The following is a 144,179-nucleotide window of genomic DNA, read 5'->3' as shown; positions in this document are numbered from 1 at the left end:
TAATTTAATGACACGACTTACGCGCACAGGCGTCCATTGTTCACAAGGCGCTTGACATGTAGAAATAAATTGTTTTGACATTTCTATACAGCAAGCCCTTCACTTGTTGATTTTGAGACTTTGAGATCAGCGATCATCATTTGCCTCATCATTTGTTTACTGTTTCTGTCTCAACAGCACATGACAACAGTAAACAATATGTAACTTAAAAATAAGGATTACGGATTAGAATTAGACATATTGGGCCTCATTCACAAAACATGTGCACGATCTCATGTGATCGTAAACTGTGTGTAAGAACATTTCCAAGAACATTTCACATTTATCATTTTTTTCTTATCTGTATTTTCGCAGGGCTGTTTTCTTATGCTAATCACATGAACAGGATTATGTGTAAAATTGACAGAGAGTCAGCATTCATCATTGCATACACCTGGGATACGCAACAAAACAAAAGTTTGCACATGTGTCATAAATCCCATATTGGTTTTTAGTAGGAACATTTAAAAACAAAAACCTTCGGAAATTATTCTCAGTTTAAGAACAAAAGTAGGAATAATTTAAGAAAAGTTTTTGTTTTTGAGACCCATTGTCACCAAAATCATTCTAATAAGTGATACTGCACCAATTTCATTCACATAATTATGCAAAATGGAACAACATTTTAAAGCTTGCATATTCACTGTTTATTCTGATACACAATGTGTATAATCTGTAAATTGTATCTGCAAAGCTATATTGCAGGCCCCTTGCTAAGTTGCGAATATGGGTCTAAATAGTTTGATGGTTAGAATACCTCTAGGCAGGGGCACATTGCAACATTAATTACAAGAGGATCTAAATGCGATACACTGTGGAAAAAAGGTCTGCTTCCCAAGTCTGGTGGGACAGTTTTGCCCTTAATTGCCTTAAATAAATGGGTAAATCAATCCCATCACTGGTGGTGGTGTTGTTCAGGCACTGTTATTAGTGCATTAGAGGCCATGGAAGTTCACGTGTAAAACTGGCTAACATTCATCAGAGCGAGAAGGGGGGTGGAGCGAGTCATCATTACTTTTACTATTTCTATTTTTATTAACTGAGCTGTTTTCATTAACTTTGCAATAACTTTGAGCTGTGTTGCCAATATGAAACCTCGTGTTTATCATATGCATAGAGCAAATTAGAATTATAAAAAGCAGAGGGGGGAAAACAGAGACAGAGAGAGAAACGCAAAAAAAAAGAGTGCAGTGGGTCTCTGGGGGCCATTGGGCGATAGCTCACCCAGCTGCCAGACGAAACAGCTCACGCCAGAGATCCTCTTTATTTACCTGCCCAGGAGAGGAATGAGCGGGAGATATTTACTCACCAGCTCAGGAAAAGTGTGTGTGAGATATTTTTTACTTACCTTCCCAAGAAAAGAGTGAGTGCGAGATCATATTTACTTACCTGCCCAGGAGATAAGTGTGCAATATTATTTTTTCACCATCTCAGGAGAAGAGTGTGTGAAATCTTATATACTTACCTGCCCAGGAGAAGAGTGTGAGATATTATTTATTCACCATCTCTGGAGAAGAGTGAGTGTGAAATCCTATTTACTTACCAGCGGAAGAAAGGAGTGAGCATGAGCTCTACACTGAGGATGTGCAGTCAGCAGATAGCCAGGGGGATTTTGCCTAGAGGAAAAACAAGTATATGAAGATCCAAATCACCTGGGAAGAGAGTGAGAGTGAAAGAGACAGTAATACAAAGGATGTGTAGTCTTGGTTATGCGCTCTTGTTTAAGGAACTGTTTGGAAATGGGGGGAAAGGGGGGGTTGGTTTGCAAATGAACTCCGTCTGAGGCACCCAAGCCAAATTGACGCAAAGCCTCTCTCTCCTGGCGCCAAGTCCAGGTGACTCGCCCACCTGCCACGGCGTAGACCTCTCCCGTCTCGTAAACCTGCGAGGCCTCTGGTCTCCACCGTCAGATGTGGTGTCACGGGAGAAGGAAAATGAAGAAGGGGGGAGCCTTCGCTAATAGCCGGCTCTTATGCATCAGTGCTCTTACTAATGAGCTTCCAGGGATAGGGTGATGGGGCCTGAGCGGAGCCAGCCAGAGCGGCCCGGGCCATAAATTCCCCGCAGCGACCCCTACCTTCCCGCTAACGGGGAGCCCCCCGGCCCCCCGGCTTCCTAATGAGCACCGGAGACGGAGGCCGAACCCGTGTCCGCCTGCCAGCCAGCCGGGAGAAAGAGAGGGAGAGAGAGAGAGCGCCCGGCCGGCCGCAGGACGGTGGGAGGCCGGCGCATTCCGCGGCTCTTAATAATTTACATGGTATTGATTTTCCCCGCTGTAATGGACTCTCACCTGTGTACTGCAGGTTTGCTCCATCACACACTGAGGCGTGCACTGTACAGCTGAAATGAGGAGCAGCTGAGCAGACACTCTGCTCTCCTGAGGCGGAGAATACCATTCATGTAGGCATTTCAAAGAGGAAAATGTGTTAATACTACTACTAATACTACTACTACTACTACTACTACTAATAATAATAATAATAATAATAATAATATGAAAAAGAAGGTAGAAGAGGAATATTCTCATCCGATATGCCATATTTTAGTTTGCTCGTGCAAAGAAAGTTTTGATTCATACTAAAAATCAATATTTTATACATATGTCTCACTTTGTATGCTGAATATGTATGTTGGGCGCACAGAGGTGAACATCACTGTTCTAATGTAAAATACCAAGCAGCTCCGTGCCACCTCATCTACATTCAGCATCCTCCTATACATTAATTTTTCAGTGGAAATTGTGCTTTTTTGATACAAGTATAACACAAGGAAGCCAAAAGACAAAAAGATTATCAAAGGTAAAAAAATGAAACGGAAATAAATTATGCAGTTAGCGTTCTGTTTAACCTCTTATCAGAAACGCAGAAAGGGAAATTAGTATGCTTCTATTGTCAATATGCTGATCTGTAAACTCCACTCTTTAAATATTCATGAACTTAGAACATAGTCTCCTCTTCACTCTGATTTATAATTCAAATTATATGAATGTTGGATTTGGTGACATTTCCTTCTTAAAGACAACACTATCTATTACAAGGGTGGGTATGTTTCACTGAGGTATTATAATCTTAGCATTTACAACTACCATTAAGATCACTTTAATTTATCCTTTGGCTAATTGCGTGGAAAAAAGATCATAGGTTTTCTTGTCGTTTTACCTCTGGGTTCCACAATTGTGACAAAAAAATGTGCTTCCACAGTTAAGCTCTTTTTTCCCGTTAATCAACCTTGCCCCCTAGTGGTCACTTGAAGGTACAATCAGCGCAGTGTGCCAGAGAAATGCTCAGATTTCCATTTTTACAAGCCTACCTGCAATCATCATTTATCACAACCCATTCATCAGTACTGTATCCCAGGGAACTGTGCCAGGTGATTGTAACTGCATCGTAAATGTGACTCAAGCAACCCTGCCACCCTAGCAGAGAAGATACTGTGGCCACTTGCCAGCAAACAACTGAGGTAAGGTTGTACTTCCTCAGTTAAAACAGGATTCCACTGTCTGCGCCCACAGTCTATAGTCTATGTCAGTGTGGGAATAAACTCTTTAAAATAGTCCCATTAACATGTTATTGTTGCTCAAAGGGTTAAAATCCCATAGGATTAGTGTACATGTGAGAGTAAATCACTGAATCAGTATAAGATCCCATTTCACACCCTGACCATACAGTCAACAGGAAGACATAGTATAGCTTTTCTCTGCAATACTTCTTCGTTACACCATGGGTTAATTCTAAAGTGTCCTATTAATATTAACAATTATTACACACAATAGTGCATGTAGAAAAATGTAACTCCAGGAAAATATTACATGCTGTAGTTACAATTTAAATATGTATGTTTTCATTACTTCAGCATTTTCCAAAAAGTTGTTTATATGAAAACAGTCATAATAATCACAATGCATTGTCATTTTATGTTCACCTACAACAAAATACATATTATTATAACACAAGTTTTAACATATATGCAATGTATATATATATATTTCATGCATGACATTATTATGATAAATCCATAGTCCATCTGGAAATGTCATGGACCGTACTACCCTCTGCTGGCTGGTCTTTGTGTTGCCGTTTATAATTGATAGTGATCGCCTGATAGTGATTTTCTGTTGCCTGTGGAACGTATGTTTAAACAAGCTGGCAGTAACACAAAACACGATGGATGTGAGGTTGTAATTCCACTAAGGCCGTGTTTAATTTGAGATTGAGATCGGATTGAAGAGCAAAGCTCTGAATGTGATACGATGGGAAACACAAGAGCAAAGTTCTCTCCAATATAAGGTTTCCAGCCATCTTTGGTTTGCATAAATATTTCAGTGTAGGAAGTTCAATACAGCGGTTCCTCCACTTCGTGTCCATACGCTTAGTGTAAATTAAGCTTAAAAAGATGTTCTGGAGTTTAGTATGGTCTTACATGAGTTAGTAAATACATTTTAGGTAACCCCTCTTGTAGATCCTGAACACAGCATCAACAGAGATTTGTGTCCAAGAGGATTAAGCTGACAATCGGTGCATCTGACAAGTGAAATTGAAGTGGTTTGACAGGACCTTATGGCTTGTTATTAAGTAACAGAGCACTCAGGGAATTGTTCATTTGTCTTGAGCAAAACCAGGTTTGCGTGGTAATGGCAGACACGCTGCCAGCTAAGCACTGTTTCTCCTCTTTTCAAAGGGCTCCTTTGTAATGCTGCCTGTATTAAACTCCTGTTCTGGGATAATGACTTTGGGCTCGCTCTCTGCTTCAGTGGCTCTGGGCATTAATTCCAGACACAAACCACCGTTAGAGCTGTTAAAACAACCCTTGAAATTGCCCGAGCAGCGCCACAGTGGTTTACGAAGATGTACGTTGTTTTTTCAGCAGGTGAAACTAATGGTTTGTTTTGTTCGCCACCATTATTTACCCTGCAGGGAAAACACAATTTTTCCCTTTTCTTTTCCTCTTGTAATTCCTTTATAATCTGTGTACAAGTTTTATTTGCTACCGCGAGCATATTGCCTGAGAATGTGATGCTCTTAACTATAAATCCTTCACATAAGACAACTGTCACCAGTGCAGCAGCATTCAATATGCTATGTACATGCGCTGTATTAAGTAAGAAAGGGTCTGAGTCACATAGGCAGCAAGGGCTAGAAATTATTATTATATTGTAACCTTGATTTACAGCTAGTTAGAAGTGATCACATCCACAAGGAACATTCTTAAATCCTTACACATCTCTCTACTTTCAGCAAATCTTGTCAACAAAGTTGAACCTGCAATGAAAAAATAACATTCATGCGGTGCGCATGTGAGGTTTTTTTTGTTGCATACTTGAGATGAGTTATAGTATTTAATTACCCAGCACACTAGCCTATAGGATCCTTGTATGGATATGTCCCAGGATTTGAAAGAAGGTGATTGAGAGTACTTGCTTACTGCTGAAATTTCATGACAATATGTTTTAAGGATTTTTCCATTGCAGATTTTTCGACTTCCTTTTCTCTCCAGACGAGGCTGAATTTATTGTATCCAGGTCTTTTTTCATAGTTCTTGATGTTCATACAATGGCAATAGCAGAATTTTATTTAGCTTTTTCCCCTTAATTTTTCACTGATCACAAACATGGCATACAGACTCTTCAGACTGAACCTGACTATGAGAAATATCTGAATAAGTGAAATTTCATTCCAGCCTGTGATAAATGCCAACTTCTTATCCAACAAAATACACTATATCCATTGTTCAGCTACAATGGAATGTTCAAGATTCTCACTGCAACTAGGCAAACTACAGTGCAGTGTAAGTTTAGGCACGTTCTACACCAGCTGGGTCTTGGAGATCCCCAATTACTCTTCCCCCTCCTTCTACATTCCACTTGTAAGTAACACCATTGTCCGAACTTACTGTACCCCACTTGTAGCTATCTACCTATGTGTGCCTCAGCATGAAATGAGCAGCCAGTCTACTGTATGATTGTAATGCAGACTTCTGTATTATCAGTCTATGCATATAACCTATAGCATTTCATTGTGTCATACTGTGTCAGTATAGTGTTTGATTGTGGTTATTCTCACATGCTGACAGAATGATTCACTAATGAAGACATTACCACTGGCTACAATTTCAGTTTTGTCACACTTCTATTTTCAATTACAGGAATATGGATGAATTTAAGTAGAAAAATAACTAATCAAAATTAGACTGTTGTGGCTTTTTTACGCATTAACAGAAATGTGGGCCTTCTGCATATAACAGATAAATTTAAATGATGGGAAACAATTTGGTCCCTTGTAGCTCTGCTGCTGGGTTGGTCAAACCAGATGCACTGGCTCAAGGTCATCATCGTACTGCACTTGCAGGGGTCTTCTCTCTTTTTATGGCGACGGCATTATGTAGCACAAGCAAGGACTAAGTCACAAGCACTGTCAGGTGCAACCCTCAGACCAAAAATACGCTAAAGTCTTGCCTTTAGTTGGCCAAAGGTCATTTCAATTCAAACCCTTGTGTGGGCTTGAGCTGAATTTTACTGCATTTGTGTGTCGAGGAATGGGGTCATGGGGTATGGCCTGCAAGTGCTGCCCCTGTCATCAAATAGGATCCCATCATTATGCCCTATAAGAGGAAAGTGAAATTAATTTGACACTTGAATACATTGAAAGCCCTTCAGGCCACCATGCTGTCTGCTATTCTGTAATTAGGAGCATGGGCTTTATCCAACCTTCCTGAAATACAGCACACAGTTTGACTCTAGAGCAGAGGCTTTCTGATACAGGGGCCCCCACACAGACTCAAAGGCATCCAGGGAACCCCACCATAAGTTTAAAAGGGCTATTTATTCTGTTTTATATGTTTAAATATTTTTCCAAATCTATATCTAATTATTGCATATCAAGTCTGGCCAGGGACCCCTCCTACAGTACATCCAAAGACCACTAGAGGTCTGCGGAACCCTGTTGAAAACCCAGGTTCTATAGTTGTGCACAGAGTCTGGCTGCAATGCCTCAACCTTGGATATTAAGGAAGTGGAGTCACAGATTATCTGAAAGGTTTAATCAATATAGATTACGTTATGCAAGTGGAGAACCAATATAGTCCATTTGTGGATTTGAATTTACCTGCACATTAATGGTGTGGAAGCTCTTTCTTTATTCGGACCAGCTGGGGCCTTAACAGTGATATGTGTGCAATCCACAGCACCAATGACATTATAAAATGCTCAACTCTCTTCTAGTCTCTTCTAAAAGCTGTCCTTACTGCCAGTGCACCAATATCAATTGATGTCTTTCAGAAAAGGCACAGCCATTGTTGTAAATGAATTCAAGGATAGAATAAGCTAAAATAGCCAAGATCAGTATCCTGCTGACTGGATATCCAGACTAGATAGAGATTTGCAGGTTTAAAATAAAGGAGCTGTTCCTCTGCTGACAAGTTCAGCAAACTTTTGAGCTTGGGTCCAGGAACAGAAAATTCTGGGCTGATATTAGTTATCCACAATTAGTATACCAGCGAACTGAGTTATCCACACACAAGGAACAGGGCCCTGGTAGTTTAAACCCACATAACATAAACCACAAGGGCAGGTAAGAGGGTATATGATGCATTGACACTGATGCAGCCCTGATGGGTTAAAGTTACAATCTTGAAGATTTCTGTTTCGTTCTCTTTGGCGGTACCAATGGCGAAAAGCAGTAATTGCAGGTGTGTTTTTGGACCTCACTTCCCAGAGATCCAACCGGATCCAACCAGTGTCGCCTGTGTGACGTCAGTCATTACTATTTACTGAATAAAAAATGGTTGTTATAAAAGTAACGTTATGTACACATTCATTCATTGTCTAAGATTTGGCTAACTTAAGCTGCCTTTACACTGCTGAGCTGGGTTAAAATGTTGTAGCAGACCTGGGGTAGAATTAGTGATGATCAATTTCCACAGACGTTCTTTATCCACCTTTTGCCCGGTATGAACATCTTTACACTGCAGAGAAGAATTTGCGGTATTCGCTGCGGCTGGTACAATTATGTATCTCGTGCACACTAAACAGTCTTTCTTGTGAATGACTGTTGTGTGATATTTTTGAAACAACTGCCTTGCAAAATGTTACCGCTGGTGTTTCTGGTTTTGCTAGAAAACTGTTCGAGAATAAAGCGGAGCTGGGTGTTAAACTAGCAATCAGAACAAGAATAATAAAACAAAAACAAAGGAGATTTCATCAAAAAAGGGCAAGGCTGAAGGACCATATGAGGAAGCGTAATAAAATAATAACGCTAATCCATACTGCTGTATTCTTTTATTTAGTTTTCTCCGGTTTGACATTTTACACTGAAATCAGACCTGGCTCTTCTCCACCTATACCCCTGGTTAATGCTCTGTGTAAAGACGGCTTTATTCCGATAACTATAACATATTGATGAATTTGATGGCAATGTAAATAATGGTAACGTTAAGGCCAATTCAGATCAATGATTTGCAACGAGACGAAACGGGTTTAGAAGGTTGCAGAGAAAATTGCAGTGGTGTGAACTGGTTAGTTGCAGAGCGTCTGAAGCCGTTGCCTGGGGTCTCAAAAGACCCACCTTGTCAAATCGCCAAGTGCAGTTAGAACGTTTACAATCAGACGTCTTGGAATTTTACAAGTTGCATCCAGTCTTGTTGCGAATCATTGATCTGAACTGACCTTTAGTTAGCTACATTGCAACATTGCAACAAGGTAGCATTGCATTCGAGAGACGTTTTGCGAGGTCGGTACCTGTCGGTAGCATTAGCTACCGTTTTTTCTAATTGTTAGCTGACATTAAATTGTGTTAATTACATTAGCTAGCTAGCTAACGCAACGTTACCTGATATGAGAGATGGATACTGTGCGCAACGTTGTCTAAACTAATGCTGCCTTTCTTGACTTGGTCCGGCGGCTAGCGTTAGCTGTGCACAAAACACAAAAACTTTTTAGGGTTCCATAACCCCCCCCCCCCCCCCCCCCCCCCCCCCTTCTCTGTTATTGTAACGCTAGCAGACACCAGAAAAAACAGTACACCGCTCACACAAGTGAGTTGCATTAGCTTCACCTACCCTCTCTGGCGGACCAACCACTGATGGGTGATGGAAAACGCGTCACTAAATATGCGGCGCTTGTGATTTTTTCCCGGGAATGTCGCCACAGACACCCAGTTCTTTAATCATAAATTATTATATTAATAATAATATAAATTAATAGGCTCAATCACCATTGTGTTACCTAATTCGGCGATAGATAGTGACTTAACAGACATTTATTTTAATGAAAATCTTCGAGATTATTACTTTAAATAAATCTGACTGAATTACATCAATGGTAAATGGACTGCATTTATATAGCACATTTATCCAAAGCGCTTTACAATTGATGCCTCTCATTCACCCATTCACACACACACACTCACACACCAACAGTGAAAGGCTGCCATGCAAGGTACCAATCGGCTCGTTGGGAGCAATTAGGGGTTAGGTGTCATGCTCAGGGACATTTCGACACGCCCAGGGTGAGGGATCGAACCGGTAACTCTCCGACTGCCAGACAACCGCTCTTACCTCCTGAGCTATATTCCTCAGTTTATTGTATGTCACTCAATAAACTATTCAGAAGAAAAGTAAGTGCATGAAGTTAGCCCCAATTTTATATAAAATTTTTATTATTCAATCAGAGCACTGTACTGCTGAAATTTTACAAGGTAAGCTCCTTAAAGTTTTATCTTCAGCATATGAAACGTGTTAATTTGAATTCAGATTGGGTTACTGACTAGCTTTATTGGCTTTGGAAAACTCCTTTGTTGGTTAAGCGGTATGTCTGGGATCTTGCTGTAGGGCGAAGCACCATCCAATGAGTTTGAAGGCATACCACCATGTTTCACAGATGAGGTTGTATGCTTGGATTTTTAGCAGTTCCTTTTGGCCGCCACTCTGTGCTCTTGCATCACTCATCTGTTCAGACTTTTTCCAGTACTCTACTCTTTTTCTAGATACTCCTTAGAAAACTATGAACTGGCCATCCTGTTTTTGTGGCAAACTAGTGGTTTGCATCTTGCAGTGTACTACCTGTAGTACCTGTATCTGTGGACAGTAGTCACTGACATATCCATGCGTGACTCCTGAAGAATGCTTCTGATATGTCGGACAGGTGTTTTGGGGGTTGCCTTCATTATGGTGAGAATTATTTGATCATCAACTGTAGAGGTCTTCCTTGGCCTATCAGGCCCTTTGCAATTTCTGAGCCCACCATTGTTCTCTTTCTTCTTAATGATGTTCCAAACAGCTTATTTCAGTAAGCCTAAGGTTTGGCCTATGTTTCTCACTGTTTTTTCTTATTTCTCAGCCTCATAATGGCTTGACATTCATTAACACAGCTCTGCTGACACTGCTAATAACAGACTCCAAGGGCAACCAAAAGCCAAGATTGAAGATTAGATACTGAAAGCTTTCTTATACCTGCACCAAGGCAGCAACTGAACACGCCTGACTACTCAGAAACACCTGTGAAGCCATTTGTCCAAAACATTGTGGGGCCCAGAAATGGGGGACTATGTATAAAAAGTGTTATAATTTATATATGGAAAAATCAAAATGTATAGAAATATCCTTTAATAAAACCAGAGAATCTGCAGTTTAACCAAATGTGGATTGTTTGATTCTATCAATTGTTGGATAAAACTGTGAAGTATAGCACCAAATCAAGAGAAACATTATGGTGCTCACTATATATATTATCGCAAGCCAAACAGGAAATATTTATTGATCTAAGATAGATATTCATCGAACTTTGATATACTCTATTTTTCCCAAAGTATGTGGACACTTGAACATCACACCCATTTTTCGAGTTATTCTGTGAGTGGGTCGCCGAGGGACCAGGAGGGACAGTTCCATCAGCAAAGTTTCCAAAGGCTTGATGACAATCTGAACAATGAAAAATATTATAATCATATATTGATATATAAAATATTATTATAATATCCTTATAACAAGTGAAAACATTGTGAGTAGCAGTATTATCTATATCTATACCGAAGAATGACAATTCAAAAGCAAACCACCTTGTGTCATTTTACGCTATTAGAGAAGCCGTAGGCCTATTTTTGATTAGATGAGGCTGACTCTAACGTTCAATAAAATTTCATTTCAGTGATGATGTATGTGTACACATAGAAATCCGAAAGTACTAGCACCATGAAGAAAAGCATACAGTACCACTGACAAGACAGCTGTGGCTTTTGAAATAAAAAATAACAGCCCATCAGCTGGCATTGTTGGTCTAATAAAACAGTAGCACTGTCTAGCACTGAACTTCCGTCACAAAGACTGCTCAACTGGCTAGGGTTTTAATAGGAATAGTGACTAAAGTGACATCTACATTTAGTTCTATGGGAGAGACATTAGTAAATATGATCAGAAATTGTGGTCGAAAGCATACATTTGATGACTGACGTATTGTACATTAGTGCAATACGTAAGGAGAGCAACTTTTCCTCAGGTTACTGAGAATGTCAATGCAAGTCGTGATCAGACTATGTCAACAAGTATAGTCTGTCGACATCTACTTAGAGAGGGATATTATTGTTGGGTTGCAGTGCATAAACCCGTCATTACGAAGACAAATGCACATTTGAGAGTTCAGTGGTGCAGAAACCATAGGCACTGGTCTACAGAGATGTGGATATGGTCAGACGAACCATGGTCAGATGAGTCATCCTTCACCGTATTCTCGACAAGTGGGCAAGTGCATGTGTGGAGTGCACCAAGAGAATGTTACAGGGACGAACGCATGGCCTCTACAGTGAGGGCGTCCGAGGCCTGTGTTACGCTTTGTGGGTAATTTTCCTGGCATGGTTTGGGTGCACTTGTCCCCTTAGAGGGAAGAGTCACTGCAAATCAATGCAAATTTATTCTGTGTGATTACCTTTATCTATGATGAAACATTTGTATCCTGATAGGAGTAATCTCTTCCAGGATTACAATGCCCTCATCAACAGGGCAAAAGTGGTCACTGAATGGTTTGATGTGTATGAAAATTAAGTGAATCATAATTATGCTATGGCCTTTGCAGTCACCAGATCTCAACCCAATTGAACACCTATGGGAGATTTTGGACCAACGACAATGCTGTCCACCACCATCATCAAAATCCCAAATAAGGGAATATCTTTTAGAAGAATGGTGTTTCATCCCTGCAGTACAGTTCCAGAAACTTGTAGAATCTATGACGAGGTGCATTGAAGCTGGTGGCTCGTGGTGGCCCAACACCTTACTAAGACACTTTATGTTGGTTTTTCGTTTAGTTTGTCACCCGTCTGTATGTGTGTGTGTGTGTGTGTGTGTGTGTGTTTCTTTCATTTGATTTGCTCCTTTTTCAGGTAACAAGTTATTTGAGGACCTGGTGTTTCTTCCTTCCAATTTGGTTGTATAATTGCTCGCAGTGTGTCCTTTTGAAAACAATAGATGGTAATGGATAGCAATTCAGTTTGAGTTTCTCCTTTGAGGTTAATGAGGGGAGAGCTGGTTTCGTTTTCAGTTTAAGATCCTTTTCCATGAATATCATGTGTCCAAGGCCACATGCTTTACCCGAACCATGAGTATTTTTTACAGCGTACTTATTTACCTTTCTGCTTATTCCTGCTCAAATCAGTCGATCCCCACTGGTGGTATTCATCCATTTTGGCTCTTTTCTGACATAATTTAGCATAAAAAAGCATGTAGAATAGAATGACTGTGCCCACTGTGAAAAGAAAGTAGCAGGATGACATTTATAATGGTGACATTTTGACTAAAGGGTGATTATTTTTGTGCACAGAGCCATCCCTCCCACTTGGCAGATCAGGCACTGCGCCTAGGGCCCCACCTTTTTTATTATTATTTTATTTAACCTTTATTTACCCAGGGTAGGTTCGCTGAGCACGGATGTTCTTTTGCAGCAACACCCTGCTCACACTCATACACATTCACACCTGGGAGCTGCCCAGTACTACCACAATCCTCTGCTGTTGGCCACTGAGCAACTCCACTGGAGGGAGAGAACATTTTTTTGCCAATTAAATCAGGGGATGAATAGGTGGCAAGTTTTTTTTTTTTTTTTTTTTTTGCGAGAGCCAGATCTGGGATTTTAGCCTGGACACCGGGGAACCCCCTCTCTTTGCGATAAGTGTCATGGGATCTTTAATGACCACAGTGAGTCAGGACCTCGGTTTAACGTCTCATCCGAAAGACGGCATCTCCTACAGCACAGTGTTCCCATCACTGCACTGGGGCATTGGGGTTTATTTGACCAGAGGGAAGATTGCCCCCAGCTTTTCTGTGTACCTAGCAATTAGTTCAAGCAAGCACTTGGGTCAGCTAGCTATTATACAAACAGCTGTGTTTATTCTTTAAACAGGGTTATGTTACCATCAATTGGTAACATAACCCCAAAATAATTAGTCAGTTAACAGTGGTAGTATTTAATTTACGCTATGACAATATAGGGAAAACCTATTTCAGAAAAGTTATAGATCAAATTATGTTTTATGTTATAAGCCCCTATGGGGTTTCCCTATGGCTGCTTGTCATAATACCTAGTTATGTTATTATGCTTACCTGAATCCTACATTTCTAAAGAATTCAGAGTATGATTTGACCATCCTATGAAATATGTAATAATAATGATGATAGTAGGACAAATAATGACAACTACAACATGATCAATAATAATAACAATAATAGTAATCATAATAATGATGATCTTTTCATAAAAAGGAAACTGTTTTGGAATTAAATTATTTTTTTCCTAGGGCCCCTAAAAGTATAGGGATAGCTCTGGTGCACATTACAGGATATGCAGCAGTGTACAGAAATGACTGATTTTGAAAAAGCACACTAATAATTTTCATATTGCTATTAATTTTAATCAAATGTAAATCAAAAATAATCAGGAAGGTGAGAACTGGCTGAAGAGGAAAATTGCACTTTTGAGTTCAAAGAGCGATTGCATGTACTGATCCATAATTTCCACTAGAGGGCTGTATCAACCTATTCTGTTATGAAAAGTGCTCCACATGCAGGCATGGTGTCAGGCACCAGAGGATGACTAAAGTTTGTTCAACCTAAGTTCAATTTTAGAAACATATTCTAGATACATAAAAAATAAGCACAAACACACATTCATTTATTTATTTCATGGTGTGAAACTATAGAATGTGTGAAAACTCTGTAGAAGCTACAGGCTGGAAGCAACTGATTTCCAATGTAAATTCTGTGTTCAGGTGGGCTTGAATGAATATGGTCAGCCATTTTCCTGGATAAAAGTTTATCCCAAAAAAAATAACGCTGGAGAGAGGAACCAGACAAGGTAGCCCCCTTTCTCCAATGCTTTTTGTCTTGACAATCGAACCTTCAGCCAAGAATTTCCTTTAGCCAATCTGCCAAGAGCAGAATATCAGGTCTTCAGGTAGAAGACCAGTATTCAAGCTTACTGTAATCTCTTTGCTGATGATCTTCTTTTATATTTGACAAATATTGAACAAACCATGCCATATCATCTATCAATTTTTAAAGAATATGCTAAGGTATCTGGCTATAAAATCAATAAAAAACAGATAATGCCAAACAAAAATAGAAAGATATTCCAAAAAATCTGAATACATTCAGATGGGTCCCAGAAAGTATTGCATATTTAAAATAAGTGGCAACAAAAAGCAATTGTTCAAGGAAAACTTTATTCCATTACTGAATAATATGAAAGATGGAATAACATTAAAAATATAAAAATCTCCCTATAATATTTATTATATTATTATTTAATTACTTTTTTCAAAATAGTTTGGCTGCCAAGTTTTTGTTTGTATTTTTTATGACTCCTTTGGCCACATCAAAACAATAGATTAAAAAACCATAGATTAAAAAGACAAATCCTTCATCTCTGAAAATCACAAGGAGGGTTAAACCGTCCAGATCTTCAATCATATTTTCTGGCCTCCGGTCTTTTTTTCTACTATATAATCCAAAGTACTGAAGAGGAACGGTGGATTTATGTTGAGAATGCTGAAGTGTACCATCATAATTTGTTTCCCTGTTTATTTTCTAAACATAAGTCCCATAATGTAAACAATGCAATAATGAAGACTACATCTAGAGCATGAACTAGAGAAATGAAGGAGCTGGTGAATGAACTGATAAGTATACCTAGCAATACAGAATTATGGATTACCCCATAATGATGCAGAATACAGCTATAAAGTGGCCAACACTGGAAATAAATGGAATTCACTTCATAGAAGGCCATGTGATGAATGCCAGTGGATTGAAAGATAAATTAAATTTGTCTGATATGGAGACATTCAGGTACCTTCTAATGAAGAATTTTGATTTAAGCAATTTTGGGAAAACAGCCTCATAATGATATATAGTCTGATTCTCATAATAGTGTTAATTTAATAATAAAATTATACAAAGCTCTAGTGGAATCATATTCTAAAGGTAAACTTCTGATACTAGCTAAGAAATAACAGATTTGGAATAAAAATGGATAGCTGGAGTGTGTGCATAACAAATGATATTACAGTTGATGACAATTTGAAATTGATACAATATAAACTCATGACAAGAATGTACTGTACTAGAGATATGATACAAACATTTGATCATAGCACATCAGACGTATGTAGTAAATGAAAAGCTAAAGGTGATTCTCTGCTACATTCCTTTTGGTAGTGCAAGGTTCAAAGATGGTGGATGCAAGTAAAAAGCCGGTTATGATCTGCTCTTAAACTGTACAGGAACATCAGCTATTGGCCTGTCTCTGCCCACTTCTCAATTTTAAAGGACTTGAATTGGGGTCAAGAGTGAGAGCACAGAGGGGGAGGAAGGAGAGGCGATAGAACCTGTTGGTAATGCATCATGGGCATGGAGGCGGAGCCAGGGAGGGGGTTATCAATCCCACATCTGTTAAAAAAGAGAAAAAAATCCCATGTCTCTCACTGTTCTGAACAGGGACCTACTGTAGATCAAGCAAGCAGCAATTGCTCTTTCAATATGTCAGCAAATTACTTTGAACCGTTGTTTCCTAAAGATCGGCAACGGTAGTGTAGCAAAATAAACCAAATATGTCTAATTGATGTGCTTATGCCATTACAAAATAGACAATGTTTCAACTGTATAATTCCCTGACATCTTCTGTCTTATTTGATCCACCGGTATGGATCCACGTCAACTAAATTATGATCCATGACCATGAAAAGTAAACAATCTGAGCCAACTGAATGGTTTCATTTTGAACATGATTGAATGGCTTCATGTTGAACTTTCAATTACAAAAGCAATCTTATTCTTAATGACATAATTTTTTGAGTAACTTAGTCGTGTCCTGACAGCCATGGACGAGTGAAACCCATTTTAGCTATCTCAGCTGAAATTAAAAAATAGTAAGACTTAACCTACATGCTGGAATTGAAACTAAAACAGGAAAATATTGAATTTATAATAGACTAACATTACAATTAAAACAGCACTGTACAATTATTAAAACTAGACTAGCTACCAAGTGTGTCTTAACAGTGAACAAACTACAAAATACTGAAGTTGCTACTAGCTATTAACTATACTAAACAAACTATTAAAATGGCAAATATAGAGGTAAAATACTATTTAGAATATGGAATTGGAACGGAATGACTAAAAAGAAAAACTAATCTAGCAAATATAACATTGTCCAGACTGTCACATTTTGACAGCAGGCAGTTTGAAATGAGCTGGATAATGTGTGCTGTCGTATTAGATTGGTTTGAATATATAATACTTATCCATCAATCAAGAATATGGGCAGAGATGGGGCATTGACTTGCTTTTATGTAGGAGCACATGTTTACCTACTTTAACATCTTGGATGTGGGCTGGGCTCCAAACTAAACTTTTCACCTTTGGGTGGCAGTGCAGGGCTATTTTCATTTTGCACAAAATGTGCTGGCAGGGCTACATGAGTTTTTTTCTTCTTTACAAATGGAGACAGGATACTAGGCTTTAGAACCCAAAAGAAAATGTGATTTGGTGTTTATTACCCCTTTAAATGTGATATCATCACAACTCTGTTTATGACATGACTCCTCTTATGACTGTTCGCTGAGATGTCCTATGAGTTGGATAATCTTTCAATTAATCCATAATTCTAAAGAACCTCTTGTAAAAAGGAAAAACAGAAAATCAACCGTGATTCAATGTGTAGTAATATTTTCACAATTTTTTTCTTTTCTCCTTATTTTTCTCCTTTATCTCCTCATTTTCTCTTGGAAATGAGAGTGGGAATGGTATGGGAAGAGGACAGCATGTGTATTTATTTACATATTTTTTGGGGGTTGTTTGTCAGTGAGGGGAATACATTCCCTTCCAAGGGGCACACCCACCAGTCAACTCAACTTGATAAACTAGAAATTAGGATATTGCATTTTAGAAAGGAGGCAATATTAGTGGTGGTACTTTTCATTTTATTTTATTTTTTCTTAGAGAAGGTGATAGCAATTGATAATAATCAGAATGAAAAGTGAAAATGAATGGTTCATCCTGGGGTCATTTTTATTTATTTATTTATTTATTTATTTATTTTGTGTGTGATTGAAAGTTTATGCATCCAGTTATTTTACATCATAGTTTATGCAACAATCTTTTGGAGGGTGTCTGTGATTTGTCTTTTTTTAAATGTGTTGTTAAATGTGTTGTTGTGTGTATTTGAGTCAAAAATACTAAAAATAAATACAAATGTACACAACCTTTAATCAATGGACTTCTAAGTAGCTATTATACACTATTCTCACTTTTACTGAGTTTGCAGGGATGAAAACTATTATACAAACAACACTGAATGTGTGACACCACCATCCTTGGTTCAAGGTAATCAAGTATATAGAAAACATACAATGATAGCTTACAGTATGGCATTTATTAACTCTGACTGAACACTGGTGATAGTTGTGTGGACAGATAGAGAATAGTACAGAAGGGTGAAATAGCAACCCTTCATCATCAAACTGAGAATAAGAGTAGTATTCCGGTTGCAACAAACTTAGAGCAAGAAGCAGAATGCCAGAATCTTGACACAGCTTACATAATTCAAAAATATGTGTTTAGTCACGTACATTTTGTCTTAATGTCCATTAATCAAGATGATGATTTGTCTTAACAACTACCGTCATTTTCATAATGCATTGCCCCATGCTTTGTGTTGGGTGATCTGTAGCCACATGTAATAACAGACTACACATTTTAAACACATCCATCATCTTAATTATGTCAGTGCTGCATTAGCATTAAAACCTTGGTTATTCATATGTACGCCAACGTTTTGCACCAGCTATGATTTGCTGTATCTTTGTGAGGCTACATTTCCAACATTAGGCTGCAAATCGTACACCTTGTTACACTGTCCATTTTAAACTGATGGCTGAATTATTTATTTATTTATTTATTTATTTATTTATTTATTTATTTATTTATTTATTTATTTATTTATTTATTTACTTATTCTAACCTTATTCTAACCCAGGAAAAACCCCATTGAGATTGAAATCTCTTTTGCATGGTGTGCCTGACATAAAACACAAAGATACAATGTTACACAAGACAGCGGAAAAACAAGTTAAAAACATCAAATGATGATCATTGAAATGTGACTACTGTATGTCTTTGGAATTAAGTTTGTGTTGCATTGGAATCTGTATGAGCATGTATACATTACCCAGTATCATTCTGGTCTTTGAAATCACTACAAGGCTATATTATGTTGAACAACTGCAACCACCATGCCACATCAGGCACATCATTTTTAGTTATGGCTTCAAAACAATGTGCCACTGTCCCTATTCGACTTCTGGGAGATAGTCACTAGGTAATTTGTCTGTGGCAGTATAACCACGTCTTCTGCTTTAGGTCTGTATTGTGTCAAGGTTTAAACTTCCTTCAATTGTACGAGCAACCATATATGTTTAAAGTGGGTTCTGTAGCATCACTGGTAGGACACGTTAGGGTTGCAATAAACTGCAGCCAACATACCATGCCAAGTTTCAATTTTTAATCCATGTTTTGCAAAATATGTGGTGATGCCTCTTTTCAGCTTCTGGGAAACAGCTTTGTTATGCAAACTTGCAAGTGATGGTGTCAGCACATCATCTGATCTGATCTTTTAGGTCTATATTACGTTGTGACTTAAACCTCAGATCAAAAATGTAACCAGTATGGAACAGGTGATGGGTAAGTACTGGTATTAATCATAGTAGTTACTGTAAGCTGGTGAAGAAACAAATATTATTTTCATATTTACCCAGAAACACCAGGAATCAGTTGACCAAATCAATGCACTCAGTGAAGGATTCTGGTATGGGATGTTTAGAGGTAATGGAGGCCTTGAAGAGTTAGGACTTAGCAGTGTAGGTCTGTCTTGGAAAGACCTAGTAAAAGAATATAACTAGTATCAATGGAAGCAGCAGCTGTAACAGTAGTAGGAATCGCAGTTCTAGACATAATAGCCATAGCACTAGTAAGTGCAATCTCACTTCAGGACCTCCAACAGATGTGGTATCAGTCATGATGTTGAATGCAATACTCCCAGCGAGTGAGTTTAACAGGACTCACACTCATATTCACAGGGTCCAGGGGTTGAGAAGACATTAAACTGAGGAACAAATGGCAGAATTTTCCTTTCACTCTGTCAGGGGTCTATCACTGCAACGCATGTTTAAAGGGGAACAGGTAAAACATGGATAAGCCTGCCTCTGTTAGATGTGGAGGTTTTGTGGGTGGACCCTCATCCACACACAGTAGTACATTACAGAGCAGAAAACTTTCATATCACACGTGTGCATTTTCTCTGGGCCAACATCCGGAAATACCATATGCCACGTTCCATTTGTGCGCTGTTTTTAGAGTATATGTACTGATAAATGTTTGCTTATTTTAACATATTTTTATATAAAAGTGTACATGATAATTTGGTAGACTGTCAGTTCTCTTCCTAAGCATGTGTTGCTGTACCACCATTCCCTGCTTCATTTCAGTACACAGTTCCTTTCTGTCATGGCACAAAATCAAATTCACATGCAGTTGGCACAGACCCAGGGAGGTCAGTAACATGCAAAGAAAATCTTACCAAAGTCGGTTCTGCCACGGTCAGAATACACAAACAGCGTGATTCATCCACACACTGCAACTGTACATTAACACGATGAGCCAGAATGGTTTGATATGCTTCATAAAATGATAATTGCCATTTTAAGGGGAGATAAGAAGGCATGATGTTATGTTCAAAATATAATAAAATAAAGGCCTGTGGCATTTCATTTGAAAGTCTGTATTCATTTGAAAGTAATTTAAAAGAATGTGTTGTGATACAATTATCAGTTAAAATAATAAAACTTTGCATTAACTTTTATCATGCAACTCCTCTCTCTGTGTGGACCAATCATTTTGGATGTCTCCCATATTCACTTCAATAGCAAAGACAATAGAATGGGGAACCTTTGGAAAGTTCAGGGTTCAGTAAACTTGGGGATCTAATTAACAGACTAACCCCCCAAACCATACACTGTACATAGATCCTTTCAAACTACTTATACATATGTTACATATATCCTGAATGTGTTCGCAGGATATAAGACGCCAACAAAACAAAAATAACTTACGTGGATGGTCAGCAACCAGGGTACAACCTGGGAGAAGAAAAGAAGCAAAGTCAACAGAGTAGAGCTGTGGCAAGTGGAGGTAGCAGGGCTGGATGTGACCGCCACCCACCCCCCACCCCCACAAAAAAATTATATTCGAATATTCAATTATTTTCACCTACCCATAGTTCAGAAATACTATACTTTTTCAGGTTAATATTCTGACTTTGTTTCCTACTCTTTCTCTGCTAAGGAGCCAATCATGATGATCTTTTAAAAATAGCAAATTATATAATTTAACTAGATACAAAAACATATAAGGAAAAATATATATATATATAAAAAACCTTTTAGACATTACCTTGGTTTTCACAGTTCTTGCTGAGAACAGTCCTGTGGTTCAGTGTAATAGCTTTCATTGATTGACAGTGATAGGTATCCTGTCCCTTTTATGGATAGCCATTCCACTGTGCTGCCATCCTGCATACACTCAGCCATGCTTTAGAGTCTGTGAAGCATAGTGGAGGTTATGGCATGGGCATGTATAGCTGCTACTGGAACCGGCTCACTTCTTTTAATGCTATCAGCAGCAGGATGAATTCTGAAAAGTAAACAAATCTCTTATCTGCTCAGATCCAACCAAATCCCTCAAAACCCATTGGATGATGCTTTACTATACAGCATGAAAATGAGCCAAAACATATTGCTAAAGCAACCAAGGAGTTTTACAGGGCCAAAAAAATGTTCTTGGCTGTCAGTCAATCACCCAACCTAAATCCAACTGAACATGCATTTCACTTGCTGAAGACAAAAATCCCCTGAAACAAATAGAAACCAAGGACAGCTGCAGTACAGGCCTGGCAGAGCATCACCAGGGAAGATATCCAGCGTCTAGTGATGTCTATGGGTCGCAGACTTCCGGCAGTCATGGAATGCAAGGTTTTGCAGCCAAGTACTAAATATGACAGCTTTATGTAAGATTATGTTACTTAGTGCAATTATGTATGGTCCCCTAACATGGGGGGGGGGGGGGGGTTGATTTATAAAAATGTTGTAATTCCTACACTGATCACCCAATATGGATGTAAATGCCCTCCAGTCAGAGCCAACAGTCTGTGCTTCAGCTTCATTTTCATTATTTCATTTCAAATCCAATGTGCTGGAGTACAGAGCCAAAACAATAAAAATTGTGTCACTGTCCAAATACTTCTGGACTTCACTGCATGCAGCAGTGAAAAAAATGAAAAAAATTATATAAACTGTATGGCAGACACTGTGCCACGAATAAAAAGTGCACCTCAATTAGAGCAGTCTAGAACCAGGGCTGTGTGGCAGTAAACCACACTGGAATCTAAGGACATTCTGAAGGAACATACAGTAGTCCCAAAGACATATGGCATATGCATGTCAGGTGGAAACTGTGAACTCCAGAGTAAAATATTGACAGTAAAGGCCCGTTCCTCTTGCTATTTTATTTTATTTAGTTGTTTTTATTTTTTGCTTTGTTTTTTGTTTTGGTCTTGTATTATTTTATTTTGTGTTGATGTAGCGGGTTGTAGTTTGGAAAGGGATTTTGTGTTCGTGGTTCTTCATTTTATTTTTGCAATGGACTGAAGGTATAGAGTGAGCCTCAGAAGCAAGACGGCACTTACCTGGCGGCAGAAAGCAGATTGCGTGTGTGGGTGTTTGTGGGATTTGATCTTAATTTGGGTTGTTGTTAGGCCTGGCATAGTAACACAGGCCATGGCTACATCCCACTGGATTTTTATCTTTTTCTGTTCTGTTTATGTGTACAAGGTGAGTGGTTGCCTGAGGATCTGCTGCTCCTTATTCAGTACAGAAGGGTTTCACTCCTAGAGGTGAGTTGTACTGCAAGGGTTGGAGAGGGATTCACCATGTGCTATATAAGGGTGTGCTGTGAGGGTAAGCGTGGGATTGCACAATTTTGTTGTTCAGTAGAACTGATTTTTGTGGGAGTCAGTGCCTGATTGTCATTGGGTTATTGGTGATGGAGGTTACCTCTCTGAGCTTCTGGCATGCACAGTGCCAGGGATTTGTGAAACAGGGTGTATTTCATTACAGAGCCATTACTGGACCGAATTGCCATTGTTCCCCACAAGCTGGGAAGTCATAAGTGAACCAGGGGTAATTATTGCAGGAGTCAGGGTTTATTATTAATTCTGAATGTAGTTATGTGGAGCAGAGAGAAGAGTGGGCCATGACTACATCCTAACAGCTACCTGCCATGCACGGGCTGCAGCTGCAGCGCCTAAATTGCAGCCTGATCAAGGAGGAGGTGCCCTGTCTGGGACACATAGTCAGAGGTGCAGGTGGCCACAGACCTGGGGCCTCATTTATATCAATGTTCCTCACTTATAACAATGTTCAAATTTAAAGGTGATCTTCCCAGATAGATAGTTAATTTCCCAGGTTGTCAGTAGGTTTGATTTATAAAAATAACTGTGACCGAATAAAGCTGCTTACGTTGCTTCAAAGTGGCGTATCATCGTCGCATGCACCTGTGATGTTTAAATCTCAAATCAACTTCGATTTGAAGCTGAATGTCCTTTATAATGACCCTGTCTAGTAAATGCAGCCATTTTCTCTAAATAATGTTGCATTTTAACATTTATTGCACTCTTCATGCCGAAAATTGATTAACGACTTAATGTTATTCTTGAAGCGCAAACAAAGCCCACTTCAGGGATTTGTCCATGTGCAGTACCGCTGCATAATCAGCTGGTAATTAACTTACGTCTCGTATTTCACATAGAGATGTGATCATATCAAAGTCGGATTTTAGAAATTACTGCTTAGTCATGGTTTCCTGCGTAAGCCACTAGTTAATACAATTTGAGAGACTGTAAGGCCGGTTTATCAACAAGGCCTCAGGCGAAGACTCAGACTGGCTGGAGCCTGGGACAGTGATGCAGGTGAAGATGTTTCCAGGGTTCCCCAGGTACCACAGGTGCTTCATCCCTGCTTCCGCAAAGATTGCAGCCCCACTTCATCAGTGGCTGGTGGGGACCATGGTTCAGGGTGAACAGACACAGTGGGTAAGGTGGACGTGAGCATTCAATTATTCAAGACTTTAAAATGTGCCTTTCTCACCACCCAGTGCTCACATATGGGGGGTCTGGGAGCATTATGGCCATTTGATGGGGTATTTATATGCTAATGGGATCCAGGCAGCCCTACAGTGGCGGTTCTTCTGGGCAGGGATGGGGGCAAATTTGTGGAGATGGTCTAGGGACTGCGAACAGTGCGTTGTGCCCAAGTCTGCATCGGAGGTAAGGTCCCCCCGATTCCACTTTCCACTTCTTATCTGTTGGAGGTTGGCGGCTATGGACCATCTCGCTTTGGGACACTCTAGTGACCAAAATCAGATGGCAGTGATCACGGTGAAGGTCCTATGGGGCACGGTGGTGTAGCACTGGGGTTGCCCTGAGCAGCGTTTCAGTCCTTAGCCTCTCTCTGTGACCTGTAGGGCTGTGCTAAAATATGCACTACCCCCATCATCCACAGGGTAAAAGAGCCTGCAAACCATTCAGTCAGACTCTGCTGTTGCTGGTTGTGGGGGGAGGGGCACCCAAGTAGGCCTGAGCATCTGCTGACCCCATGACAGGCTTTTTATAACACCATTCACAGCAACACGAGGCTGGCGCTACATTCTGAGGACGGGATGCCGAGCCTGGCCCCCGGTGAAGGTGCTGCCCCCGGCACAAAGAGGGACCATGGAGGGGTGTGTGAGTCCCCATTACTGTACCCTTCCCTGGGCCTACCAATAGGTGGTGGCCCGTGTCCAGTGGCAGCAGCAGTAGCAGAAGGATAAAAGGAGATACAGTTGGGCCTGTGTCCAGTGGCAGCAGTAGCAGCAGAAGGATAAAAGGAGATACAGTCGGGCCTGTTCCCAGTGGCAGCAGCAGTAGCAGAGGGTTAAAAGCAGATAGTCGGGCCTGTGCCCAGTGGCAGCAGCAGTAGCAGAAGGATAAAAGGAGATACAGTCGGGCCTGTGCCCAGTGGCAGCAGCAGTAGCAGAAGGATAAAAGGAGATACAGTCGGGCCTGTGCCCAGTGGCAGCAGCAGTAGCAGAAGGATAAAAGGAGATACGGTCGGGCCTGTGCCCAGTGGCAGCAGCAGTAGCAGAAGGATAAAAGGAGATACAGTTGGGCCTGTGTCCAGTGGCAGCAGTAGCAGCAGAAGGATAAAAGGAGATACAGTCGGGCCTGTTCCCAGTGGCAGCAGCAGTAGCAGAGGGTTAAAAGCAGATAGTCGGGCCTGTGCCCAGTGGCAGCAGCAGTAGCAGAAGGATAAAAGGAGATACAGTCGGGCCTGTGCCCAGTGGCAGCAGCAGTAGCAGAAGGATAAAAGGAGATACGGTCGGACCTGTGCCCAGTGGCAGCAGCAGTAGCAGAGGGATAAAAGGAGATACAGTCGGGCCTGTGCCCAGTGGCAGCAGCAGTAGCAGAGGGATAAAAGCAGATACAGTTGGGCCTGTGTCCAATGGTGGCAGCGGTAGCAGAGGGATAAGAGGAGATAGTCAGTGAGCATGTAATCTGCCTTCATTGCCAGGTGCTGTCGAGGAAATTCAGGCTTGTGCATGGTCAGCTGCCAACCCCTAATGGATGTTGTTGTTCAATGGGTTACAAAAGCAATAAATAAACCTAGCTTTAAGCAGCAATTCCTGGGTACTTTCTAGTAGAGGTAAAACCAAACCTGAATATACTATTGAGAAATGTATAAAAATTGCATTTTATAGAGATAATTTTTGTTCCAGTAGCTGACCAAAGATATTTTCATTCTATGTTAATTCTGTACATTTCATGTTACATGTTTTCTTGAATTCTTCTGATTCAAGAAAAAGTTAGTATTAAACAGTTAGTCACATTTTAGAATGCTAAAAAACTGTAAATACAGCTCACTCTGTTACTGCATTGTCAGGGTACGGGTAGGGGGGACCCAAACGCAGAGGGAAAAAAAACACAAATCCAAAATGGGAGGGGGACAAAAGACTTTACTGACAAAAAGGAAAACAAACAGGGAACAGAAAAAGCCACGATGGGAAAAAACACAAACTCAAAAAATATCTAAATAAAACAGAAAACAAGAGGAACTCACAAACACGGGCAGGGCAGAACACGGTCAGGGCAGAACGCAGGCAGGCAGAGTACAAGGGCAATTCAAACAAACACTAGTCAGGAAACAAACACAAGGAACCAGCACCCGAGTCAAGGGGACAAAGAACTTAAATAGACAGGGGGTAACAAGACACAGGTGAACTCAAAAAACAATCAAACCAGAAGGAGGGGATAACAAGACACAGGTGGGAACAATGATAGAATAATGAGACAAACAATAATACAATTAACAGGGGGGAGCAGGACACAAAACAGAAGTGCCGCCATCTGGCGGCCCAACAAGGGAAACACAGACAGGAAAACAGGACCATGACACTGCATGTTGGGTTCAGCTAGAATCAGCTAAGTCCAAGGGAACTGCATTATCAAAAGAAAACAACAAATGTTTTTGCACACAATAAAATTTAAAAGAATTTCTTAACACATTGACAGATGTGTTAATTGACAGTGCGAAAATTAATTTAAGCTGAGCTGGGTTGTCAGAAGCCACCTTAGCATCTGCAGACTGCTTTTCAACTTTCAATGTTCCCTCACTGACATCTGGTGTCATGGTAAGAACCATCCCTCACTTTATTTTGATCTAACAGTTATGACCTATGTATCCTTCCAGTGTGTTTCTTAATAGCATTAAGTTTCTCTGTATTTGACACACATATTTTCTATGACATTAACTAATCCAACAGTTTATAAATATTTTAAATTTTGAACACTCAAGTATGGTAGCATTCTCGAGCAGCTATGAAATATAGATATGTTTATTATCATGTGGTGTCTTAAAAATAATTTGTTTCCCTATGAGATCCCACTTTACAGCTTATTTGATTAACTTAATATTATTAATTATTATTTAAAAAAAGTTTATAACTAGACATGTAAGGCCAGAGTAATACAAGCAACCATTCAAATAAATGGCTTAAATGAAAAATTAGTCTAATTTTCACTTTACTTTTATTGATAAAACTGTGTTCCAAATAACTGCTCTTTCCAATGGTTTCATATCTCTGAGGTTACACTGTAGAAGGGAGCTAAGAGCAGATCTGCTGCAAGGACATAAAGTACACAGACAAGAAGAGGTAGAGGGACAGGCCTCTGTGAAAATCTGCTTGGTTACATTGACATGCTACCAAAAATACAGTTGGCTATTGGTTAGTTTCTCTAAACTGAGTAGTGTTTTTCTGTCTACTTTTAGTATACAGTAGTTCAGTTATATACAGTATATACTCTTGTCTTGAATCATCAATATCCACTGTAAACATAATCTGTGGGAGAGAAGACATGTTAGTGAGGTTAGTGGTATTACCTAGCTTGCTTGCTTTCTTGCATGGCTATGTATCCATCAGTAATCTGGTAGCTACCAAGCAACAGCCTAATATCGTTCTTTTTTCTGACTGTTAGCAATGTGCTCCCACAGGAACTTTTATTGTCTTTTATGGCTAGAGTGGCCATTAGTGCTCCTCAGATATAGACTATAATGAAGCATAGTTGTATTTAAGGGGTAATCGTTTAGAATAGTGGTACAAACTTGGTCCTGGGGGACCACTGTGTATGCTGGCATTTGTTACAATTAAGATTTTTGAACACGTGTTCTGTTTTTCTTTAACTTGTTAACATAATGGAGGTTTGGCTTGTTATCATTTGCTTTCTCTTTGAATTCATCATTATCTGCCATATGGTTACTTTTAGTGGCCATGTGTCCACACTTTCACTAATTAGGAGTCTATTCACCTCAGTCTTTAGTTTGATCAGTTAAATTGTTCTTACGCATGGGCACAGTTATTGGCTTAGAGAGTGGGTCTACAGGGCGTGACTGTTGAATGTTGAACTTCTTGTGACCAGATGCGAGGAGCGCATAGCAGATAGCACGCTGTGCTGCTGGAAAATGGGCTGGATTATGCTGAATATATTATCAACTGGATAATAGTGCTGCAACTGGGTTCAGTCATAGCCAATCAAATTATCTCTTTTCATTCCCTTTAAAAGCCGTGTAGGCCGTGCTGCCAATTTCTGTTGGAAGATGTGGATCGGGATAAACTAATCTGACATTTTTCCCAAGGCATTCTTTTGCGAAAGGTGCAGAGTTGGGCTGTCACTTTTTTCAAAAATTGAATTTGACCAAATCTAATAAATCAGGGAAGTTCATTTCATGATATCGCCTCCAGACAAAACAATAACATGGCTTGTTATTTACCAGTCGATTTGAAATTGAGCACTACCACATGATGTTAAGTTTCTTTGCGAGGAGATAACTAAAGCAGTGAATGCATGCAGCTTGCAAATACAGTCATGGCACAAATTATGGAAACACTGTGCAGGTTAATTTTATCAGTGCCCTTTCTTCTTTAAAATGTATTTGAAACAGTAATCTTCTTGACCACAAGTGGTAATGACATTCTGGGATCATCAGTAATTTGAAATAAACACAAGCCAAAAATGTGTCTTTTTTCTTTGCAGCAATATTATAATTTATGTAGAAAAATACTGGACAAAGAAATGCGTGTTCAAGCTAATAATAAAATGTCCATCAGTAAGATGCACTAGACTGCTCAATTATGCTGCTATGAACTAATAAATATAGGAAGTAATTATTATTTATTTTAATACAAATGCCAATCATTTCTTCATTTTTGCTTTATATGTTGATATTCTATTTATTACATATTACAGTTATCATGGCAAAAAGATTAATTGCATGCATTGATCATCCAACTTTATTAACATTTATATGAAAAGGCACACCAATATAGTATTGCCCTCTCTTGAAGGAACTATAGAATAAAAATAATACTCATATAGAGTTTGTTCCAAACATGCTGTGCAAAATTCAAGATGGCAGACAATCTAACCTGGCGTACATCACTGAATCTCAAGTGCTTATAGATGATAACTGGGACTTTGCTCCAGTAGCAGATCTGTAAAATTATGTATAGACAGGATACAAAGTCAGGCTTAAAAAAGAAAGGAAAGGTATGAAGTGTATTGATAGATTGAATGACCCTAGCTATGTAATGCTTCACTAGCTATCCAAGGCTCTCTAAAGTACAGACTGCTAATAGTATAGTGTACTTTTTTACACTTACACTATAAGTGCCCTTACTACCAAATGAGATATTACTGTGATCCACCTCTTCAGTGAGGGGACCAAACAGCAATCCCAGAACACCCCTTCACAGCAAAGGCACTTCACAGTGACAACACTTAAATTGTTTTATAGGCTTGTAAACATATTTTTCCACATTACCAACTATAACAATTGTGCCATTAACAAGCTGTAAGCCTAAATACTATTAAATTGTTGTAAGCCTATATGCATCTAAATAGTTTGAATGATTGTTTTTGTGACTGCATGACAATGAAACTAGTTATTTTGCATAAAAAATGCTCGCATGGTATAGGGGCAGCGTGATGATATTCAAAGGGCTCAAAAATGATGGGGGGGGGGGGCATTAAAAGTTATGAATGACTTAAGTTACTCTAAATATACTGATTTCTCTAAAGTATTTTATTTTGTTTCATGTTTCAATTTAATTCTCCAAATATATCCAACTCAGTTTTAGTTCAATGATAACTTGTTTCAATCTGTGTATTGTTAAGAGTTTGTCAAAAAATATCTGAAGTTCTCAAACTTCCAAAAACATGATCTGCTGAAGTATACAGGCCATAAAAAGGTAACATTCAGATTAAAGTATCTGCTAATTATTATTATTATTATTATTATTATTATACAGAACCTTAAATTATACAGGCTCTGTACATGGTTCCAAAATATGTGGTCCAAGATATCTTAACATCAGTCTTCAAGACTTCAGAGAAAAATAAATACACTACTGGTTTAGAAAACAATCATTTTGATGGAAAGTAACTCAAATCTGAGCAACGCGTATGAATAAAAGATTGGCAGCTTTTTGACACAGGATCACCGTGAAGCAATCTTTGTGGCAGCACTGCCTGGGGTCGGACAAGGACGCACATGTCACACCTGGAACTGGATCCCTCGGTCATCAGTGCAGATTATCTTGCGAGCGTACATCCAGGGCTAATTTAGCCCTGCTTTAACATCCGATACAAACTGTGTGACTCGCACGACTCCAGCTGATAAAGAGGTTCCTGTGTCCAATGGATTGACAGCTGTTGTAATTATGTGAGGAGTAAAATGTTCGCTGTTGCTCTGTTGGTAGGGGTAATGACTCCGAATGCATCCACCAAATAAGGCCATGAAACAAGATGAGAGAAAATCATGAAACTTCATACTGCGTAGGTATATTTGCAGTGTCTACTTGATACATTTAGGGACGTTTGAATTACAGGGCACCATCTGTATGTAGTTTTCAGATATAAAGCTTCAGAATTCTCAAGTTTGATGCCATTGACTTGACTTAAAAAGTTACAGTTAAAGTTTTAAAAAGCTCATAAACCATATTCGTAGGCTAAATTAATGGGGTCTATGAACTATTTAAAACTTTAACTATAGCTTTTTTTGTCACATTTAGTAACACTTAAGCAATATTCCATTAGATCTGCTAATTATAATCTCTGCTCTAAGGCGATTGCTATCATTTAATAACTGAAAAGCAGGTTTAATTACATTTCCATGGCAACATAATGATTTAAGTGACATATGCAGTTGAAGTTTAAAATTAGTTTGAGGCATTTGACTTCTAGACGTATGTGAATTCATAATGCCTGTCTTTTGACTTTCAAGCTCACACTTACCTTTGAGTGCACTCCTGTTTATGGACATAAACATCAGGTGACAATTGGAGCTCACCTGAAAACAAATGGACGTGTACTTCTGTATTGGAAGCAAAGGCCATTGTCTTGTGCTTAATATGATGTGAGCAAGGACAGTATATTAATGCATATAACAATGAGTTTGGTGTTTCGGTGGCTCTCTAGAGGCCTATGTTGCCCAGACAGGCTCCGCACAAAAGATTCCCTTGAGTGGACAATGCCTAGCAGCCAGACTGAGAGAGAGAGAGAGAGAGGGCTTGTCTGTGATAGCACAAACCTTGCTGTGATACAAAAATGAAGGCTCAGACCAGTCCCCTCTGTTTCACCATCATCTCAATTCCAGAGTGACTGAATCCCAGTAATGTCTGAGTTTATGGTACATTACCGCCACAGTGCTACTATTTTGAACCGGCACCATGTTCATATCAAAAACCTCGCCGCCTATTGATAAGGGCTGCGCACGCCAGCCCACGGCGGCGGCTGTAATAACTGAATCGGAGCTCGTTAGTGTAATGTAATGCCAAGTCCTGGTGCACGCAACACCAGGCCAAATGTAAAACCAGACTAATGGGGCATACAGAGACGGGGAATGCATTAAACTCTGAGATGGCTTCACATTCAGAAAAAAATAAGGAGAGGGTCCGCAGGGATAGGCCAGTTTCCATGGTTACATCAAATCACACTGACTGGCTGGAGAATTTAATGAGGTAATCTGTCCATCGAGTGCTGCCAGAGGTTTGACAACAGTGGCTCATGAACTGGTTCTCTGGACCTTCTGAATAAGAATCTTACACTCAAAGCTCTGTTCCATTTTTGTACCCTAGCATGGAATTGAAAATACTGTACTTCTGATTGGCGGCGAGAATGGAACTGACCGAACATCAGTTCAAACCTGCCCTCTGCCCATCTCTGAGGAAACCAGATTCTTCTATAAATGTCTTTCACTCAGAGTGAAGGAAGCACCTTAAAGCTAAGTTGAAATAGGAGACGGCACAACTTGGCATGCTTGATTTTAATTTTCCTCCACTAAAGTAAACTCATTCATCAATTTTCTACCTGGGGAATAAGGCAACCCAGCATGTAATTACATGGGCATCAGCAACACATGCAGTTTGAAATATGAGGGCATCTCCCACAACGATAACGGTGTTTCTAAATGCATGCCTGCTTCATTATTATACAGTCTTTCGATTGCTTCATTACTATATAGTCTACCAATGAATATTTTTAATGTGCTTACTGAGAAATTTTCTGTAACACTTGAGAATATTGTCTGCGTATCTAGGCATTCAATAGAATATTTATAACTCCACTAGTTACTATTAACAAGTTCACTGTTGAGCTTAACTAACAAAAATGTTGCAATAATAAACGAATCAAATAAAATGAACGAATTATGAAACATCATGATATGTTGTTTTGGAGGATGGCAGGGTTTCTAGACCCTATGTCTTCCGAATATGCGTTTTATCAATTCTAACTGTTCAACATTTATCTCCTGCACTTCTGCTTTTGTAACAAGTGGCAATAGGCAGAAATCGATTCATTCAAGGGCAAATGAATCCAAACTGTGACTGATGTACTGTCAGCAGGCAGCCCAAAACGCTTACACAATGTTTTCACCTCAACGGCACGTTTTGCTTGTGTGGCAGTCCTGGCAAGGTTTCAAAACACCGGGGCTTCTAACATACCCTTCCCATGCCAGCTTCACACTGCGCACCAACAATAAATAAAAAGGTGTCTCACAGGGCCTGGTGACGCCTCCTGTAACAACGAGTCAATAAAATATGGTGGCGGTTTACCTGAGCGTGATGCCCCTAATGTGCGAGAGGGCTATTGCACTAGCACAAGACTGCCTTCCCATGAGCCCCCTGCCCGGTTTCCTGAAGGAGGTGACGCTGGATGTGTCCGTGGAGGTACTTCTGGTCCAGAAGTCGTATGGAAAAAATAAGAAGCTGGAGGTGTCTCTGAGCGCAGCCTCAGATAGCAGGCCCTGGGTGGATGGAGAGCTTTTCACCAGGAGGGCCCAGCCTCTTTGTCCATGCTTGTGCGAGAGTGCACTATCGTTCTCAAGCAATAGAACCACTTTTAGGCCTATTAGGATGTGACAATCAATTCACCTACTGTTGTTCTGCTGGAATGAGAAAATCTATCCAGCAGTAAGTTTTCATTTCACACAGCTCTCGAGATTCATTACAAAGGCTGTGAGTTTCAAAGGTACAAAAGACTGGCTCACAAGAAAGGGGTGGGGGGACTTTTATCAGAGGGCCAGAACCTTTGAAGTCACTGTATGTCACATGAACAAACTCATCTGACAAAAGGCCAGGACTAGTGCTGTTTTCATTTTGGGCAGATGGTTGTGTGTGTGAGTGTGAGACAGAGAGAGAGAGAGAGAGAGAGAGAGGAGGGGATATATATATATATATATATATATATATATATATATTAGGGCTGTCAATTGATTCAAATATTTTATCGCGATTAATCTCATGATTGTCCATAGTTAATCGCGATTAATCGCACATTTTTTATCTGTTCAAATTGTACCTTAAAGGGATATTTTTCAAGTGTTTAATACTCTTATCAACATGTGAGTGGACAAATATGCTTGCTTTATGCAAATTTATGTTTATTTATTATTGGAAATCAGTTAGGCCTAACAACCCAAAACAATGACAAATATTGTCCAGAAACCCTCAAAGGTACTGCATTTAACATAACAAAATATGCTCAAATCATAACATGGCAAACTCAAGCCCAACAGGCAACAACAGGTGGGCATATTGACCTGCTAAATTTAACATTACTTAGTAATATGAGTACTCACACAATGTAGTGTGTCCAACTTTACGCTTATAAAGGTTCACTTTTATAACCATTAACACAAAACGATGGACCTCAATGCATCGCAACAACAGACACGTTGTACAACAGGTACATTGGTCAGCTAAATTTTCCATTACTTAAAGATCATTCCCTGGATCCCTCGCACTTCTATAGCAAATCACACAATGTAATTGTGTCCAACCTCACATGGGGAAAATAAAGGCTCACAAAAACATCCCCTTCTATGTGGGATCAAAACAGGGTGATACAAAATAAAACAAATAATAAATAAAGTGAGCAGGAAACAGTGGAAAGGGAGTATAATACAGAACTAGGACTCAAACTAAGATATTGCAGTTAGGCTATACTTCCATTTCTTTGGATACAACAGTTAGGCTATACTTCTATTTCTTTGCACCGAGCCAGTTGCTTAAACAGACAAGCCTGTTTACATTGTCGGACGACAGGGCAGCTCTGAACAATATGCCCAGACAATGAAGAACTGCATTCGCGCTGTTTTACTCGGGAAAACATGGATTCCCACAGAAAACGCTGCTTTATATTATTGTTAAGGAGTATATTAAATGAGTAGCCTAAATAGAGTGAAAGCGCGAAACTTACGAAACTTTTATTAATTTTTTTTTTTACTTCAACAATTTGTGTTTGTTTCTTGTTTACTTTAGCAATACGTACTATATGTATTTCATGCCAATAAAGCACATTGAAATTTAAATTGAATTGATAGAGACAGAGAGAGAGAAAGAGAGAGAGAAAAAAATCTGGGGTAAGTGCAGCACTTTAGTTTGCTGTATGTGCTGGTGGATTATTTTCGAGCTGGGACAGTAATGGTATGGGTGGGAGTAAGCTCTCTGCTCTGCTGCTTTTGACAACTGTCAAGGCTCGCCCGAAACATGAACTGTGAGAGAGAGAGAGAGAGAGAGAGAGAGAGAGACAATGCCGTGAAACCTGGATTACAGTCTGTTCCCAAATCACTGACAGATTAAGACAAAAATGAATGGATAGAGAGAACATTCTACAGTGCTCATTCACATTATACTCACTTTTTTGTAGCGTTCTGAAAATATTTATCCCCATTTGGAAGAAACAATGTGTCGAGTAATAACTAAGGTAACAATTTGAATATATACACGACACAATCTAAATATAATCTACATATTAAATGTGCTGAGGAAATTGAATATGTTCTCTCAGATTTTCTCCTGGGTTCCAACAACATTCAATTTTAACTCAATTAATTCTAATTTTACTTTTCTATTTGCAAATAGGTGAATTCAATCATCAAAATGAAAATGATGTAATTGTAATGAAATAATATTTCCAGTTATATGAGAGTCAAAACTAAAGGAAATCCTCATCAGTTCAAGACAACAAAGACTTAAATAAAACATTTGCTCTTGTGAATAACTTTAAACAGTCTTGTTATCAGTAGTAATTGAAATTACAGCATATGCATCCCAGAAGATTATTTTCCCAATTGAACTGCCATTTATGAGTTCAGTGGATATAATCATAGTGATCTGCTTACATCTCTCTCCAAGCTGTCAGTGACAAAAGCTTTTCAATGCAAGCTTTAATATCCTGCACATTTTGTGATTGAGTAACTCTACTGAATGAATATGTCAAGCTCAGATTTGTATTAGCTTCTGCAGTATGTCATGACTTGACTGGGTCCAATTTGAGATCAGAACTGCTAGGTCTATCATGTTTTTAACATAGCTGCACGTGCTATGAGCATGTATGCACATAAATGCACACACAAACATTTTGACAATCACAATCACATATGCCCTTGGATTTACGACTGATCTTTCAATTATCTCTTTATATTACCATGGATTCACTATATTGTACATACCATAAGGAGCACTTGTCAGTTTATCAGGCAAATCCAGTACCTTCACTCCAACAAGATTACAACTGGATCAGCAGAAAGTACTGTCATAACCCCTTAGTGACTGACTCGTATTCTACCAAGCAGCACAGAAATTGTACATTCAGTTAGGGTCTGTCTTGATAATGGTCACTGTGTGACTTAAAATATATAAATATGTATTCTATAGATATCAAAGCTTAAATGCCATGATGCATTACTTCCTCAGTAGCTCGTCTTATATGCTCTACTGAGAACCTTTGAATATTTTAAAACAAATGTCTCTGGATCAAATATGGGATTTCTTCAAGCAGCTCCAATGTCATTAGCTAAGGTGATTTCCCCAGATGAGCAGATAACATTGCATTAGGCACATCTAAGACATGCAATCATTCCACGGGAACTCATGGACTCACCTTGACAGTACTCATATTACTGTAACATATCCCCCAACTGGATATTCCCCATTGGCCTGCACTGATCATTCTGGCTTCATGCACGAGCTACTTAAACCCCACTGTAGCACTTAAGGATTAAGGACTGGCACTTCACTGATAATGTTGCAAGGGTGAGGTCTGGCTTTGGGGTCGCGGGAGGTGACAAGAGACAAGGTTTTATGGTTCGCTCTTCCAGACAAGTAGGCGTCTCGACATCTTGATCACCTCCACCACCTGAAAACAGATGGAATGATGCAACAGTGTATGTGGAGACATTCCTCTCTAAATTTAACATGAGTAAAGTGTCACTCAAGGAAAATGGTTGTTCTTCGCAGATTAGCAGATGGCCAGAGACCTGGCAGATTTATCCAAAGAGATATATTGCCATCTTGTGTGAATGCCAAAGCCAGAGATGCCATATCTGGTATTAAATTCATCAGAGCAGTTTGAGACCTATGATGTGGTTTGTTTGTTAAATGTAAAACCACAGACAAAATATATAACCTTTCAGTTCAGGTATCCCAAAATGTTCTTTCCAAGAAAAGGGTTCAAATGAGCGATGCAATTAAACTCAAGATATTCAGTTCTGAGTATATTGTTTCACACATTTTGTACAATTTTTAAACTTCAGTCTTGATGGTGATTATGATTACTAGAACTCATGCTATGATCCATGCCAGTGCTTAGGTACTTCATGTTATTTGGCTTTATTTAAGAGTCGCGTAAAACAGCCAGTAAATTGTGAGATTACATTTAAATATTTATTACAATCTTTTTTTTAAATAATGACAACTAAATAGTTGAGTTTACACAGTTTTGTTGTCCCACACAAGATTCTGCTTCCATAAATCAACCAGTGACTGGTTTCACAGACCTATCATAAACTGGCATGTGGCAATGAAATTGATTACATGGTTTTCAGCAATCCAGATGCATTAAACAAAGCTTTTAAGTCAGGGTAGATAGCATTACATCTGCACCAACAAGCACAAACATTAGGGAAACCAGGCCCTGAGATGTATCAGGAAATGTTTTATATAAAGTTACCAACTGGTTTCATTTAACCATTGCACATTAATTTTTTAAATCACCCCAGGAAACACTGACAGATGCATAAAAAATATTTCCTTTCTATTGCAATGTTCCATAGAAAATCTATTGACAGTATAGTTATATATTATTAACATGTATTTTATTTAACAGTTTCACTCTTTCACTCTAGTATTTGGGGCATATTACAGTATATGCTAACCATTTAAATATCATTAAATTCCAATGCAAATTCCAAAGCTAGCCATTTTCAAATGAATCGCTTAATTATATGAAGTGACTTACCTATCTGTGTTCAATAATTACCAGTGTGGTGATAAGCAGTGTTGTTCAGAAATATTCAGAAATGTCATTGGATGCTCTTCCAGATGCTGTTACAGTTTTTTACGATTGCTTTGACTCATTTTGCACAGCAGAATTTCAATGTACATGCTGCCATACAAAGTGTAAAACTGTTAATGCATAGTGCTAAACTAACTTGCAGAATTCTTACCTTAAGACACTACATCCTATGCTGACATACAAAGTGTAAAACTGTTAACGCATAGTGCTAAACTGACTTGCAGAATTCTTACCTTAAGACACTACATCCTATGCTGACATACAAAGTGTAAAACTGTTAATGCATAGTGCTAAACTGACTTGCAGAATTCTTACCTTAAGACACTACATCCTATGCTGACATACAAAGTGTAAAACTGTTAATGCATAGTGCTAAACTGACTTGCAGAGTTCTTACCTTAAGACACTACATCCTGTGCTGACATACAGTGCAAAGTGCAAAACTGTTAATACAAAGCGCCAAACTCTAAATCATATGCTCCATTCGCAGAATACAGCCACCTAATATTACAACAATGTTCAAATGCTTAGTAGTACAAATGCAGATCACTTAATCAATTCAACAGGTGTCTGTAGTCATGTCTCAGTACTTCCAACAACCTTGCCCAGGTGAGTAGCATTGCAACACAATTGATAATCTCTTCACCACTACATAAAAGGCTGCTTAGAAACCTGAATGGCAGTTTCTGACAAAATGGAGCAGGTCGGTGAGGTTGAGGTTGGTAACGAAGGACAGGTTCGTGGACGGGGTCGTGGTCGTGGACGGGGTCGCGGTCGTGGCCAAGGAGGCAGAAGAGCAGTTGTGTCCACCTTACTCCCCCTTTCTGAACCCCATCGAGGAGTTTTTCTCGGCCTGGAGGTGGAAGGTATACGATCCATATGAGCAGGCAACGCTCCTTCAGGCCATGGATGAGACATGCGATGACATTACAGCCCAGCAGTGTCATGGGTGGATAAGGCACTCTAAAAGATTTTACCAGTGCTGTCTTGCCAACGAAGACATCAGATGCGACGTCGACAAAATTCTGTGGCAAAATGCAGCGGAGGGGCAAAATGCTGCTTAAGCACCAAAAAGCTGGGTTTTTTTTTTTACTTCACAGTAAAGTTTGTTGTTACTCTAACTGTTTTTGCTTTTACTGTTGTTTTTGTTTTTACTGTACAATACAGTTGAGTTTACAGTACTGTAATGTATAATGTTTCTTTAATGATTAAACTTCATATAATCTAATCTAATATTTTGTTTGTCTTTCATAAAAACATAAGCGCTATACTGCAGTCTATCACAGGGGATGCTTGGTGTACATAATTTCAAGTACTTATGAGGAAATTACCATTGCATAGTCTTTTTTGCTAACAAGTATTTTGTGTTTGTGTTTGTGTTTTGTTTGTGTTTCTCCCAGAACATCACGGCGGTGAGTCGAACGTGCAGGTTCTTCCTGTACAACATCCGGAGAATCCGCCCCTTCCTCACCACCTACGCAACCCAGCTCCTGGTTCAAGCGATGGTCCTGTCCCGCCTGGACTACTGCAACTCACTACTGGCTGGTCTGCCAGCATCCGCCATCAGACCCCTGCAGCTCATCCAGAATGCTGCAGCGCGTCTGGTCTACAACCTCCCCAGACATTCCCATGTCACCCCCCTGCTCACTGACCTCCACTGGCTGCCTGTTATGGCTCGCATCAAATTTAAGACCTTGGTGCTTGCATACCAGGCAGCTAAGGGGTCAGCACCAGGGTACATTCAGAGGATCATCAGACCCTACACACCAGCCAGACCTCTCCGTTCTGCCACCTCTGGACGCTTGGCACCTCCCCCTCTTCGCGTCTGTACTTCCCGCTCCCGTCTGCTGTCTGTCCTGGCCCCTCGCTGGTGGAATGACCTCCCCGTGACGGTCAGAACAGCAGAGAATCTCACCACCTTCAAACGCAGACTGAAGACTCATCTCTTCAGGCTGCACCTCTCCCCACCCCTCCCTAGCCTATAGTTCAGCTCACTGTACCTAGTTAGGATAATATGATTATGTTAGTGTATCTGGCAGGATTGTTTTTGTCTGATTAGGTGTGATTAGATGTGATTCCAGTGCTAGTTTGTACTTGGTAGGATTCTTGCTTGCTGAACAAACTTACTCTACAGGGTTGGAGTCCTGATCGATGTGGTCACTTCTGGCACTACGATCCTTACTTCACTCTAGTGTTTCTTTTGCACCTCTACATCATGAACCTATGCACTTGTTGTACGTCACTCTGGATAAGAGCGTCTGCTAAATGCCTATAATGTAATGTAATGTAATGTAATGTGTTTGACCGCATTATTTGATAATGGCCATTGTATTTGAAAATACACCAATAATTAAACTTCAACGATGGACATATCCACTGTTCTGACACTATGATAAACTTTAGCATGAAATACAATCTAATTTGGTTCAGTTGTTTCTATTGTGCATGCTATATATGATTTTGAGCCCAAGATTAGGAGTATAGCATATTGCATTATGACCAAAGAACACTTTCAAACTCTTTTTTGATCAGAAGGATTTTGTGTTTGGCAGCATTACTTGATGATGACTGTTGTATATTGAAAATGCAGCAATGATTTAACGATTAATGATTTGAACCCAAAATGAGCAGTATAGCATTCTGTGTTAAGAGTTTTGCACATTGAAACTCTGTTGTGCAAAATGAGTCAAAGCAATCGTAAAAAACCGTAAGAGAGGAAGGGCCAAGAGTGATGTATGAAAGATCAGATGTAATTTCTCCCCATACCCAATGGCATGGGAATCATCTGAGGAGATCATCTGCCTTCAATTATGTACATGACAGGGGCCAGTAAATATTGCCCTTGAACTTTCATTATTGGAAACTTGAGATGTAGCTACAAATAGTCAGCATATTGAAGTTTTCAGCATATTGAAGTGAGATTTATTCGTATGGACCATTTAATTTAAGGTCTCTGATCCACAGATATCTGATGACAATTTCTTAAAAGACTTTTTAATGATTGCCTATCCCCAGTAAATTATAAAAGCATGGACGTTTTCACAAAAATTGTAATCAATAGAAAACAGAACTAGATCTTAATATTAAAATAGATTAGAACAGGATATAAAATAGTATTTTTAAGTAGATATTTATTATCATCGTATTTCTGTCATAGTATTTTACCTTACTATGATGTTTTTGTTCATTTCTCTCCATTTTCATTACAGATGAACCTACATCAAGAATATTTATTCGTTTTAAGATAACTTATTCTATGTAAAGTGAAACCTGCATTTGCCATTGTTCAACAAACTCTTTAGTTTAAAAATGTTTTATATTTTAAAATTACTTACAGGTTTTTACGATTGCTTAAGCACAATTTTTAAAACCACACAACCACACACACAAGTAGCAGAACACCTCAGATCTTTTGCAAAATGAAACACTGTGTGTAGTGTTTTGCAAAAAAGTGTGAGGCTGAGAATGTGCTTATAGTTGTGCAGATCTGGGCTGAGGTTTTGCTCCTGTTATTGGCACTGTGTGTTATTTTTGTTAACTGTGTGTTATTTTTTATTTTAGTGTGTAAGCAATCGTAAAAAACTGTAATAGAGGGAAGGAATTGAGAATGACGGGTCTTGCTAATTTTTCATTAACTCTGTAAATGTGTTCCAGTATATTGAATCAGCCTCATGCTCATGATTAATTTCTGCCATGTTATATGAGTGATGTAAGTAGTTTGAAGCCTTTAGGTAATTCTGAAAAAAAAGAACTATTATATAAATTATTACCATTCAATAGCTTCACAGAATGACATATCCTGGGGCAAATTACATGTTTCACATCCTCTCCATTTTTACAGCAGTTTATTAAATAATCAGTATGCCTTGCTGAAGGCTATAACGGTGCAGTTATAATTCAAAACTTGTAAAAATCTAGTGTGTGCAGTGTGCGTCTATGTGTGCACGTGTGTGTGTGTGTGTGTGTGTCTATGTGTGTGTGACATGCAAGTACAGGGACTCAATAAATATATAATATTTGGGACATATTTTCTTTTTTCGATTTGGCATAATGTTTGGGACATATTAATGTTATGTAAATTTAAATAGACATGTTTAGTATATCATTTCATGAAATGAAATGATATACTTCATGAAATCTGTGACCCATAGACATCACTATGCATTGAGTATATTCTCTACTGGTGCTCTGCCAGGCCTGCACTGCAGCCAGTTTCTGCTCCTGCATGTTTTAGGGGTAGTTGCCTTAAGTTTTCTCTTCAGTATATGAAATGCATGTTCAATTGGATTCAGACTGGGTGAATGACTCCGCCTGTCAAGAATTTTCTAGTTTTTAGAAGGACTCCTTTGTTGCTTTAGCAATATGTTTGGGATCACTGCCTTGCTGTAGGATGACGCCCCGTCCAATTAGTTTTGGTTGAACTTCAGAAGATAAGATGCTTCTGTACACTTCAAAATTCATTCTGCTGCTGCTATCAAGAGTTACATCAGCAATGAAGACAAGCGAGCCAGTACCTGTAGCAGCCATAAATGCCAAAACCATAATATCACCAATATTTCACAGGTGGGGTGCTTTGGATCTTGGTCAGTTCCTTTTTCCCCCCATACTTATCTCTTGCCATCTCTCTGAAACAATTCACCTTGGACTCATCTGACCTTTTTTTTTTTTTTTTTTTTTTGCAGGCTCTTTTAGATACTTATTACAAAACAGTTACTTGGCCATCCTGTTTTTGTGGCTAATTAGTGGTTTGCATCTGGCAGTTCCGACTCTGTATTTCTGTTTGTGATGTCTTCTGTGGACAGTAGTCACTGATGCATCCATGCATGCCTCCTGAGGACTGTTTCTGATCTGTCAGACAGGTGTTTGGGGGTTTTTCTTCATTATGGTGAGAATTCTTCTGTCATAAACTGCAGAGGTCTTCCTTGGCCTATCAGGCCCTTTGCGATTACTGAACTCACCAGTGCCCTCTTTTCTTCTTAATGATGTTCCAAACTGTTGATTTTGGTAGGCCTAAAGTTTTCCATATGTTTCTGACTGTTTTTTTTTTTTTCTCAGCCTCATAATTGCTTCCTTGACTTTCATTGGCACACCTCTGGTCCTCGTGTTGACAAACACTAATAACAGACTCCCAAGGCAATTGAAAGCCTAGAATCAAGACTGGATACTTAAAGCACTCTTATACATCCTATAAAGAAGCAATTGTACACACCTGAATAATAAAAAACACCTGTGAAACCATTTGTCCCAAACATTGTGGCGCCCAGAAAAGGGGGGACTATGTATAAAAGGTGAAATCAAATTTATACATGGTGAAATCAAAATGTATCAATATATGGGGCGACATAGCTCAGGAGGTAAGACCGATTGTCTGGCAGTCGAAGGGTTGCCGGTTCAAACCCTGCCCTTGGCGTGTCGAAGTGTCCTTGAGCAAGACACCTAACCCCTAACTGCTCTGGCGAATGAGAGGCATCAATTGTAAAGCGCTTTGGATAAAAGCGCTTTGGATAAAAGCGCTATATAAATGCAGTCCATTTACCATACCCTTTAATAAAAGCTATGAATCTGCACTTTTACCATATTTGAACTGTTTGATTACTAATGTAACATGATGGTGCTCACTATGACATGTAAATATGCTGAGCAAGATCATCAAGACAAACCGGATCTGTTTTAGAATGATCAAACATTGCATACCACTTAAGGCAGCTCAGCTGTTTATGTATATCATGGTATTCTACATAAATTACAGTATTACATTGTCGAGCCAGGCTTCACAATCAGCAATCAAACTAATTAGATAATTATATAAGTAAGCACTGAAAATAATGCATAATAATGCATTATTACTGCATAATTTTGAAAAAGTATAAATTGCTCATTTTTAATAGATTTATCAAATGTTCCTTCTTCAAATGGATTTTTAAATGATTGTCATTAACATGGCCACAGCCATACTTTGCCAGTTTGGGTCAATACAATGAATTAGTAATCGAATCCCCACAAGAGGCACAGGAGGTTTGGTTAATGGCCACAGCATAGAGTGGCAGGAAGTAAAACAACTTTACTTTTGATCTGTCCTCTTTCTCATTAAAAAGCATACATCTACAGAATCACGTACCGAATAAATTAAAAACTCAAACAAAGCACAGTGATTTTAATGATAAGGAGAAATAATAGCTAAAACAGAATCGTTCGCTGATCATGGAAACCCCAATGTAAATTATTATAAAACATTGTAAATTATCTGACTTATTTGTAAATTATTGTAAATTATTCCACTCATTTGTTTTATTCATTATAAATTTCAGTTGTGATGATTGTAGCTGATGTGTGTGTGTGTGTGTGTGTGTGTGTGTGTGGTGCAGGTGTGTTTTTGTGCAGACAGTGAAGGCAGGTCCCTGTGTGTAAGCTCCAGGGTACCTGTGCTCAGTGGACTCCAATGACAGACAGCCTGTCGTCTTTGTCAGTGTTTGTTCTCACGGCCTGTAGAGAAAGCCCTTGATCTGTTTGCGCTACTTTCATTATTCATCATGACCATGTTTCCATTATATAACATATGACTGCTTTTCTCATAAACAAAGCAGAATCAGCCCGAAGCTTTGGTTCAACCATACAGTACAATTCATGTATTTGAATATGAAATATGTGTAACTTATAAGTATGCTCAAACTTAAACACTGAAATGTGTGGAAATATATAAATAATGGTGTATGCTCTAAAGGTTAAAGTAATATATGGTCATGAGCGTCCAATTATGGCATTTGTGCATTAAGGAAACACTTGTTCCAGACAACATATTGTCCTGTAATTTGATTCATACCCATGTTTTGCCCTTCACAGTATAACATGGGGGATGGGGATGAGACAGCTGTAGACTTTATGCTTAGGCCCCTGCTTTGTGTTTGCAATACAATTAGAGAAAGGGATAATATTCCCATCGGTACTAATTGAGTTACCTCCTGTCTGTCACCTAGTAATATAAACTTAATGTGTAGGGGATATTCAATTTCTTTTAAGAGCTGTAACATATCTATCCCTTTCAATACACTTTATATTATTATATACTGCTTAACAAACGAGTATAATGCTAAATTAATGCCTGTCGTTCACTTTTAATTCAACACTTTTTCTTCACTGTTTGCCCAGTACATGCACTGCATGAACAAACACTTGCACTTATTTCTAAGTCTGTTATGGACACACATTTAATCCAAGAGTTTGTGTCAGCGATTTTATGACATTTTGTCTTGTCTTTGTTTTGTCTTTCCGATATATATTTCTGAGCAATATACTGTAGGTACTTTTACAAAGTCTAAAATAATTAAGTTTCATTTTATCATCCATGATTACATCTTATGAAATGTGTGCGAATATTTTCTTATGCACAGTGTATTTAATATATGAATTAAATTATATGATTGTTGGTTGCCTTGAAACACACCACAAGTTTCATAGCAATGTCCTCGTGAAAAAAAAGAGATTTACTTGCACAGCAACAGCACGTGTTGTTGCCTTGTAGCTACTCTAAAGTGTGCTTTTCAACAAACATGAATTTGTTGAATATTTAGGCCTGCGAACACTTATAAAAAGTATGTTATTGATATGCCTATATCAAACCAGCTGTCTTTCTGTCAGTTATATTACTAGGACTGTAGGTATAGACGTTTGAGTCGTTGGCAGGATTTTCTTTTAGGATTCAGTCATCTGTAGTTCACATTCAAGAGACTACTTTGACTCGCCCAGAATCGAAACACATACTTTTTCTGCTATCGTTTTCATAAAATTGCGACTCTGAACATCATCCATGGAACAATGCCCAATGATAATTTTGTTAAATGTTTAATAGAAATATTACATCTAATACATAACTAAGGGGACCAATGCTTAAAATCAGAATTTTCAAAAAACATAACCAGTAAAGGTTAATGCTCTGTTAAGGCAGGAGCCGCTAAGGCAGTAGCCGATCTGCGTGAATGCACTGCACCGCACAGTAGCTAAGGGCACCCTTTTTTCGGAAGGAGGAAGAACTGATACAACAAGTTTGTACGTGAGCGTGTGTGTGTGTGTGTGTGTGTGTGTGTGTCTGCTTGCGTGAGTGTGTACATGATTTATATTGTTTCGCTCATACAATAAGGTTAAATTCGACGGGATATCCAAAGAAAAATCCGTTTGCGCAACATTACTGCAGGTTCTAAATCCTATTTGTGAATTTGCATTTGCATGCCTCGTTTCACTCGTTTTCTCAATGGAGCAGATGGGTGGGGAGCTATTTGAGAAATACATAGACAGATGTTTCAATATAGTATGAGGGGCTTTTCGGTCAGCGCACATTTGCGTTTTATACGGCCCGACTATGCAGCTAAACTGTAAGCAGGCTGCCCCCTGCACGTGCTATTTCATCTGATTTGAATGTAAAATCCATTCAGTAAATTTGAATTATGTTGACTCAGAAAAATAGATCCAGACAACAATTATGTAAAGTCCAAAATCCAAACCTGTAATGTCGACCTATATTGTTAGAAATGCAATTCGTATGCGGTTCACGACATACATGATAACGGGCTATTCTTTACTGGTGCAAGTGAAATTTCAGGACCATGGACAAGTCCCCCCAGTAAGAAACGTCATAGGAACAAAAGCCTGATGCTGAAGAACATGACAGTTCCCGTTCGTCTTTCAGAAGTTTAAAATAACGATCGACGAAGGAAATTACATTGGAAAGGAAACAAATTGTCAGACCTTGAAAACACTGGGTTTTTTTAATGCTGATATCACCAGTTATAAAGATCTCCTGTTCTCGTGTCCATTTATGCGGAAAAGAAATCCACGTGCTACAGGATGTCGTGAGCACGGCAGCTCGACCTTGTTAACTATACCTCGCACCCTCCACATTCTAGAAACAGTTTCATCCCAGGCAATCGCGCTGAAGGCTTGCTCTAAGTACTAGAGCTGAGCGCCACGCACAAAACCTCGAGGGGTAACGTCACTCCCCCTGACAGATCCGCTTCAGTCTTCCAATCCCCGCCGCCACATCGCTTTGGAGAACGGCAAGATCGCATCCATTTTCAGTGTAATTTGAAATGTTCATCAAACAAATTCTGACTCGACCTCTTTTTCCCCCATTCCTCTTTTTGGTGTTGGCAAGGCATTCTTCAAACGCAGGGTATGCGCCCTGGCAAGAACGTATACGTAAATAAAAAGGAGAAGGTCGCAGAAAGTGGAGATCGCATCGAGGATGATTTGTGACAAAGGGGAGACCATACAGCTACAGGGGCTTTAAGTTAAGAAAGCGTTCATCGCAAAAGCGCGTTTACTGTTGGACTGGAGCTATTTTTTAATCATGCCTGTTCGGAGAGGTCATGTCGCACCACAAAACACGTTTCTTGGCATAATAATACGAAAATTCGAGGGACAAAGTAAGTGTTTTGCATTTAATAGTTATGACATCATGTTGCCGTAAAGTGTGTACACAGTATGAAATGTGTTTAAAGCGTTTTCATTGCGTTTTCTAGAACGGTGCTAGCTAAAGCCAGCTTTAAATGATGCTCGGATTTGAAGCTCGGCATTAATACTATTCATATGATTGTCGTTGGAAAGGTTAAATTACTTGCCTAACTGCCATTTACTTTTACCTATGGACATAAATATTATTGCAAGGCTTTTGCACATGCTGGAAATATACGTTAAACGTATCCAACGGGCATATATTAATCATTCTGTTTATTTATGCAGGACAATTTGTGATTGCGGCTGTATTTGGTACACACTTATTACCAGTGAGAAGAAAGCAAGGAATTGCTTTTCTTTATTTTGGATTCTATTAGCGCTCAGTTAAGCTGTTAGTACCACTATTTAGCTATTTACGCACTATATATATGGAACTGGGCTGTGTTTATACACACTTATTCATACATACAAAGTCCAGCTGAATGGTGCGCATATCCTTCAGTGACATTTAAGTCATTGCATTAAATGGCGAGGAACAAGTTACTTTGATATTACTTTAAGGCCCACATTTGTTGCCATGCTTTGATCGAAATTATCGGCTTTAATGTCGAGACGTTTCAAAACGCATTGAGTTTTGTTTAACACGTGTTTTTAAAGGCATATTTGTCTGTTTTTGTTTTTGTAACATTTCTTTGGCTGATAATGAAATACCAGAGGCAAACTAAGACCACGTTCAATCTACCTGTCATGGTGTACATCTCTTATTAAATGTTTAAATATGGCGTTGAAAATGAGTACACATGTTGTCATTTTTTTATTACTGGAAACCTAAAGAATTTCTGTTTTCCTTGCAGATAAGAAATTCATAATAGCCAATGCCAGGGTTCAGAACTGTGCAATCATCTACTGCAACGACGCTTTTTGCGAAATGACCGGATTCTCCAGGCCAGATATCATGCAGAAGTCGTGCACCTGTGATTTCCTCCATGGAGAGCTTACGAAGAGACATGCTATTGCCCAAATGGCGCAGGCTCTGTTGGGCTCCGAGGAGAGAAAGGTGGAAATAACCTATCATCGCAAGGATGGTGAGTGTCCGATCTGGGTCGGCGTTGATCCTGCTTTTGTGAGACCCGCGCTTTTGTTTGTATTTGAGATCACGCCAAAGGGAAGCACGTGTTTGTTTTCATATTGATTCTGGCAGTAATAGCTAGTTGTAGCTCAGATGTACACGTAACTGTAAATTTGTGGCTTCAGTAATGTCTGGAATGCTAAATCAGTATGTGGACACATAAAAGCTGAACATCAGCATTTATGGATACACTCCCTGCTACACTCTATTGACGGGCTTGAAACATGGTGACGGTAACCAAAGTCAAACCTGGTTCTAACCTCAAGAGGCACTGCCTCTGTCTTTTTAGAGAGTGATTGGCTGTATCTTTGATAACAAGAGTTCACAGGCAAAGCAACATGGTTTGATACATTAAAAGCAATTAGACTGTTGAAAATTAAGCAAGGCCAAATTTAGCCCCAGCCTAAAATATCAGAGATGAATTACAAAGATTAAGAAGAAAAACAACATCCTGACAGGACATATCGACTTTCATTGTTTTGGGAGAAGTACAGTACACAACAGAGAGAAAGTTTTAATCAATGGTATCGTATATCTGAGAGACGGTGAGAGACAGTTGACTTATAACAACGATCCTTCTGCCTGAAGAATAAAATAAACCGACCATTGCGTAACAAGGGAGCTGTAATCAGTGGCTTTGCAGGTACAGCAGCTGAAGGCTGTGTACTCTGGTTTAATATGATCCAGGCCTGTTCAGCAAATTATGTTAAGATAAATATGTTATGTTATCATATTTATCTGTACATGTTGTCCATGAGCTTTTATTTCCCAAGAAAAAATAGACTAAAGAAGACATTGCTGCTGTCAATGTCGTTGTGGTGTAGTTTACATATGTCTGATCCTAAATTAGATCTTCTGTAAACAGGGATGTCTTATATGATTGACTTTAGTAAGTGGTAGAGTGCATGATTTGAAGTCTGAAAGACTGCAAATGAGATTGTCATGTAAACCCTAAGGGCATTCAAATTCCTGTGACCAGTACTGTATAACACCATACCAGGAGAGTAACTTAATATCTTTACAAAGTATTCTACACAAGGATTCAGTTGAATTGCTTCACCCAGATCTTTTCTATCAAATTTCCCAAAAAATGATCAATGACAATAAGTGAATTCACAGAATGGTGAAAGATCTGCAAACTGAAATGTTAGCATACCCCAAGATTTATCTAATGATATCATATAACAACATATTATGTTTATATCAACCAAAGGACCAACATAATTAGTTAAATAGTTCTTGGCTGCATGTTTGTATTCAGGCAGAGATGGTGTCTAAGTGGGTGACAATGTCATCAAATTGGACCCATCACCAGAAGGCTGTAAGTTCAAGTCCCAGACAGCCTTGTAATTTGTGACAATTGCTCAAATTATGCAACGTGCCGGGCTTTGGTGACAACAGACTGCAGTATGTCAAACTGAAGAGCATGAAAGTAGCTAATGAATGTGTTTCTAGGCCCATGAATAGTGTAACTCAGTGCCTGCTAAAAGTAGCTGTGGAGCACTGTTCGGAGGCGTTCACTGACAACTGTGCGTGAGACAGCCGAGAAGGAGGGATGTGCTGTTTCGGGGCTGTGTTTTTCAAATGCACAGTAACTCACCTCTGTCATTCGCTGCTCTAATACGTTTTTTAATGAGGACACAAATAGCTTACATGCCATTGATTTTGTAATCCTTCATGACAATGAAAATAAAGCAATGTGCATCCACCGCATTCTTGGTGTAATCTGAAATGTAAAAAGCTGAGAAGTACCGGAGCATGCTTTAGTTAGAGACGGCCGACTGAAAACATGCAACGGACCGCCGCAGTGAAAAAACAAACAGGAAATTCAACCTGATAACAAACAGTATTTTTTTCTGAATTTCAGTGTAGTTCATGATTGTTCTCTTGTCGCCGGGAGATATAAAGTTTATTAAGTACTTCCTCGCCTTTTCTGAAATTGAACTAATGCTTCTCTGAGATTTCCTTTGTTGCCCTTCTGGTGATCCATAAAAAGATTATTATTTCCGAGGTGCACCGCTTCCTTTTGTTCTGCGAGCGTTGTGTTTCAGAGAAGTGAAATACCTTTCTTTCCCAGCAGACCCGGCTGCTTCGCGGTATTATTTTATCCGTCATTAGGCTCCCTGTGTTTTATTGGATTTTCTCCCCTTTGTAAGGCATTCATTTGCATGGAGTGCTCCATTAGTCATAGTTCTGTGTGTTATGTGCACATCGTTCGGCAAACTCGGAGCTCTTGCAGCTCACCTCAGGGGTGTGCTGCACGCACAGTGACGGCTCCTGTTCGAGTATCTGATTCACATAATATTTACATGCCCCCTAACCCTTCAATTAAGGATACAGTGCCTGACAGTAAGAAGGCGAAGCCACACAGTTTCTAAGTGCCCTAAATTATGACAATCAAGGACAAACACAGGACCCACAACCAGAGAGTCTCTTGCCTGGTCTCATGTTCGCGACACATAATTCTGAATGATCTGTATTGACCCGCGGCTCGGATCTCTATTGACCCGCAGTTCGGATACAGCATGTGTCATTGTCCAGATCTGTACATTTCCAGTCTTCGGGTGGTACCAGTCAGTCAAAAGACTTTTCCCATGTGAACCAGGTATTCTTCCAATTTTAGGAAAGATTGTTCCAGTTTTTACATAAACTAATTTGAGTGAGAAGGGGCTTATAGAAAATGTACGTACACCATCTAAATTACACAAGACTATTTTCTGGAGGCAGTTCAATTCTGTTCTGCGTAAAGTTATTTATGAATTTATTTTTATCAAGTGATGGAAGCATGGTTCAATTCAATAAACTTTATTTATCCCCGAGGGGCAATTAATTGCTGGGCATAGCTATGTAAATCTACATATGGTAAATGGGGATTAGACCAGGTTGTTTCCCATCATGCATTGTTCTCCAAGATCTGCCACGACCTGTTCAATGGAGAGTCAGTTCAGTGAGAATTTGGGCAAAGGGGATTGGCGAAAGGCCGTTTGCCACATTCAAATCCAATTACCTTTTATCTGCATTCCAGCATATGCCTCAGGACCCTGCGTGGTTCCCAGGAAGGCGTGGATCTAATCACCGAGGGTGCGTTGAACCCCCATGCACCTGCCGCTGACAAGGAGCGAACAGCGTTTAGCGTAGCATACAGGCATTGAGATTTGTGTGAACAGACGCCGGCCTTTGGCCTCTGTACCCTGAAGAGTGAAATACGAGATTTTCGGAATTGTTGAGACAGGGACTCTCATCTGTCTCCCGCCTCTGTCAAGAGTATTCTGGTGCTGAGGGAGAAGGAGATTGACTGGGCCGCACGCCCCCTCTTCAAGGAATCGTCTCTCTTGCAAATCAATTAAATGTGTCGCCCGAAGCCGCGCTTTATTATACTTTCAGATTGATTCGATCGAGGCGGGGATCCGACAGGCATGGATGTGCGTCGCCGCGGCCCGGTCATCGCGCCTTTCGAGCGCCGGGTAGCGTAAGGACACGTGACTCCCATCGCGCCGATGCGCAGCGGATATCAGAGAGGCCGGGGGACGATCGCGTGCCCGGCCACGCCCTCTCCGGGAGTGAATTAGCCCGGCTGGCTTTGTGTTTCCCTCTCTCTTTGCGCCCTCCTTCCTTCTCTCTCGCTTACTTTTTCTTCTGTTTGCGGTATTATCGCGACGAGGGGCCCTGCTGATCGCATAAATCCGATGAGATCTTTTTACAGAGGGATTACTTTGGCGGTGTCGAATTGTCAGCCGGAAATTTCCATTTTGATGCCCTCTAATGACCAACGGCACGCTTTATCACCGAAACCTATAAAGTGCACGCAAAATCTTCAGTCCAACTGTGCTAGAGTATCCCTACCCAACAATTATTTGTCAATTCGCGCAATGTGCTTACGCAAATAGTACCCAATGGGACCGTTAAACTGTACCGGTGGCCTCCAAAGAACCCCTTTGACAGCAGGGTCTGCATTCTTGGCTCATTTTGTGGACTGATATTGGAAAGTTAAGCTGCTTAAGCATGCAGTCTGCCTGGAAATTAAAACAGAAGGACAATGCAGACTGCAGTAATACGGACAGAATCCCTCTCTGTAAAAAGTAACTCTATTTATAGTTTCTTCCAAGCACTTTGACAATAAGTGATTATTGACATTAATACAGTTGACAGATATTGCAATTTATAATGTATTTCACAATTTTAAGTGGACTTCCGTGGTCAATTTTGGCATTAAATAAATCTATTTATTTATTGCTATTTTCTTTTAGTTCAGTAAAACTAGCTCCTTGGTGTTAGTGTGATAACACTTAATTCCATGGGGTTCCTTAACAGGGAAAGCCGACACCGAGCTGGGGAGCTCTGAGCTGCTATTAAATGGTTAATGAGTGCATGAAGACCCGGGCGAGTTTAGCGCGGCGGCTGGCCGTATATGATACGCGGGCGGCGCTAGCCGTTAGCGGGTGCTGAGTTTCAGTGGCGCGGCCCCTCCATTTCCCCCGCTGCGGAGTCACATCACGGGGCTTGAGGGTGCGGGTGTGCAGTCTGAGACCCGGATGACTGCTCTTAAAAAAGGGCCACGTGCATTTTTCATGGATTTTGGCCTATCTGATTACACACACCCCCCCCTCGCTCTCCCCCGGTCCGTCGGTCCTCGGTGTGACACTCCGCTGTTCTTGGTGGGGGTTCGGTTTTTATAAGAGCAACGCTGAGAGAATGGCAACCCGGTGAAACGTATGGCATTTCATTTTAGCTGTGGTGACAGTGACTGACCGCTGCGTTGAGAGACCCACGCGCGGTGACTTGCCGGATGTGGCAGCTGTTCACTCCGGTTGACGATACAGTGGCTTTAAAGGAGAGGAAAGATTTATTTTCGACCAAACAAAGTGAGATCGACACAACATTATACCCTATAAAGCCTGATAGATGTCGTTTCATTTTTGTCCCTTCTCAATCTGGTTTGTGAATGGCGCATTGCTGAAAGGAATCGTTTACACCCGAGAAATTCAGATATTGCCGTCGCACAGATGTTTCCGTCTCGGGGAAGCCTTCTTGAATCCAGTCCAGTGGCTGCAGAGCCGCCAGGTTTAATAATGGATGGGTGTCGCTTTCTCCTCGGGGTTCGCCGAGCCGAGCGCCCTGCGTCTATCCGCGTTTTCACTTCGGGAGCCCTTCCCTCGGCCACCGGCCGAACGGGCGGCCGCTCGGACTCCCCGTGTCAGAGGTAACGAATGGAATGTGACAGGAGCAAAAAATGTCAAAGTTTGGCCGGTTAGCTTTAACTTCACGTCACGCCAACCTGCGTAATTATGGCCGTATCGCAATAAACAGCAGAGTTCACCGCAACGTTTCCACCTGGATTTCAACTGGTAAATGCCTTTGCAAAAAAATAGAAATAAATAAAAAATAGCCAGCAGCAACATACTGCTGCTATATTTGGCTCAGTCATTCTCAGCTGTTGATGACAGGCCAGTCAGACACTGCGGACCCTCCGGCAGAGTTTTACACTTTGTCAGATGACTATTTCACTGAATGTTTCCCTCAAAACATTTGCGGTCTCAGCAGCAACGTGCTTAATGTTGTCAACTGCAGCGGCAATGCAGACCTGATGCAAGGCCACATTTTCTCATATGATCAGATGGCCATTCCGGGGATAAGAAAACCGCGCAGTAAAAAAAATATCGGTCAGATTATATCAACATTAAACATGTTAATCAGATTTAAGTCTTTAAAAATGTTAGAATCGGAAAATATGAAATGTGTTTACAGAGTTATTTTTGGTTGTCGTTATCGTCAGCCGTTTGTCATGAAACGTGGTGGGAGTTAAAGAGAGCCACACGTGAGTCATTGATTCTGGTAATGTGGAGAGAGAACCCATGCATAATGATCCATTAGGGTAGCTGCGTGTTCTCTCAGGGGTGAACACGGAGTTCACTTATACTGTACCTTCTCAGGTGTTGAGGGGTTGGGGAGGGGGGGGGGGGGTGGTTAAATTGATGACTCCTGGTACCTGCCTACAAACAACATGACAAAATGAGAGCATATAAAAGCGTATATTTTACTTATATATTACTGAAAGACCCGCTCGCTGGCTGATATAACCCACTCAGCCATCAAAAGTATATCAGAATGAATCTTTAAATTTCAGCTTTTTCAAACACATCAAATAGTTATACTGTATTTTATGTTGTATTCAATAGCTCAGGATGTCCTGAAGCTTAAGTCGGGAGTAACTGCTTTCATGCAAAATACATTCGTACCTTTATGAAATACAGTAGTTTCTGCAGTCAGTTAATTTGGATACAATGGAGTAGCCATTCTGTATAACTAATGCGTAAGAAGGAAAGGTACAGCAATGCTGTCATCACAAAAAAATATTTTACAGTTTTCTGTGACAAAAAGAGATATCACACAATATCAGTATCATCCATTGCCTTTTTTATTTATGATTAATCTGTTTCATTTTAAAACATGTTTTTGATGTACAATGACAGAATGCAATTTTTACGTTTTTTGCCTCCTGGTTTGTTTAATCCTATGTGGTGGATTTCCTTTAAATGCCAACATGTGATGTGCAATTATCTGAGGTGCACCGTGACGTAGCCATAGCAACAGAATTCCAGCAGCAAATATAGAATCATATTTTCATCTGGTTTAATTCATGGTGACAGATTTCTTCCAACTCAAGGTGAGGGCACAGGTCACAGACTCGCTGGTATTCATTTTTTGTAAATATTGCAATATGTATTTTGTGGACAAGATTATATATAGATGCAGCGGTCCACTCCCGGTTTAAAATAGCATCATGAAAGGACTCTCACACAGCCAACAGCTATCTGTACAATGTACAGCTGTGCTTTCATACATAATAATAATATCATTTTTTAACTGGAATGAATAAAAATTTCTAAATTCTCCAGGAATATGACTAATGTGTGGAATATAAAAAGGAGATCAAAGGTTTAATAAATTATTGTAAATATCAAAAATGTATTTTCAACATGATTAAAAATGATCTCATATATCATTAAAGACCTTGCATTTAGGGGATTATGGTCATTTAATGATTATGCCTCAAAGGTACACATGTTCATGTATGATCAGTACTGTATTGAAACGGAGTGTGTGTGCAGTTATGTGTGTGTGGAGAAGGGTTTTTAATTACTTTTCTCTTAGAATTCCAGTGATGGGAAACAATCTATTGCCGTATAAAACAATGAAAGAGGTTCTTATTGCCTGAGGGTAGAAGTAATGTGATATAGCATGAACAAATGTAGAGGGCCGCTGCTTGTTTAATAATGCAGATAAATCGGTCACAGCAAATCAATCTTGTTTATACACCTTCAGCTGGGATCTGGGCCAATCGGATGTCAGTTTGTGCCAACCAGATCATTGTATATAATACTGGTAAATATTCAATGATATTTACTCTATTTCTAAAGCTGATGTACTCTCTTAAATCATTACCTTCAATTTACAGTTGCTTTCAAATGAAGCAAGAAATGGAAGCATTTATTATCTGTTGAAATCAATTACTAATGTCTAATGTATGTTGAAAATGTATTACAGCAAAACTGTGAAGTTTTTAAAAGGAGGTTCATTATTATTCATTCCTAACTGAATAACAGCCCCCTCAGTGTCTACTGGCCTTTTATACTTGTTTCAGATATTAGTAAGGGTCAAATAGGACTAACGGGATGTATCCCTTAATTTAGGTTCACCCCTGCAGGTGATTTAATCATCATTGTAGTACATTAATGACCATATAAGGAAAAAATACATTTATGTAACTAGGTTCAGGGGTGGAGTTGTGACTGATTTATCTGACCAATAATAGTCAGCGTGTGCGTTTTCACCCCAGTGAGATCGGTGATATAAGGTAATGTATACAACACGCTGTGCATTATTTCTTTGGGGCCAAGGTCATTCACCCCCCGCTATATAGGATTTCAAGTGATATCCCCAGCATGCCGTAGAATTAAAAATCCTTCCACTCTGTCCGTAGCAAATTGATTCATTCAAGATGGAAGCCAGATTGTAACAACAGCATAGTATCTCCCCGTGACAGGCGAAACCAAGGATGTTGCGCGTGTGAAAGGGAGCCCATCCTAATGTCAATCTGCGGTCAGATGTGGTGACTTAAGGCCACATTGATTAAAAATGAATGTAGCCTGTGCTGTCTGGCTTACACCCGCCTTAATGAGGTAGGAGGAGGACAGGCGGAAAAGTGGGCAGCGAATAAAGGGTTAACCAGCCAGCCAGCCGACCCACCCCACCCCCACCCCCACCTCCCTCCACCCCTCCTCCTCCTCGTTCAGCTGATGGTGTCTGAACTGGGATACAGCCGTGCGCTCGTCCTGGCAGCCATGATGTGCACATCAGGCATCATCGGGAAGATGGTCTTTTGGGGACTGGGGTCTCACTTAGATATTGATGTTTATTGACCTTTTGGAAAAGGCTCCAATCGACTAGTTTTGCCATTTGCAGTACTGTTTAGCTTAGCCGTGCTACTTCAGACGTTTATCTCAAAGTCAGGAGGTCAACTGTAGTGATTCAGCAGGCATGTATCATCATGCCTAACATGTAACAGTGACTGTAGATGTGCTCTCACTATTGTTATGTATGTAGGAACTGCCGCCGTGGGCTATGCATGGCAAATTGTAGTCACTCACTCACGATGAGACGACCTTTGAGGGACGTTTTGTGGGACGCCTGCGCAGGTGGTGCCAGCTAAAATGTGTCTGCGGAAGTGAGTTGTGCCGTGGGTCTGGACGGTTCCGTGCCTGTTTTCATGGTTGTTGAAATGCTAGCTATATCAGAATTACACACCCCGCAAACAGGAGTTTCATCAGACACTGTATTTGTGCTTAAATAAATGTAATAGCATAGAGTAGCCGTCAAGTGGAGCAGTGATATGAAATAGTGGCTTGTTGGTCTTGTCTGTTAATAAACAGTTGGTCATCTGAAGAGAAAGAGCACATTTCTACCATAATGAGCTGCAAAGACAGGAGAGTAACTTTCCTAATGCTGCAGAAGAGAGGGTGCTGTGGTGGCCATTTTTAATCCTTTATATCTTGGTTGAGGATAGAGCAGAAAAACTACTAATGTCATTGCACAAACCACACACAAGGGGATAGGCAGTCTCTTGAAGGAAATGGATTAACATTCTCACCAATATAATAGTTTCTTATTGCACATTACGATCGTGTTTTCATTAACTTGAAACCACAATCTGTGGGAAGAATCTCTGGTATAATGCATTGCATTACTAGCTTTCTTGCAAAAGTTTACAATATAGACTTTTCTCCCGACAATTACAAAGCTGGCTGGCAAATTTGTCTAAAAACGACATTAATTCAACACAGTAATGCTTGTAAATGCTTGTTTCCGGAAAGGTTGAAAGATGATAATAGTAGTTCCAGCTTTAATGATTTCAGACTCTCCAGTTTCAGAAGACGTCAGGCTAAATCTATACGCAGGGAACTGAGAGAATCGATAGGCACCAGAAGTGAAGTGCTGAGACCCCCATGGATGTCTGAATGGATTGCCGATGTCAGCAGTCCCCGTCACTGAAATTCACACTGTCATCTGCCGACATAAACATGTCCCCGTCGCCAGAGAAATTAAATGTGAGTGGCCCAGGAAACAATATCAGCCATCTGCCCTGTATGGAAGATTGCACAGGCAAACACACACACCAAATTAATAATAAAAGGCTGTGTCAGTGAACATAATAAATTCCAATAACAGTAATAAGGGGATAAAGGGGGGTGGGGGGGGGTGGGGGCGAATGCAGCTACCTCCATTCCCAGGTGCTGGATAATATCTGTGATGGAGGAGAAAAAAGCTTATGTGCTGCATAAAGCTAAATGATCTTTTGTTTTGTTCTCATTTATCTTTATCAAAGAAATAGATGTTAAGCGTCTAACACATTTTATGCTATTGTACATTCTGGCTATTGCCTGGGCATGTTTGTACTGTTATGGTAAATTATGTAAATAGAACTAAATCAACGGTTGTCTTGTGGAAAAGATCAATTCAAGCCCCTGCACGTTGAGCAATTTGCCATCCACTTTAAAACATCTTCTCATTTGCTTTGTGACGCACTGCCTGGTTTTGAAAATGTATGCAATGCCCTTGTAGTTTCCATTGACGCAGTATCTGTCCTGTCAGATTTTTCAATCTGCCTTTGATATACACTGTACTGGTTAGCACAATGCACAACTTTGGTGCTAATCTGTATCCTTTCAAAAGTCGTGAAATGATTTTTCTACAGTGATGAGATACACAACGCAAAAAATGATCAGTATCCACTATTATTTTCATTATAGTTAAAAAATATCCAACAAGGACAACTTCAACTTCAAGGTGAACAATTGCTTGCATAAGAATTATTATTCAACGGAAATTTAGACCTAATTGGAGCGTGAAAATTAAATTACGTCAGAATATTATTAAAAATGGCTCACAGGAAAAGTGTTTATTTGACCAAACATGTGTTTGCTGCTTCTGTACCTACAATGCTGATTTGCAAAAGATGGGTAACATATGGATTATCCTACAAAACATTGTCTCTGGGTTTCTGTTTCTCATGCACAAATCATGTGCATTTTGGAGCATACAGACTGGCACCTTACAATGATTAGAGATGATGGCATCATGTCATTGTGCCTCTGTGTGGTACACAGAATATTTTCCAGAGACAAATTGAGTTTACGTAGTTAGGAAATGCAGACGGAAAGGCCTTTGAGAGTGAGTGTGTGGCATTTAAAAACAGGGACATTTTGTCGCTCATTGTAGCTCTCCTCCTTGGAGACTTTGCAATATTTCTCCCTGACCATTATAACCGACAGAAAAGAAATGAACTGACAACAGAGGATATATACAGCTTACACAGCTCAAACAGTTATTTGGGGGAAAAAAAGACCCCCATTCTGCCCTGGAGGACTCGCTGATGGTTTTCCGCACTGTTCAAACCACAGGACAGTTTTTCACCTCGGGGGTATCAATGAAGAGTTTGAAGATGCTGTATTTTCAACACTGATTAATATCATTTGCCTTCCTCTCCAAGAACACAATAGAGAAGCAGCATTATAAAGCACCGTCATTTTCAGAGTCAGAGTCATTTTCGTACCGATGTTCTTAAGCTTAAGGGATTGTTGTTGTTCTGTTAGCAGAAGGCTAATCAGACCTTGCCTGATACCTAATAATAATTCCCAGCTGTAATTCAAGGAAAATAGCAATTAAACATTTATTCTGAACCTTTTTTTGGAACGTGCTTCCTCATGTGAAGTAAAGCTGTGTTTACACTTCACCCTAGAGAATGGCTCAATTTGCAACATTGTTTTAATTATTGATAGTGGAAATAGAATCTGATGAAATTTCCATCTTCTTGAAACTGAAACCAGCTTATCTATTTATGTTATAACATTTATATTTATATGCACAGAAAGGCCACTCCAAAACTAATGAGCTGCTGAGTAAATATACTTGTCCCTCTGCAGTTATTGCTACTGGCTGGTTCTGTGAGGTATGGGATTTTTGGGTAATTATTGTTTTCCTGATGAGTTTCTGTAGCACACTTTAAAAGAAGACCACCGATGTAGTTATTGCTACCTGTCAATCAAGTATCACTAATTTTGAAGTAGCTACTGCACAGAGCTGATAGGAAATAAGTATTAAACGTACAATAAATACATGAAATATGTGTAATTATGTGAAAAATGCATTTCTGGTACATTCACATTTCTTTATTTAATAAAGTCTGGTAAGATTGCAATTAAGGTTAAATGGCATTTTGTCATTACTCAACTAAACTGACTTACCGATAACCAGGTTTTTAAGTATTCTTAAGTGGTAACATGTGACTGCTGTGACTGCTTGCAGATGGGCTCTTTTTGAATATTTCTAATTGGAGGCAAAGAAAGAAAGACAGACAGACAGAGAGGCAGGCGGACTAGGGGTAGCATGGTGGTGCAGTGAATAACACTGTCACCACGCAGCATGGAGGCACTGAGTTTTGTGTGATGTTTTGGTGTTCTCCCCTGTCTGCATGGGTTTCTGCTTGGTACTTTGGTTTTCTCCCACAGTGCAAAGATGTGCAGTCTAATTGGAGACCCTAAATTGCCCATAGGTATGAATGCGTGAGCGAATGGTGTGCGTGCCCTGCGACTGGCGACCTGTCCAGGGTGCATTCCTGCCTCTCGCCCACTGCATGCTGGGATAGGCCGCATGTTCAAAGCTCACCTTAAACCCAGCTAATACGCATATTAACCAGGGATTTAAGTTGCCGATTAAATCATTTTATTTCGCTTAAAATCTAAACACGCACAACAGAGCACAAACGGAGATTTGTGGTTAAATATTTGTTTGTGCTGTTGCAGCCGTGAGGAATCGCTGAACGAACCCGTGCTGAACAAATGCAGCTTCAGCACAGACGATGATTGACACCAGCGTTCCCCACACTGCCGCATGCTGTGTTCAGGTCACAGAACCGCAGTTTTGCTGCTGACATGTTTATATGTTGGGCGGTAACTTTTTAAAAATATGCAATGGGAATTAGAATAAAAATTATTAAATAAGACTAATCATAACAATCAAACAGTTTGCAGCAGTGTAGGCTTAAAAAATAGAAAATGAAAGGCTACAACAGATGAACTCAAATGGAATGAAAATACAAGGATTTAATTTGCTGATTAAATGTGGTCATGGTCAACTGTTTAACATTCTCATTGGTCGTTCTTTGGTGGGGCTTAGTATACACTTGTCCATATTAAGAGACACATCTCTCTGCATTAATGGGGCTGGTTGGAATGAACAAGTATCATTTTTCCAGATGTGTGGTATTTGGAATGTGTTTTGCCTGTGGCCCAGAACTTGAGTGTCAGTGCAGAATCTTGTTCGAGTGGCACAAAATTCTGCTTGGACATCAATTGAAAATCTTTTTGAGTGAACTCATTAATTTGTCAACTTTTAGGAAATTTCGAGATCAAATGCTGCTCTAGAATGTATATTAAAATATATATTAAATGAACTGCATTTGCCATCCAGCCTTTGAGGGTTTCATTGTATGCTTTATACAGGTAAATTGTGTTGTCCAAGACAAGTACAGTTGTATTGTTGAAATAAACCTCAAAGATCAATAGGCATTGTTTGATGCTATCTGTGACCGAGCTGTAACTTATGGCATCAATGCGCACAGTGCGGGGAAGAATAACTTTTAAATCAGATACTGTATAATTGATTTTCCTTGCAGAGAAAATAAAATGTGCAAAAAATAATTGCCTGTGCCATCTGTTGACTCATGTGACCATGTTTGCTTGCCTGCAGAATGCACTTCTGCCTAAGCTGTTTTCTGAAAATATTCCTACCACGTCTTACAAGCCTATTTAACATGTACATAATTTAGAATTGGCAACTTTTTTGGGTGGATTATGTGATGGCATCACTCTACTGTTCATCCATCTGTTATCTTTACCCGCTTATTCCTGGTCAGGATCACAGGAGGTACTGGAGTCTATCCCAGCATGCATTGGGCAAGAAGCAGGAATACAACCTGGCCAATGTGCCAGTCCATCACAGGGCACACACACCATTCACTCATGCACTCATACCTAGGGACAATTTAGACTCTCCAATTAATCTAACCTGCATGTCTTTGGACTGTGGGAGGAAAACCAGAGCGCCCGAAGGAAACCCACGCAGACACATGCAAACTCCACTAAGAAAGGGCCACGTGATTCAAACCCAGGACCTTCTTCCTGTGAAGAGGGATTCCCTCTGGTTGTTTATTTATGCAACTGACGTTTTTTGTCTGTAATTGTCTATTTTTGTGTAAATTATGCTAAATAAATTGAGTCAGTTGGTGTGGAGTGTTCCAGGATGGTACTGTTGCACCTGTTCGCCCAGACTTTTTTTTGTGTTTGACATTTGCCTCACGCACGTAGAAGTTTTATTGGAATGCCTTCTGAAGGCAGCATTACATGTAATTGGTTCTCAGTTCAGACCTAGAGAATGGGGTTTTGGAGGAAGGCAATCTTAGTTTCTCTTGTTTTGTCATTTTTGTTCATTGATTTTAATTTTGCCGGTGTCCCCTGTATAACACATACACAAATGGGTCTTGATGGGAGATCAGGCTCACACTTCCTACTGCAAATGACCTCACTTCCTCCTTTTTCTGATAGAACCAATCCCACGTAATGGTTACCTCAGAAGGCATTTCAATAAATGTAAGTGCTACATGCTCCTCTTACCCGTGGTTGTCTATCGCATCAACTAGTTAGTTTTATGGGGTTACAATTGATCACTAGCTGAATAATTAATCAGGTGATTAATTAATCAGGTGATAATTAGTTGGCATTACTTGGTGTCCTTAGTAATGGGAAACCAAGTGTGGTGGCATTTAAATCTTTATTTATATCTGTATGCCATTTTAGCCTGTCATCATATTATTCATTCAAATATAAAAGTCTAAATTGAATCCATTTTATAAACCATTGTCCAAAAACACACCGAGCTGTCCTTCCATATACCGGTTGATGGTTACAATTTCACTGCCACCCAGGCTCATTTCTGTTATGACCCTGAAACAAAACAGGAAAGGATAACCACTCGGTTAGAACATCAATTATAAAATTGTTTATCAAGTACTGTACTACTAGCTATCTGTCTGGCATTTGTGGCAACCTAAGCTAATATATGCAAAAATATGAACGTCATTAATGTTGAGAGTGTAGCACTAAGGGAAGGTGAGCTAACCTCCACCTGGGATAAACACGGGGCCAGCTCCCCGCAGTGACACCTGAGGCAGCCAACCCACAATTCTCACTTGTTGTTGTTTAGTCTTTTAAAATTTTCAGTTTGTTTTGATATGTATTTAATTAAACTGTGCAAACTTCAAACTGAAGCCCAAAGAGAAGGTCCTTTCCTTCTCCTTGATGGCTTCTCTTCCATTGTTCTTTCCTTGGCTCCATCTCATTGCCCTTTTACACCACTGCCGTTTTACATGTGTCCTGGAAGGCAAGCTCCACCCTGACACCAGTGGACGAGGTGTGTCAGTGGACGGGTCTGAACTAAGGCGCAAGCCTATCTGTAGTCATTCCTATAATCTGGAGGGGGAAAATAGGATTGTAAACTAGCATGTATGTAACGTAGACAAAGAAAACCAAACGCAAGAAACAAATGAAAGGAAAACTGACACTTAAATGGACCTCGCCAAGGATGAAGCCCCCCTGCTGCCTGTCAGCCAAAGGCGTCTTCACTGCCAGCCTGGTCGGCCTGGTCAGTCCCATCTGCTCCGCCAGCTCCAGTGGTCTTTGTTATGCTCAGCAGATTCATTGGCCAGCCCTGCGGTCTTCATTATGTTCAGCAGATCTTTAAAATAACAGTTTTATTTTTCTTTAAAAACCAAAGCCAGGGGCATACTGTAGGGGAATGGGATTGCGTATGTACCGTTCTTGGCATGTTTAACGGTTGAGCTGCTCCTGTATGTATTCTATACCCTTCATTGTCAATCTCAGTATTTTACTGAATTACTACATAAATTCATATTGAAAATTAACAACAAACCCATGAGCTGATCAGGCATGTCCCCTCTTGAGGACAAACCACATGCCAAAACCTTTTCCACATAGATTATGACCCCATTAGGTGGCCCCACCCTCTATGGGAATATAATACAAAAAAGTCACATGCCAGCAAAAAATGCCACTCAATTGAATTTATTGCAAAAAGTGCTGACTTGTTCACAGGTCATACATAAACCAAAAAAATAAAATACCCCACTATTCATGGGAAAGTGCAAGGAATGTCAGCTTTGGTTTTGTATACCTGCCTTCCAGAAACTAGAGTCCAGGTGGGGGTATTGCACCAAGCAGGATTACTCAGTTAGCCAGGTAACTTCTAATATAGAATAGCATGACATTTATAATGGTCCATAGAATTACCCTCTATATCACCAGATCAACTTTAAATAAAATTGTATGCTGTTACAATATTAACCTTAGGTGGCAAAAGAACAGCAAGCCAACCTCAGCCTAGTCAGACCTTCATTTGAATGATTCTGGCTAAGCTATTCATAGTATTGGATTGATTGTAGATACTTTGGTCGGCAAACACAGGTGATTGTAATCTAATAGTAGGTGATTATCATGAAAGACCAGTCCCGTGCATTTCGTCATATTGTATGGGCAGCAAAACACGTCATGAGAATAGTATGACTAGGTCAGCTAACGTTAGCTAATGTTTGCTTTATGTCAGAAAAACTGATATTAGCTGGTTAGCGACATGTTCATTTTTGATAGAATATAATTGTTGTCAGACGAATTAACGCTACAGACTTTATTTAATTAGACTAACGTTAACGTTCAGTGAATTAAATCACTTGCCCGTATGTAACATTACAATGTGGCTAACTTATGTAAACTTCGCTAAATTGGCTAGCAAAGTCAATGTTAATACACTCACCTTTATATGTGTTCTTAGATTTGTGTTTGACGTCTTTGCAGTAGAGAGTGTATTTGCTCTCGGCTTGCATAGCTCACAAGTAAAAACGTATGTTTTGTCGGTGGAGCTAGTCAGTGTCATGTATTTGCTTAAGTATGGCCATGGTGATGCTTCCTCAGGCTGAGATTTGGGAGGTTTATCCATGATGACGCTGTCGCTGTGTGAGCACTGAGCAACCCCCGCCCTTTTTCACATGCACTACACAAAGGTCAAGTGTGTGGTGCTGGCTGCCTGACGAATGCATTGCCTGGGCATGCCTTCACAGCTGTCAGGATGAAAGAAAAAGGGGGCGGGGCTGGTCAAAGGGGGTTCAATTATAGTAGAGAAGCTATGGTAAAATAAAAATAAAAAATCATTCCTTTCCTTTTATGGCCCAAAATTGTTTGTAGCTTCAGTAGTTAACTACACAAAAAATGGCAAGAAATGTAATTTAAATACTTGAATCACTATGCAAATATGAATGTAGTTGAACTACCAGCAAGCTACTGGAAAATGTGGTTAAATTACTAGTTTAATTACATGTAGTTCACTACTCCCCAACAGTGCCATCACCATAGATTAACCATGATAAAAAGTATGTCTGGAGCCAGGATTTGTGTAATTTGGAATTCACCTTCTCAGTTAGACTTCCCCCCAAGTACACATCCTGTGGCTTCATGCCCATACAAACTGAGGGGACAACTGCACCTGATTTTTTCAAATTTATTTTGGCCTCTCTCAGACATAAAATTAACATTTTTTAAAATATTATTTAGAATTTTCTTTTGAAATATTCATGATGACTTCAGAATATACACTACATGGTCAAAAGTATCTGGACACCTGACAATCAAAATCTCATCCAAAATTATGGGCTATAATATGGGGTTGGTCCACCCTTTGCTGCTATAACAACCTACTCTCTTCTGGAAGGCTTTATACTAGATGTTAGAGCATTGTTGTAGGCATATGCTTCCATTCAACCAGAAGAGCATTAGTGAGGCCGGGCAGAGATTGGGTGATTAGGCCTGGCCTGCAGTTAGCTTTCCAATTGATCCCAAAGGTGTTGGATGGGGTTGAGGTCAAGGCTCTGTGCAGGCTAGTCAAGTTCTTCCACAGATTCTCGACAAAACCATTCCTATATGGACCTTGCTGTGTGCCCAGGGGCATTATCACGCTGAAACAGGAAAGGGCCTTGCCCAAACTGCTGGGGAAGCACATAATCATCTAGAATGTGATTATAGCGTTAAGATTTGCCTTTATTGAAACTAAGAGACCTAGCCCAAACCATGAAAAACAGCCCTAGACAAAGGGGTGGCCAGATACATTTGGTCATATAGAGTTTGATTCAGAAGTATTATTCTAAATATGGCAGAGTTAATAAAACAGTCACAAGATATTATTTCAATGGGACAGGGTTGTACATTGACCCACACTGAACATTAACACCAGATAGAACTGAGAGGATGTGTCATCAGAACACCTTTGTGGGTACCCGACAAAGAGCACAAAGAGGGTGTTTGGTCAGGCAGTTGGCAAGCTGGAGTGGTGACAATGTCTGCAAAGGTGGCAAAATAAACATTGAATCATCTTTCAGTTCCCTTTGCAAAATGTCTAGTTAGCTTGGTTGCTGGTTGTCTAGTTTGTTAAATTTAACCTTCTGGTGGCTTCTATCGTCCGATTAGCCAGGTAGTTTGAAAGCTTGGAGTTAACATGCATCACAGAAAACGTGGAAATTCAGAGACAATGAATGATGCCAATAAAGTGAAGCCAAACATACTGCAACATGACAGCTTTGGTTTGGGATATGTTAAATGACATAGTAAAAGTCGCTCACAAAATTGTAGGTAAAGCCGTGTTTTGGGCTGTGTGTTGTTACTATTGGAAGTGTAGTACTGTCACTCTTAATAATAAAATAGGGGGAAACAAATGATTGAAGAAAAAAATATTTGTATTGTGGACATAAACCATCTATATTTTGTTTGAGCTTGTGCCTCCTCAAGGGTTTTAGGTGCACTACGCCCCTGTGGACATCTGCCATATCCCCTCTTGAGTCACCTAGGCCAGGACTCATGTCAAGGAAAATGAATTTAACTGGTGCAGAAATTTGAGTTCAGTGTGTATCTCAAGCTAGGATCGGGCCCTTAGTCACTATTGTTTCAGATTTCACACTTACCAGGCAATACTTGATTATATATTATTTATCGACTCTGGAGCAAAATGAATAATAGATCCTTTCTCAAGGATGAGTTATGTGATACCAACTCAGAGGGATTCTACAGTTCAGTATGGGGATTTCATAGCGAGAGAGTGAGAGAGGGAGGGATAGAGAGAGAGAGGGAGAGAGAGGAGGGGATATATATGAATGAAAATATGAATGATTTCCATTCAGTCATGCATCATATCAATGCAGTGCAATGTTTACAATGAGAGAAATCATGGAAGAGCTGATGAAAAATAGTGTCATACTGTATTGCTGGCACCACACGGCAGAGTCACCATTTAATAAATTCAGGCTCCATCTGCAACAATATGTCTGACAAAATAGAAAGAAAACGTGGCCCATATGCCTAACCAGCGCAACACTGCAGCCTGCATACACACCTGACGCTCTTGCTGACAACTAGCTGATAAAAGCTCTTTCTGTGAGCTTCCTATTTAATCCGCACAGATCAGAGAGGAAACAAAGCTGAGCAGGAAGTGTTTAAATCGATAAGACCTGCATCCACCAGGGGCCTGGGATTTCACATTCACTGAGCACTGAGGGAAAGTGGAGCCGGTTGGAAGCCACGTTTGCCCTTCTGCTCAGTTTGCATGCTCTCATGTTTGCTGAGCAGACTTGGAAAGGTGGGGATAGACCTCAAAGACAGAGGACGTCAGCTAAGCTTGAGGGCTTCAGCTGAATTGAATTGGTGATTAGGAGCCACACGGATGGCCGGTGTGAACCACAGCAGTAGCTAATTACATTCCCAATTACTGAGAGTGCAGGAGGCCCATTTATTTAGCTCTGCAACACACTTTTTCCATGGATGTCCCAGAGAGCCATGATAGGAGGATTATAGATGCACAGAGATTTTCATCCTATCTGAGACCCAGGAAAATTCAGTACACCAGTCCATATGTTTATTTAGCTTTATGTGACGATACCATAGGTGTGCTGAAATATTCCTCTCATCCATTATAGCAGATCTTTTTTGCATAAACAGTTCACTTTGAAAAAAACATTTTTGCTCCCAAAAAATGCAGATGATTGCATGATTGTGGCATGAGTATTTCTTTATTAATCGGAATACATTTTAATCCTAAATTAATTTTTACTCGTAGAACATGGGGTGTCAAATGCAACTCATTCTATCAAAAAATTAGACTCACATCCAAAATTGCTTTGTTTTCATTGTTATGAGATTTTTTTAAAAACACCAAATATTAAATCTGCAATGAAATTCAATATTTAATACAAAAATAAATATGGGAAATGCGATAAGCATTTTATTTATTGTTTATGATAATTTGTTATTTAAGCTATGTTAGATGAGAGGGAATGATGTTATACTGTATATCAGAAAGGCTGTGGTTCAGTCATAGGCAAGAGGCCACAGGCCTCGACTAGCCGATAAACTACTTATCAATCAAAGATTGAGACAACAGATTATGTTTTTGTTATTTATTCTGCTCCACCAACAAATATAGTTCCTTCCTTCCATTAACAAAAGTGCTGCTAAGCAACACATAAACAGTCACCCTAAAATAACAACAATGTATGAGTTAGAATGGAAACAAAGCACAGTGATTTATTAAAGTAAAAAGCTCCAGTGCTGTTGTGTATTAGCACCCATGAAATGCATCTTGTCCAATCAAATTATTCAATGGGAACTACCATCTGTATAATGAAATATATGCTAAATTTCCAAAAGTATGTGTACACTTGAACATCACACCCATATGTACTTGTGAAAAATCTCATTCCAAAACCATGGGAATTAATATGGAGTCGGACCCCCCCCTTTGCTGCTGGGCATTGCTTTGGAATACAGCTTGTTTAATTTGTGTGGTGTAAGATAGCCAATATTGTTTCTTGTAACTTGGCGTAATTTTGATAACAATACTTTTAATGGAAGGCCTATATTTAGCCAGTTTGAATGAATGACTTATAAACAGTGATTTGTACGTGTGAGTAACTTGACATTTTGTACGTTGAAAACATGTTCATCGGATATCATTTCTGTTTGTACTGTGTTTATTATGAGTAAGTTATATTAGTAATTCATATATAAATGCATAGCCCAGGGTGGTCAATAATAGGGGCTATCACTCAATAACATAAGAAATGCTAACTTATGTCACATGATCAGCAAGGACAGCTGATGTTGCTAGTATGCATGCTATGCTAATACAGTGGGAAGGGATAGGTTCTACAAAATGACTTATTTTATAACAAAGTGTAATATCCCTTTAAGGCCACTGGCTGCTGCCAGTGCTGGCACTGTCACCTCATTTCTTCATATTTATTCAAATACAACTGACATAAGTACTTACAAATTAGTTCTTAAAATTAGGTTAAAACATTCAAGAAATGTATTAATTATTCATTCAATATGAAAAATATAGTAAATGAGAATAGACAAAGATGAATTACATATTTGCGAAATGTATGACATATCTGTTAAATGTTTACAAACAATAAATTATATTTACTGAGAACTGATTTCTGTAGTATTAAGCTTAAGTATTTATTTTTGTCTGAAATATACATTAGGAATACATATTTGTATCAGATGTTTACATGTTTTCTTGATTAATAGGTTTTTTGGGGGGACATATTGGATGCAAAAGTACATTTAGTTTACATGTTGACAAAAATGCTTTAATGTAAAACATTTGCTTTAGGATACCTTTGGCACGCTACTGTTCAACTACATGGCGTCTGGTAAATTTCTTAAAGAGCTGAAGCTCCCTGTATCACCTGAAGGATGGATAATTGGCTTCCTCTATGCTTTGTGACACATCACGTCTCTTGGGCATAAATTAAGAAACACGAGAAGAGGATTCACCCTGTCTGTTTATAATTAAGGAAATTTGACATCTGAGACCATACGCCTGGATAGCTACACACACTGCAGTGGAAAAAAAAAGTTTGCAATTATGGAGAAGAATCATAACTCCTAATACTTTTTGTGACATTTTAATCAGTCTCTCACCAGAACAGTCACAATGTTCTTCACATTCAGTCTTCCAGTTCGGTTTGCTGACATTTTAATAAGCGGTGCTGGATCTCTGTGAAGATTGCTCTACATTCAGCATCAATTTGGCCAAGCTAGCTACTCCATATGCCATGTGTTTAGTCACATACAGGATCAATGGACCAGAAGATACTCCGTTCAGACAGAATATACAAGCATACACGTCCTGACGATCCCCGTTTATGACAATCAAGGAGATTAGATTGAACTGCTCTCATCATTCACAATGGCCATCACTGATTTAAAGTGGAAAAACTGTGTTTTTTGATAATCACAAGTCATTCACTGGCCAGTGGGCCAGGGCATCTGTGTGAGTCACGGGTAGTGACAGTTACAAAATATGGAATGCTGATATTTATCAATCTTTTATTGGGCCTTTGGTAAATAATTTGTTTGTAGTGCATAGTTATATACAGAATGTACATTTGAATATATTCAGAAATCAATTTTAATTCCTCAACCAGTATTAAAGTCAAAACATTTTTTAAATATTTGTGCTCTTATTCTGCCTGAAATCTGCAGTAGGTGTATTTGTTTGATTATTTTAATCTATTTTTAGAACCTTTTACCAAGATGTTCAGAAAACTCATTTCATAGATTCCACGATGTATTGTGCAAAATAAAATAAAAAATAAAAAAACATGAATATGAATAGTCATCATATTCGGCCTTTGACATATTCTAAAAATTAAGCCCTATGTCTGATTCTTCCAGTGTTCAGCTCTATGGCATTTAAATGTGGATTTCACGCAGTGAATGACAGAGCAAGGAGGAGATACCCATATGTCTGCAGTATTTTCTATCTCATACATTTAATTCGCAGGATATTTAACTGTTAGTCCATTCATCGTAGTCATGTATCGACACAGCACCTTAGACTGGGGGACATGAAATTACGCCTTCCTTTTAGTCATCTTGCATAAAGGTGACATTCAGCAGGGGACGGGATAAAAGAACCCCCCTTGTTCACATTTTCGCTGGTTTTATCCATCTGGCAAGGATGAATTAATTCCTCAAAGCATGTTTCTGGTGTAGTGGCTCTCTGGCTCGAACCGAGGAACCACATGTAACCATGTTTTTACTGATACGACTTTAATTTCTGTAGTACTGTTCAAAACATGATGTAACACCACCATGCACTGTGGGCTACTATTATTACTGAGTGGGATCTGTAAGGGAGGGGACTATTTTAATATTTAACAATAAAATTCTTGTTTCAAAATCTCCAACAGTCTTGTTCTAACAATGCAAGGAAATAGGCAAGCTTTAAGCTTGGCTATTTCTCAGAGAAATTACCATACTGCATTTCAATTGAGGTGGTACTGTAATATATCTGTATGTCTGGAAAAGGTAATGTTCCATGATTTATTTTTTGTAGCAGGGGAGTACATATTTGTAAATGATGTATTTGCTCTGTATAATAGCTGGGATGCAAAAATCATTCGCAGTATGGTGCACATAATTTAGACTCTGCACAGGTAAAATGAAGAACAGGAAAAATATAAAAAAGAATTGTTATTTAGTTTTTTGTCTTTGTATTATAAAAAGATATAGGCGTAGGTTCCTGGCCTGTTGCTCAGTATAAAGGATGGGCAAATGGAACAGATTGACCTTTTCCTCCACAATCTAAGGGGCATTACAGTTTAAAAATGTGCTTGCTATACTAATCTTTTACATTCCCTAAACTAAATGGATGATTTTCCCATTAGACAATTTGTGTCAGCCATAATGACTAATAAATAAAGCTGAGCATGCAATTAAGTTTTTTGCACTGGTTCTTTGAAAGTCATATAGCATTTCATGGCCTTAAATAGATTCAGTGCTGTTTTAGAGGACAGTCTAACCTTACTGACTTCTTAAACCTAAACCTCATCAAGACACTGGATACATGCTTCTCATATATCCAGTATCGACTGGACATTGAAACTATACTGTCTGTTGTCACTGAGACTGCGACTGATTTCCACATTGCTCGGTCCAGTCACATGCAGTTGAGCACTTGGTAACACCTGCTCAGCAATGCACAACCCTGCAGGTGGGCTACTCTGATCATAAAATTGACAGTCGCTTGCAATGACAAACTGATGTACGCATTTAGCAAACAATACGTAATGCTGTACTGATCATGCTACGGAATATTATCCATGGACTTAGTTCATTATAAAAAGCAATGCAGCACACGGCTTTTTAAATCTAGGTTAGCCCACATAAATACACTCATTGGAGAAACCCAGCCTAAAAACACCCTATACCCTACAGCTTACATGAGAACCCTGTTAACTCTGAATAATTAACTACAGAAAAAAGATGTCTTAAGAGACACAAAGGGGGCATTCCTGGATGTAATTGGTGAGCAGCTAAAGCGTTGAAAACTAAAAGGCATGCATTTTTAATGCCTGTGCATTATCCTTTGTGTGCAGGCTTTAACATGCCTGGACGGTGATTGGTATCATTTGACCTCAAAGGAGAGCGGCAGTGAGACCGGTCTTTTCGTACCTATAATACCACAGGAGGAAAGCTGGTGTGTTTACCTGTGCAGTGCTTCCACCGCTTTCTAAACCAATAAAAGAACCAGGTCAAGATAAACCATGAAGGAATAAGCATTGTGTTAACCCTTAGACTGCTAGCTTATAAGGGTCAGACAGGAAGGCATGCTGTCTCCTACGCACAATAAAATGCTCATTCGAACGAGGACAGCAGAGATGAAACAGGACGGCAAGACAGATCTGTCTTTTTCTCCCCCTGCAAAGGAGCGCAGGAGAGAGGCTGTCAAAGATACCATGGCGGTATATTGTTGCAGCAGTTCTTTACAGCAAGGCCACGTTACTGAGAAAGGGTGGAAAGATGTGTTTTGTGTTATCTCGCCTTTCCAAGGCAGGCTGGGGCCCTATTAAAGCCCACCATGCACATCCAGCCCAACAGGCACTCGTTATATTTAGTTAGACAGCGAGAGCGTTCTGCTAATTATTGCTGCTAGCGGGCTGAAGCGAGACAGCGGTTCTGGGGGAGAGCACTCACGAGCGCCATTAATGGGCCTTCTGAGTGGTGCCCGTTTGCAGAGGTACCGCACAGGCAGAGATCATTTGCATTTAAGGCACATGGGGGGTCTTTTGATCTGCCCGTTTATCACGCGTCTGGTGTCTTCCCATTAGGGGGATGAGGGAGACCGTTTTCCTTTGTTTTTGGACTGAGGCGGTGAGGGAAAGGACAGAAGGCACATTCGCATTAACAGTAAACGACAATTTCTTGATGACATGCAGATTTTTTGCCCCCCTCTTGCTTTTGGCAACAGTCATCCTCATCTCTGCACCCCTGCATTAGATGGGATGACAAGCTGGTGTTGACTCATCGTTTAGGAAGTGGGCATTCCAGTCCTGCGGGCAAACAAGCCAAACTGTCTCGTGTACGCTAACTGTCCTGAGCCTTTCAGCTATGCGAAATATATTTCTGCAACTAGCTTTTGAGTAGCTTATCCACTCTGCCTTGCCATGAATGTCCCATACTGTTCCACTTATTTTCTCACGCACAGTACGAATTCAGTATGGGACATCGTGAAGATTTTCTTTTTCTTTTACAAGCTCCTCCAAAATATGCACTGCTTCATTTCACACCACAACCTCCAAGCCAAGTATGCACTGATGTGAGCTGGAGGAGGATGCTTCATGCGCAGCTTTAGCAAACAAACTGCGGCCGCCCGATTGATCAGCAGGGATCACTAAAGAGCAGTGAGATGCAGATCCTGGCCGAATGAACCGTAACTAACCCCAGGTTGATCCTACCACCAATTTTGTCTCGCCCTGTGGGGCTACCGACCGCAGTCGGCACTGGCACATTTGGCATTCCCCAACCACACTCTAGAACAGTGGTATCACAAACATTTTGAACTACGAGAGATCGCAAACCTTGTTGTTTTCATGTGCTTAGAGAACAACAGTAACAGCCAAATAGGAAAATACCTTGACCAAGGTCAAATTGTCTTTATTTGCCTCCTGTCTGTAAGACAGACAGAAGGGTCCAGCATGTGGCAGTTTTTTTACCCTTATGTATGTGCTGTAAACATGTAAATTATGAGGGGTTACTGATACGTTGTGGTCCTCTCGCACGGCATGCCTGTTGTTAGAAGGCTATGGGCTGGGCTTAACAGTACCTCATCATTTCTATACATGCCACCTGCTGTCAGTCTTGCATTGATTTCACAGGTTGTACAGAAACGACATGCACAGGAAGGGCTGCCATCTGTGACCCACTATGGTAACCAATAGCTCAACAAAAAATAATGCCTGTGTAACCTTTTTCTAGTTGCCCACATTTCCCCAATTATTCCCTCCTTTTTTTTCAAGGGGCCAGTCGAACCAAAGCCTCACACCACTGCTTGTTGTCAGTAACCTCATCTGCATGGGCAGCTGCGTGGGCAGCTGCATGGGCAGGTTCCTGTCAACAGACTCTGAGCCAGAGGACTTTTTCATTTCTGCCAAAGCCTTTCATTTTTGAAAAAATAAAATCAAAGCGAGGTTTGTCTGCAGCAAACACTTTGTTGGGATATATAGAAAAGTAGAACGAAAAGGGTCGTTACCCTATTTTTGCACTTAATGGCAGCATGAGGTTTCAGCTGTGCTGGAAGAGGGGAAACTAAATGTTGTTCTGTTGGTGTAGCGGCCTTGCGGCTTTATTAAACTCTGTTACACTAGATTTCACCACAACATTGAAGCTGGCATGAGGCATGCATTTGAAAAGAGCCAACCGCTGAGTCTTTCATTTTCTGAAAGTCATATTCTGTGTGTGAATATGGGTGACCAGAAGATAATTTAAATGTTTTAAATGGCTACAGCTGCAGCCTTTAATATTTCAAAATACCATGAATGTGTGTGGCAGGAAGCACCTTGTAAAACACAGACAAATTTTCCCACTTAAATAAAGAAATTCAAAACAGCTTCCCTTGCATTATTTCACATTCTGCCCTGTAATAAATACATCTGGGATGGACGACCCATTTTTTTTCTATGTGCTCATGAAATTTATGATAACGCAATCCAACATAACAAGCACTGATGTACTACTAAGGCCAGAGCAATGCTTAGCCTAGCAGATTCTAGTGACTCTGTAGATTTATTTACCCCAGAACGTAGAATTTTCCATGGTGTTATCGTTATTGTTGTTGATAGATACAGGGCTTGCATAGTTTATATTATCAGGGGTCCAGATGCCTTTTGGGGTTTTCGTCTGTCCACGAGCTATAAATAGCTTTGTTTGGACAGCAGGCTTCCGAGCTCAGTATGTGGGTGCATCTGAAGCCCTTCAGCAAATGCTCATAATATGTACATGTATTTTCTTCCCTCAGGAAGGCACCGCCGCTCGGCATGTTCATTCTATGTTCATTTTTTCCATCAATTCATGCCTGGATTCTGCATTGTACAACTTGAGTTGTTTCTTACTGAATGGAGTTTTAATGAATATGTTTTGATACAAGTGGATGTGAGTGTTTTTAATGATATTTTAAAAATGGACTTGTAGTTGTACCAGCATATGCACCACCCTCTGGAGTACGTTTTTATGCGATGTGAGAAACTGTAGTAAGAATACATTCCATTAAAATATTTAGCAGATGCAGCTGCAATCTGATTGCATGCGACGTCCCATTGTGCGTTACACATTAAGTCCCATGGTGCATTGCACTTAAAGTGCAACGGTGCATTACACATAAATTCCCATGGCGTATTGCAGCCAAAATCCAGCTTTGCTGGAGCTTATACATAAGCATGATGGCTATTTTCCTTATGGGAATGGTTGTTCATATCTATAATCAATAATCAATTATGATACTCAACATGTTGAATCACTTCACAGTAGTTGAGCATTTCACAACTACAGGCAGCACAGTGTCACCCTCTCCATGTGCCAGGAATCCCAGAGTGATACTCGACAGCAAACTGTCCCTGCCTGAGAACATCATGGCGGTTTGTTGGGCGTGCAGATTCTTCTTCTAGAGAATCTGCCCCTTCTTTACCATCCACTCAACCCTGTCAGTCCAGGTCCTGATCATTTCCCACCTTGACTACTGCAACTCCCTCCTCATTGGCCTCTGCCAATGTCTCTGGCATCAGTCCTCTGCAGCTCATCCAGAATTCCGCCGCTCATCTGATCTACAACCTCCCCAGACTCAGCCATGTCACTCTCCTTCTCATCTCCTCCCACTGGTGACCTATGTCAGCTCACATCAAATGCTTAGCCTTCGTGGTAGCTTTTCAGGCAGCTAAAAGGAAAGCTCTGTTATATCTTCAATAGATCATCAGACCCTGTACACCTACTGTACCAGATATTCTGTTACCACTTGGCATCTGGTATCTCCCTGCATACCTGCACTTTCAGGTCACATCTCCTACCTGTTCTGGCTCCACAGTCATGGAATGAGCCACTGCAGCCTGGAGAGCAGAAACCCTGTCCATCTTGTTTTTTACATATATATTTTTTTTTCTCCCAATTTATTGGTACCGTTGTGCTATGCAATTCCCCATGAACTGCTGAGAATTCCCTGCTACACAACCCCGTCAGTTGGTGAAAGGCAGAAGGTCTCCACGTCTCCTCCGAGGCGTGACTCTTTTAGCCTCTCTCAATGCACCGGCCATACTCGGATCTGGCAGGGCCTGGGCTCGTGTGCAACTGCACTGAATCCAAAGCCAATGTTTTGACCGCTGTGCCACCGTGGCGCTTCAGCCCTGTCCATCTTCTGATGATGATTGAGGACTCATCTCTTCAGATTGCACCATGGCTCCTCTGACCTTTACATATCCTTTTTCTTTTTTCTTTATCTGGATTTCCTCGGCTAATGTTATCGGTAGACAGGTTATCTGTCCAGCTGTGCCTTCTTTTGTTGCAATACAATTTTTTGTTTGTTAGGTTCACATTACACTTATTGATTATAAATCCTCTGAGAATTCTTGGCGATACTGCATTTTTGTATTCCATAGAATAACAGTGATGTTTTCCACTACTGTGCGTCACTCTGGATAAGAGCGTCTGTTCTTAACATAATGAAAATACACCTAATATGACTAATCAGATCAATGCGCACATAGCATGGATGGATCTAAGAACACATGAAGTTCTGGTCTTTCTGTTTTAATTATGCCTCACTTATGCAAGTAGTGCTACAAAATGCACTGACTTAAAAGCCAGGTAATGTTACACACTTCAGGCGACACAGCAATATTGGAAGTACTGATCAGAGGAGAGGACTATCTCTCACTGAAGAGAACTGGTAACCTGTGAGTACTTAAGGACACCTGGCTAACCTAAACCCCCTCACCCACGGTGAGATAAGGTTAATTGCGTCTGCCACTGTGAACCCCCAAAGATGGTTAATGATGTGGCCTCAGACTCAAGTGTGCAACTTTAGGTGTAAGCACTCTCGCTGACTAAGCCACAGCCAAGCCTCCTGGTGCCATTTTATTTCGCAGATTCATTCACTGGAAATGAGGGCATTGAGAGACAGTGAGAGCTTAGATTACAGGAAGGCCGGCCTGTACCAACATGCCCGCGACGTAGCCAACAGCATCATGGACAACAGCATCAGGGCACCATAACTGTCCTCATGTTAGAAATACCCATCCAGTCTTTCCTGCTCTGAGCGCCTATTAATCAGGTCAGCGTAAGTTACGGTACTGTTAAGCCCATACTGGCCTGTAGACTTCCAACAACAGCCATGCTGCCTCAGCATTCTCTAACAACTTAATTATGTTGTGTAGCATACAGACACTTCAGGGCCCTGCACGCACTCAAAATGCGCTGAACACGCACACTGGAATTGGGTCATGCTGGCCTAGTTCAACCACATATCCAACCACACTCCCAGCATCACTAGACACAGCACCTGGCCATTTTGATCTGTTCACCAGCCTACTTCTGGAATAAAGTTTCTATTCAAACTAAGTCTTAATTAATGCTACAAAGGCCAGAGCCGTCGAGCCTTCGGGCACTTGGACTTTAAAATGTGAATTATTGCAACATTGCAAATGCAATACATTCCTCCTTACACAGCTTTTCCTAAATAGTAGGGCTTAAAATAACTGCATTGTTAGAATTCTAAAACTCAATTCATTAAAAAAATACTGGCATTTTGTGCCATTTTCTTCCCAAAACCCCCCTACCAGACAATAGGTAACAGATGCTGATACCTAGGTATGAATGGGTTGCTCTCTCCTCCGGCATGCTATTCAGCAACTGAATGACCGATGCTTTGATTCAGTCAATTGCTGGATCAAGTTCTATCGAAACTAATTTTGCATATATAATCAGACAAAATTAATTCACTGCAATCGTTTGCTGAGGAAGATTTACTTTAATTATTGACTTCAGCATGGATATCAATAATTGTGGGCATTGTAGTCATAGAAGTGATGGGTTTGTAACTCTTTGGAGATAACACCTCCGACATACTTATAGTTTTTCAAGGAAACGGTGACTTCAGACAGACTCTGAATAGACTACAGGATGACAAAATAGAGCATCGCGTAGTTCTGGCAGGTCACGAGAGTCAAGCGCTCCGGCCGAATCAGCTGATGGCTCAGCTGAGTGATGTTAGCCTATCACAGTACATTCACTAACAGGGCGGTCTACTTAAACAGCCTCCCTCTACTCATTCGGCTGCTCCTCCTGCATGCAAGCGCTGCACGTTGCTTCGTAAATCCCCTCCACCACCCCAGCTCCTTCCCCATGCGTCAAGAATTTGCATTCTCCATCCTTATGTGTTAAGAAATTGCATTTGTTCCATTCCTATGTGTTAAGAAGTTGTATTGCTCCATCCTTATGTGTTAAGAAATTGCATTTGCTCCATTCATATGTGTTAAAAACTGCTTTGCTGCTGGATCTGTTCTGTGTGTACCCCTCTAAGGGGGGTTTGGCTGCTGGCCTCCCGGCCTTATCCACGCGGGCTGCGTGGTTGGCGGGAGAGCTCCAGAACAGAGCCATACCGCCAAACATAACTGTATTGCCTTTATTGTCAATAAAGTTCTACTTGATGACAGTGGTCCTGACAGAAATCACGCAAGTGATTGGGACCAGAGGGAGCACTGGAATTACTGATGAATGACTTTGTCAATGACCTGGCATGCAAGCTGCACGAAAATTACTTGAAGTCAAAGACAGAAGGAGCAGCCGCCGAAGCAGCCATGGTCGCAGCGTTACCTTGCACACCCATCACTACGCAGTGTTCAGATTGGCAAATGCAGTCCGAATAAGGCTAAAGACAACTGCGTGAAATGCAATCGACTTGTGTGCGGTCCCCGCTCACACAAACAACCAAAGCTGTGCCTTCCCTTTGGAAATGATGAGTAAGGGGAGAGAGACAATACATATCAATTGAAATAGTGGTAGCACAAACGAATGACGATATTTGTATTCATGTTCTGATCACATGGGGTGACAACTTCATGGAGGTGTAGCAAAGCAAAGGGATGGGAGAAACGAGCAGAATTCATTATGACTGAAGAAATTACTTTTTTTAAAATATCGCACTTTGTATTTCTTTAACTACTTTCTCAATTTTGTGCTTTGCTTGTATTGCACATTTTAGCGCTTTTCTTAATGTGTCTGCAATAAGCGTTGGTGCATTTTCCCATACCTATATAACAAAGCATTAAAAAAAAACAGAAAAATGTTGAAATTGATACAGTTGTGTCCTTTATTTCAAGAATATAGTTTTGAAATGTAGTGTTTCATAATCTTTATGAAATTAGATCGCTGTGGGTTCTGAAATTGATGCTGTAATGCTGGGACAGCCAGACGCTGCTGGGCGTCAGACTTGGTGGTTTAAGTCAATAAAAACAGCCTTTCTAGTGTCAATGTGGTACATTTACAAGTGTAATTAAGCATTAAGAGTAGTAATGGTAGTAGTAATAACCAACATTGGGCCTCATTCACCAAGTTTTCTCTTAAATTTGTTCTTGAGAAAGGTCCTAAGAAAAGTCTACATCAGATTCATGACGTGTTCTTAAACCGAAGAATTGTTCGCAACCATGTTCTTATAAAGATGAATCCCATTGACCTCGTAAGTGTAAAGCGCGTGCCAGTTGTTCCTAATTAGCATAGGTAAACGCCACACCAATCCCCATAAAAGGAGACTGCAGGGCCATGTGCACACACACAAATCACACACAGAAATTGAATAGAAAAGTTGAGAGAGAAGTCAAGAATGCCCAAACGGAAATCTAAAGACGGTGGAGCACTGGACTCCAAATGTAAGAAAAACTTCAGTAGTTCTGAAGTGGAGGTACTGCTGCAGGAAGTGAACAGCAAATGACCTGTCATGTTCAGTAGCGTCAGTAGTGGAAATAAAATAACACAAAAAAAGATGCATGGGATGATATTACTCGTTCAGTGAACGCTGTATCCGGAGAAGGTCGCACAACTGATGAAGTAAAAAAAATGGTTTGCTGTCAAATCTGAGGCAAAAAAAAAATGCTGGTGGGAGTGGGCACAAGGAATTGCGTGTTATGCATTCAAACGACAAAGCGCTTCTCGTCACATTCATACCGCTAATTAAATCAACCAGAAGTAAACTGCTGTTTCAACCCGTCGCTGCACAAAAAATGTATTGCCAGTCATTTTGGTGTCACCCGGTGCGGTCCGTACCTCCCTAGTGACGCCTCTGAATAAGTGTTCTCTTCTTCAACGTGTCCATGTGTTTAAAAAGTGTTACCTAAGTGCTTAATTTGTATTCAAAATTTAAACATTTGCTTTTGCAGTACAGACCAAACATTGCATAATTGAAACCCCCAAAAATAAAAGGTCACTACAATGGTTTGATTTTTATCATTTATTTACAGATGAACACTGAGGCAACCACCATCTGAGGCGGAACCTGGCACCTTAATGCTTTGTAATATAACGAAAATAATAATTAAAAAATATTACAAATGATAAAAATATTATTGTAAGTTAAATCCTATAATATTATACAACTGTAGAATTGAAGAAAACACAATAACCAATTATTTTGCACAAACACGTCAGCACTCAAATGTGCGTAAGTGTGCTCTTGAGATTCTGTTCTTACCTAAGAACAAATCCCAAATGAGATAACATGAATGTCAGAATCTTCATGAAAACTGCATAAGTGGGTTTTAAGAAGAAAAATCTTCTTAAGAATGGTTGGTGAATGAGGCCCATTGTTATTACTATTATCATTTTTATGTTAGTTTTAAAAATGCATAAATAGAGAGTGAATAGCATATACTAATAATAAACTATAATGTCATCAGTGAGTTGGAAAAGAACACAAAAATATGTTAGCTATTTTTTTTTTTTGGAAATAAATGACCATCTTATATTTTGCAATATAGCAATATGAAGACATTTCAATTTATTAATTTCCGGAATTGGTGTTCCGTTTTATTTACGATAAATGTATGATGAAGTGTTATTTGCATATGCATAGTTATAGGCTTCAAATTTATTATGAAAATAAAATGTAAAAATGATGGGTGCATAAAAATGTATCAGACTGTATAGTCTAAATGTGTCAGACTCTATTGTCTGAATTTGACAGACTGTATTGACTGATGTTTAAAACTGATATCCATTTCTTTCAGGATCAGATTTTTTGTGCAACACTCACATAATCCCTGTGAAGAATGAAGAAGGCGTGGTGATGATGTTCATCCTAAATTTCGATTACGTTCCGGAAGAAGGAAGCATCGGCTCCTTAGAGAGGCTTAACCATACGTCCCCTGCCAAATCTAACCACAGTGAGTACAAAACTTTTCTATTTGTGATGTGGGCCTTGGGATTGGAGCCTCATGCATTTCACATCGGGACATGCCCATAAGCATACCCTAAGATCTGCTGCACCGGCCAGATCCTCTTGTTTTGCCTCCTATCTGCATTATGTTACATTATTCATTGGATTAGCTGGCAGCCTTAACCAGGGCATCTTCCATTGCGTACAGTGTTTATAAAGTTGGGAACTGTGTTACGGCACAAGAGCAGGGTCCAGGCTTTGAGCCTAAAACCTGCTGGCTACAAGCCCAGTTCCCTTGTCACTGCCTGACCCTGTGATCACCGTGCTGTTTAGCTAAAAAAAAAAAAAGCAGTCCCTGTCCTGAGAAACTTGAAAATCATAATGAGCATACTGATGACTGAAAATAGGGATAAGGTAAGGGTTATAAAAACAGTAATCGTTAGGGTTGAGGTACGATCTGCATTATGTTTTAAACTGTGGAAATGATTAGTGGTAGTATTTTTTAGTATTTTATTTTTCAATGAAATACATTTTTCTTACTGACTGACACATTTCCTTTTGTTTATTTCATTGAATGGATTATATTTACTTTGTTTTTTCATCAAACATAAAAGAAAACCCCAATATTTAAGATTTATTGTTAGACATGGGGAGGGGAAGAGTTAATCCTTTATTATGAGCAACCCTACATTTTTCACTATTGGACTATGTCCTTGTTTACTTTGAATTTTTTTTTTATTAATAAATGACTTACAAACTAATTTCCTCATCATTACTTCGTGTTAAGCTGTTTTTCATCTTAATAGCAGGATCCAATATTTAAAATGACTCTTCTGGCAAGAAATAGGGTAAAGGGATTGGCTTAGGTAAAAGGCTCTGTAGACTTCAAACAAATTCTAATTTGGCTTTTAAAAAAATGGCAGTTTTCCTACCCAAACAGAGCATCGCATTTGGCTTCTATCTCCACAAAATGTGTGCAGGCTAGCCAGCCGGATTAGCCCTAATTTCCATACAGCCTTATTCACTGCCCCCAATACACCATTGCCTGCAAATTGTGAACACGTCACATCATCGGTTGCATTTTGGGCCGCATGTTCCCGGTAACCTGTCTGTTTATATTGCACCTACTTAATTGGTTGCTCCCCCATCTGGCATGGAGCGTCATTAAATGAACAGATCTGAAGTCGCAGTGAGTATATATTTGCAATTAATTCAAAACAATTCAATTAATAAAATAAACAAAATAGCCATTCTAAACCTATTTTAAATGAGAAACAGACCACTGAAGGATTTATTGAAAAGAATAAATAATAATAATAAGTAACATTGCTAAAACAAAGTGCTAATTTACACAGGGTTCATTCGTTTTCGTTTTTCAGACACAACAGATTCAAGATACAATTTTAGATTAAGAGAGGATCCAAAATACTTTGAACTAACATTTTAACAGTATCCATAATCAGTAATGATACTTTGCTGCTTTGTGATTAATGTCATGGCAGGCTTAGTTAGCAAATTAACTAATATCATGTAAGGAAGCGTTAAACTGAATTATATGTTAATGTTTTTCTGCTTACATTATCAACATTCTTTGTGCCTCCACATTGGAATGAGATATCTAAATTTAAAATCTTTAACTGGTAACCTTTAGTTGCTAATGAAATAAGAGGTGTTCTTCAGTATTTCTATTCTATAGTTCAGCCAGAAAGATGGCTGTTTTCATGTACTAAGTATATGAATGTGAACTTAAATGATGAACAAGCTAGAGGACCAAGCGATTGGGTCTCTCTGCAGTTTAATTTTCCTCAACCCAAAATAAGAGCAATTTTACCTAAAAATAAAAATCTGGCTTCAATTCTTTTACACACCAGAGTAGGGGGTTGGCCTGCGTGATTTATCCACCGGAGGGAATATTTACCTGCATTTGGCACTTGGCGGGTATTAATTTTGGACCCTGCCTCTGTCACTTTCCTGTGCTGCTCTGCAACCTGCACCCAACCCCTGGATGTTTATTGTTCCTCATTTCCTGAACTGCAGCAGCTTTTCGTTTGCTTAGCCAGAGTGCCAACACTATCGCTGTCCCAGGCAAATGCGGTAGGTGTGGGGCGGACGGACCTTGATGCACCAGCACTCGCAATTGTTCGTTTAATAGCAGCAATTCTACAGGTGTAGTAGGCACAAAACATCCAGGGGCTCAACAAATAATTTTATTTTTAGTTCAAGTCAGTTGGAGCAGTACCATTTCCCCTCAAGCCACCATCTTATGGACAGTTGCCTTGAAAAAGAACATACTCGAAGCAATAAAATAATGACAAAACAGAGACTAGTTGAATTACAGAGCCTGGCAAAGGGGATGTTTTATACCTTCATGTCAGGACTTTCCTGGCAAATCCTTTGTGGTTAAATCTTCCTGTCCAGTAGCAAGCTTCCATTGGCTCCCTTGCTGATGTAGTGCCTCGTAGAACGGAGCAAGGTCATCGCTGGTCCACATTAATTGGACGGAAAAGCCTCCTTGGCTCTGCGTGCCGTCAGATCAGGCCCCCTCCCAGCTTTCTTAAAGCGCCTTCGCCAAATGAGAGAATCCATAATTGGCTGTTATATGAATAAAAGATCATTCACGCTTATCTGGATATCGTAATACTGTCTATGGACGGAGCCCCCTGTCTGGAAGAATCATTTAGCAGCTGTATTTATGTCCAGCTTCTGGCTCCGATTGCCTTCATTCACATTTACCGCTGCAGAAACGACACTCCCTACATTGGCCATTCACCCCGTCGAACAGCTGAATTAATTTAATGGGCAAGGTTAATTTTCCATTATGAAACGCATATGAGGAACATTGCATTCCCGTCAGTGTTGGGTCAGCGTGAACAGCAGCAGGTACGCTGGGGCTGTCCACTGGCAGTGATTGAGCTTTGACGAGCATTACGATGACAGGGAGGTAGCACTGCGCCTGCACTGCCTGGGAGCTGCGTCATTTGTCTGGTCTTCGCAGGTTTACAGTATATCCTCAATTAGGTCTATCGCCACTTCTGGGATCTCTCTGGTTTTCCGTGGTAGATGTAGTAAAACTACAAAGGCATGGCAGTTGGACTGAGGGTGATGTTTACTTAACACCCCCCCCCCCCTCCCCCCAGTTGCATGTCAGGAGGTGTGAATGTAAAAGAGATGCCAGAGGGCATGATAATCAATGACTGCTTCTTACCATGTAAAGCTGCAAGGCAAAGCATTACAGTGCCGAGAAACACAGTGCTGCATAATGCAGTACAGTCAGTATAATGCAAAATGGGAAGCCTAGTGTGTCTATGGCAGGAAGTACTGTGTGTGTCTGTGTGTGGATCCACGTGTGATGTGTATGCTTTAATGTGTGTTAGCCACAAAAATAATCAGATCTGTTTGCTGGGCTCTAAGACTGACAACCTCACAGTGGAGGGACTGTGTTTGAGGGACAGAATGGCCAATGGATGGGGGGACAAATTAGCATGTGTGTGAGGCCCTGATAAATAGAGTCTTCAGTCCATGAAACCCATCAGCACATTCAGACTAGGTATCTCCCAGAAACACCGAAAGCACACTTCCCATGAAATATGCTTTCATCGCAGACTCATATTTTAGAGATAATGGAAGGAATCAAATCTAATTATTATTCTGTGCAAATGTATCTTTGTGTAGCATAGCAACAAGAGTGAGTGCATGTGCAATGGAGTATATTCCATTGATCCTGGACTGCATCGTGCATTGCGTCTTCAAAATTAACAGCACAACCACAGCTGAACCTTTACCTCAGATTTCGAACATCACCTTTAGAATGCTGGAGTACATTCAGTGGCCACTTCATTAGGTACACCTATGCAATACTAGGTAGAACCCCCTTTTGCTTCCAGAGCAGCCTGAAATCTTCGCAGCATGGATTCAACAAGGTGCTGGAAAAATCCTTAGGGGGTTATTATTTCATTTGATTCGTGCTCACTCAATAGCATCATACAGTTCCTGACAGCTTTTGGCCTCACATTCATGCTGTGAACCTCCTCTTACACCTCATCCCAAAGGTCCTCTATTGGACTGAGATTTGGGGACTGTGCAGGCCATTAGAGTAAACTGAAGTCACTGTCATGTTCGTGAAACCAGCTTGAGTGCGCTTTGTGACAGGGAGAATTATCCTGCTGGAAGTATCCGTTTGAAAAAGGGTAGACCGCGGCTATAAATGGGATGCACATTGTCAGCAACAATGCTTAGGTTTGATGTGGCATTTAAAGGATGCTCATTTAAGGGGCCTAAAGTATTAAAACATTCCACACACCATTAAACCACCTCCTGTACCATACCGTGGATTTATCAAATGCTGACCCTATCATCTGCACGTCACAGCAGAACTTAAGATTTGTCACACCATATATATATATATATATATATATATATATAGTACATACTGTAAGCACAGTCCATGTACTTTCAAGTATTGTATTGAATTAAATAGGACGTTTTTCTTATAAACTGTTTCATACTAATCCTGATACACCAATTATTGTAGCCAAGGAAATTTTATTATGCAAAGTATTTCTCTCCCTGTTTATTTTAAATGGCATACACGAATAGAAAAATCTGGTTGCTTGGAAATATTGGCATGATGAACCGAGGTATAAGTAAGAGTACAGAAGTACTGTTGTCAGAGAACTAGTCTATTTTCCCCGGCCTTTTAGTTGTTTTCAACAAGACGACCACAGGAATTGTATGCCCCCATTCCAGCTGAGATAATAGAAGACAGTGGAATGAGTAATGCAGTACAACAGGCCAGTTAGCCCAGTGATGCAGAAGGCTCTGTCACTATCAATGTGTATAGATGTCAGTCCTCCTTTTTTGCTCCTACACGTACCAATAAACGGTCTTCATCATGTGCGAACACGTAGCACTTGTTTTGAAAATAAACCAGTTGAGCCATTATGGTGATTCCATGTGCATCAATGATTAACCATTTGCCATATGCGCACATGCTAGGATTTCCATATCATTCAGTGTTGAATGCTGCATATTATGTATTCATATTTCCTGAGCCACTTCTCTTTATGCTGTTCACTGTGTACAATAGAAAGTCAATGTGACGATTAAATGTCACTCTGGGTCACACTTGTGGGTATGGAGGGAAGGAGTGGAGTTGGTCTAATTAGGCTGTATTAATGAGTGCTATTATCAGCCTTGATTAAGGAAATTGCATCATGATTTTCCAGCTGTCAGTCTAGCCAGAATGAATTTGAATGTCATTGACTCTACCCTTAGCCCTCACATGTCAATATTTCTTGTGACGTACAGAGTAAATATTGGTTTTGTAGTTTTGCCTCCATAATATTCATACTTTAGGAAATATTAGCCTAGGACAAACTGTGTGGACTGATATATTTATGTAGCTATTTAAGGTGGCCGACCGTTATGAGGTGGCATGTTGTAACAGCCATTCTCAGTTAAATGATGCTTGTGCTGAGTGTGCGATAAATGCACTCGGGTTCGAACCGTCTGATGACTCGAAGAAGGAACAGTAACTGTAAAGAATTTCCACGTATTCCATGAACATAAAAAATGGTAAAAATGACTCTCTGCATACCTGCACTCACTTTGTGCTAAGTGTCACAATCAAAATGAAGATTCAAAAAGATCTGAAGCACACCATTTCCTTCACTGCTCTTTTAACAGGCCTTCAAAATGACTTATAATAATAGAAAATGTAGCACAAATGCCTTCTCTTGTCCTTTTCTGAATGGCAATAAAACTACATAATGCCAGCCTAAATGGAACCTGGAGCCTTCAAGCAGGGGCATAGGAGTGAGTTTGACAATTGGGGAGCAGGGGGTGGGAAGGGGGGCACATTTTCTCCCCAGCCCCTACCCCCACCCGCGCCCACAATAAATATCATAGTTAGTGGAAAAGTACATTGGTTCCCCCAGAGCCCACTGTGGGTATTAAAGATGCAGACACATGTTAGTCTCATCCATTCTCACCTGCAAGAGTTGGCTTTGTTGTTTCTTTATTGTTCTGTATGTATGTGAGATATCTCCTAGGCTAACAGTAGACACTCTCAAGAGGGCACAAGAATGAAAGTATCATGTTTAATCAACTTAGTTAAATCGTATTTAACCCTCTGGTATTGAATTGATTTAATACATCACAAATGTTCTGTTTTTAGACACATACAGTAAGTAAATCGATACATAATAAATGCTCAATGAATGTTTAATATGATGTGTTGCGCCGGATTCAATGTTGGACTGGATCCATTTCTGGACTGCTTTTGTTGCCACATTTTTGGATGAAGGAATGCTGAAAATAAATTCAGTGAAGACCACCAAATCAGTCACTGGACCATCTGACTTTTAACCTGGCTCCAATACTTTCAGCAAACATTACAATGCATTCCAGCTTCAGAAAAGTCCATTCATAGCTAGATTCATGATGGAACCTAAACCGGTTCTATTCTTTGATACACATAAAGCACCCAAAAACATAGTTAATTAATATATGTTCAATGTATGATGTAGTGAACAATACATATAACTATATAATACAATTTGAATAATGCAAACACCTTATTTTAATACGTTAATATTAATAGCATAGTATTCACGTTACCTTTCCTCCATACGACTGCAACCCTCCTCGTAATATCGGTGCACAATTTGAATGGGGGAATTTTTAAAGACTGATACTTTAGCCATTCAATAGTCAGATTGCAACCTAGTGAGTCTACTGGTTGGTACTGCTCAATTTGAATGGGGTAATTTTTTAATGATTGGGCTCCATTAATAGGCCAACTGATATAAAGAGTGTAGAGAAAAAAGCATTTATTGTTATATGGTTAATGTGGGGGAAAATGCAATTTTGTCATGGCTCATTTGAAACTACAGTCAGTAAAAACTGTAATGAGCCTAAGACACATACGCAGTAATAGATCTATAGTTACTGAAATGTTCTGACTCAAGAGTAATGAGAGAACCAGAGTCCCATTCCATAGGCGGTTCGCCACAAATATGTACCTTATGAGCCAATAAAAAAGACTTTACTCTCCACAACAAATTTACACATAACTCAATAGTCCCACCCATTTCTGGTTCCAAGAAGCATTGCTCACCCATTTACCTCGAAATATAGTGATGGATGAGTGACATCTCTTGGAACCAGGGTGGAAATTCATGGTATTAGAAAAAAGTGAGGCCTATTTATGGCATAGAAATATTTCCTTCACATTTTTTGAGACAACAACTCTGGTTTATTGTTCCAAAGAAAGCGATCCTTCATTTATTTTATAAGGAGTATTACAAGGAATATTTTCACAATATAATACATTGAATTCATTGCAAACATTGCAACAGGTTAATGGCTGAAGACTGCATTCCCTAAAAGCAAGTTTAGACATTTGTTTAGTTTGGTCTTTAGGGAACTCAAAATAAATTAAATTACATTTTCTGTTTGATGTAGCATCTGGCCATTTTGAGGTAGAGTGAAGCAATATCATTCAAAAGTATTTTTGTGTTGTGATTCAGATGGCTGTGCTATTTTTAGAAAAATTTCACGAGGGTATCTGCATGCTGCATAGAGCCCCTCATCCAAAGTGTTTTATTTTTCACTCCTTTAGGAAAGGGACGTTTTTTCCGGTTTCGTCTGCCAGCCTTGAACCTTCTGGGCATCAGCAAACAGTCCCTCCCCCAGGAGGACCCGGACGCTGTGATGATAGACTCCCCCAAACTGAGCGACCGCTCCGTTGCCATGGAGGACTTCAAATCCGTCACCAAAGAGAGCTGCAGCCCCTCCGACGTCGACGACACCCGGGCCCTCATCGGCTCCAGCCAGAGCCCCGCCCCGCTCGACGTGTCCGAGCCCCTGGACCGGTCCTCGCCCAAACGGCAGTGGGGCAGGCTGTACCCAGACCAGCACCAGTCCACCACTTGCCTGGCCCACACCGTCTCCCAGGAGACCGTGTGCAGCATGAGGCGGGCCTCCTCAGTGCAGGACATCGAGGGCCTGAGCTCCAACTCCAAGGCCGTGTTCAGGGACCGCCACGCCAGCGAAGGTACAGCACCGAGAACCGTTTCATTAACGCACCCCCCCCACAGAACCCCCAGAGAGCGCTGAGTATGCCTTTGAACCTAACCTTTTCACACAAGTTCATTATGCACAGTTTGCTGTAGACATCACTGTGACTGATTGGTACTTGCTCTCTTCCTATATAATTTATGTCCCATGTTGTAGTATTTCACCTACGCAGATGACACCAAAGCGATATTACCCCTGCTATAAATCATGAAGACAGAGGTTACAGACTGTGTTTTATATCCGATCTTCTGACAGAGAAAAATCATTTTCCTCCGTAGTTTATGTATTCCTCTCCCTTCTTTTCAACATTATGACGCTGCATTGCAGACAATGGTCGCAATATCAAAGGTAACAGCAAGCTGCATGCACAAGCTTTTTGTCATTTTGGACTGTCTGTTGCATGCACTGTTTAAAAAAAAAAAAAACCTAAACCAAGAGTAAAATGCACTTGCTGTGTATTATTTGGAATGTGAGTATTTTGAAGAATAAGTCGTAAAGGGGGATCGTGGTGGTAGAAATGAAGGGGACATGTCCTAGAATGTGAGCCTACAGCCTGCTTCTGCAATGCACTAAACTAACATAAACCTGCATGAACACGAAAAGTGGCTTGCTTTTAATTTTTATTTGACTGATAATCAATGAACCGTGAATGCTCTGTGTCTGCACCCGCTTTGGCCTGTCTTCCCGAACAGTTATTTCAGTTGCTATGACTCATAGGAGGGAAAATATTGCAGTTCTTTTTTATTTATTTCATTTTATAAATAAAATATGAGCTTGTCCCACGCAACGCAAAATACACTGCTCCTTCAATTTATGATTACTACAGCTGAATGTATATGTTAATGGATACTGAACTCATTACAAGTTCACAATGCTTATTATGAACTAAAATGGTCTGTAGCTTTCCCTTTAAATCCCATTTATTCTCATAAACACAGTGCCAACAACCGACCAAGCATTTCAGTAATGGAGCACCATGGCACCATGACTAATAACTGCAGGGACTTTAAGAATATAAAACGATAATACATGCAATAATGCAAAAATACCCATTTCGCAAGGACGTCCACACACTACACTGTATCCAGAACTGTTTACAGCCTGATCATGAATACCCAAGGTCTTCCACAACAAGTCCCTCTGAGCTATCGCATGCATTAGTAACTCTTTTTGTGAAGTATCAGTGTACACAGGGGTGGACAAATCATAAATGCATGCTGTAGTCCTCTGGGCTACCAATCAGCCAAATCTACACAGATATATATACTGGTATAAGTAATATGAATATTGTGTTGCAAATTTACCATGTCCTTTAGTCTACCTTTCATTTTCTGACCATTAAATTTACAAGTAAATGGGCCAAGTTTTTAATTTCCTAAAATTCCAAAATGATGAATGAGTCTAGTATGACACCTATTTGCTTTGTCAAGAAAATGATACTTAGTTCTAATGATGCTTGTCGAATGTTCTCAGTTTGTCTGAGGATTACATTTTAAACAAACAGAATTGTTTAATTAACTAAAACCATAGAAGGTGGCTTTATCTTATGGCCTGAATAGATCACTTTCTGACTGCACTAGCTGCTCTGTACTGTTTCCATCACATGATTACAGCATCTCCCAAAACAAGTGAGGATTCAGATGAGATAACTTATTTATCTAAGTTGACTAAGAAAGGAAATAATTATTATATAATAAGTCACAATAGCAAATTCACACATCTCGTGTTAGTTCTGAAACAGTGTATTCATAGTTAGTGAACTTAATTACCAAATTGGCTACATTGGCTATGATGGTACTCACACTGCTCACCACAGGAGTCTGTACAAATGTCATGAAGACAAAGACTGAATATGGAATGTCTTTATTGTGGCTTCTTTAGCTTTCATGCCATCAATTGCAATTTTACACAACTGCCAAGAGAGATGGCTGCATGACCGGTCAGGACTGCTTGAGCTAGTAAAAAAGGAAAAGGGGAACTTCAGAAATTCAAGCTTTGTTCTCTTGTCAAATTACTAATCTGTGTTTCATGCAGTTGGGAGCTCCTGCCAACCCATGTAATCAGGGGAGAACAAATTAAATTTTATTCTATAGAAATCACAATATCAGACAATCAAATTTTTACTGTTTTTTGTAAACTACCAGAGCCAAAAGATGATCTACTGGTAGTCCCTGGACCCTGAGCTTTGTACCATAAAACTTTGGTAGTCCGGCATAAAACATTGGTGGTCCTGCACAATGAAACTATAGATTTGTCCACCCCTCAAGATACCTTTTAATTTCCACCTACACTCTCGTTTTACTGACAGAGGGCATATAGTCCAAATTTGAGGCTAAGATTAAAAGATATTGTAAAGCAAATCTGTATACATGTTAAATTATTGTTTTATGTTATTTCTGACAGAATTAATCAAAGGCATTTGCCTCACATTTCATGACATCTTTTTAGTCATGTCTTCCCTATAATACCTAAGGAATTTAATACTGGCATTATATCACTACTCTTGACCACTGAATGCTTTTCTCTTGGTCACATTTTTCTTTCTTTCTCCTGAAAAAACTAGTTTCCCGTTCCTGGATGGCAGGGGGTATGGCCTGTGCTTTTTCTCTGTGTTTACCTTCAGACCACTTAGCATGCAGTCAAACTCTTTTATTTGAATGTACTTCCTGTCCAGTCCAGTCTTTTCTACAGAATCACCCACTGTATTTCTCCTTCAGCACTCCTTGAAAAAGGGAAGTGGTGCATTGTGGGACTGTTTTTTGGTGGATAAGCCATTTACTGCTGAGTCTGCATCCTGCCAACGCATGCACCACCCGCTTCTCTTTTTCTCCAATACTCACCTGTGATGAGTGTGTGTGTTGATATAATGCAATATTTAACTGTGTAATTATAAGCGACATAAACAGGGCTTTGTGCCACTTCTACATTCCTATTGTAGAAGTATTATTGTGGTGTAATATATATGTTTTCAATTCACCATTTCAACATTTTATACGTAGATACAGTGGAAGGGAGCAATAATAAGGGGAGTAATAATTTTACATGACTAATTTCTTCAGTCAGGGAGTGGAAATCATTTTATAAAACACATCTATTTTATGTTTCATTGTTGAATATATATTCAAAGGCATGTTTATTAAACGTTTGGTCTAGTTTTTTGTAATCTATACATATACGCCTGTTAATGATAAGAATGCATCTGAATTTTGACTTGAAATGTGAATTTTTAAAATGTTATTTTGGGTTATTAGTTGCATTCGAATTCAATATTGAATTAGTTTCCTTGTTTAACAAAATAAGTTTGTAGTGGGTAGTGGAAGTGAATGTTAAAAGTACTGCCAGGAAAAGACTGGTAAAGAGACCAACACCTAGCCTCTTCTATTCCTACCCAGGCAATATCAGTGTAGGTTCCCCTGCATTCCTTGCTGCATTGCACCTTCATGCATCCTTCTGCTTTTCAGGCCCCTTCAACCATATCAAATCTAGTCTGCTGGGCTCAACTTCCGACTCCAACCTCAACAAGTACAGCACTATCAACAAAATCCCGCTGATCACGCTCAACTTCTCGGAGGCGAATAACGAGAAGAAGGCGGCCTCTCCCCCATCCTCTGAGAAAACCATTATTGCACCAAAGGTCAAGGACAGAACACACAATGTCACAGAAAAGGTCACTCAGGTAAGACATTGTTACGTGTAAGAGTCATTGCGCATCACTGTTTTCTGACTTGATTTTGATCTTTAAGACAGGGTTCATCTTCAATACTGTGAACAAGTATTTATATGTACCAGTACAAGATTTATTATGATTATTATTATTGCTGTTGTTGTCATCATTTTATGCCAATTTTCTCCCAATTTCCAATACTCAGTTTGTGTGTGTTCATGCTCCTCATTACAGCCTCCTCTATTATCACTCAAAACTAGCTTTCAATGCATATATAAATATGGCTTGAACTTCTACAATATAAGCATTAGAGTTCAAGCAAATTTACAGAGTTTTAAGGTATTTAAGAGGGCTGTGTAGATGTTGAAATACATTTAAAGCTTGAATGAGTTTGAATCAATGAGATGTAGAATAGCATTGAGGTTCTTAAAGGCAACAGGCAGAATGATGTATTGCATCATTAACCATCTAATGGAAGAGGACATTGGCATGGAAGTGAGGATTAAGTAAAATGTGTTTAAAACAAAGATTTTACAGCAGTTTTAATTGCATTCGCTTAATGTTCACCACTCTGAATAGAGAAAACAAGCAGCATCAACAATTAAAACACATCACTTATCCAACACGCAAAATAGATTTTATTTAATTTGTTAATTATTATCAAAGTTATCAATTAAATCACCAAATTCATTGATAGGCAAAGCAACTTGTTAGAGCAACTTTTATGAAAATGTAAAACTCACAACCAGATTAAAATTGAGAGATTTAAGTTAAGAGTATGCAACTCTACGTTTAAAGATGAAGGATGACTACCGTAAAGAAAAATAATTAATAATGTCACAGACATACACAAGTTATAGCCACAAAAGAAATGAATGAAGGAAAATAGCAAACCACATCTTGCTCTTCAAAGTTAGTCCAAATACCACCAAGATAAAAGTTCCAAAACCAAAAGGCAGCCAAATATTCAAAAAAGCCAGCGATGAAAATGTAAAAATGTCAGGTGAGCTGTAAGACAAAAATGTTAGACACTGCACACCAGATTCCAAGAAGCCCATGGCCCAGATGCAAGGTTCAGATTCCTCAGAGCAGATATCAACACCCAAATTTAAGCACCAAAAAAAAAGTTTTAAAAAAAAAAGCCCACCTTTATGCTGTCACTAGAGAGGGGGGGAGGGGGGGTAAGGGAGCATGGCATGGTTCCTCTGATTGGCTGAGATTTTGAAGGGTGGAGGTGTGTGTAGAAGATGGGTCAGACAAGGACTGTATTATTTGAAAGCTGACAAATTTGCTCATAAAAATTTCCTTATGTTGTTGGAAGCAAGGCTAATCATTATATTATTATAAAAATATTAATTAAAAAAACATGGACTGTACTGCGTCTAACAAAAGAGGTGACATTTGTAGACAAACCATTGTCAAAGCCAGCCAGTTGTAATACCTACCTTCAGTCAAAATATTTTCCATGGAACAACCAAATCACACCGTGTTGGTTTCCACTTTAAAAATGTCAACAATCATCGATCTCAATGAAATGTCACAGTTTGCATTCAAACTTAAAATCAAAGGAACATTTTTGCAGCAGGTCTTTATGTAGCATTCTCTGATCTCTGGGTGTCCTGTGTCTCTTCAAGTAATAAAGTAATACAATTTCAAAGGACAGACTTCAGGGCCGTTTTTATGCCTTCCGTGGGGAGGGGGAGAAATACAAACCCCTCAACTTGACTCTAATTGCCACAAAGATGTTTCCTTTGATGTTTGTGGAGAGGGGATCAAGGAGAGAGACTGAGAGAAAACAGATAACATTCTAATGCTCACAGAAGGCAAATTTGGCAGAACAAACTATATTGTCTGTTTCTCAAAGGTGATAATGTAAAAATTAGATATCTGACACACAGACACACGCACACACACACACACATTTCCACCTCCAATAGCTACCTGCCCCCCAGTTCCGGCTCCCTGAGTCTTATCTCTTGGCCGCTTTGGTCTGGCCCTTGGAACTTTCCTATGGTCCAGAACAAGCCAAGTGATGAATTAGGGATCAGACAGCAGGGAGTTAAAAGGGCGTGCCTTTTTAGAAGCCACTGCAGCTAAATAATTAAATTTGAGTGGATTGAATTTGTAAAGACGGGGAGGTCTCTCACTGGTGTTCCATACTGAGATCATCTGGGAAGCTTTCACTTCCATCAGGCATAGCATGGTACCTCTCTAATGCATCAAGTTAAAAGGCCTCGTGTTACAGTCTGGGGCAAAGAGCAGTTTCCCCAGCAGAAAAGGTGGACCTAGAATTCCAGTAATGTGTCTCTAAATCAGGACAGCTTCTCTAGAAGGGCCTCAGTCTAATTACATTTCTGGGAGCCATGGAGCCTTTCCCAGAATCTTTCTCAGGGGATGCACAGTTCATCTTCTCAGTAGCCAGTTGTCCTTCACCCACGATGACCACCTCAGGGATTCATCGTAAATACAAAAAGATGCAGCTTCTGCTTTACGACCGGGAACCATCCTTATAGTATATCCATCAATCATCAGAAAAAGACATCTCTATATAACAAAATGAAAGATATGTACCATCTGCCATTTGTAGAGCCAGTTGTAACAACATAATTTACAAGTCCATTAATATTAATGGATCACTGAAAAGGACTGAAGAGTATGGGCTTTCAAATTCAACTTAACAAATTTCCATCGCTATAATTGAGCAAAAAAACAAGTGTACAGTAAATGCCACTTAATAGAAGAATTGCTTTCCTACGTAGATTTCGTTTAATATAAGGATTAATGAGGACGTTTAAAAGATAAGTATTATACCAGTATTACTCTAGCTTCATCAGAACCAATAACCATTGGACCAGCTGTCTTTCTTACTTCATTTTTCATGGGCCAACTCTGTAATTCATCTACCTACTCTAATTAGAACTATTTATCTAATTAATCTAATGCATCCTCTAAAATATAGTTTTAATTGGCATTATAGTAAGTCTTAAATACAAATGCTAGAGTCAAATTCACTTCAGCTTTCTGAATTGCCTTAAAAATTGATATAGAGGAGAATGCTTTATCTTAAACAGTCACCTTCATCCATTAGACTTTATTTGCTGCACTGTATTTTTCCACACGGACTGAGAGAAGCAACTTGCCTCCACATCAGAACAATGCCAAATCCAAACCAGTCCACCACTCGCAACAATGCCAGAGGAAGCTAATTTTAGCTGTTTTGTCTTACAAAAGGAATACAGCAGTCTTTACCCATTTTTTTTATTTGTTTGTGTATAACACTGTCAGCTATAGGACAGATGGAATTTATTATAGGCAGATGGCATTTTCATTATTTTCTGTTGATGCTTGATGTTTTTAAATCAAAAGGTGGCATTCTTTTTAAACTTTGACCTTTGCATTTTCTCATTGCCTTCATGGCAGGATTGGCTATGTGTAGTGCACCGTGGGTCTTGTGGATTGAGCAGAGCAGATGTTCAGAATTCATTCATATTCCAGCATTAGCATTGTGGAGACGTTCCCAGCTTGACACACTTTGCCCACAGAGGCATTTGTGCAGCTTCGGAAACAGATGGAAATTTAACTGTGCGAGGCTTGAGCCGTGGCTTTGAATAGATGTAGTTTACATATTACTGAGTAATATACTGCAGCAGTCACACACTTTACTGTACATTATGTAAAACCTGTGTGTTCTCATTCTGATTTACATGCATATTCAGGTTGAGTAATATGCCTTTCATTAAATTCCATGCCTGTGCGTGTTATTGTATGAAACAATATTCATTTTCATCTCACTCAATCCCCTTTTTTAGCTGCGACCGCAGCTCTATAGCTCTGTCAGTCGGTCGGTCGGTTGGTTGGTCGGTTGGTCCACAAAATATGTCCCACCCCTTAGCAGCCACAGTTTTCGCCCCAGGAGGCTGAAATTTGGCATGGACGTTGGTCATGACCGAAGGTAGAGCTGAGTAACTTTGAAGGCCGATTGAGTACTTGAGTACTGTACTTAAGTACATTTTTCGAGTATCTGTACTTTACTTGAGTATTTATTTTTTTGGAAACTTATAACTTTTGACTCCACTACATTTCTATGAAGGTTGTCGTTACTCGTTATTTTGAAGCATAGCTTTGAAGTCAGCAGTTGAATATTTTTTTCTTTTCTAAAATGCGATTGGCCACACGCTGTGTTCCTCACAGAAGAAAAACCAATCACAGTAGGCGACTCCTACTACGCTGTCAGTCAAGTTCAAAGTGCTTGCTTGTTGCACCAGTGATTGAACAGTTCAATTTGAACTTGGCGGCGGTAATGATGGCAACGGCAGAAGATAAGGACGATTCTTCGCCACCTTGGCCATATCTCAAGTCCATGTTTGAGATTTGTGAAATTCAAAAAGATTCATATTGCTTTAAATGTTTGCTCTGCTTACCGCGCACAAACTCCATCGCTGCATTCAAAAACTCGCCGTCCAACCTGAAAAAGCATGTTGAGCAGGGGTTAAATTGGGGGTGGACGTGGTAAATAAATAAATAATTTTGACCGGCAGTTTTACAAATAACTATGACAATCCAGTCCATTTTTCGTATGCTCCAGTCCATGTGTTCCCTCTAGCCAGTTACTCGCACAACCAATCAAAAATCTGAAGAAAAAAAACTCAGGAGGAACAGTCGTTTATATAGACAGGCACAGAAAGAAAATAACGTTGATTGTTTGGAAGCGGACGCGGTAGGTAATTTCATCTATGCAACATTTTAAAGAGAGATGAATAAACAGCCCCCACGAACGCCGGCTATTATTAATGGCAACTTTGATTGCTTGAGCAAAACAAGCAGATTGCTGGTCAGCAGCTAAGCTAGGATTGAATATTTCCCACATACTGTTTTATTCAGCGGCGACTGGTGAGCTGAAAATTGGTGGGGCGCAAAACTTTCCTTTAAACTAATCATTGATCTCAACCTGTTTTCATTAGTAATTTTTCGTTTATTATCAAGCGTGCCAAAGATCGGACTAATCATGGCAAGTAGCCTTTTAATCACCAAGTAGTCTACACTTAACAAACAAGATACACCAGTCATCTACAGTGTTGGCTTTCAGAATAACCAGCAAAAACAGAACCTGCACTTCAATTTTGTTTACAATCTACGAATTGCAGATATTTGCTATGAATTAGAGTGCGAAGAAAGATGTGCATGTATCCACAATTAATGTTGATAAAAAATGTGCACAATTTCATACTGCAAATTAAAATAAATGTAGGCTATAAGGCCTAGGCTACTCGCTAAAAATGCCTATTTGGGGAGAGCTGGCTATATATGATAGTATTGCTATTGAGTAGCCTATTTTGTGGATTAATTGCATTGATACTCAAGGAAAATCAAGGGAAGATTCCGCCACTGCTTAGTGATTAAAACGGATTTTTCTAAATCGCATTTATCATTTAATCTCCCTAACACAATGCAAAGAAGCTGTGTGTCCCTTTCCAATTGCTTAGTCAGATCGTTTGCATGCTTGTTAATCACTGAAAATTAATTAAAACAGTTTGAGATCAATGATTAGTTTAAAGGAAAGTTTTGCGCATCACCAATTTTCAGCTCACCAGTCGCCGCTGGTTTTATTTCATTTCAATTCAACAGTTTAAGAAAGATGGATAAAGGAGGAAGAAAGGGAGGACAAAAGAGGAGGATGACTGATTATTTTTGTGGGTAAAAAAATTATCAGCATTAATGACACTCAATAAACTTGAAATATTTTATGTAAAAGCTTGCATCGATAGTATACATTCTTTTTCAAACATTGTTTTCCTTAATTAAAATTATGTGCACAATACATTAAAGATACAACTATTTTGAGTTGAGACATTCATTCGTTTGTACTTTTTTTCACCCACCTCCCACCAGATCTCAGGGTCCACCCACCTCCCAAATCCCAATTTAACCCCTGATACCGAGGTATGTAAACGTTAGCTAATGGTAGCCCGTTTGCTAATTATGAAGTTGTCTGAGCTTTGGTCAGATGAAACTTTATGGAATTTGAGCGAAGGGTCATCCAACTGTTCCACATTTCAGGCAATGCTATCTATCATGTGTTGCTATCTAATAACAGTAAAAATGCATCTGTAAATGAGCTTCTGTAAATGCATGGCAGAAACAATACAACAGTGCGTTGGCATTAAAAAGAAAATGTACTTTTGAATACTTAAGTATTTTTAAAAGCAAGTACTCCAGAACTTTAACTCACTTGTAGTGGAGTAATATTTGACCAGGGGTATCTATACTTTGACTCAAGTAATGGGGTTGTGTACTTTGTCCACCACTGGGCGTGGCCTATCACAAAAAGGCGCATAACTCCCGAATGGATTCACAGATTTGCACAAGATTTTGTGGAAAGGTTGGTCATGAGCCAAAGAAAAGGTCATGTGTTTGTGTGAGGGTGTGTGTTTGGATGCATGCACACATGGATACATGCACGTGTGCGGTCTCAGCTATTGCGGATTCGCGCTTGTTTAATTATCACCTTTTCTCATTGTTGAAATAGCCAGTTACTCTAAAATGTCATGTCTCCTGCTTCAAATGCTTCACCATTGGAGTCACTTGAGAGCCACATCTTCTCCACTTTTGATGAATGGGTTTTAATCTGCAATAATTCATAGTGTGACTGTGTCTTGTTAATCATAACCTGATATGACAGACATCCTAGTAAATTTTCCAGAAGACACATGAGTAATTATTCTCGTTTATGTGTCACTGCTCAACATTAGGATGGAGCAGAACCTAGTGCTTCATTAAAAATGGAAAAGTAAAGCAAAGGCTTGTTCATGGAGGTAATTTGTCTAAATCAAGGTTGTACAAACTTGGTCTAGGAGATCCTTTAGATGAGCTGTTTTTGCTCAAATCTAAAAAGCAGTCACTAAAGTAGAGTGATCAGGGACAGACAAGATGGTTAACAGAAAGTATAATGGGAGTGCAGGTCCAGGGCTTGAGGTAGTGACTACAACTGAATTCTTTAAAAGGTTTCACCATTTCCTTACCTAGTAACAGTACTGCTCTCACAATGCATTATTCAGGAATGCGGTACTGTGAAATGGCAAAGCCACAGACATAACAACCTAAATGTACTTTGTTTGGGACTTTCAATCCAACACTCCTGGATTTAAAGCCCCAACCCTAATTTGAGTCAGCCCTCCAATCCCTACACATGGCCTGTATTAAAAATGCAAACATAAGCAAAGCCTTTAAATTCTCCCTATATTCCTCTCTGAATGATTCAGATTTATGTGTCTGAGTGATTCCAAGTTTGCTTTGCCTGCATCGCCTGTCGAGGCATATGGAAAAATCCATAATTCATAGCTTCCATTGCTGTGAAATGTGCTGAGGCAACAGGAAGCAAAACCAAACGTGCGACTACGGTGCTATTAATAAGCTACGAGGCTTTGGTGGTCTGTCAGAGCTTATTAAATTCAGGCAAGAGGTAAGCACCTACTGAGTGTTCAATTACAGCGTACTGGACAGAGAGCAATTCATTAACAAAGTCAGAATCATTCATTGATTTGCGTGACTGGTAGCAAACACTCAAGATGGAAATTCCAGTCTTGTTCACAACCGGCTAGCTCTGCGGCTCAACAGGCAGACTGGGATAGGCCCAATACACACAAAGTGTACTATGAGTTTAAAGCCTATAATCACTGCCATTGTTTATGCATTGGAAGTAAACCAGGTAGACCTAGCATCTATGGAATTTTACTGAAATTTCCTATCTTATTTTATTAAATTCATATTTCTTATTTTTTATTAACAGTTTATAGGTGGATGCAGCTTATATGCATTGAGAATACAACAATAGTATGGCCCCAGATGATCTCCAGCTCTAGAGTGCCTGGGAAAGAAAGTTGCACTTTGTGAGACAATAAAATCCTGCAGTTTTATTCGTGCCTCCCCTCTTTCTAATTTCATGCCTCCCCTGACTTGCACTTCCTCTTGTTCCCCCAAAATTGAAGGATTGAAGGCTCATGCCAGTATTCATTACATCACTGCTTTGAAGGCACAGAAATGACTATATTCAGAAACCTCCATATCAAGATGTGCTTTTCTGGTTTCTGATGGAATATGGAGAGAAAAAACTTATATAAATCAGGCCTGGTTTATGGTATGTGGTTTATTGTACATATATAATTTGTCATAGGTATCAGTTAATAAAATCCTATTTCACAATTTTGTTTTAGGCATTAAAATCACGTCGAAATGTGAGATCTTGCATACATAAAACTAATGTGTTTCTCACTATTGCACAATACTTGCTTTCTATATGATATGTATTGAAATTTTAGATATTCTGCCTGCTAGCTAAACAGGTTAACCCAGCAAATAGTTTTTCGTTTACCACCAACAATAGGAGACTCACACCATCTTGATTAATCAAAAGAAGTAACTAGCCATTGGTTCATTAGCACATCCCCTAAGTTTGGAGGAATTATCTCAGATCAGAGGGTTAACCTGGTCAGGCTCAAAATACAATAGATTATAAACCTGAAAGTGGGGATAATATACCAGTAATCTTACAGTGTGATATACACAGATAACATTTCAATTTAGTATTGATTTATACAGTTAGATTTTTTAAAAAGTATTTCAGGTTATTTGTATATCAGGAGTGATCCTCCTGGGATGTGACCCTACAATTTTCTAATTATATGTCCAGATACATTACATGGCTGCCATGCCCACTGTTTTATTTAACTGTATTGTACTTTTATATGGTCAATTAATTAATTTATTGAATTAGTTAATATATTACATTTATGCAGCAATTCTTAAAATTGTTTAACAATGCAAGTTTTGCATTTTCTTTATTAAATCTTACATCTACTGTAGCAAATAAAATACCTACTCATATTCAACTCTTTTGACAGAAAGGAAACCTTAAAATGCCTCATGGTGCATTGCCCTTCCTTGCATAAAAAAACAGAACCTTACTTGGAGACATGTAGTTGAGAAAGACGTGCAAACAAATATGAATTCACATTTTGCTCTTTGATCATACCAAAATAAAGACTGGATGTATTTTTTAGATCATTCTGGGATTTTCTATGGAATCATTAATCCTGGTCAGAGCAATATATTTTATACCTTGCCAGTTTGGCATGACACGATAAAAATGATTTGTGTAATTACCTCTGGTCTAATGAAATCTGGCCGTGCTTGCTCAGACACTGTAATAAGTCATTTTTATTTGTGTTCTGTGGGGCACTTTTTCTCTTTTCTCAGATCCTGACCAAGTCCAGATTGGGATTTTTTATACATTACCCCTTTGACATGTGATAACATGAGGACGAAGAAACCTTATATATAGTTCAATTATTTACACCCCATCTTGAGTATCCTCTACTGAAATGGGGATTACACTGGTAATCCAGGACTGGACAAATGCACAGAGACATTGCCTGTAGAGCACAATTCATTCCCACCCCCTCCATTGCTGCTGTGCCTTTGAGCAAGCTACTTTACCTGGATTGCACCAGCAATAGCCAGCAATATTAATGAATGCTTTATATAAAAGTGTCATTGAGCTGAATTAATATTTCTATGAAGTGATGACAATAACTGCAGAGGCATTCAGACATATTTTTAGAACATTGTTGATGATTAATCCAATATTACTGTGGCAAGACTACAACCAGTAACTGTTCACCATTTTTCCAACATAAAATTACTTGTATTTTAATGCTTAAATAAACCTCAGATGCAAAGCATAACATGCAACAAAGCTAATATGCCTTGACAGGCAGCAACATTATTTCAGGAAGGTAAACTTGAATGTTAAATTGTGAACTTGCGTTATATTTAAACAAAATTGCAAACAGACAGGCAAACATTGTGGGGTTTTAATTACAGTTTTAGTGTATAAAAATGATGATTGGAGAACGTTCAACAGCTTGGAGAATGTTCATTGATGATGACAAACAATCATATATTAGGCTGACCAGATGTCAGATGTGCTTGTTCCATAGACTGAATATAAACAAACAAATAGACTAGTGTCATATTCATGATGCCTGTCTGCCCCTGCCTTAGTGATATCCCATATATGGTCACTTAAATAAAACAAGACCAGGTCAAAACCTAGTATATGGCTTGACTGGCCGACCAATGGTGTAACTTCATAACTCAGCCAACCAATGGTGAAACTTCATCACTCACTCAGTCACTCTGTCAGTGTCAGGAATTAGGGGTAAGGACCCAGGTGCAGAGTGGGAAAACAACGCAGGACTCCAAAACGAAAAATAGAAACAAAGACTTTACTTCCAATACAGGGAAGAAACAAAAGCAGGGAACCAAAAACGAGGCCACGCAGGGCAACTCTCAGAAAACACAAAAATCTTCAGAACAGAAAAAACTTGAAATACAAAACACGCAGAACAGAACTCGGGCAGGGCGGAATACAGGCTGGCAGAAACACAAGCAGGACAAAACTCACAGGCAGATACACAGGAAGATACGCAGACAAGGAACCAGCAGCCGAGTCAGGGAAACCAAGAACTTAAATAAACCAGACACAGGTGAACTCAATACATAATCAGACCTGAGAGGGAAAGGATAACGAGACAACCAAAAAACAATAATTGAATAATTGAAAACAATAATACAATTAAACACAGGGAAAAGCAATGAGGGAAAAATGAACAGAATTACAAAGTTGAAGTGCTGCCATCTGGTGACCCAAAAAAGGAAAAGCAGAAACAGAAACACAAAACCACAACAGTCACAGACATTCGCATTTATATGGCTGACCCCGCTGTTGCGGTCCAGCCAAAAAAAAATATACCACCTTATCAAAGAGATGGAACACATATTAGACCATTTTAAAAGATCCTGTTTGATCCGCTGAGCCTCAGACGCATTCATTTGTAACGGCTTATGAAATTCAACATGTACTTCTGTACGGGCAGAGTTTCCATGGTAGGAATGTAAAGCACAGAACCCACTCTGCAGTAATGAGTTCAGAGGGGCCTTTTGTCAATGAACAGGCTCAGGGTGAGAAATCTGAAAACAGCCAGTAACAGCACTGACCTTTTTCAATGTGACACTCAAGAGGTATCTTTGTTATTAATACTGAGTTTTACATAAAGATTACACTCGCCAACAAAACTGTACCTTTGTGTAAATAATTTCTGTTATGAAGGCTGTATTTCCATGACACTGATAACTCTGCTCCTACCCATACATATGAAGATAGCCTCTCAAAAGATGTGCTCCATTTTATTATGCAATGTAAGATTAGGTCTCAGTTTGTATAATTTTTTCCCTGTAAGAAGAGGCAAGGCCTTTAAGGGGAGAATTGTACTCACCATGTTCTCTCTTTTGCTTTGTCTATAGGTTTTGTCTTTGGGGGCAGACGTGCTACCGGAATACAAACTCCAGACACCTCGCATGGACACATTCACCATATTGCACTACAGCCCATTCAAGGCGGTGTGGGACTGGTTGATCCTGTTGCTGGTCATTTACACAGCCATCTTCACGCCCTACTCCGCTGCCTTCCTGCTCAACGACCGCGAGGAGCAGAAGAGGCGAGAGTGCGGTTACTCGTGCAGCCCCCTGAATGTGGTGGACTTAATAGTGGACATCATGTTCATCATCGACATCCTGATAAACTTTCGTACCACCTACGTCAACATTAACGAGGAGGTAGTAAGTCACCCGGGCAAGATCGCCATCCACTACTTCAAAGGCTGGTTCCTGATCGACATGGTGGCTGCAATCCCCTTCGACCTGCTAATCTTCGGATCAGGGTCGGATGAAGTAAGCAGCCCCACTTCTTCTTTACTTCTGCTTCTTGCTAATACTAGTAGCTACTCCCTAAGAACAGTAGCCCCACGGTATGTTTAAACTTACACATCTTCCACATACTCCATCTTTGTTACAGCTCTGAGCCTCCAAAGCTCAGCATTTGTAGAAGAACGGCTTTGTAGAAAATGTCCTCCCTTAGTATGATGCACTGTAATCTGATGAGATGCACCCAATTCTGGCACCTGAATGCTCAAATAATGTGCATTGCAACAAGAAAATCTAATCACAGATAGAATATCTGGCGTATGTCTAGGTTTTTTTTTTGAGTTGAGTAATGTGTCACTAATAGACCCAGGATGACAGGCCAGCTAACTCACCAGGCTATCTAGCTAGCTGGTGCCTAAGCTAGCTTGTCAGTGGGCCAGTTATCTAGCTAGCTAGGTTACCAGGCTAACTCACCAGGTTCAACAATAACAGAATAGTGACACAAAGAGATCATGTTATTGAAGTGTTTTCTTTTTAACTTAGGCACCAGCCTACCTTAGTTTTAAAAGGCAAGCTTATGCCAGCTATTTTCTTGGATCAGTAATTTTTCTCCTCAGGTATGGATGATATTAGCTAGTCAATAGCATAGTTCTCCAACAGGCTGATAGCAAAGAGGTGAGAGCAAAAATAATTAGTCATTACAACAGTTTGGTAACTATATGCATTGCATTACATTTATTTAACGGACGCTTTTTGTAATGTTCTGTGCAAGGACCCAAACGCAGACGAGGGAAATCCAAAAAATGTTGTCTTTATTCAGGTAATCAGAGATAGTTTCCAAAAGAATAGTGGTAAACGGGCAAAAAATCAAAAACCAGGAGATCAGATAGGTGAAGGAACAAAGGAACAGGCAAAAGAGAAGTCAAAACAAAGCGAAGGTCAAACCAGAAAGCAATCAAACAAAAGGGGCAGGCAAACTCAAAGTCGTACGGAAAGGGTGTCTCAGGAATCTCAATAAACAAAGGCTTACAAAACATCGGCACAGTGAATTAGATCAACGTTCTGACAAGGAGCTGGTGGAAAAGACTGACATTTATACACTGGGGAAGGTAACAATCAAGGAGGGGTTAAGTGAGTGAGGGCGGAGTAACAAACAACATCCAGGTGAAGAACATTAGGATAACTAATTAAATGACAGGGGACTGACAAAACGCGGACTGGAATCACATAGACAACAATGATAACAGACGGCCTGGGTTTAGCAGGTAAAACACGTGCAGAGAGAGAGAGGTGCAGTTAGAGCAAGAGACAGGTGCAGGCAATTGCAGAACTCAGCGTTAGGGCAGACTAGAAAGAAAAGGGGCGGAGCTACAGCGCAGCATTGAAAAGGGGAGAATGGTTAATGTATTAGTATAGTGATCTAAACTATCAAAAACCCAAAACTAGTGTTTGTTAGTCCATTAGTAATATTCACATGTTAGTATATTAATGAGGTTAGTACTTTACAATCTATAAGTTAGTAAGGATTAGTAGAAATTAGTAAAACTAGATATAAGCAGGAAGTAAGTAAAACGAGACTGGAAAGAAGGGGGGGAACCACAAAAACCCGGAACCACCCGAATAGTGAAATCACGCAAATACAGGGGAGTGAAGCAGCTCAGGGAACACAGACACAGAGACGGCACTGGGGAGACAAGTGACCGGGAGAACGAAAACACTGGGACGGGATGTGAAAAACAATAAACCCACAGAAACACAAAACAAACACTAACAGCAAACAGATACCAATACAGACTACAACAGCTTTTATCAAAATCGACATACAAAAAGTGCATATTATGGTCATTGGACAACTACAAAACACAGGTTCATTAAGGTACAATACTAATTTTGTACAGCTACTTATAGCCAGGAACAGTTCAGTTCATGCAGTGAACATTATTCTGACCCAACTTATGCAAAGCCAAACTAGGGAGAAGAACAAGCTGCAATATTAGGACCAATACAAATTACAAAAAGTGCTGGAATGGGGGTACATGTAACATGAGTGTCATGAAAGGGGGGATTTAAAGTGACATGATTCACAGTGGTGGCAGTTATTCCAGGTATAGACTGAAGAGATGCGTCTTCAGACCACGGCGGAAGATGGGTAGTGAGGGGGAGAGGTTTGAAGAGGGACAGGGAGATTGTTCCACCACTGGGGAGGTAGGGTGGAGAAGCTCCGTGATCCCTTTAAATGGGCGGGAGGGGGTGCAAGGCGCCCTGCTGCTGCAGAGTGGAGTAGTCAAGCAGGCGTATAGAATCAAAACACGTCCTGCAAGTAGACAGGGGCTGTCCTGTTGGCTGCAGTGTAGGCGAGGGTCAGGACATTGAACCTGATCCTGGCAGAGACCAGTAGCCAGTGAAGTCGGGCAGCAGCATTTTGAATCATCTGTAGTGGCTGTGTGGCACAAGCTGGCAGGCTTGCAAGGAGAGAGTTGCAGTAATCAAGGCGGGAGGTCACCATAGCCTGTACAAGCAACTGGGTAGAGTGCATAGTCAGGAATGGTCAAATCCTCCTGATGTTGTACAGAAGGAATCTGCAGGACCGTGATGTTTCCTTGATGTGCTCCTTGAGGTCCAGCTGGTTATCCATATGCAATTAACCTCTTCAAGCAGATTGCAACTGGCATCAAGGTTCTTTTCACTGTTGTGTTTATGTGCAGAATCCTTTGACACACTTGATTTCCCCCCATAAACCTAATTAAAGGTAATCTAAAAAAAAAAAAGTCAATATTGTGCTCCACTGAATACAATTCACTTGATATTTATGAGGCCCAAAAAGGCTAAATCCATTAGAATAATCTGCAGTGTCACTGGTGTGTGCCAGCTGGCACAGCTGTATGAAAACAGTCACATCTTGAAAGACCAAAGTTGTTCATGAAAATACAGTCTTCCGCTTTCTCCAAAATACTGTTAAGCTTATCATTTTCCTACTAGACCTGCTTTTTTAAACTTTGTAATAGCCTGTGGCTGCATCTTCCTGCTGAATCTCTTCCGTATCCTCCCTGAAAGGCTTACAGTATTAAACCGCAGTGTTTTTTTTCTGAATGGTCCCTGCTTTGGAGTCCGTTCTCATGGATTAATGGCTTACCAAATGGCAATAAATGATGCGGTTAAATGAGGAGTGAGGTCATGTGTAACTGTGGGCCCAGCTTACATGCACATGAGAGAGGGACGCTAGGTGGCTGGCTGGCAGTCATGCTTATTCGATTGTGCAGTTCCATCCCCATAGGGGTTGACTCATGGTGTGCTGCTTGCATACCGGACCAATGGGCAGGGCTACAATTTACAGAAATAATGACCTTACAGGTTTGCGGAGTAAGAAATTATTTGTGACCAACAAGAGAGCACTTCTTTATTTATTTTATTTTATTTTATTTTATTTTATTTTATTTTTTTATTTTGGGTGGGGCATAAGTGAGCCTGGTACGGGTAGTGGTTAATATGGCCAAATTAGAGTAGTTTCTCCTCCTAAATTTATCTGTTAAAGGATTAATTCAATGTGTTCACATTTTCAGGGTAAGATTAAGCCATTGTGACTGTGTGGCTTAAATGATTCACAAAGGCAAATTGGTATTGCAGATACAATTTAAAATTGATGCTATCTGCACAATTAATGATTAGTTCAGGGTGTTTCTGAAACAACAACCAAAGTAATCTTCTTTAAGAGGTGATCAGTAAATGACTTTTCTAGAGTGACTATGCCATTTGTATTGTTTCTCAAAACCACATTTAACCAAGATAAATACTCAGTGCTTCAGAAAATTGCACAGATAATTCAATCTGTGTGTCTTCTCTACCAAATCTTTTTTAATGAACACGAATAAAGCTATTTTCCCTATATCTCCTTTGAAATATGTTTCTTTTTTTTTAAAAATGCTAGCGGTGTAACATGCAGCCCTCTTCTCAAAGCTCTAAAAAGCTTTATGTTTTTCGCTGCTATATGTAATTGATGACAATCTGTATCTGTTTCCTTTACTGATCAACTGTTGCAAGGTAGTGGAACTCATTATCACAGACAGCAGGTGGTAATGCATTCATATCTCTGACATTTCAAAGCACAGTCGGGGTTCCAGACAACAGGAGAATGGTATTTTATAGTCAAGCTAGGAGCATTGTGTCAAAGGTCTTCCATTGCCTTGGCTCAGGATATATTCTTTATCAACTAAGGGGACATTTTAAACTTGCTTATCCCGTGGGTGCAATGAACAGCACATCCACAAGCCAGTCACAGAACCCAGAATAAATACCTACACATTTGTGCATGCTTTGTAACTATGTCAGCCCACATAATGTGGTTAGAAGGTTTTTGTTGCCTGTACTAAAAACACTCTAAAATATGAAAACGGAGATGTCATACATATTACTTCTCCAAAGCAGCACTTCACACTGACAGACTCATTTCTAATTGGAATTAGAATAAAGAATTGTATGATGGTCAGTTCTGACAAATCTAAATTTAATTTAGGAATGTTTTGAACAACCCACTTAAGACCAATGCTCTAGCTGTTCATAGTCTGCAGCAGTGTCTAATTTCCCACTATTTTATTATTTTGAGATCTGAGAAACTATTGTGATAGAGAGATGAGATGATTATCTGAGTGCAATGTCAAACGACTTGGTCTTCACACACAGATGCTGCCAGCCAGCTATAGGTTAATGTGAATGCGATGTGAATGTAAGCCTAGGGCAGATAGTTGTTTCAGGAGACAACCTAATTTATTGTATGTCGAAGAGGTGGTTCAGCTCTACTGTACAACGCATATACTGCAGAGGCTGACGTTTTAAACAGAGTCTGATAAAAATACAGACATATACGTCCCTGCATTTAGCATATGTTTCCTCCCCTTTTTCATACAATGGTTGTATTTTGAAGCCATAAATATGCATTATACTAAGAAATAAATTATGCTTTATTGAGCATATATCACATTGTATTTCACTCATTCACATCAGGTTTTAAGATCATAATTGTAAGGTTCCAGAATCATAATTGAACTACATGTTCACTTATAAGATACAAAGCTATAGGCAAAGTCTAAAAATAAGCAAGCAGATCATGCCATGCCAATTTGTTATTTTTAAGCAACCCAGGAACCATGGGCATATTGAGGGGGAAACCAGCCCAAAAGGGAAAATTCAACCAAAGCCGAAGGGCATAATCTTCTGTCAACATGAAAAGCGTGTGGTGAGGCTAATGTTACCACGTCCACAACCATGCAACAGAGGGAGGCACTGCAATATCACAACCTATAGGTATTCAGAATCAGATGTACTGTCTGCAAAAAAGCGAAAAGGGAGAGAGCACACATGGAAAAATGTATAAACACAAAAATATCAGTGCACAAGAGCTAGAGTTGAAATTGCTATACTATTTGGAACTAAACTCTGCTGGAACTCAGAACACATTCTGAACACCATATCTGAATGCATTTTGCTTTTTCCAAAACTGGTTGATTTCACTGCAAGAAGATAATGGCGCTAAAATGGGCATGGTGCACACATCTGATCACTCTTGTGCAAATATAATAAAACTCAATGGAGACTTAAAAAAAAATGTTTCTTAATTTAGTAGATCGAGAACATGACTCAACTGCAGAAGCAGTATACACAGCCATAGGTGCCAGCTTGGCAAATAAGAGCAAAAAATAATAACTGTTATTTTTCCTTTGGAACAAAGTCATTTTTCATAGTTAGATGCTTTGCCATAACAACATGGATCACAGAAAGCATTATTTGAGCACAAAAACATTTGCACAAGTGAGCACTGTTGAAACAACTGAATGAATAGTGACATGCAAGAGAATCGCTTCTGCTACTAACAGCAGATACGAGAGAACCATCACTCACTAACGAGAGAACCATCATAAAAAATAAATAAATAAACCTTTGCTTACCAAGTAGCTAGCTAGTTGGCTGTCTTTAAACTTTAAACATTAACCAAATATCTTTGCTAACCCAAGCTAAACATGCCACGAATCCAGCAGGAAAATATTAGATATCCACTCCAATAGACCAGTAAGACCAACTTCACAAATAAACGCAAAACAATTTTTCTCACAATCAAACCTGAACCTGATTTTATCTACCCTTTGTATTAATCAGCTGTCAGAAAATTTGTAACTAAATCTAGCCATATTCAATAAGTTAATGTGATAGCAAGCTTACTTGTCATAAAATGAGTCAATAACATTCCACAATATCTTTCCACCTTTGATAATTTAACTTGCTTTACATTGTGGTATTATTTTCTGCTGGCAGAGGCAAAATCTACCTAAAATGAGCACAGAGTGAGACAATTTAATGAGTATTATGAGATCCAAAGGCTTCCACAGAATGATTTTTTTTTAACCTCACATCAGTGTTTGTGGGGGCAGGCTGCTTTTGGAAACTGATACCTATTGCATAATTCTCACCTGATATTTTTTGGCTACACATTCTAAAACTAGGCTACTGGTATTGAAACTGCCTGTAGCCCAATGGAAACCAACCCTCTTCCTACTGTCCTGTAGGTTTTCACTCCCTGAACAGTATGGTATCCTTGAGCAGGCAAATGTGGAGATAAAATGGAAAATGTTCAAAATCTTCTGTCATTTCAAAATTTAAATTCAGACTTTAGGAAGTTAAGGACATCATTCAGGGTTTTGGGAGAATAAAACACTGTTTGTTTTCATTGTGTCACTGTCCCTGTAAAAAGCGCTACACAGATAAAATTATGTTTACTTGAATATAAAAGGCACATAATAATAAACGCCCAGTTCAGCAGTTGAACAACACAAGATCTCCAGAAACAGACTAATAACTGACTTAAAAACCATAAGATCTTACTTCAGAAGATCAAGTTAGGCTGAGAAACTGTGGCTGATGGTCAACACAGCCCGAGAGGAATGGAAAAGTACATTCTTCATCAATGTGAAAGTGAAAGTCCGTGTTAAGATAACAAGACCAATACAATACATAGGACAACACTACAATGTTGACTTCATTGTTGTTTTTCTCTCATACTTTCAGTAGTATTCTTTCCAGTTCCCCTATTCAGGTTATGCATTTGTGTGTGTTTGCCTTGGATATAAGTGGTTTCTGAATGGAAGCCCTGCCCTATACAGTATATCAGCTTTGTGAAGCTCATGATGCATAGTTTATGTTCAGACTGGGCCACAGATTCAGTTCTGTAGTAATTATTGAGGCTCTGCTTTCAGTGTGTTCAGCAAGTATCCTGTTAAGTGTCTGAGAGCTTTGACTTGTGACACTTTTCTAATGGAGGTTGTTTGTGTTTGGCCGATGTTGTCATAATTCAACACTGTTCTCATTGCCGTTTTGAGCAATTTTGCTGTTTTTCTGACAGATGAACCTTCTGTTTGTGCATCATCTATTTAGCCATTTTGTAGCTCTTTACAAGTGCTGATTGTCACATAATCAAGTTTTATTTAAGAAGTGTATTTTACAATGCATTTGCCACAAATATGCTTCACAGTATTCTATGGCCTAAATCCACCCACAAACCAAGCCAGACATGACTGTGCCAATGGAAAACTCTCTGAATGACATGCAGGAAGAAACCATCTGAAGACCCAGCCTCAGTAGGAAGAGCCCATCCTCCTCTGGCCAAAAGGAATTGTCAAACCTCTTTTGTAGCAGATACATATTGCTATTTGGCATTCAACGTAATGTGACTCGCCCAGATAGCTGCCTTTGTCATTTTGAGTGTATTCCCTTGGCACAGTCACCTCTGGCTTGGTTTGTAGCTGTGATTTTGTTACATCGAAGTTGAAGTTGTTTTCCATGTGGTGTTTCATGTTGACAAACCCTTGACTTTTTGTGTATGTGTGTGTGGGTGTTTTATCTAGATTCAAATAATAAGAGTAATTGTAAATTAAAATTTACAATTATAAAATACGCAACTATGGGAGCCAAAATAAGTTTGATGCATATTGTATTTTTAAGCTTTAATATAGGTACAACAGTGCAACTTCTGTTTATAAAATCCACTGTAGAACATGGGGTATTCTACCAAGAGATACATTCCTGACAAATTAGCTTGAAATGGGTGCATCTCACTCCTTCATACTACAGGTTTTTTAAAGGCTGTAGAGTTCTCTGCCTATGCCTTGTGCATTATTTCTGCATTCTGAGACACTGCACTGTACTCCATGACCATTCACATTTAGCAATGAAAAACTTTGCCATAAATAATTATGATTGACTGAATAAAACCCACTGCTAATAAGAAGTGCACATTTCTGTTTCCTCAGACGACCACTCTGATTGGCCTGTTGAAAACAGCACGACTCCTGCGATTAGTCCGAGTTGCTCGGAAACTGGACCGCTACTCTGAGTATGGAGCAGCCGTATTGATGCTGCTGATGTGCATTTTTGCACTGATCGCCCATTGGCTGGCCTGCATATGGTACGCCATTGGGAACGTGGAGAAGCCGTACCTCGAGCACAAGATCGGCTGGCTCGATAACCTGGGTGTGTCTATCGGCAAGAGGTACAACTACAGTGACCCAAACTCCGGCCCCTCCATCAAGGACAAGTACGTCACCGCACTTTACTTCACCTTCAGCAGCCTCACCAGTGTCGGTTTCGGCAACGTCTCTCCCAACACCAACTCGGAGAAGATCTTCTCCATATGCGTCATGCTGATTGGCTGTGAGTCTTAGCTTTCTGGCCTTCCTTCCGTCAGAATGTAATTTGCAGTCAGATGTTCTCCAGTCTACAGTCACAATCAGATGCATCAACCAGCCACAGTGCATCAGCTCCTGAAGATCAACCCGTGACTCTGCCCATCACATATAGCAAGGGATGGTTGTGTGGAATAAGTCAAGCTGCACATGCAGGTATTGACGACTGTAATCTTGGCTCTGTGCTTCTTTCTTCACAGCCCTCATGTACGCCAGTATTTTCGGCAACGTGTCGGCCATCATCCAGCGGCTCTACTCGGGCACGGCCAGATACCACCTGCAGATGCTACGCGTGAAGGAGTTCATACGCTTCCACCAGATCCCCAACCCGCTGCGGCAGAGACTGGAGGAGTACTTCCAGCACGCGTGGACCTACACCAATGGCATCGACATGAACATGGTACATGTCTTACAGCCATGAGCCACCCCTCATCTTAACAACAACCCATCCCTCCACAGTGGAAGACCTGTACAATGTACAGTGACTGAGCCTGGTATCCTTATTTCTCATTCTGTTATGTCATTTCCTGTAATTATTAAGTGTGTCTTAATCAATTCTCATCAGTTCATTTCACTAATAAATGTAACTACTGTATAGCAAGCAATTATTCTCATGTAGGCTATTTGGCTGTAAATAATATAACAATGAATTAAAGATAAATAATTTTATACCCATTAGATTAAATACACTACATAATATGATCATTAAAAGTGTGCTTGTGTTCAATGTACTTAAAAACACTTGTCTTTTCCATGTTTGCTTCATTACAAATGGAATGACTTCGCCACTCTGGTAAGAGCAGGAGGTATTATTTTTCAAATAAAACTTACTGCCACCTTCGTAACAAAATAACAAAGCTTTCCTTAGGGAAATTTTTTGCTCTCAAAGCATCTGCCTTCATCTTTCAAAAATTGTTTCCACAATAACTTGCACTGCTGACTCATCCTGTAGCTGAATGGATAAGAGCAGAATGGATTACCCCAGTCTCATTTCAGGCTGAAATAAAATGATTCAAAATATTCATACATTCGTTTTAAGCTGAAAACTTTCTTTTTCTAATTCACAAAGTCCTGCTTATGACTTGTTTCCAGTACTGGTACTTATTCATTCAGGGAGTTATAATGGCTAGAATAATAAAGATTCACGCTCTCTCACATATCCACACTTGCATGCCAGCATTTAATAAGTATTTTTAGTTGAACGCCATGCCAGGTTCAACAGCAACACTTGCCTGGGGAAAGAAAAATATGGCATCGTAAAACTGATTGGTCACTTGCTCAATAAACAATTGAGTTCAAATCTCCTTTTAGTAACACTAGGCTAGCTCAGAAGCTGATTTGTATATTAAAAGAAAATGCTGAGGCAGGCTGATGCTGAGGCAGGCTGACATTGCTTCACTGAGACCAAGGACTAATCATAGAATCAGGATGTTAGTACAACAGGCTCTTGACAGAATCCATATCATTACATATGGCATCACATCACTTTTTAAAGATGAGATAAAGTTAAATGGATTTAGCAGAGAAGTTTGCTTTTCACGAGGTAATGCCACTTGGTTACAAAATAACATTGTTAATCTAGCTAGCTAGCTCATACACAGTTCCATTAGCTAGTAGTTTCTTTTTAAGCCTTCACAGGGACTTAGTATGAAAATTAGCTCAATAGTTTACTCTGGCACATTTACATGATTGTGAAAATTGAAAGGTTGATCAATGTATATTGTCTCTGTTATAAATTTAAAGTTACAGAACATGACATAAAATAAAAAAATACCACTTTTCCAGTTATTGTAGTTATTGTTAGTCAAATGTAGGCAAGTATAATTTTATAGAAAATTGTCTGGGGCAAGTAGATTTCTTATGAATTTGCCCAGCTGAGCAAGTGTGAGAAAGCTTTAACGTTGAACCCTGCATGTGCATCTGTCACAGATTGGCTTGCGTGTGGCTGACCATGGTTGCTTTTGCATGAGGTCTGTGCAGTCAAACCTGCTGCCATTATTTTAGATTCTGCTTCAGGGACTGAATTAGCTGTGCTAATTTGGCCGCCCATCTGAACAATGCCAAGGTTTTAAATGTGTAGAGGTTACGGATGTGTGGGCTTCTAAGAGATACTTGCAATATGCACTTGAAAAATGCACTTGTCAAATGCCACCAGACATTTCCTTTTCAAATCTTTTTGCCATAGCTTAATCTCAAGAAAAAAAGTTTCCATTACAAACACCAGCGCATTCTAAAACCCTTTATTGAATCTTATCATTGTTAAAACTACAACACAAAATGTGCCACTTGATCACAGGTTCTATTTGTTTTTATGTGCTCAGTGAAAGAAATGTCTCACATATAGAAATGTGAAATGTGTTAGTTTATTCCAGATTTGATCCTCACAGAGGTAAGTTTTTTTATGATCTAAATTATATATTCTCATAATTTAGAATTATTACTCATGATGAAAAAAAAGCTCCATGCGACATTAAATCTGTTTACTCATAACTAATAAATTAAGATGGAATCATGCATAAAATTGTGTAGTAAAGAGTAAAGGCAATCTTCTTTACAGCAATACAAAGTTACGATAATACAAAAACTTTTTAATAAACTAAAATTGGTTTGTTTATTAAGTTTCAGACTAGGTACTCACATTTTATGCAAAATTCAAACTTTCAAAATTCAAACTGTTCAACATAACAAAATGAAGACTTATTTATTATTTACATCCCCTAATAAGAGCTCACACATTTCAAATTAGCACCACATTCTTAAACAGCATAACAATAGTACACTAGGGATAGTAAACTGCTCATATTGTATTCAATCATTTCACTTCCCGAACAATGATTGTTGCTGATTTCAAAAACATATTTCATTGCTGAAACTATGATTAGGAATGGCTAGGGATGACAAATGCACATTCTGTGTTTAAGCATCTGTAGGTGTTTATGTGGGTTTTATCAAGTGCAAATGAGTGGGTAAATCAGCAATTAACAGTAATTCTAAAACAGCCTCACTCTTGAAATCCATCCAAATATACAATATATTTGGATTGAAATTTGAATTGTTATTTTAAACTGTGAATACCAAGTCAGCTAGTCAAATATTACTTACAAATATACAGGCTCCCTTTTGGCTATAAAGATGTTGAGGTCATAATAGTACAGCTTGATCCAGCGTTGCCTCATGAGCCAACAATGGCTATTAGTGCATCAGCAGGATATTTTCGCCGCAATTCACAGTAGGCTTATTTCAGTCGAGGTTCCTCTGGTGACCCCTGTATTATTTCCTCCCAACATTGCATCTGGTATCCACAGTAAAACAGTTGTTGTCATTGAGAGATACTCTTCTGTAATCAATGTACATTTAATGAACAGTGGTTAGAGAGAAAGGTAAAATTAGTAATTCCAAATAGGAATATACTAGGAAAATTCACATGCAGATACAAGCTATTTGTAATTCACAATCAGGTTGTGTGCTTAATGGTACCATTTGCATACATCAATTTTACAATGATGTATAGAGAGAGGGTGGGCAATTTGCGGTTCTGGAGGGCCGGTGTATATGCAGGTTTTTGTTTCCGCTAATTACCTTGGCTAAGTGAGCTAATTGACTGTGTACACCAGCACTGGTTCCCTTTTAGATTAAATCACATCAAAACATTTCATGTAGGGACACATGAACAGTTCTTGACTGTCATTCGTGCACCTATCAAGAAATGTAGCTAAATGTCAGATGGCGTAAATGTCAGGGCTAATAGAACAATTAACACCAGAAGTTGGCATGAAAACCAGAAACAGATATGGCCCTCGTTGCCCACCTCTCATATAGATGATCATGTGATGGATCCCTACTGGATGCAATGCAGTTATTTTCTGCACAAATTAGAAATTTTTGTAAAGGAAAAAAACTGACATGGCAAATGTGTTCAGTGTTTTTGAACTGCTTGCGCAAGGTTTTCAAATCTCCAGAAAAGCCCATCACCCTGACTGCACGTGTCGAGCGTTGTCGCATATGAATCTCACGTCTCTGCTGGCTGCCGCCTGTGCTCTGACCTTGTGCTTTGCAGGTCTTAAAGGGCTTCCCAGAATGCCTGCAGGCCGACATCTGCCTGCACCTCAACAAGACCCTGCTGCAGCAGTGCAAGGCCTTCCACGGAGCCACCAAGGGCTGCCTGCGCGCCCTGGCCATGAGGTTCAAGACCACCCACGCCCCTCCCGGCGACACGCTGGTGCACGGTGGCGACGTCCTCACGGCGCTCTACTTCCTGTCCCGTGGCTCCATCGAGATTCTGAAGGACGACATAGTGGTAGCCATTTTGGGTAAGCGACACAAGTCCTTTTCTCACGCTTTTGGTGGTCCTGGCTGGAGATAGCTGTGGTTCATCTCCTACTTCAGACAATTCAGCAATGCGGTTGTTTCCTTTATCTCACCGCTATCTTTAACTCCGTGTTCCAGTACAATGAAGGATCTTCCATACTTCATATTTCAAATGCATCTCATTTCATGCTCCTAATCCTGGCTCTGTGGTTCTTTTATTCTGCTTGGATGACAGACAGAGAAACGCTGCCAGTTAATTTTGTTATATAAACACCCTGTTTAAGTGCAGATGGAAAGATTCCGTCTGAAATGATGCTAATGTTGTGTAAATATTGTACCTCGTATGGTACCGTTTCCAAAAGCACACAGCTGGATCATGAATATTTCAATCTGCCTCTCATTTGATTGTGCATTCTTAATTCAACGTGTCATTAAAACCACGAATGTCGGGAATTATAAATTGTCACAGTCTGTGCACGCGGTTATTAGCCGGAGTTAACTGAACCTATTCCTCTGGGGTCTGTGGAGAGCCCCGTATGTGACAGGTACACTGTGCTAATGTAGGAGGAGCAGGAGATTAAGTAAGGGAAAAAGGTATGTGGTCCCCAGTGAAAAGCCATGATGTAGCATAACAGGTTTCAGGGTGGGGGAGGGGGGGTACATAAACAGAGATCTCTCAAGGTGAATGCCGGTTTACTCGCATGCAAACGGCTAACCACATCCTGTCGTTGTGAGGGGGGGGGGGGGGCGAGCAGCAAAAAGAGCAAGCTGGTATGCAGCCACATCTCCCAGTTCCCCTCCTGCTGCTTGTGTGCACGCACCCGCCACATTTAACACGCTGTTTTAGTCAACAGAATTTTGGGAAGCGGCTGTGGTTCTTTTAGCGCCAGACGAGGCTTGCGCGTTGCTCGTTAAACAGCTCACATTTCTGTTGTATGGCAGGGTTTGCTCCGACTTCCGCGGTTGAGGGCCAGAGAGAGAATCCTCAGGCCCTGCTGTTTTTAAAGTATTGGCACTTTTCTGTGGGACTGACGGGGAGGCATGCCGTTTCCAAAAGGCGGCGAATCACGGGAAAACCTGGCGTCTTGAGAGAACACTGCGTAACAACTGCCACTGCATAGCTCTGCAGTAGGTCTTTTTTTAGCAAAAGGCAAGAGTGGAGAGCGGGAGAGATGAGGAGGGGGGGAGAGATTTTGGATCTTTTATTATTTTGGTTTAATTGTCAGCTCTCTGTGAAGAGGTGCAGGAGAGGACGGCGGCAGCTGCAGCTGCTGATCTGCGGTGTCATTGACAACCCCAGGATGCAATTAGGGGATATCTCCCCCGTCTGTGTCACACAGAGAGGCAGGCAGGTGTAGCAGGCTAAGCCTTATTTAAACGGCCCATTTCTCACAGAATGAATACTCTTTGGCGAGGCCACTGATGTAATGGGGTCAGGCAGAACCTGTAAATCGCAAGCACGACACTGCACAGTGACGCAAAGGAATTATTCTTCTCAGGGCGAGTTACACAGACTGCTGATCTTTTTTTTTTTTTGGCATTCATAAATTTACACAATCATTTATTTTTTTCTAAAAGGAGGCCCGCTAAGCACAAATTAGAAAAACGGCTATAAAACTGATCGCACCAGCGCTCCGCGTAACTGCAAATTGCAGCCGGAAGGCACCTGGCTCATATGCGAACCTCTGAGAACTGCTTGTGCGGCATTTTTGAAAAAATAAAACTGCCCGTAAAAGAGTAGGGGCCAGGAAGAGGACACAGAGTCCCTCAGAGTTAGACTTCCTGTCCGCTGTGCACTGAGTCCCTCAGAGTTAGACTTCCTGTCCGCTGTACTAGCGGTAGCCCTGGGCTCTTGTCCGTTACACACACGCCAAGCTGACCCAAGGCCTGCACGCGTTTACATGCCCCTGTGCTCTCTCCCGTGCAGCGGTGGGCCTATATGCCCGGTGTGAAGCCCTGTGGTCACCACTCTGTGTAGATCACATCATACTCGTGCTGCTGCCTGGGCTTATACACAATATTCAGATCAACAAGCCAACCATGACTGGGCATTTACCCAGAACTGGAACCAGCAGAAACCAGTCTCCAGATGTATAAGATGCCCTTTAAGACTACTAGTATAAGACTCCATAGGAAGTGGCCCTACTTTAGGAAGTTGCAACTGTATCTCTTCGAGTAGTCAGTTTTATAATCAAATGTATCCAATGTATGCATTTGCCCTATTGAATCATCTGTGTTAAAGATACGAAAATACAGCATAATAACAGGCTAGAGCCAAAGTGCTTCCGATTTCTGAAAATGTTTCTATTTAAATAATGCAATAGGGAATTTTATATATACTGAATATTTCTGATAATTCTTAAAAGGTGGCCATTGCAGTGCTGATACTCACTCACAGAAAACAGAACCACAGTAGTTCTGTCAATGCTCACAGACAGAACACAACCACACCAGTGCTAATAATACTCAGAGAGGCCATACCTTGCTGGTGCTGATAATTCTTACAGAGAGAACCACACTGGCTCTGATATTGCTTACAGAGAGAACCACACTGCTGCTGATAATGCTTGCATAGAGAACCACACTACTAGTGATAATCGTTACAGAGAGAACCATACTGCTACTGATATTGCTTACGGAGAGAACCACACTCATGCTGATAGTCTGATTGTGCTTACAAGGAGAAGACTATTGCTAGTAATGCCTGCAGACAGAATTGTATCAGGTTGCATACTGCACACTGTGGTTACCTTGCCTGAACTCTGCTCTCTTTTCCAGGAAAAAATGATATCTTTGGGGAGATGATCCATCTCTACGCTAAGCCTGGGAAGTCCAATGCAGACGTTAGAGCTTTGAGCTACTGCGACCTGCACACAATCCAGAGGGAGGATCTCCTGGAAGTGCTGGACATGTATCCAGAGTTCGCCGACCACTTCCTGACCAACCTGGAGCTCACGTTCAATCTGAGAGACAATAACGCAAAAGTATGTTCGTAAAGAGCCATTTTTCATCAAGTTCCAGGCCTCTCCCCAATACTGCACTGTTATTACCCAATATAGTAAATGCATTTTGTAACCTATATATTTGTATTTGTACAGACTAGCTATTCACAAGCAAGCGATTCAGATGAGGAAGACGTTAAATGTAGAAGGAAAATTTCCTTTCAAAGAAAATCCTCTGCAGGTTGGTTACACTTCATTCTATTTTCTTTTTACCGTGAAGCCATATTCATTGACTGAATTCCACACAAATTCAGTGGTTAATATGTTCAATGGTCAGTGTCCTCTTGCCACTATAACACAGTGGATCTCACAAATCTCAGGTGAGCCAGACTTTACATGAGATGAGGGGCACCTCTGTATTGACTGATTTATATCAATACAATATAGACCTGTTATGAGGACATTGACGGAGAAGCAAAACTGAACTTTGTACGTTCTTTTAAATTCAATTCAATTGAGCACCTTCAAAGGAAAATCTAAATTGCAGTCTGGCAATGGCTGTGAAGCCTTAACCTTCACAATGAATCCTTCTGAAACATAATAGATATCCAGCTACCCACAGAAATGATAGTCCTGTATGTGCTGGAGGGAACAGTGTGGGCAATCACACAACTATTAATGATGTAAACTTTTTAATGCTGAAGTGCTTCATTCAAACTTTTCTTTCCCACTGCATTGTAGACGCACACGGGCGACGGCCGTCCTGGTCATTTTTCAGTTGTTTTCTGAAGTTCGAAGGAGAGGAGCAGAGCGATTCCCTGGAGTGCAATTTACTCCTTATTGATATTTTGCACTGAATGTCATACCCTGCAGAAGCCTGTGCTGCAGCAAGCGTTTCACCGACCCTGTTCTCTCTCATCGCTGTTTCACAGGGGGAAAGAACAAAGAGGCGGAGAATGATGATGAGAAGGAGAAGCAGCTGTACTTGTCTTCCAAGAGTGCATCGGAGGACAAGAAAGACTCGGCGGAAGAGGAGACGCCCCTGTGCTCGGGGATCATGGGATACCCTTCGGTGCGGGATCATGCCCTGGGACTCGGTCTCCATGACAACAAAACCATCCCTGTGAGAGACAGCCTGGCCCAGAGTGTGTCTTATAAAGGTAAGGCTTTTAGCACTCAGACTTCCCGCGTCACTGCTCCTGAAAGCCTCGGGGCTCTTTGTAACACAAACACTTACCTATCCACATAAACTTCTAATTAAAATGTTTTATGTGCCTCAGATTCAGATACCATTAAAAGACCCTCTTGCGGAAGCAAGAAGCAGCCTATATGGTTGCTGTCGTAAATATAGTGATGGCAGAAAAACACAATAAAAGTAGGAGGCTATTTTTATTATTCTGCAGCATTTTTCAAGATAACCGGTAGACTATTATCCTTGTTGGACATAATTTTTGTGGTGGTGGTGGTGGTGTGAATTCTTTTGAAACTTTTTAGAAATAAAAATGTACCCATTTTTTATTTCTAAATTTCCTATATTCTCTGAACATGATTTGGCTAAAGAACAAAATAAAATGTGTATTATTACTGTCATCAGTTACAGATCATCATTTTATTTGTACAGCACTGTTTACAGAAAACTGTCACAAAGATGCGTTACAAAGAAGCAGAAAAAGAGCAAATAAACAGGTCTGAACCCCCAAATGGCAAGCGTGTGAGGCAAAAAAAAAAACCTCCCCACTGGTGAGAAATCTCTGGGGAAACCCAGCTACAGAGGGGAAGCCCATTCTCTATTGGCCGGCCTGGGGTAAAATCAATCTGTGGTTTCTCCAGTGATACCACTTCTGTTCTGTGCCTTTTGTCTGGCGTTTTAACGTGATGTCGCACCTGGATGCTGATGCGGAACCTTAAGAAGTTTTTGAAGCATGTTCATCAAGAGTTTGTTTTCATAACAATGGTGAAAAGGCCTTTTGTCCCATCACAGCCTGATTAGAGCCTGCCTGTATACAGGCTGCTGCTGTCCCTGGTTCTGAAGGATGCACAGGCTGTGAGAGGAGATGACCAAAGAGGAGAAGCAGCCCCCCCCCCCCCCCCCCCCCCCCTTCTCAGCATCACAGGAGGATTACATCATTATGGGGTGTGGACTGCTGACACATCCGTTTAAGTAGATATTAAACTTCATCCTCCATAAACTCTCGGCAGTGGTCCGTAAAAAAAAAAAAAACATTAATTAAAAATTATATTCCTGACTTAGTTAAAGTATTACAAATGCTCAGGACCAGCCGCGTAATTATCCAGCAGGCGACAGGACAGCAGCCAGGGCAGAGTCCATGAGACAGCGCCGACTGCGACAACACACCGCTACGTAAGAGAAACCGACTTCTGCCGCTGAAAACAAAGCATCTGTCGCAGCACACCGCCTGCTGACTCTGCACAGGTGGGGAGGGGAGGGGGGAGGGGAGGGGTGTGCCGTAGTGGTGCTGAAAACGGGAGCAGAGGGAAGCCTCTGCAGAGCCGGTTCTTTTCGAAAGCTTAAGTCACGCCGCGGCCCCGTTTTAAAGGCTTTGGCGAAATCCGCCGCCCCGCCGCCTTCGCCGAATGCGTCCCCGGCGCGCACGCGGCGTTCCGCTCCTCTCGTCTGGAGGACGCTAATGCCTCTGTGCCGCTGAGAGGCGGGCGTGTCCTGAAGTGACTCCTTGGGAAGGGGGGAGGTCCGTGATTCCGCCGCCCCGGCCGTCCGGCTGCTCGTCACGCCGCGCCGTCTGAAGCTCTTCCTCAGAGCGCTTTCTTTAAGGAGATTAGAGGCCGCGGCTCTCGATGGCGGCGGTTTCACAGTGCTGTGTCGCCACGGCGCCTGCTGCCTCTGCTGGGGACATCGCTGGCTACGGGGTAAACACCCGTAGACATCGGACGACTTGAATTGTAATAATTGAAATAGCGCAGAATGTATAACACTGATGCTGATTCATACCTGAGAAGAGTTGTTTTCTAAACTGTTTACTGCTGGTCATGGTCAGATGGGGGGGGGGGGAAACATGAAAACTCCACACAGAAAGAGCCTTGGCGGGGATTCAAACTCAATACCGTCTTGCTGTGAGGTGTTAGCACTGCTCACCGCACCCTCTTTTGGAAACAAATATACAGTAAGCTCTATAATTTTTGGGACAAAAACTTTTTTATTTTTTATTTGGCTCTGTACTGTATTGTCTCAGGTGATGCTCTGCCTGGTCTGTATGGCAGCCATCTTCAGCTCCTGCTTGTTTTTCTAGTTGCCTTACATTTCCTCTTCAGCATATAAAACGCATGCTAAATATGATTCAGATCTGGTGAATGGCTTGGCCAGTCAAGAATTTCCCAGTTTTTGGCTTTGAAAAACTCCTTCACGGTTTTAGCTGTATGTTTGGGATCATTGCCTTGATTTAGGATGAAGCAGATAAGATGCTTTTGTGCACTTCAGAATTCATTCTGATGCTGCTATCAGCAGTTATATCATCAATGAAGACAAGTGAGTCAGTACCTGTAGCGTATTATACCCCAGCTTGCTAGTGAACTGTATGTCACTAAGTATGTGTGTACATACATACATATATACATACATAGCACCATACAGCTTGCAAGCAAGCTGGGTGTAATACATTATACCCTTTGGTCTTACAGTTAGTGATAGCAATGATTTACATAACATTATAAAGGCTGTTATAATTGCCTATGAGTTGTTATGAGTGCTTATAGCAGTGAGGCACTATAAATACACCTATAAGGCATTATATTATATTATGTTTTGCTTCATAGAAAGTGCTACCAAAATATTTCCCTATAACACTATATTGGAGCTCACTGTATAAATACATAAATTTAATTAAAATGATATGCTTAAGTTTTTGCTCCTTTAATCTTTTGTGGCAATTCTATGAATGTGGGTGATTAAATAGATATCCACTGCTATAGATATATGAGCTTATCCTCAAACGGTTTAAATGAAAGTAGCCCTTCACAGACATGGCTAGTAAACTTGCAAGTAGAACAAAAGCTGAAAAATCTTTTGTTGCCCTAAGAAAATGTGGGAAGCATTGTTCTGAGAACAATGGCGTGTTTAGTTTCCTGAAAGATATGGCTGAAACTTAAGATAAAGGTGAAACTATTCCTTTTAACATTGAAAATGCTTTTTGTTGAGATAGATTACATAGAGTAGGTGATTATAAAGCTCTCACTCAAGCACAAACATGCGCACACTTGCACAGTGCCAGTCACAATTAAATGTTCATGAGTTCATGAGGGGGCTATGAAATTGGATTGACACAGCAGTGGGTGATTCTTGCCCTAAATCATTTTATCGCTGAATCGTTCCCAGCAGGAGCGTTTTAACATCTGGCTCTTTCTGTACCGTTTTAACTGCCGAGCTGCTTGAGGCCCATCAGGTCGAGCGTCCCTAATTAACGTTGTCTCTTTCCATTTTATCCCTTTTTAAATCCATAAATGACCGATGTCTGGGTGACACAAAGGAATATAGCGCTGCTTATGTCAGAGATGCCGGTTCATAGCCAGGCTTTTTTAGCGCGAGTATAAAAGAGCCGTCCGGTCGGCCGTCCGGACCCGCCGAGCACAATCGGTCGCATCGATCAGCGTCGGGCTGGCTTTCGCAGGTGTCCGCCCGAGATAATCCAACCGGGCCTGCGTGTTCCGGTCACACGCTAGACCGCTGCGTCCCTCTCTCGCCGCAAAGTCCTCAGGCGACGCAGAGCTAATGAATTACTAACGACGGGGCCGAAGCAAAAAAAAACCGCCCCGGGGAAGATTAATAGCGCTCTATTTCGGTTGGCTCGCTCACGAGTGATTAATGGCGGTGGACCCGCGCGTAGAAGCCCGCCGTTTGCATTCGTTTGCCTGTTTCCTCCTCCGGCAGACCTGCACGTTGAGGAGTGGTCCTGCAAGAGGCCCAGGGAAGATCCGGACGAGTCGGCACGGCTGCAGGACGTGCGAGCCGCGGACGAGACGGAGAGCGAGATCACGTACGGGGAGGTGGAGCACCGTTTGGACCTGCTGCAGGAGCACCTGAACAGGTGAGCGCTCTGCGGGTTGCGTTCAAGACTGGGGCGGCAGTGTAGCACAGTGGGTAAGGAACTGGGCTTGTAACCCGAAAGGTCATAGGTTCAATTCCTGGACACTGCCAATGTACCCTTGAGCAAGATACCTAACCTGAATTGCGCACCCTGTTGCAAATAACCGCACCCTGTTGCAAATAACCTAGGTTTATACTCTCAGTTTTTTTAATAAGAATTTTTCACCAGTTGCATTAGCATTTCTCAGATCCATCTAATTAATGTGTGTCCAGTTTATGCTTCCCTCCTCATGAAAAGATATAAGGAAGGTTAACAACGGCAACAGGCCGTTCCACCTACTGTACCTTCTCTTGTTGTTTTGAAAGTCTTTTGCAAGCATCTAACGATGTGTCATCACAGTCCTCTGCGTCTACTATGTCTCTGCAAGCGATCCCGTGTTTAAAAAACCTCTCAAAAAACAACTTAGTGTCAGTGCACGGTGTACCTTTAATTAATGTCCACCTGCATCTCCCTGGATAATAAAAGCAGCCATTAAAGAGCTTGGAGGCAGAACACGCGGCGTCGAGGTCCAAACAGCTCCGCATTAACTGCTGATGTGCTCTGGTTTTGCTGGGTCTGAAACAGGCCCGGAAGGGAAATATGAAAGCATAACACAGCGGCAGGCTGTCACAAACGTAGCCCGCGGCAACAGAAACCTCGCTCCTGGGTAAATATCTAACTGCATCAACATCAATCCCCCCCCCCCCCCCCCCCCCCTCCCCCCCCTCAAAGCACATGATTAAGCAGAGAGCGGCAATAATAACAAACCGCTCTCGCAAAGCGGGTCTGATGCTGCCTGGTATTTATAGCAGCGATGATCACAGCAAAAACAGAAAAAAATGAAACCAGGTGACGCAGCGCTGGCAGAATCCTGCCTCAGCACACTTCCCCTTCTCCGGTCTCTGACACATTTCGCCGGTCTACTCCCCCGACACACGTGTACACTTGCGCTGTCTTTCGCCCGCAGTTCTGTCCAAAATCGTGACTCTCCTGTCTGTCTTGAGTTTAGCGAAAGGTTGAAATTGGAAAATGTTTGCTATGTGAAATATTTGCTGGCACAAGGGGCCCTATTCTGGTGACAAAGGTAGAGTTACAAATTATTTTCCCTCCTTTCTGATTTGTCTGGTTTTAAATAATTGAAATCATTTCAATTGAAATTTTACTTAGATCCCTGTGACTTTATTTTAGAATGGGCTACTTTCATTTTGTAGCCATACATCATTGTTTGAATTGGCCAATAATCAAACCAGGTGTAATCCAGGTCTTTACCTTCCTCTGGCCAAACAAGCAATGATTCTGAGGATAAGTCCACAGACATTTCCACCAAATTCAATGACTTAATATGAAAAATCACAATTGTGGTGGTTAAGAACTGGTACGCCGGTAGTGAGTGTGGGACTAACAGCATTGTTCCTGAGAACAGGAATTGACTGCAGGGTTGAGGTGCTCTAATGCAGCTCCACATTTGTGCCCTTCAAATTTTATTAAACCACAGTATCATGCCGATTGCAGAAACAAAGATGATTTGCCACTCAATGGCATTTTTAACCACTCAAGGTGTCATGAGTAGCCTGTTAGCACAACTATACAAGAAAATGTATGTACTGGTAAATAAATGTGGCTTTTATTATATTAGGGAGTGTTTCAGTTAGCCATACCACCACGCACTCTGCTCCTGCCGACTGGCTGAATCTAAGCAAGTGTGGGCTTGGTTAGTACTTGGATGGGAGACCACCAGGGAATACTGTGTTGCTGCTGGAAGTGGTGTTGGTGGGCCAGCAGGGGGCAATCTTCCCTCTGCTCAAATAAACCTCAATGCCCCAGTGCAGTGACGGGGACACTGTGCTGTAGGAGATGCTGTCTTTTGGATGAGACGTTAAACAGAGGTCCTGACTCACTGTGGTCATTAAAGATCCCATGACACTATTCGCAAAGAGTAGGGGGTTCCCCGGTGTCCTGGCTAAAATCCCAGATCTGGCTCTCTCAAAAACTTGCCACGTAATCATCCTCTGATTTAATTGGCTAAAAAAATGTTCTCTCCCTCCTGTGGAGCTGGAGTGGACCACTCATTCTCAAACTCCTATTTTTCAGATGCTTCACTATCATCTTCACTAATTTATAAGAAAGCACTAAAACTGTGTTTTCTGTTTCATTTCTTTGGCAATTTTAACTAGCAAACTGCAAACCATGAGCCATGCTTTTCGGGCAGTTTCAGAAAATGAGGAACAACAGGAAGTGGTGCTAACTGAGTGATTTAAATGCAAGACAATTAATGTGTTCTGGAATGTTCTGAAGAAGTCTCTCACATTTCTTAACTAATTTGATATGACAGTAAGCTGAGGGGCATTTTTTACATCTAAGAATTACACGGTGACCTGCTTAGATGTGCACAGCAGAAAAACACAAATAAATATTTGTGCATGCATATAAACACATGAAACTGAGTAGGAGCAACACACCTCATCCTTTGCAGGAAAACTCTATGCTTGCTGCTCAGAATTGCAGATCTGCAATGGACAGTCAATACTACTACAACTAGTAGCACAAAAACTGTAGGTCTGTGTGTTCTCCAAAACAAAAACATAACAAGCTGTACAGTAAATCTCATAAGGCATGTAGCCCAAGTATGTAGATACAGAAACTGAAATATGTTGTATTTCATGTTTCATGTGAAATTCATGTTGAATTGTAAACGAGAAATTTCCACTGTTTTCTTATGCTACTTCTCATGTATCCAAACTCCCAACTTTTTTAAAATTTTTGTTAGACCTAATGTTATAGAGGGAGTTGAGTATTTATGGTTTATCAGTCCGTAACACTGAGCTCTGTGTCTCTGAGGTTCTATTTTATTTTAGGCTCAACCACTGCTAAAATGAGAATATACTGAGTAAACACACATCTTGCTCCTCTAGTTTATAGGCTGTCTTGACAACATAATTTGTCTAAGGAGGCTTTTTCAGTTGCCATAAATGTGTATTTCGGGACAGGGATATCGAACATGACAAGACTACCAATTCACTATGACCTTTACGCACAGGAATTAAAGTGAAAGATATCAGCCAGTCGTGTTGGACATAATGAAACCTGGTGCATTACCATCTAGTCAGGAAATTACCACAATTGTGGTGGATACACCTTCATTCACAGTTTCACAGATTAACCTTGCATACAAAATTAGGGCCTATTTTGCTTCTTGTCATGCAATAGACACTGTTAGCCGCTGTCCAAAGCTATTGGCAGGTAAAATACATTTTTTTAAGTGACTGTAAAGGTAAATCCGTGAATGGCTTTAGACTACATTGTATGGGGTTACTATGTATGTATTAAGCATAAGCAAACAGTAAGAGAAATCAATTGCCTTGCAATGACTTATTTCAGTCTAAATATTTCCATCAGTTCCTATGTGTGGATTGAATGGGTGGAGTTCAATTTACCAGGCGCTGAGCTATTGGGTTCATGATGTCATGAAGGACCTGATGTAATGGCCAATAAACATTTTAGTCTCATTGTATATCGCCTCCCATAGTTTGAGGCAAATAAAAGTATTCTATCCCCCTAAAACAGCCTCTTTGAGTCTGAGCGAAACACTCCTTTGCCATAGAGAATTGTTGTCGGCATTATCAATATAGATATAGATATATATAGCTATCAATATAGATTATAATATAGAATATTCTGCTCTGCTAACAGTTTCATTTGTATGAGTTAGCAGATGGTGAACAGCACCAATAAAGTTCCAGGTTCGTAAAATGAGGGTCAGGTACTTTACTGGCACAATCATTTATTGTAAAACTGCACAGAAATAACAGAAATAAAGTTTGTTACAAACTTACATTGTTTCAATGTTGTGGGTGTATCTAAACTTACAACAATATATCGGAATTAGCATATTATTACTAGCATTCATAAAGACAGGAGTTTTTAAGAATAATATACTTTCTAATTTCTCTACTTTAATACACATTAAACTACAGATAATAATTTTGTTAAATTTAACAATCAACTTATTAATCATAATATTTATAGCCATATATCGCTCAAGGCTAACAAAGAAAGTGGAGACATCAGCATCAATCGTCTTATCTTTGAAAATGAAAGTATGTAACGGTCTCATCACGAAGCATCTTAGCAACAAAGAGACATAACATTCTTATTTCAAGTAACTTTTGTAATCTTAGGCTATATTTTATAATAGGCTATACTAATGTTAACCACACAAAGGAGCTAGCTGCTTATGAATTGTGCAGAACATAGAATGTCAGTTACTTCAGTGCAGAAATATATAAGAATTTTGAAGGTTTATTTGCAGCCTACCAAAGCATGCGCTGGAAAATATTCTGTAATGTTGAGAAGCTGGCTATAGACAATTGCTAATTGTTTTAATTTATGAGGTAGGCTGCAGTAGACTATGTAGGGTCTCATAATTACTGTTTTGCAGAAATCACAGACGGAATCTGGGTTAAAAATTGCAGAATTTACACATAAATGGTAAATGGACTGCATTTATATAGCGCTTTTATCCAAAGTGCTTTACAATCGATGCCTCTCATTCACCCATTCACACACACACTCACCCACCAACAGTGAAAGGCTGCCATGCAAGGTACCAATCAGCTCGTTGGGAGCAATTAGGGGTTAGGTGTCTTGCTCAGGGACACTTCGACAAGCCCAGGGCGAGGGATCGAACCAGCAACCCTCCGACTGCCAGACAACTGCTCTCACCACCTGAGCTATGTCATCCCTACATAAACCGGAATGCCACTGAATTGTGAGGTCTCTCTCTAAATTTTACAAATTTTTTTTTTTATTTAACCTTTATTTACCCAGGATAGGTTCGCTGAGCACGGATGCTCTTTTGCAGGAATGCCCTGCTTCACACTCATACACATTCACACCTGGGAGCTACCCAGTACAACCACAATCCTCTATTGTTGGCCACTGAGCAGCTCCACTGGAGGGACAGAACATTTTTTAGCCAATTAAATCAGGGGATGATTACGTGGCAAGTTTTTGCGAGATCGGGGATTTTAGCCAGGACACCGGGGAACCCCCTACTCTTTGCAAATAGTGTCATGGGATCTTTAATGACCACAGTGAGTCAGGACCTCGGTTTAACGTCTCATCCAAATGACGGCATCTCCTACAGCACAGTGTCCCCATTACTGCACTGGGGCATTGGGGTTTATTTGACCAGAGAGAAGATTGCCCCCTGCTGGCCCACCAACACCACTTCCAGCAGCAACTCAGTATTCCCTGGTGGTCTCCCATCCAAGTACTAACCAAGCCCACACTTGTGTGGTGGTATGGTTGCTGGCTGTGGTGGTATGGCTGCTGGCAAATTGAATTGGGTACAGTTGAACATCAGGGATACCATTTGCATATGTCTGGTGTGTGTTTGTTTAGCCATGTGTGTTTGTTTACTTGTGGGTGGTTGTTTGTACATTAGTAATATGTAGTAGTAGTAGTCCAAAATTAACATGATGGCATCAATGTGGGAGCCAACATTTTTGAAAGTGACGTTGCAAGCTGGTTTGCTCATCAAGTATTCTGTAATGTAGCTAAGCTACTGTAACTCTTGCATAGGGGTTGCCTGCATCAGTTCACTAAATCACTTTACCACTGCTGTCAAAACTCTTGCATAGGGGTTGCCTGCATCAGTTCACTAAATCACTTTACCACTGCTGTCAAAACTTTATATATTTACAGTCGAAAACAAAAAGCATAAAACTTTACATTAGCTTATCAATCAAGAGTGTTGACATTTCTGTGAGTGGATTAGAGATGTGTGTTTATTTTGTAAGCTAAATGAATGTGCGCCATGCCAAATGTGCACCTGTTTCCCAGGTGTTTGTAGACTACAGTCTTTGTAGAATATACAAACTCTGCCTGGATTTTCCAAATGAATAGATATTTCTCAACTAAAAATTTAATTGAATATCAGGATTAATATACTTACATTTCCATAATTTAGCACACATTTATTCTTAATTTTTCATTTTTTCTGCTTGAAAAATGCAGAATTCTGCGTCAATGTGACCTCTGGTGTATGCTTACGCTTGCCAGAATTTTTTCGAATGTTGGCAGCTCCTTTAACATAAGCAATTGCTACCAGAAGGGCTGCCTGAAGAGACAGCCATTTAAGGTCAGTGCTCTCTGAGGGGCTGAGAGGCAGGCTTAGAGAGGGCCTTGAGGAGACTCCAGATCCCCCTGAGGTCCTTGTTAGATGGTGAACCCCTTTCATAAAGCTAATGAAGCATAGCTTGAGTCCCGGTGGGCACTCTCATCACGGCAGTGGCGGCTAGACTCTCTCCTTCCTGTCTCCGGGAGACACTCCTGGAACTGCGCAAATGCTGAGCTGCTTTGATATTCGTTGCACCCATCCTTTGCTTTTCATGCCACCATTAATAAAACTGCTATCTAAAAGTGTTGTAGTGGAGTAGGCTCTAGTGTTCTGCAGTGATTTCACCATGTGTTGAATGCCCAGGTGTTACAGTGTGTCAAGGGTCTGTGTGGGGTACCTCCCATGCTTTCCTGACAGGAAGAATTAAATTGTGTGGAACCATCTGCTTGTGGCACAGTGTGTTGCTATCAGTATGAGCTTGGACTCATTAGAGGCATTGACCGCAGTAATGTATATTATTGCTTTCCTGGCCATTTGGGTTAGGAGACAAATGGACCTAAACTTCCATAAAGCAATGCCTAATGAGATCCATCTCCTGGGAGTCTTTCTTCCTTGAAGAGAAGCTATGAAACCATAATAAAAAGTCCATGCATGTCAAAAGTGCTCACAGAAGCTAGGTGTTTGGGGACATATTCGCTTAATTCAAGTAAGTTTTAGAGAAGGAGGGCTATTCTGATGAGGCAAAAAATAAGTTTTCCAGGGGTAAATAATCTTCCCTGGTTTCCAGTAAGTTTATATACAGTTGGCACTGGGTAGGTGGATAGACTCCAAACACCATCGCAGACACTGCATTTCTACCAAACCAAACAAGGAGGCACCAAAGAAGGGTTTGCGAGGTTAAAGGCCCAGTGGCAACAGGAATGTCAGCAGTGCTGTAAACCTCCATCTGATCATGTTGTACCAAGTCCAGGGAGACAAAGATGGATGAGATATTCTGGTGTCTGTAACATTGATTCTCATGAGGAGGTGTAAGATGGCTGTTGTCTGGCAGTCGGAGGGTTGCTGGTTCGATCCCCTGCCCTGGGCATGTCGAAGTGTCCCTGAGCAAGACACCTAACCCCTAATTGCTCCCAAGAAGCTGACTGGTACCTTGCATGGCAGCCTTTCACCGTTGGCATGTGAGTGTGTGTGTGAATGGGTGAATGAGAGGCATCAATTGTAAAGCGCTTTGGATAAAAGCGATATATAAATTCAGTCCATTTACCATTTGCCATGACTGCATGGCTCATCTTGTAAATATGATTTAATACTATATTTACATTAACTAGAACCTGTTAAAATACAGGGTCTGTGGAATCTGTGGCACTATCAAGCCTTGGCTCACCCTTGCCTGGCAGAACTATGGAATGCAGAATTGATCTGAGCTGCACTGTACCAGCCTCACCAGGCCTAAAGACAATTAATCCCTGGTCAAAAAAGTCTGCATATTAGCGGAAGATTAGGAACCCTCACTAGCGGCTGGAGCTGAGGTTATAATCCCACCTTGGCTTCTGAAGTCTGAGAGTCTACTGGGGAGGCCATGTCATTATAGTCATCCTTCTTAAGACTGACTTCAGGGGAGATCAATTGTTCTGGGCCTCAAATTACTGATTTGTTGCTTCTCTTTGGTTTCCTGATGTGCGAGAGCATCAGGGTGCCTTGTTTTTCAGGCTGTTCTCTGCTGGTTCTCTGCTGGTTTGTTCACAGCTAATCTTTCAGATGCATGGAGCACATTCAAATTCAGACTTAACATGGAGTACATTCTGCAAATGCTGATACAGTCATTTTGTTTCTTCAGACATACTGTACCTTTGTTTTCTTTCATGACATTAATTGAATTTTTTTTACATTCCACCATAATTATTCAGTATAATACTTGCAATACATGTATATCCCCAAAAAGTCATCAACAGCCTCACTGGTTGTTTTCAAAACCATGCTCTTTTCAGAAAACCAGAAGGTACTTAGGAAGTCATATTACTGTAGCGTCTGACAGGAAGAATTGCTCAGAATTGTTTAAAAAACACAGGTTTAGTCAGATTATTGAAAGAGATTGCAGTTTGCATTACTGCAAGCAGAAATCTTGTGTGATCCCAGTTGCGCTACAAATGTATAATTTCCTAAATGTTCAAGAAAAAGTATTACATATGCAGATGCTTTAATAAAACTGTAACATAGGCTGAGATAAAACACAGGCTGCATTATTTTTAAATAGACTGTTATTAAATTTGTCAAGAAATATCAGCGGACAAAAAATTGTTTGTAAGTATTAGACTGAAGCTGCACAGTTAAGCTCTCCAATCGTATTAGGAGCCGTGATTAAATTTTGAAAACACGGTTTGGAGTCTGTTTGGTAAATTACTTGAGTATGAGCACCCCCTACAGTGATAAGAGGGTATTACTGACAAGACATACACATGATCACTTTAAGAAATGCCATTCACGATAAGAGTATCATTGTACTAATTTGAAGAAAAAAAACTAAGTAGCTCTAGGTAAGAGCATCTGCTAAATGGCAGTAATATAATGGATGCATGTGACATTATTTCTATTTCATTGTTCTTCTGGGAGTTTTTCTTGAACAGCCTGTCTATGAGGTAGGGAACCCTTTAACAGTTTTACTCCTTTAGGCACTGGGTTTTGCTGTTTTTTCATTTCTATCTGGAAAACATTTTGTTCAGCACTTACTGAGCAACTCAGTTAAATAATGTGCAATAAAAATGTCCCCCCCCACCCCCCCCATTTCAGACTAGAGTCGCAGATGACGTCAGACATTCAGACCATCCTTCAGCTGCTGCAGAGGCAGTCTACCCTGGGCCCCCCCGCCTACAGCACGGTGACGGCTAGTCCGGAGTACCAGAGGTCTGCCATCCAGGTCCAGCCGGTCACAGCCATTAAGACTGACAGGAGATTCAGTCCCACCTCAACACAGGTACAGGCCTGAGGGACTTAAAAACGCATCCAAACCCATCCCTTAGTAACAACAAGGACTAATACTGTACCAGGTGGTTTTGAGTCTATTCATAGTAAACCGTTTCAATATTTTTATATACGCTAGCGCAAAACAGTCTGCTTCCAGTGGAGCTATTACAAGATAGTAAAAAGTAGATAGCTGGTCAAAAGACCAGCCATTTTTAATATAGATGAGTGAAAAACCAAGGTTGAAATTCTTATCAAATAGTTTAGAAAATATATTGAATAAATATTACTGATAATAATTTAATGATATAATAATACAATAATTGAGAGCAGTGGGGAAAATACTTTTCTGTTACCATGGGAACTATGGGGGGGGGGGACTTACAGCAAACACAAATGAATAAAATAAGAACAAAGAATGTTTGGTCTTTGAAGCATGCCTCGAGACAGACAGACAGACAGGCAGGCTGGCAGGCTGGCAGACAGACAGGTAGGTTGGCCTGATGTGTAAAATACCTCAGTGTTCCCAGCCTTTTTATGTGATGGTGGAGCAGGCTTCTTCTCATTAAGAAGACCACTAAAGACTTGTACATAAAGATGTACATGAGTGTATATATCAGACATATGATCATATATGGGAGGGGTAGTGTTGGGATGATAGACAATTCTCCACCCAAAATTGACAGTTAGATCACAGGGAATCATTCACATTAACAAACCAATATAGGGGATCTACACAGGTCTCACAAAGGAGAATTTGACAGGCTGCTGGTGCTGAATCGTATGGCTGTAGCTTCTCTCTTCCAGCCACAGGCATCCTTGCATAATATTTAGTCATTACTGACAGAGAAAATGGCATGATTGTGTTTAGATTGGATCAGGACCCCTGGACCTCAGCTTGAATGGTCTATTTTAACTCCCTGCAAATGCTCTTAATCTGGTCTGAATTGTGAGGGAGGGGGGAGTGTCGGAGGAGCACACGCACTGTACAGGGACTTGAAAAGCTTATTACTGAGGTGATAAGACACTGAGGCTAGAGAAAATGAGGAAGGGGAAAAATAAAACAGACTGACAGGAGTGAAAACTCAAACTCCCTGTCAAGCCTTAAAAAACGGCCAAACCGAAAACAACCTTGTAAAAACAAGGGCAAGAAACAGAGAAAGAAAAACACTGAGCACCACTCAGGAACGAAAATAGTTGGGATAGAAACCAGGGAAACCCAACGTAACGGAGTCACAGCTCAGACCCAAAACAAAAAGGAAAACTTGGGGGTCGAACACCGAGATACCAAAGAACCTAAGACGCAGCTTAGGAAAACGAAAAGGTAAAGCTCTAACAGTCTGCCGGCATGAAGCCCAGAAACACAGACCGAAATACAAACCTTTTGAGGGAGAAACGCTTCTTGAGAAGCGGGAGAAAAGGAGGCTTTTAAACAGGCTCTGAATACCTTACCGGCTCAATGTGAACTTAAGTTGACACTGAAGCAAGGACTGAAAGTTAGACAGCGTCTTAAATAGCCTTGCATGACGCAGGTGGCCGAAATCACGGCATAGGGAGGAATAAACGGAAACAGGTGCGTCCAATGAGGTAATAATCAGGCCGGGAGGCCAAAATCGGAACTGCACCCCAAACCCATGACATGAATAGTGAAAAAACCACACAGGCATTAGCCTGGAGGCTAAGGCATCTGTAGCAAAAGCTTCTTGCTTCTACTCTCCCGACAGTTATGTTTAATGTCATTTTGTGCTCACTGTATGTTGAATTAATATAGAAGCTTCTCAAACACAGCCAAATGCTTGTAGATGTCATTTTATGCATTTATTGTAATTTAATTAAAACAAAGCAACAGACACTAGCAGAATTTTCAATATACAGAATGTTCCATTGTAAATATCAGACTAGCACGTCTGTACTCAGCAGGGATTATTTTACAATGAGGGCGCCAGTGTCCACACATTCCAAAGGGCTAATTATAAAGAATATAAAAATGAACTATTCATGAAAAGCAGTAATTAAAATCTGTCCTTACAAGCCTGCTACCTTCAGATTAGTCAAGAATTCTATTTTTGGACTGTGCTGTGCACACAGAAGTCTAGCAGTGCTATCCACTGCACCATCGTGCCGCCCAATGATGTTCTAATGGATTAAATTCATTCTAATCCATCGGAGGGCAAACACCACTCACTCACACACTCATACAATATCGACAGGCAATTCAGACTCTGTTTTTAAACATGCGTATATTTTGTTTTTCCTCAAAAGTATTACAGTTCTCAAAAGCGTATATACAGTACATACATATAAGATCTGCCCTTTGCTTTTGCATATCAAATCTAGGAAATTTGTCATAGGTATTATAATGAAACTGATGCACTCTGTGTGGAGTGTGGCAAATGTGGTGCATAATATTGAATTGTAACTGTGTTTTGTATTAGTCAGTTTTTTGTGAATTCTGTGAAAGATGTTCGCATTCTTTAACTGAATGTTCATGTTGAACATCTCTTTTCCATTAATATTTTTTTTAAATATAATTATAGTTAAATTCATTATTTATAGTGCTGTATAATTTTGCTGTTAATCCTTTTATTAAGAAAAATTTGATCATTATCTTTTCAATTAGTGTTTCTGGGAAGATTGGAAAGTTTTGAGAGTAACAGAATTGATTCAATTCCTTATCTGCAAATATATTTTTTAAATGGGTATCTGGTAATCTCTCTTAAATAATTAAAATCAGAAAATGTATCATTGTGGCATTTCCGTATAGCGTTTCCAACTTTTTTAGTCCCTACCTTTTCAATTCCTTTCTCTCTTACTTTCCCCTAACCGCTACTTACTTTTCTAAACATGCTGCAATGCCTTCCCATATGCAGATAGGACTGACACAGACTCTACCATGATCACTATCATGCATCATGCTAGTTCACTATATGACCAAAAGTATCTGGACACCCCTTGGTCAGGAGCTGTTTTTCAGAGTTTGGGCTAGGCCCCTTAGTTCCAGTGAAAGCAATCTTAATGATACAGCACACAATCACATTCTAGATCAAGGGCGCGCAATTCCGTTCTTGGAGGGCCGGTGTGTATGCATGTTTTTGTTTCCACCAGTTACCCTGGCTGCATACAACAACACCGGTTCACTCGTAGATTAGATCATAGCAACACATTTCATACAGGGTCACGAAAACAGTCTTCGTCTGTCATTCAAGCGCTTATCAAGACTGTCAGATTATGTAAAAATTAAGGGCTAATTGAGTAATTAAGGCCAGAAGTTGGCATGAAAGCCAGAAACGGATACAGTCCTCGTTGCCCACCTCTGTTCTAGATGATTCTGTGCTTCTCCAACAGTTTGGGAAAGACCCTTTCCTGTTTCAGCATGACAGTGCCCCTGGGCACACAGCGAGGTCCATGTAGAAATGGTTTTGTCAAGATTGGTGTGGAAGAACTTTACTAGCCAGCACAGAGCTCTGATCTCAACCCCATCCAACACCTTTGGGATCAGTTGGAAAGCCAACTGTGACCCAGGCCTAATCACTCAATCAGTGCCCAACTTCACTAATGCTCTTCTGGCTGAATGGAAAGAAATTCCAGCAGCTATGCTCCAACATCTGGTATAAAGCCTTCCCAGAAGAGTGCAGGTTGTTATACCAACTCCATATTAATGCCTCTAATTTTGGATGAGATATTGGATGTCAGGTGTCCACATACTTTTGACCATGTAGTGCATCTTTGGAGACATATAACATTTGATCTTTCAGCATAGCATAGCATGAGAGGAAATGGCAATGAGTGTTTATCTGTATGTCTGTTTTACAGTGTCCTGAATTCGTCAGCTTAGAGGTGTCCCACAAGAAATCCAAAGAGTCCTTGTCATGCACAGTCCAGATGGACACAGCTCCTGGCGAGAACCCCACAGCACCAATGGAGCAGAATTTAGAATCAGACCACGGACACAAACAGGACCCAATGCCTGCCCTTGATCCGCAGCGGCCTAAGCCTCCCCTGCTTCCAATGCGACACCCCTCCCTCCCAGAATCCTCCCCCAGTAACACAGGAATGTCTGGACTCCACAGGCCAGTTTCTGATCCTGGTCTTCCAGGGAAGTAGTATTCTGTTGTCTCAGCTCTATTGACTGCCTATCTCCATTGCGAATCAGAATCCTCTACTGCTTGACTCAGGGTCTAGAAGGATACTGTATTGTCATATGCAATGAATACTGTAGACTTTCTCCCTATCTTTCAAATATGTTAAGACATGGTTCATCGTACATAATTTGTATATGTACTGCAGGCGTTTCACTGCCAGCGACACAAGGCACCTTTCATGCTTGTTACAGTACAGAAATGCACGCTGGGATGTATTCCTTGTTGCATGTCCAACATAGCTCATTTCAGTGGTAATCAGGTGTTACACTGGCATGCTCCTAGGCAATTAATAGCACTTTTATAGTTTGTTTTGGTTTTGTAAAGGACAAAAGTGTGCAATGGCACATCAGTGCTTTAATGTTCAAATATCCCAGCGCGCTTAGACTCCAGTTTATTGTACAGCTGAAAAATGATTCAGCTGTTATAAAAAATGTTAACAGATGCTAAGTACCATATTTAGCCAATTAAGAGGCTCTCAATCCAGATGGAACGTTGTGCCTAATGCTGGAGATTAAAACATTTATGCTTACAAATGAAAAACTGGTTACGAACCCACCGACAACAAAATCATTAACTTGCAGTAAATGTTATGCTGTCAAAGGTTAACACCTTGTCCTAAAATAGACAGTTTTATTGGTGCAAACCCCTGTGTCATAATAAGGAATATTAGTTTTTTTCATCTGAATCATATGATTATAATATTCTTACCTGAAGTTTCTTATTGGGACTAATAAAGCAATAATATGTAAATTAATTATTAGCTGGAACTGGGGGATTACACATTTTTAAAGAATTTATGGAACAAGAGAGAAATCTGGCACCAATACATGAATATGTAATTGAACATTATAATTTGACCTTCAATATTAACACCTTTCAATATAAACATTATGGTAATTACCATTGTCTATTCTTCATTTATCCAACTATGCTCCTAAATTGGTGTGCTGTCCTGTAAGGGCACCATTTGACATTATTCTGTATGCCTTGCCTTATTTTTTTTTTAAGGAAAAACATGCTTTACATAAACATTGAGTTAGATTTAAAATTGAACAAAACTTTCCAAATATGATATAAAGGATGTATATAAATAATGTTTCATTCACATACTTTTAAAATACTAGCCTTTGCCTCTGAAAAAGTCTGAGTTAACTCACTTTATTAAAAACAGACGGAAAGTTCATAATAGTCTCGCTGGGTTGCAAGTACATGGATTCATTTTAGGGCTTCCATCTTTGTAACAGCAGAGTAGTAATAGTTATCAGTACTCCATTATACCTTAAACACTGGCATCACCCACCAGTGTACTTCCAGAATATTCCAAATATTGGGTGCAAGAAGTATACATATTATGAAAAATGAATAAATTGACACATTCAGAATTAGAATGTTAAATGACTTGATTTTTAGAATGAGTCAGTTGCTTGTATGAATGAATTGCATGTCTTTGCCTGAATATTCCCTGAAATTAGAACGTTTGCTCTTATATCATATATACTCTAGCATATTTTCTAACATTCTATTGGTGACAGGAAATGAATTTTGTAACAGCTGGTGGTACTGGCTTGAATGGCCTTTTCTGCAGTTAAAGGGTTGATTAAATTCAGGCAACTTGGTGGACAAAGCACGTCTATTGAAATTCAAATAATAGAAATTACTTAAATTAATTTGGCGATTAATTTAAAGTCATAATATTTCATCAAGTTTTCATACTTGTTTTCCCAAGAAATAGGTCTTGCAAGTATGTGAATATGTACTAGTGAAATTATTTTTCTCTTACATCCAACAGTGTTTGAATAAATCAAGCCCTCAAGTGTTGGGTAAACAAAAATATATAGTTATACATTTATTAGGGTGAACATAATGAACTGAATTAATGATTATGTGAATTTTGAGAAACTTCCATGTCAAATAATCGTTAGGGTCTGGTACCTGCACTATTAATACCAGTTAGGCTGCACTGTTGCTTTAATAAGCTTTTGAGAACTGCAGAAACTTGTGAAAGATGTAAAAGGCTCTGGGGTATTATTTACAACTGTTTCTTACAAAGCTATTAGACTTGCAAACTTTTGCACATGAATTTCAGACTTGTACTGGATAATATGTAACTTTTTAATCTTGTGTGTTTCAAAATTGTTTTTATGCATTTTTAAAGTTTGCCACTGTATATTTTATACAATGCAACACTTTACAGCTGAGCTGAATGTTTCTGTTCCTTATACAGTATATACATACATGTTTAAACAGTGGGTTTTAAATGAATTCATACCCTTGATAAAAAAAATTTAAAATACAGAATATTGGTGTAACAAAATTAATTCAAGTACACAAGCAGTATTTTTTTGCATGGAAAAAAAGGTATGTAAATGCACAAAGCAAATGTTTTAGAAGTGATTGCATGTTTTATTTAGTTTGAGCCACAAATGTTCTAACATCACTAGAAAATATTAATGCTAGCCTTTGATGCATGCTTCTGAGAACATTGCTTGCATTTTCCCTTAACAATTTCCTTTTTTCCCCAACCAAACTTAAGATTCAAAGCAGGAACCTGTTTTATTTTTAATGTACTTATCTATATATGAAACTTTTTCTCCTTCATTGTAACCACCAGTTCACCCCAACAAAAAAAAATGATTCTCAAAGTAAAATGCACTGATCATATGCAGTGGAATTAACACTGGTATTGCCTTTTTATCACCAAAAATACCAATGATGAGCTTGTCCATAACTATATTCCATTAGACTATAAAATATGGTATCAAGTGTTATTGAGATCTGCCATTTTTCATTCATTTTTTGTCATGGTTCCCATCCTTGCTCCTCAACCATTATACTATTCACACAACCACCTGATTCAAGTATCCCAAACTTTCTAAGATTTGTAAACACTGCCCTTGGTCCTGAGTTTGCCTTAAATTTGTACTGTTTGCTGGCTGTACATGTGTGGGTGTGCATCTACGTACTGCACAGTGCAGTCCACAGGTATTTAGACATTGACACAATTTTTGTTATTTCGGCTCTGTAGTCCAGCTTATTGGATTTGAAATGGGACAAGGGATGTGAGGTTAAAGTGCAGACTGTCAGTTTTGCAGGCACTTACATCCACATCATGTGGTAATTACAGCCTTGTTCATACATTTTGCCCCCATTTTATGTGAGCACAAGCAATTGGACAAATTAACACAATCTGAAATGATCATACTTGGTTGCAAATCCTTTGCATCCAAAGACTGCACGAAGTCTGCAACCCTGGTTATGCTTTGCCAGGCATATACCACAGCCATCTTCAGTTCCTGTTAGTTTCTGACAGGCAACAATTTAACCTCACATTCAGTGATTCATTTCAGATTCAGTGTTGCCACTATCCAAATAGAGTGAGCTCCATAATCTTTGGGACAAAGACTTGTTTTTTTTATTTTTTATTTTTTTTTTGCCTCTACTGTGTAGATTCTCTGATTTAATTAAAAGGTATTTGTATACATTTTGGCTTCACCATGTAGAAATGACAGCACTTTTTGTACATAGCCTTCTGCTTGTTTCAGGGGCTAGTTGCCTTACATTTATCTCTTCAGCATATGAAATGCATGTTGAATTCAATTCAGATCAGGTGTTTTCTAGTTTTTGGCTTTGTTGGATTAGCAGTATGTTTGGGATCATTGTCTTGCTGTAGGATGAAGGACAGTCCAATAAGTTTGGAGGTATTTGCCTGAACTTGAGAAGATAAGATGCTTCTGTACACTCAATAATTAATTTTGCTGCTGGTATCAGCAGTTACATCGAAGAGGTCAGCCAGTACCTGTGGCAGCCACACATGCCCAAACCATAACACCCCCACCACCACGTTTTACAGATGAGGGGAGAGTGCTTTGGATCTCTGGGACACTCCACACTTTGCTTTTGCCATTACTCTGATACAAGTGGATCTTGGTCTCATCTGTCCACAAGACCATTTTTCCAGAACTCTACAGGCTCTTTTAGGTACTTCTTAGCAAACCGTAAGCTGACTGTCCTATTTATTTGGCGAACCAATAGTTGTTATCTTGCAGTGTAGTCTCCATAGTCCTGATTGTGACGTCTTCTGTGGACAGTAGTCACTGACACATCCATGCCGGCCTCCTAAATAAAGTTTCTAATCTGTTGGACAGGTGTTTTTCCTCATTATGGTGAGAATTATTTAGTCCTTTACTTCCTTTGCCTACCAGGCCCATTGTAATTTCTGAGCTCACCACAGTGCTCTCTTTCTTCTTAATGATGTTTAAACAGTTGATTTTGAGAACTTCAGAAACTTGTGATGTGTAGAAGGGCTGTTTCCTACAAAGCTATTAGGCTGAATTTCAGAACTGTATTAGGTAATATGTCTTTTTTTTTTAAATCTTGTGTGTTCAAAATAGTTTTTTATGCATTTTTAAAGTTTGCCACTGTATATTTTATACAATGCAATACTTTACAGCTGATGCAAATGTTTCTGTTCCTTATACAGTATATTTATTTTTAGACACCTAAAGTTTTGGCCTATGTCTCTGACTATTGTTTTTTTATTTTTTTATTTCTCAGCCTCATAATGGCTTCCTTGACGTTCATTGGCACAAATCTGATCCTCATGTTGACAAACACCAACATCAGACTCCAAAGGGGATCAAAAGCCAAGAATAGATACAGAAAGCTGTCTTATACCAGTACTAAGGAAGCAGTTAACCACACCTGACTAAGCAGAAACACCTGTGAAGCCATTTGTCCAAACTATTATGATGCCCTGAAATGGGGGGTGGGGTGGGGGGGGGGGGGTGGGCTATGTATAAAAAGTGCTGTCATTTCTACATAGTAAAACAAAAATGTATAAAGATACCCTTTAATAAAAACCAAGAATCTGCACTGTAATCCCATGTGAATTGTTTGATTATGAATCTAAAATTGTGGTGAATGAAGCCAAATCAAGAAAAAAATATATAACTGTCCCAAACATTATGAAGTCCACTGGACTTACTGCACTATACACACAGACACACATTGTTATTTATATAAAATTATTCAAGGGTATGAATAACTTTTAAGCCCACAGTGTATATACATATGTCTGTGTGTGAGTGTGGGTGGGTGTGTAAATATAAACATAAACAGCATATATTGTACATAAGTATGGTTGATTTAGGTAAAAAAAAAAACTATTAATAATTGCATAAATAAATAACTTTAAAGCATAAGAAATAAAATTGTGAGTTTGTTTTTGTATATTGACCATGTATTTTGAGTTGCTGACATTGACAGTCACAAAGGTTCAACACAAAGCGGTTTGACAAGAG

The 144,179-nt window shown here is 40.0% G+C and overlaps 1 protein-coding gene across 4 annotated transcripts; it reads left to right on the top strand.

The window, feature by feature from the left end:
* Positions 1-45,741: 45,741 nt before the first annotated feature.
* On the top strand, positions 45,742-143,639 carry LOC118224144 (potassium voltage-gated channel subfamily H member 7-like). Of its 4 annotated transcripts, none has more exons than XM_035411357.1 (17): positions 45,742-46,491; positions 47,377-47,607; positions 80,935-81,090; positions 88,705-89,139; positions 89,490-89,510; positions 91,726-91,749; positions 92,624-92,838; positions 104,188-104,613; positions 112,881-113,280; positions 113,513-113,712; positions 117,379-117,622; positions 120,399-120,604; positions 120,719-120,803; positions 121,495-121,722; positions 125,463-125,619; positions 134,567-134,750; positions 138,551-143,639. In XM_035411357.1, exons 1-17 carry the CDS (start codon positions 46,416-46,418, stop codon positions 138,839-138,841), a joined length of 3,579 nt encoding a protein of 1,192 aa, XP_035267248.1. In that variant the 5' UTR covers positions 45,742-46,415; the 3' UTR covers positions 138,842-143,639. The 4 variants fall into 4 exon arrangements, with proteins under 4 accessions (XP_035267248.1, XP_035267247.1, XP_035267249.1 ...); XM_035411356.1 differs by having other exon boundaries at positions 113,513-113,713; positions 117,368-117,622; XM_035411358.1 differs by lacking the exon at positions 91,726-91,749 and having other exon boundaries at positions 113,513-113,713; positions 117,368-117,622.
* Positions 143,640-144,179: the final 540 nt, after the last annotated feature.

This window comes from Anguilla anguilla, chromosome 3 (assembly GCF_013347855.1).
Source record: "Anguilla anguilla isolate fAngAng1 chromosome 3, fAngAng1.pri, whole genome shotgun sequence".
Taxonomy (NCBI): domain Eukaryota; kingdom Metazoa; phylum Chordata; class Actinopteri; order Anguilliformes; family Anguillidae; genus Anguilla; species Anguilla anguilla.
Note: the sequence above shows the minus strand (reverse complement) of the source record. Positions and strands in the feature narration are given on the sequence as shown.

Coding starts and splice junctions, on each gene's coding strand:
- LOC118224144 (XM_035411356.1), top strand. CDS start 46,416: ATGCCTGTTCGGAGAGGTCATGTCGCACCACAAAACACGTTTCTTGGC. Junction 89,140..89,489: donor GGACCGCCACGCCAGCGAAG/GTACAGCACCGA, acceptor GCTGCATTGCAG/ACAATGGTCGCAATATCAAA. Junction 89,511..91,725: donor CAATGGTCGCAATATCAAAG/GTAACAGCAAGC, acceptor TGAAAAAACTAG/TTTCCCGTTCCTGGATGGCA.